Source organism: Nyctibius grandis, chromosome 7 (genome assembly GCF_013368605.1).
Source record: "Nyctibius grandis isolate bNycGra1 chromosome 7, bNycGra1.pri, whole genome shotgun sequence".
Taxonomy (NCBI): Eukaryota; Metazoa; Chordata; class Aves; order Nyctibiiformes; family Nyctibiidae; genus Nyctibius; species Nyctibius grandis.
In genome coordinates, this window is record NC_090664.1 from 54463964 (window position 1) to 54583617 (window position 119654).

Consider the following 119654-nt stretch of genomic DNA (forward strand, 5'->3'; position numbering starts at 1 on the left):
CCTCTCTTCATTTCCCCACCCTGAGAGCAACTTGGGAGCAGCAGCTCCTTAGCTCCTGCTGCCACCTGCATGTTTGTGCAGCAAATCCGTATGCACATAGTCCAAAGAGAAGCCCCAGGGAGTTTCTCACAGCACCTCTGGCCTCTTGCTGTTCAGAGATTCCTGCTCAAGAAATGCATCCTTCCTGCACCCCTGTCTGGTGCGACTGAGAAATGGGGAGTCCTGCTCCCTCCTCCAGCCCTGAGAGCTCTCTCCTGCGGCCAAGGGGAGGGCAGAGCTGGCAGCAGGATGGAGGAGCTGTGCTTTCCCTCCCTCCAGGCTGCCAGAGCCTCAAGGGAGAATTTCCCTTGGAGGAGAAAGACTGAGGAGAAAGGAACAGAAAATAACAGGTCCCTTATTTCTTGAGTCATTGCCATGTCTAGGTTTCTTTCCACATCTGAGAAAATTTTGCAATGTAGACTTTGGGTCCTCTCCTATCCTCTCTCTCCTGCACTGGCATTTCTAAATATGTCCTTTAATGCATTATGCTGCATATGGATCCCACCCTATAGCTCCTACCCATGCAAACAAGGAGAACAAACCCTGTGCATTGAGGCCAAGAGGCCCACAACAACTGCCTGCTCCTCTCCGTGAGTTACATGCCCTTCTCCTATCATTTTAATTTTTATTGGTATTCTACTTTTTCATCCCAACCTTTTCTTCCTTTTGGGAAGGTAGTGAGGAGAAGCTTAGGTCCAGGTACTGCTGTGGGCAGCCAGGATCCAGAGCACTGGAAAGGTGGAGAGGCTCATGGCTGAGATGCCACAGGGAATTCTTCACATTCCTCTTCAGCCCAGCAGGATGATTTGGGGATTAAAATCCATGACAACGGGGAGCCATTAAATGTAATAACCTGCAGCGTGGGGAAAGCTGAGAGACACCAAGCTGGGCTCAGTGGTGAGGTCACTGCTTGTGGGTGGTGCACACAGGAGTCCAGAGGGAATAAATCCATCCCCCCTTGCAGTCTATAATGTATTTGTGGAATTCAGGAAAGCAGGTTTTTCTGTTAGGTTTTGTCTTCAGTGCTAAAAAAGGTGTGTTCCTCCTGCGAAACAATCAGTGCATGTTAACTCGCCTGGTGTAAAATCCTTGAGGAGGCAATTTTATCAAGGAATAAATAGAGTTAAGTCAGCATGGGCAGAGAGTATGCAATCACCTCGTTCAGTTACCTTGCAATAAAAGAAAAGATTTTACAGTCCTGTTGTTATCTCATTATAAAAGTTAATTTTTAAGGCGGATAAGACAATTCTGCAGTGCCTAAAAAAGGCATCGAAATGCTGCTTTACAGATGCCGGGACTGATCTCCTCAGAATAAACTGTATATGTTTAACTTTGACCCTTAGCAACAGTATTGCTGCTGTGAGTAGAGACAACGTGCACAAAGGAGTGCTGTTTAATTTCAATCATACTAAACTCTCCCCTTCAAATCAAGATCAAGAGCCACAAAACTGGTTGTGAGCAAGTTGGTGAATAGAGCTTAGGAGCTGTATTTGGAACAGGAAAGAAGCAGTCAGAAATTCAGTCAGCTTTTAAAAAATAAGCAAAGATACAGCAACGGTTGGCTGCAACCTATCTTAGCTACACATTTTGTTATAAAATGAAGTGCTCTCTTAGGGCTTTCAGATGAACACTGACTTTTTGCGGGTCTGTCACCAGTTTTAGACTTGCCACTCAGCTGTGATGCTGGTTTAACTAGGCAGAGGGCAAACCCCCTTCGCACCCTGTGCCTTCTGGATCTGCCAAAATCCAAACCAGGAAGGAATACAGTAAGTGCAGTGATCCAAAATGGGGATCTGAGACTCGATTCATGCGTTCTTGAAGTGCTATATTATTCTTAGAATATTGCTTGTCAGTAGGATTTCTGCAGCTCCCAGAAGCCTGGTAGCTCCTCATGTCACTTTGGTTTCATTGTTATTCTCGACATATCTTGGTTTCCAGCAATGCAAAGGAAAGGGAATTCCAGTGCATATGGTATGCATACAGAAACATAGCTAGAAGGACTGTTGCCTTCTGAAACAAGGCTCTGATGAGACCCGTGCTGTGCGATCTTGGCTTCTGTGTGTTTGCTGCAGGATATCAGGGGCTCTTCTGTACTTTCTGATGAATACAAGGAGTGCAAGGCTGTCTGCAAGTGCCTTGCTCTGAGCACATGTACAATGTCAAGCCCATCAAGGATTTAGGAATAGGGACGACTTAGCTTAGGGTGGCAGAAAGGTGCCAAAGTGCTCAAAACAGCCAAAATGGTGATGCTTCTGGACGTGTATAGAAGCAGGAAGAGTGAGTGTAACAGGGAAAAGTGAAAAGCTGGGCAAGGTTTTGTGAATCCTCCCGACAGGCACCATTTCTGCTACTACTTGCTGTCATCATGGAGAATGCAGCATGGCAAGGAGGAAGCACAAGAAGATACAGCGGGTTGTCATGAAGGGGTAAATGCAGGCAATTATCTTCTAATCTCAAGGGATGATGGCAGAGAAACTCAGTCTTGCTCTCTTGATGGTGCTCTGTCCTGCCTGAGGCAGTCAGTGCAATCACAGTGGTGGTCACTGCGGTGCAGGGGAGTGATGGGCGTGTCTTGGTGCCATTGTGCCCTGCACTGCTGTGGAGGGGTTCTATCCAGAATATGGTCTTCATGGTTTCTGGGACTAACATAGCTCTCTTACATCTCCCTGCTTTGCCACAGAGAGCATAGGAATACTGGCCAGTACGTCTCTAAGTGAGGGGCTTGTGTTGGGCAGCGTGAGGATGCAATGGGGTGTGTAACATAGAGAAGAGCAAAGGAGTTGTTACTATAACGCTATTTCCCATCACCGCTTTCAAACTGCCCTTCTCTACTTTTCCTCCCTTGTGAAAACCATAATGTCCTCATCACCTCAGCTTTACCAGAGTTTCCAGTTTGGCTGACTCATCCACCACCCTCCTGTACACTCCCTGCAGTTCTCTTCCCCATCAGCTGAAAGGGTGATGGGTTTTGGTGGTGTCCTCCAGAAATCCCTCTGCCTTCAGGCTTTTAAGGCTGTACGAGGAATCTCTTGGGTGCCTTCAGCTGCTGTTCTACCTGCTAGCAGCCAGCCTTGCTGCTAAACAGTTTGCCCCTGTCCGACTCGTCTGTGTTCTCAAAGGAGCAGCCCAGTTCCTGGTAGGGAGGGACAAACAGTCCTAGTCCCAAAGTATTTTTCACCATGTGTCTCCCAGATCTGTTGCCATCAGAGAGAGACTTTTCCCCTCTGTTGGTGGAGCTGCCAGGTTTACAGCTGCTGAGGAGTGAGGGCTTTGAACCTGCCAACAATTCATCAATTGTTTGCATCAAGGTAACCTAAATAACCAAAACCAGAAATAAACAACAGCAAAACAATAACTGAAAACCTCCTCCAAACATTTAAGTAGAGGGAAACTTTATTTTCCCGCACTGGATTCCCTTTCCTTCCCCCTCCCAGTTTGCCAGCATCATCTTTCTGCCCTTAAAAAAGATCTAATTCAAGAGTAGGGGATGGAGTGGAAGAAATCGGTTCCCCTCAGTAAAAGCCTCAGGACAGTGCAGTATTCTCTGCTCTCTCTTGCTGTCTCAAATACAAAGCTTGTGACTTTTCTTTTGCTTTAAGCTCATACCTCTGCCAGCGTTTGTGGTTACAGCTTCTATTTCTACATTGGCAATTTCTGACCTGTTTTTTTTTTTTCTTCCCCTGTGAAAAGAAATATGCCCCTACCTGTGTCTAAAAGCCCTTTAGACCTAGACTCTGATCACTGGCATCTGTTTAAGACCCTCTCCTTGATTTGGGGACCAGGGAGAACGGATTTGCAGCACCCAGTGTCTTCTGGAAGCCTTGCCGGAAAGAAATGGAGCGTGAAAATGTTGTGCCAGCAACAGGAAAAGAGGCACCGTTGTGAAGCTGCGGTGGTAGCACAAGCAGGAGGCTGGGCCAGCGGCGAAGACGCCAGATTTGAGCGGGGAGGAGCCAGGGCCAGCGCGGCGCTGGGGCTCCAGCGCTTGGCCTCAGTCGATGCGCTGGGCAGGCGGTGGCGTGCAGATGCCGGAGAGAAATAAATGAGGAGTCATAGCGAAGAGGCATTTCCAGCCAAGGGGAAGGAGCAGGCCTCTCCGGAGGGAGCTGACGTTAGGGATTACTGGAGCAGAGAGCAAGGGGAGTCTCACGGGTCTGGCTTCCACCCCAGGCCAGCGCTAACATCTGGGCACAGCTGTTTCCCGGAGCCCTTTCTGCTGCTGCACATCGGCTTGTTTTGCAGCAATGGAATCGAATGGCACTTTCCTCGCTTGCAACAGTAAGTCTGCAGAAACATCCTTGCATTTCAGTTCTCTTATCTTGTTCAAAAGCTTTATTTTTCTCCTCTTCTCTCTCCTCCTTTGCCTCCCCATTCTCTCATTTGGAAGTAATGCAGCATTTAATGGGTGTTACAGAGAGAGATGACAGATTGTTCTTTGTTAATAGGGTTAGCTGTGTTGGTAACAAGGGTGTCTTGGCTGGGTAAGTGTCTGCAAGTCCAGAAAAGTTGATCCAAATCTCCTCCCCTTTATGGTGAAACTGAGAGTGGGACGGATGCTCAACTGAGTAAACTCTGTGGGCTCTAGTGAAGACAGCAGAGCCAGGATAAATCACCTCGGCTCAGTGTCTGCCCCTAAGACTCTATAAATGTTAAGTATAAAATAAGTAATGTTTCTAAAAAAAGTAGAGGTCCCCTTTGTCCTTCCAGCAAGTGAGATTTAAGAAGATTCAATTGGTACCAAGACTGGGAGGCTTGTTTGATAGACAGGGTAATGAAATATCCCTTATTCCCTTGTCTGACTTTAATATATTGCTTTATTACCTCTTCGTTGTATTTTGCTTACTCTGATGAGCAGAAAAAACTCAGGGCTGTGACAGCTACAGATTGAAATGGGGTATTGTGATCCCACAGAACTAGGAAAAGTCTACAGTGCTTATTTTTATTTCATGAGATAGGTGCTTTCTTACTATAGGTGAGCTATAAACAAAAATAAACTAATAGATCAATAAGTGATTGACTGTAAACATAATCAGTTTAGCATTACCAGGAGAAATGTGAAAAGATTCCCCCAGGCTCAAGAAATCTTCCCTCTGATTTTCCCAGATGCTAGAAATCTGACAGGAAGGTGAAACAGGGGTTAATGTTATACTTTTTGTAGGTATCTCATTCATTATACAACCACTGGGGAAAGAAAGCTAAGAAATACATCTGGAACTATTAAAATATTTCCTATTCTGGCCTGTGGGTCATTTTTCAGTGAATATTATTTAGTCTTCTGGGGTTAGGAACCACGAAGAATTCAGTGGCTGTTCATCTATTTTCTTGTCTCAAGCAGAAAAATACTTAAGTGTTGAATGAGCCAAGCTTTTAAAAAAATATTTACTGAAATTCCTTGACACATAACAAACACAAGTGCCAAAGTCACTCGGAATGCCAGACTACTTAGACAAGAAAAGTTGCTCACATGTTGGTTTGTTAGCAGGATCAGACTTGGGCTATGTAGTTTGTCAGAAATTTCTCAGATGCTGTGGTTTGCAGGTATGTTTTGGCTATGGCTGTGTGTTGAAACTCAATTTCTTTCTTTCAGTTTCTCTCTTTTTTTTTTTTTCCCCAACATAGATACAACAGCAGCTGTATTTACTATGTCAGAATTAACCACAGGCACATAGTTGAGTCTCAGTTAAATATCTGACAGTTAGCAGGAGACACCTGAGATATCTTACGGTAACAGAAGGAGGTATTACTGTAGATGAGAGTTTCTGAAAAGTTTGTATAGTTTTGTTTGCTCTGCATTTAGATGGAGATCTGAGTACTGGGAAGAAAAGTGAGTGTGCTCCCTTGTCCGCAGAGCCAGAGTAGCTGCTGTGATTTAGTGGTCTGTGCCTTTTGAATGAGTTTAATTCAGCTGGATGGGCTTCTTGTTGCTTATTTTATAGAGAGTCTTCTACATTTAGCATGCAATGAATCTGCTAGACTCTGTGGGCTATTAATAATCTTTCTCTTGCCTCATGAAGTTGTTTTGTTTCTGAACTGGGAGGCTTGTGCTCACACAGATTATAGAGTAGCTAATTTGTACTATGCCTTATTATACACTGACTTTTTCATCCAAGACACTGTGTACATTGTGCAGGGAGTGCCACAACCCCGTTATGGGAATGCCCTCTGCCGCAGCCCAGGGTGAGAATCAGCAGGGAAGGGTAAGTAAAATCCTACAAAACAGGCCATTTCCGTGTTTCTTCTGTCAGCTAGTCCTGAGGATTAACTTTTAGATTTACATTTCCAAATGAATCATCTCCACCTGCCCTTCTTAGCTGGGAGCACTGAGGAGGCTCCTTCCGGGCTTCAGCCTCCGTGGGTAGAGATAATGCCACTTGGGATCAGCTGGGATCTGCTCTGAAGCAGCTGGTGACTTTGATCTCCTTTCCTACAAACAAAATTCTCCTAGCGCACCTCGTTTGAGGCAGATTGTGCCTGATGTGTTACGTGGGAGTTTTTTGAGCCATAGTGTTTCTAGTAGTGCAGGAGAATTTGCAATAGTGACACTTCTCAGTGTATTAAACATGCAACTTGTCTCTTTTTCAGGCAGGACAAGTAAAATTCATTTCGGGTCTTTTTTTGTTTTGACAAAAAACCTGCTCGATTTCCAATCTGAACTATGTCTTTTAAGGAAACTAAAGCCTGCAGTTGGTTTCGAAATTGTTGCCAGTGTGCAAAGCCCCAACATCAGGCCCAAAAGCAGATGAGTCGGGGCAAGAAAATGCTTGGGGAAAAATAGATTTTAATGAGGAAATGAAAGAGGAGGAAGAAGGAAATGCAGTCGCTTGGAAAACTGCTGCAGGTAGCAGAGATAAAAGGATACAGCCAGCTACAGGGAAAAAAGCAAGAGGGAGAGGTGTTTGGGGAAGAGATGGTTTGTGCAAGATCTGGAAACTCAGCTGACTGGATAGGCAGCTCTGGGAGCCAAAGGTGTCGATGATTTGGGAGCAAAGTATAGCTTCCCTTACAGGGAGGTTGGAATATATCAATAGGTATTTATGAAGGGAAGCTGCAGACAAATACTTGGTGATTTGATCATCCAGAGTGGGATCCAGCTGGCTAAATGTAGATGTCTGCAACAAATTTTAGGCTTATAGGGATCTAGACAGGTGAATTGTACCCTGTCTTCTCCTGGCCCCTTGTTCAGTGCACTGTAAATATCTAAATACTGTGAGACTAAGCCCCAGCCTATGTGTCTCCTACATCCTTACCATGGGTGGAGAGTCTCAGTCCTTACTCAGTCAAGTCCACCAGAATGGAAGGCTGCAGACCTTGGTCAAACATGGAGGTTTCTTTTTTTCTTTATGCAGGTAGAGAAGTTTTGCCATGGTTTCTTCTGAACCAAGATACTTCCACACCTTAAATGAGCCAGTTTAGACAATGTGCATGAGGAAATTCTCACACCTTGGGCTGCCGCTCACTTAGGTACCTTTTAAAGCCATGTGTTGAGATACCACACAAGTCTTGTTGGCTGTTTTTGGCTAAAGCTACAGAGTGCTGAAATTCCAGATATATCACTTAGGGGGAAAAAAAGGATTTTTGCCCTAGTTATGCATAATTCAATTGTGCAATTTAATTATTGCACAAATTTTGCCCTGCTACAGAATGGTGAGAGTGACCTGCATTTCATCTGTGGAAGAAATTGCAGCTCCTGAAGAACATGTTGAGAAAAGCTGTTAAGTGGCCCTAAAAAAATGCAGCTGAGACCTACCTACAATTGACTTTGGTTTTATGACAAGAACATCTTCATCAGCATGTGCCCAGAAACATAACTTAGGAGTTAGGTAACTAAGCTGCATGAGTGCTCCTGGCTGTTGGTGCTAGTCCTATCCATCAAGTTGATATCCTTCTTTTCAATTATTTTCTTCCTGCTCTTTTCACACCAGCCACTGGAAAAACTGTAATTTACTGCAAGCCAGTGTTTGTTTCAGTGCCTCTCACTCTGCAGCCAAACCTCTACATGCGCTGTGATGGAGGGACCAGTGGAAGGACCGAACCAAAACTTCAGTCTGGTTTTGAGTTCCTGGGCGCCATGAACTTTAGTGAGATGTTTTACCTGGATTTCATCAAGAGCGCAGAGCAGTAGCTTTTGATGTGTCAGAGCCAGTGCCATGCATGGATCCAAGCTCCCTTTGAGTGACCCAGACTGGCAGAAAGATTTATGAAGATTTTCACAACTAAAGGTCACAACTTGAATTGTCTGTGAAACGTCTGGGCAGGCAGCCTGGCTTCATCTGTACAAACCAGGGCCAGGGCTCTGCACCGTTTAACTGCCAGCACATTCCCCAACATGGTTTTGATCCACAGCAAGCTAGCACGTAGCATAATCTGGGTGATGGCATGGGCCTGCAATCCTTCCCATTAGGCAGTCTGGATACAGCCAGCCTGTTTTGAGGAAAGATGGCTGGGATGCGTGGCGTGATCAGAGCAGAGCTGGAGAAGGGACCGTTGTCCTCTCAGAGACCTTGCAGACAAGGCGAGACAGCCAAAGGATACAGAGAGAAAGTGGGGCTGAGAAATATTGGGCAGGGTGACAGCGCTGATCTCAGTGCACCAGAAACCTGCCCACCACAGAGCTTCTTGCCAGCATGCCAGTGGAGGAAGGTTTTAGGCAGTGGTTTGAAGGACAGCCACAAGATGATACTTGCGGAGAACTCCTCCTATATGAAACTTCAAGGTCACCCTGCCCCAGCTCAGCAGGACCTCTCAAGCACCCTGGAAGGGAAGTAGAGTGGGCAATAAAAGCCAGTGTAAGGAAGAGGAGATTTGCTGATGCTGCCACGGCCTTTGTGGAGAAGCCCATTCTCAGTGTCACCACAAGGTGGAACTTGGTACATACCACATGCACTGGAGATGCTCCCACTGTCAACAAGCAGCAGCATCTTTGGCCAGAGATGCAACGATGCTTATGGTCTCAGTACCCACTCCCTGGTCTCCACACCCCCAGAGGGAGCAAGAAGGAGAGCGCTGCTGGAGAGGAGCCATTGGCATTTTTTGTTGGTGGTGAGAAACTGGCTGTTCTCAAGCTCTGCTGTGCCAACAGCAAGGCCTGGTCCTCGGAGGATGTGAAGTGTGACTGGGGAGAATAAAGCTGAGAGCAGCGAGTGGTGTCCTGGAGGTAGCAAGGAAAGAGTGAGGTTTCTATGGGTGGGATGTGAGAGGGCATGAATGAAGTGAAGAAAGGACTCCAGAGGGAAAGGCAGGGCAGGTGGGACCCTGCAGACGTGGAAGGAGCCTTGCTGTCCTGTCCTTCTGGCAGGGACTCAGCTGGAAGACAGCTTGCCATTGCTGGGACCAGACTGATCCCAGGCGCAGGGCTGCTAGAGAGCTGATATAAAAGCCAGGTTGGATATAACCACGGGGTGATGGCAGATGACAAAAGGGACCTCTGCAGAGGCACTTCACAGGTAACATCAGTGATTTGCAAAAGCACTGGAGAAACCAACTAAATCCTCATCACATGATGGGCTTTTCCAAACTCTAATTGATTCTGAGTTCACCTGGATTGAATGGTCTCATGCTTGCCAAGGATTAGGAATACATAGGGACAGACATTGCTGTTCATTAATGAACAGTGTTACTTTGATTGTGCTATTCCTCTTATTAAAATAATTCTATTGAATTTCACTGTGAGGGAGCCTGGGAGGGAAGGTGAAATTACAGTGTTTCTTCAAAGAATGGCATCATGTAAAATAGACCTAATTTTTTCTTCTTGGTAAAAAATAAAGAGCAAGGCACAACCTTTGGCCTCTTTAGTGGGAAAATCTCCTCTTAAAATGACACGTGTTATGTGCTATGTAACTGCCATAGGCATTACTAGTCATAATAGAGTAGTTTACATCATGTGCATGATGCAATGGGGAAGCGGTGAGGTCATCACCAGCACAGGTATTTTCATTCCAGTCCCAAATTATCACAAATCTGGGCAAATCAGCAGCTGATTTCTGTCATGTCATTCGTGTCAGTGTGATGTAAAGACACTATGATCAGTGTTAGGGCTGCATCACTTTTGGTGTTGCTTAAACGTGGCGGTGATGGGAGAACAGGTCCAGCCCCAAAGAGCTCAAAACCAACCTGCTTCTTCCTCTGTGAAGTGGTAATAGTTCTTCCTTTGTATAAGCATGTGATGGAGATTAATTCATTTTGGAAAACTGTCTGAGGAGCAGCCTGTGCATAGATAAGTTTTCTCACATAGCCCATTTCCTACCAGACTCTACAGCCTTTCTATCTCAAGTGCCTGTTTCCTGGATATTAAAGCGCTTTGCTGACTTTGGGACCACATTCTGACATCCTCATTCATATTGATTTCCATTTGCTCCATGAATAATCAACTGGAATTGATAGGATGATTAGCACAGCCCCGGTCCTGGGCATGGGGACATGAATTCACTCATGTGACCAGTGCCATCTATTTCAGTGGGATTGGTCACATGGGCAAAATTGCTTGCTTGAGTGTTTGCAGGCTTCGGACCCAGTCAGGTGTTACCTGCAGTGAATAAGGGTTGGAGAATTTGTCCCTAAGCCATTTGAAGGAATCACTTCCTCCAGCACCAGAGCGTGACGCAGCGTCACGTAACATCATTAAGCAATGCCTTGTAACCCAGTGTCACACTTAGCCATCAGGCTTCATCTATGAGATGTGACATTGTCTTTAAATGACCTCAAGACCACAATACATCCAGATCTGTTGTTTCCCAAAGCAGGGCATTTCTGGCCTGATGATCTCATCTTCATTGTAAAAACAAGCTGATTTTCCCTGCCTTACATCTCTGAAGCTGTCACAACAGCAAAACTCACACACTGCTGTTCTGGGGAAGTATCTAAACTCAGTGAATGCCAATTCTGTGCTTTGTGTGTGTGCAAATTTCAGGGATAAGCACAGTAAAATGTTCTCTGAAGGCCTGGAAAGCTCCAAGCAGTGCTGTCACTGGCACTGCTTATTAGGAATTAACAAGAAAATTAAGCAGAGGGACTCTGTGTGCTCCCAAATCAATCCCCCCAGGACTCTGGCTGCTGCTGGACAGGAGAGCTGGTGCACAGAAGCAAATTGTTTTGCTAAGGCAAGTAGGGGAGGCCACTCTCTTCCCCACTCCTTTAATTAGATCAATCCTCTCTAGTACAGTGTGAAATACGGGAAGTGCTCAGAGACTGCTAGCTAATAAATATCATCTAGCCATTACATCATGGTGCCCACCTCCTAGCCAGGGCAAAAGCAAAGCTCCCAGCTCCCAGGGGAGTGCCACAGAGATTACGGCTCTGATATCCAGCCCCTATATATTCAGGGAGCTCAGAAAAGGCTGGAGGTGTTTCCTCAAACACCTGCTGACTGCCTGGCTAACGCATTCAGCAATGTCCCATCCAGAAAATGCCTTTATTCTCCTTTGCTCTCTGTGATTTGTAGTTGCTATGTGTAAATAAGGTGTTATTAGTTGTCTTGCTGTTCAAGGCCATGCAATGGCTCTGCCTTGTCCCCGGAGAGTTTCTTACATGTGGCATATGGCAGAGATTAATGACTGTGGTCCTGTCCTTGTGCTGGTCAAATAACCCAGTCCTCTGTGCTTATCTGTGGGTGTTGGTAGGGTTCCCTTCAAAATGTGGAGAAAGAAGGGGAAGATGGCTGGGTTGCCAGACACCAGAAAGAAAGAATATGTTTCTAAAACCTGTGTTGAATGCAATGGGGGGCTGGTGATGGAAAGCCTTCGATTAGGTCTCCAGTAGAAACGGTGACATGTGGTTCGCTGTCAGGTTTCTTGGGCATATGCTGGTTCTGCAGTAAGGGATGTTCACCCCAGTGTGACTCCATCTCCCTGAAGTATCTTCACCCTTGGCTTGCCTGGCAGGGCGGCAGCTAGCAAAGGTAATGACTAAAAAACCTAGTCTGTAACAAGGTGTGTAAACTCACCTAGGATGGAACAGCTTAATAAGTATAGCTGCTGTATTTCACCGCAGAAGGGGTCATGGCTAGGGAAGAGATGGATTTCTGTCCCAGCCGTTGCCAGGACAATTGGCGATGGTCATGAGTTTCAGCAAAGGAAATTTATAATGATCATAATGAACAAATTCCTCACTAAGAACATCTAAGCTCTTAAACAGAGATCTAGATTGGCTGTGGAGTCTCCATCCTTAGAGATATCCAAAACTCACCTGAACAAGGCTGTGAGCAACCTGATCTACCTTTGAAGGTGACCCCACTTTGAGTGAGTGGTTGAACTAGAGAGCTCCGAAGGTCCATTCCAACCCAAATTATTCTCTGATTCTGTGTAAGCAGTGACTTGTTAAACCACTGATGGGGGCTTATTCCTGTACCAGACTGCAGGATAAAATTGAATTACAAGAAAAAACCCAGAGCTATACAGAAACACAGGCTAAGAGACTCACCCAAGTCATACAGGAAATTGGTGGCAGAGAAGACACTCTCCAGAGCCTTAGGAAAATGCTCTTCTCTAAATGGAAAAAGAAGAGCATTAAAACACAGTTTCCAAGAAGCTTTTGGGCTACATCTGCCCTGGCTAAAAGGTGTTTTTAGCTTCCTCTTCACTGCATGTCAGTGGGAACAGCACGGAGGAGCTCTGCACAGAAGAGAAAGGGTGGAGCCGGGCTCTGTGATCCAGGCGTTTGTGGGCAGGCTGAGCTGACAAGCCGTGGGCACTGATTAGGAGCCACAAACAATTTTTGGGACTCCTCCAGCCCCTGGAAACGATGCCTAAAAACCCACTAGCACATGACTGTAGGAAAACTTGTTTCTTCTACCTGGGCAGCTGCCGGCAGCTGCCTCGGTGTAATTTTGCATCCAGTGTGTGCTGGTGAGCAAAGCAGGAGGAGAGACTTCCCATGGTCCCACCCCCAGCTGGACTCTGCCCTCCCCTGCCTTCCTCTGCCTCTGCTCTCCCACTGCCTCCGCTCCCTCCTCGGAGCCCCGTTTGACACCGCGCACGCCGGAGGCTCCTGGATGAGCAGGGATCCCCGCAGGGGTGGCGTGGCCCCCCATCCTTCCCAACGCCTCTCCCTGGACCCCACGCTGGATCATGCAGTGCTTCCGAAGGCAGCCCAAGCGCAGCGTGTCCCAGGAGAACATCCTACGGGAGCAGAGCCGTCGAGTGGCCGCGTTGAACGGCATCAGGCTGGGTAAGGGACGAGTTGGCCAGACTCTCAGCACTTCTACACTCTGGCAGCCGCTTCATTTCTGCCTCTTTTCCCTGCGCCGAGGCAGTGCTCCACCCTAAAGGCAACTCCGTGGTTATTTTTAAACTCCTGAGATTTCTTTTCCTTTCCTTTGCCGGTAACTACCTGCCAGATGTGTAAACCGCTTCGTTCGAGGCGTCAAAGAAAGTGGGACCTCTTTGGCAAAGGGTCGGTTTCCAAATCTGTTGCTGGGCTTTCTGAACTGACGCTGGTTGAGGGTGTTTGGGGAAGGCAGTGCCCTTTTCCTGCCTGATTTTAGGACTTCTCAGTGGTGTATTGCCAGTTGCTATAAGAGCCCAAGGAACCACTCAGAGGTCTGCAATCACCAGATGACAAGAAAGAGGAAACCCAGGGAGTTTCATAACTTCTGTGGCTGGCTGTGAACTCATTGCTGGTTCCTGCTCTCTGGAGATACAGCCCAAGTGGATGCGAGTCCCTTCGTTTCCGTGGCTACGAGGGCAGGTGGAAATGGAAAATCACCATTTACCCACCCGAGTTCTTTGGATTTTATCAGAAAGGCCTTCTGTCCTTTAAACCAGCAAACCTGAGTTACACCTGGTCTTAATCAGGTGGGAGAGGGAGAGCAGGCAGGAGGAGGCTTGTTTTATAGCAGCTGTAATTAACGTGTTTATATCAGAGCAGTAGATATGTGAGTGCGCAATGCAGAAATATGGATTATCTCTGTCTTATATAGACATCTTCCTAACTATCTCCTCAGTGAACTCGGCGCCTGGCTTTTACCGTGACAGCTATTGTTTTATTGTGTTTCCTGCTTGCTGTAAACCTGAGATGGGTAATACAAAGGTTAACATTTTTGATGTTTTAGTATCTAAAGCTTCCTAGTGCAGCATATTAACTTCATGATTATTGCAGTGCTGTGCGTGCTTGAGGTGCTTCTACCTTTGCCAAACATGATTTGCACTCTGAACTTTACTGCACACTAAACATATTCTGTTTAGAAAGTGTGTGAATGACATTTTGTGAGGAGGGGGCCTGACCCTTGAAACACACTCTGCGATTTTGCATGCCAAGTATGTATTTGGTATTTCCCAGAGGATGCTAAGCAAGACACAGTCCTGCCACATGTTTCATGCAGAATTTCATGAAACATGATTCATGAAGAGAAGGCTCTGGGGAGACCTCATAGCAGCCTTCCAGTATCTGAAGAGGGCCTACAGGAAAGCGGGAGAGGGGCTTTTTACAAGGGCAAGGAGTGACAGGACGAGGGGGAAGCGTTTTAAACTGGAAGAGGGGAGATTTAGATTAGATATTAGGAAGAAATTCTTTCCTGTGAGGGTGGTGAGACACTGGCCCAGGCTGCCCAGAGAAGTTGTGGCTGCCCCCTCCCTGGCAGTGTTCAAGGCCAGGTTGGATGGGGCTTTGAGCAACCTGGTCTAGTGGGAGGTGTCCCTGCCCGTGGCAGGGGGATTGGAACTAGATGATCTTTAAGGTCCCTTCCAACCCAAACCATTCTAGGATTCTATGATTCTATGATTTGGACATCTGTTTCAGTGTGGTGATTGTGCTGCTCGTGCCTAGTGTTGTTATATAGTTGGAAACCAATCTACTTGTCCTGCTGCAGAGTGTTTTTTAATTTTTAAATGGTGTATGTGTGTGATGACTCTGGTTTCTTTCATACAAGTTTCCATTGCTGTGAGACGGAGCTCTGGGCCTCAAACCTCCTCAGCTCCATGGGGTTGTCAGGCAGAAATCCTCAGGAGCTGGTTCAGGCATAAAACCTGAAATGAGGTTTCTGCTGGGAAAAGGTGTTTTTTCTGGAAAGCAGATCAAATGACCAACTGAGAGTAATGTCCCACTGGCACTGTCAGGGGTTCATTTGTGGTTCCTGTATCAGCAGATCAGGGCGTCTTCTGCTCCGTCTCTGGCCTAACAAAATGCTGATGCTTTGTAGATAGGAATAGAGAAGCTAAGTGACTCATCCAAGGTCATTTAAAGAGTCTGTGGCAGTGCTTGGACAGGGCGCAGGAGGCAGGGCCCAAAGCACTGGCCCTCTTTCCTGGCCAGTTTAGCTGTCTGAGCTTGAACTGCTGCTAGGCAGACACAGAGCAGGCATGGAACAGGCTGTGCCACCCGGTTATAGGGTGCCCCTCCTTCCTGTGGGCCCACTGTTTGGTGGTTCCGTCAGTACTTGGGGTCACCACCAGCAGAGCTCAGCTCTGGGTGACTGCTATCTGAAGGGCCTCCCACATCAAAGGAACGAGGAGCTGTTAGACACCCATGATTAGCCTTCCTGCCCTTTCCTGACCAAACCCGCCATCTCCTAGAGGCAAGATGGTCTCCATCCCCTCTCTGGCTTCTCTCGCTGCCCTCTGACTCATGCTTCTCTCCATCTTTGATCTTTGCCATGCTTTCACTATGCACCATCCCTCTTCATCTTCCCCTCCTGCTCTTGCGAAGTGCAGTGGCCTCCTTTGCTGAGTCATTTAACCTGGCCTGGTCCTCAGGCACAGTGGCCAAGGATGGGTGGGAGTGCTGCTCCCAACCCGTAGTTGGATTCTCTGAGGAGAAAGGGGAGTTTTGACACATGCTAATGCAGTGACTGGGCTGTGCCGGTGAGGAGGATGAAGGGCTCCGAGCTCCAGCTTGTGTGGATCAAGTATGGAGGAGAGGAATCTGCCCTGACCACTGCCTGTGCCCACCCAGATTTGTCTGTATCACATTGCTGCAGCTCTTTGGGATGTCCAGGTAGCATGACACGTTACACATGCTGCATGGAGTATCTGTGTAACGGAACATGCCACAATTAATGGGGATTTCTCATTACACGCTTAGCATGTAGGCACCCAAAGGAATTGATGGTTTTCTTGCTTTACTCCTTATGTCACCCTAGGATGGCATCTCCTCCTCCTAGTCCTGTAACAATGCCTCTCATGGTTGGGATATGAAGAAAGAGAGGGAAAGAGGCTGGGAGCCAGAATAGAAATGTTTTGCGTGAACAGAGAGAAGGAAGAAGTTTGTTGCCTCTCCAGGAATCTTGAGGGGTACCACAGCAATGTTAGTGAGGCCGAAGTCTGTGGTATCTCCTCTGTGCTTGGAAGACCTTTCCCTTGGAGAGGAAGCTTCAACACAGTAACTCAGGAGACCAAGGACCTGTGGGGCTATTGTGGTGTCTGTCCTTCCTCTGGATGGTCTGGCCTCTTGTCAGCCCCTGGGTATGCTTGAACCTCAGCAAACCCAGGAGGGTGTCCCAGAACCCACAGCTGGGGTCAGTCTTTCACCCTTCCATGCTTTGCAGGAGATGGATTTTTAATTCTCTCCATGAGTTTCTTTCTGAGGTTTCCAGAGGAGGAAGCATTCAAGTTCTCCTCTTGGGAACCTCCAGACCAGACAGGAGCTGAGAGGCCCAGGGGATTCTGTAGCACGGGAAGACACTTAATTAATTAGATAGCAAATTGAATGTAGAGGAAAGAGAGAAGCCACAGCCACCTCTTCAGGATCTTCAGCTCTCACTGTGGTGCTTTCAACTCTGTGTGCCTCAGCCAGGCTCAGCTCCAGGCATGCTCCTGGGATCAGTAAAGTGGCATGAGCGGCTCACAGAGCAGACAGTGGACACCACTGATATTTATCTCTGATGGAGATCTCAGGCTTTCTTTGGCAACCTAAAATGCTCTCCTTAGGCTGAGGTATCCCAGTTACAAACATGGTGCTGCTTTTGCTGCTGCCACCATGACCCACCTTGGTGCTCTGCAGCACCTGGCACTTCAGTTTCCTGTATGAATTGTTTGGGGTTTTGGCCACTTGGATCTCATGATGGATTTTGTTTTTCAAGCAGGCTTGAAGTGATGCTTGGTATTTTATTGTCTTGCCCTGTTCAAAAAGCAGAAATTCAAAGGAGCTATATGTTCTAGAGAAGAACAAACCCAATGTCACAGGGAATGCCACACTGCAATATAGATGTTACTGCATAAACCAGTTAACTTGGATTTCTGCTTCGTGAGTCCCCATATTACATTTACAGAGCATCGGGAAATCTCCCATGATGTGGGTGTCAGGTGGCTGCAAGTGGCCAAGTGGCTATCTGCATTGTCAAGGTAAGGTTAGCAAAAATCCCAGTGTGTTGGGATGTGCTTGGTCAGCATTACAGAGTTAAATGCTGTCTCACCAGCTTTGAACCAGCCTTTCACGCAATGTCAGAGAGGTGCAAGGTGCCTATTACAGAAAGCCCAGGATGTGTTTCTCATGTTTCATGCTCTCACCCTCCCCAGCCCACATGCTCCAGATCTGTAATTAATAGTTGCTTTGAGGGACAGATTCTCCAAGGTATTTAGGTATGTGGAAGTCATACACTGCTGAGACATTCAAAACCACGTAGAATGCCAAATCTATGTTTTCAAAGCCTCAGTAGATGCTTGTTGCCTCTCTAGATGTCTAAGTGCCTTCCTGAATCTAGCCTAAGATGTGAAATATGAAGTTCTTGGAACCAGAAGGTCTGGTTATTATTACTTGGCATTGTGGTGGCCTAGTAGGGTAAGACCTCTCAGCTACTAGCTGGGCAATGAGCAGAGCATGGTTGCTACCTTATTGCTGCCTTATTGATGTGATGCTGCGTGTCACCAAACTTATCTGTGTATGTTCTAAGCTTCATGACACTGATATTAAAAATTCCCATGTCGGTAGGAGGAAACTGCTTGCCAGAGAAGGAAGAGAGATATCTTTGTGTATTCCTGTTTCCACAAAGGAAATTTGTTGCAGAATAGATTTGAAATCACTTGATAGTTTCTGACAGTGCTCCAGTTTTAAGTTGTACAGCTTTCTTTCCTTTGCTTTTACTGCTATGTTGTTGCTTTTGTTGTAGTTTTTGCATCCTAACATTAGACTGTATTTTCTAGGAAGAAGATATTTTATGTTTGTAAACCACCTGAGAATTACAGTAAAAGTCTTTGGACTTAATCTAAGAACAAGGCTCCAGCCTCTCTTTTGAGCACAAACTGTGGCATGACAGATTTCTGGATCTCTCTGCTCTGCTGTCCTCCCCAGACCTGGCTGCACTGCAGTGGTCTGTCTGTCTGTGATTAGTGTCCTGTGGAAGGGAAGACCCTCTGAGCGTCATTTCTTGAGTTGGCTCTTACAACATTACCATTACTGTTTCTCCGCAGGCCTGAAAGATGACAAGGATCTGAAGTTCCTCCTGAAAGGCAGCCAGCTGCTAAAAGTGAAGTCAGGCTCTTGGAGAAAGGAGCGGTTTTATAAACTCCAGGAAGACTGCAAAACCATATGGCAGGAATCAAAGAAGGTGCTGAGGTCTCCAGAGTCACAGATCTGTAAGTGAAGTTTGCTTCATCGTAGGCGTGGGGCACTGTGGGCAGAGGTGCTTGGGGTGAACCAGGACCATTATGCTTGTGTTGTGGAGGTAGGGCTTGGAGCAATGAGACCAGATCCTCCAAACCTCCTGTAACACACAAATTGAGTGATGCTGTCAGCTCTGGAGACAGCTGGGAGGAATCTGCCGTGTCAGGAATGGCCACATTTCCCAAGCTCATGAGCTACTGTTTAAAATCGTTGTGGGGTGGGCCGTGCTGGTCTCAGCAGCCCTGCCTGGCTCGTTTCCTCCTCTTGTTACTCAGGTGCATGAGCCCTAATGCTCAGTGAGACACAGCTTGAGCATCTTTGGTGTGGTATGGTGTGCTTGGGCTGTTGGTCTGGGCTCAGCCAGGACACTTCTTTCCTGCCTGCAGCCCCTGGCAAAGCTGGCATTTAAGCCTCACAAGGGAACCACAGAGATGTGGAGATCCAAGGGCGGGCAGGAGATGTCTCTGGGAAGGAAAGCTTGTTCTCATTCTTATCTTGGAAACTCAGAATCTGCCCCATTGTAAAAAGTCTAGATACAGCAGTCACCATTATATGGACACAGGGAAAACCATTCTGTGCCTGCATCACCCAGCGTGGGGCCATAATTGGGACCAGGAGCCTAATTGTGTAGTCAAAATGGGATCGGGCAGGGTGTGTATCTGTTTATATCTGTTTATATCTGTTCTTTCTTCTCATTTTGTATTTTTCTGACATATTTCTCTGTCACTAATCATCACAGTCTTGTAAAGCCAGGAGGTAAATTAATAATGTGGAATATATTTTATGGCATGTTGAAATGTAGAACATGCTGCCCGTGTTATTTACACGATTTTTTTTGTGTAACAATCACAAATAACTAAATGAGGGGTGGGTCTTCCAAATTACCCTCCTCCCACAAGCAGTGATAAGATTTTCAGTAGGAGAAGTAAGATAGCAGGGCAAAATAGGTTTGGTTTATAACCCTGATGGCCATACTCTTCTCACATGAACTTGGGCACCTCATTTAATCTCTTTGTGCATCCTTCCCCACACATTTCCTTTCTCCTCTTACCTAGCTATAAAAGGCGTTGGATTGGAGGCTGTCCCTTACCGTGTGTTTGCATGCCCAGCATGGCAGGGTCCGGCCATTTAGGTACCAGTGTAATAATCCACGACAACAGCAACAAACCCAGAGCCCTTAGAGAATGTTTGCTCCCTAGGAATGCCTGCTCTGTTGAGCTCTGTCCCATATAAAAGCAAAGTCCTTTCCCAGATTATATCTTGCTATAAAACAAATAAGGATGTGAGTTGAGAAGAATGACTTTCAGAGCTTGCTTTCGTGTGCTCTGAGCCAACACCTTCCAAATTATGGGGGCTGAGAGCACTTCCAGCAACAGTCCTGACCCCACCTGGTCCTCTGAAGTAAACAGGAGGAGGTCCTTGTGCTGTGGCTCCAGGCACCTTGGTGTCTGCTTGGAGAAGGCCTGGTCGAACCCATTGCCTCCATCGCTGGGGCCGTGGCATGGGGAGCTGGCGCAACTGTAATTTTTTTATATACTGAGCTGCAGTAAGAGCCCTGAAGCAAGATCAAATCCTTTGAGCTGGGTGTTGGGCACAGGCTGGGAGTGTGTCTGAGTGGGTGCAGATTTACAGCACTTGAGACACTTTGCTAACTGGGCACAACCAACGTTGCCACACTGCTGGAGACAGAAGCAGTGTCACCACAGGAAGGAGAACTTGCTGTGAGCTGGGAGTGTCCTCAGTGCGAAGTGAAGATGGAGAAATATTGCCTACTGCCTCACCCCCATGTGTATGCTCCATAACGCCTCCATGCATGCACACCTTTCCCCAGAGAAGGACTCTTTTTGTCATTGGGATAGCAGGAAGGGAGACAAGGCAGTTGAGGCAGAGCTTGTCCTTGCTGCTCTGAAAAAGCAAGGTCTGGCAGGGCTCTGGCCGGGCTGGCTTTGCACCCATACAGTCAGCTGGCTGTGGGAGCACGCCTGGTGCCAGGCTGACCTACCCAAGCGTGCTGGGGCAGGCTGTCCCCCACACACTTCTGGGAGGATGTAAAGCTGTGCCAGAAGTTGTGGCGCAAGCTTTTGGGAGGGTAGGAGGGCCACCTTAGGGCTGCTTTCAACAGGTGCTGTTGATGCATCTGAACCTGTAAGTCAACAAGAGAGATGAGTACTGGACTGACGCCTGCCCAGTCCCTAGCCATAACCCCAAAGACATCTGTTTTCCCATGCCTTTCTCCTCTGTTGGTCCTCTGAGACCTTCCATACCTAAGTTTTCAGAGTGATTGCTGGGTTTTAGTTTGTTTCTAGAGCTTTTGACTTCACCAGGCTGCTTTGGGTTTAAGCATAGAGAGGATTACCCCTGGTTAGTGTTTTGTCTTCTGGCAGTCTCTATCACTACGGCTGCCTTCTCATTTGGTCCGATGTGTGTAGGCAGTCAAAAGGCAGAGGAAGAGTGCAGGGTCATGATTTGATACTCAAAATCAGGGACTTCAAGGCGAATCTCTCCGGAGGGTCACCCTTCCTTGTTAACAGACAGTAACTTTGCTCTCCAGTACAAAGCCTTTCTAAAACTGCAGATAAGCTGCTTTTTTTTAGAAAGGAAAAAGAATGAGCAGAATGGGAACTGGGAAGTTTTAGCAGCAGGTCTAATCTTATCTGCAGCATTGCTGAGAGCAAGCAGATGGAGGCACCTCAGAGGAGCAAAGTCTGGGTAGAGTAAGGGTTATGGTTTTGTTTGGACAGTTTCCTGTTATTCCTGTTACTGTTTTTATAATCATGCTGAAAAACTATTTGTAAACCATTGTGTGGTGGTGTCTAGTAGATAAAACTGGGGCCTGCGAAGGTTAGACAGAAGAATCTTGGATGCTTGAAATTAAGAAGTCCCAACGTATCAGGGTTGTCACAGGCACAGATGTTGCCTGAATCAGATACACAGGGTACAACCAGTACCTTCCTTTGTTGTCTTTATTTTAAGCAACCAGAAATTTAGATTGGATGCTGACTTGATAGCTGTATTACCCACAGCGCTTTTGGGGGGTAGGCTGCCATTCCAATATGGCTTCTACACAGGTAGAACCTAATCAATTTTTTTCTTATTACCCATAATCCATTATTTTTCAATATGTTCCATTTAGGCCCAAGGGAACAGTTTTTTTTCCAAAAGCCCTGGAAGCATCTTAAGTGGTCAGTTTTCCAACAAAGATGTTGTGTCCTGTGCATACTCTCTCATCAGATCCCACAGAAACATAGGAGTGCTGGACATGAAGGACTGCACGAAAACAACTTTAAAAATCCATTTTTCACCATACCCTGCTACATGCTGTGTCTGAGCTGCATACTGGGCCCACAAACACAGTGTAGCGATAAGACAAGAGGACATAGCCTCAAGCTTCTCCAAGGGAGGTTCAGGTTTGACATTAGGAAGCATTTCTTCTCAGCAAGGGTCATTAGCCATTGGAACGGGCTGCCCAGGGAGGAGGTGGAGTCCCCATCTCTGGATGTGTTTAAGAAAAGCCTGGACATGGCACTTAGTGCCATGGTCTAGTTGCCATGGTGGTGTCAGGGCAATGGTTGGACTCGATGATCCCAGAGGTCTCTTCCAACCTGATTGATTCCGTGGTTCTGTGATTCTGTGCTGCTCTCTGTTATCTCTCTGTTATAGCCACACTCAGCTTGGATGCTTCTTTGGCCCGTGAGGCTTTTACACATGGGACAGCTTTCTCCCTGGGGCCAAGACAACAGGATTCAAGTGATGGGATTAACAGTTTTGGGGTCAATAAAAGGTTTGTGCAAGGGGGCTGATAAACAGGCAGTTCAATCAGAGCCAGTTCACTCCTGAGCATCACTATGGTGGGAGGGAAGCCGAGGGAGGGGAGCCAAAGAAGGCAGAGAGACTTGTGTTCAAAGAGCAGCAGCCTGTCTGTCTTGTTTAGCTGTGGTTTCATCAGGTTTTCATCAGGTCTCATCTACGTGAAAAAAAAAGAGCAAAAAGGCATGTGCTGCTTTCAGTGAAATCAATTTTTGAAAGTCTTCTCTTAAACCCTAGTGTGAGCTCACCTAAGCCAGACTCAATCCTTTAAAAACTCTCTGAACTTGGGGATTTGTAGGGATGGTTGGAACCTTTCCAGTGAAACATCCTTTTGAGCGTTTGGTGGAGAAACAGATGGAAGGAAAGACAGATTCAGAAGGAAAAGACTGAATGAGTTGTTTAGATATAGGGGTGCTACATGGGAGCTCTGGAGAAGCTGGTGCTTTGCTATCATCTCCTGCACTCCTTCTCTGCTGGAGGCTCAGGGAGATGACGTTTCCCATGGCAGCCCTGAGTGAGCTTAACACACTGCACCAGGGATGACTCACTGGGGGTGCGTCATTGAGTCACAACCAGTGTAGTCAAGAAAGAAGTTTAGGAGTTTGGGCTGAAATATTTCAATTTCTGGCCAAAAGTTTTACTTAAAAACTACTATTGTTGTGTATTTTTCTGTATTTTGGTTAAACAAATCAGTTTTGGGAGCAATTTACAGAGGTGAGCTAAATTCAGTTGCACAACTGAATGTTGCAAGTGATGATTGTATTATTATTTAAAGTAATGAAATTGATATTTTGCTCTCATGCTTAATTATCCTCACTATTAAAAATGCAGAGAATTTGTTCCAGTTCCTCTGACTTCTGGCCCAACTATAGAATATTTTTGCATGGTCTAAACATAGTACAAAAGCTTTGTGTTTATAACCTACTACCAGTGTTCAGCAAAAGTCTTTTTCCTTCATTTTTGAGTCCCTGTGAGATTTAGAAAAGCCCTTAAAATGCCATGCGATGAACATACAATATCATTTTTGTGGAAGAATGAACGATTGTCTTTATTGAATTAATGCCCTGAACTTGCTTGCAGAAGAACAGAAGGGACGTGATATTGCTCTGTGCTTGCTCGAGTCAAGCAGTGAAAACTTTAAATTGTTCCTGATAAGTGCCTAAAGTCAACAGAAACTCTCAGCAACCTGTATACACACAGCAGGCAGCGGACTGCACCAGCAGCTTCCTTCTGGAGCTGGTTAGGCAGTTTCTTTAGGAATCATTGCTTCGTGGTCAGACATGTATTTGTCCCTGGAAAAATATTTGCTGATGTGAATGTGTTATGCAAGGCGGCCGTCAGCTGTGAAAACAAAACCGTCTGTGGGTCTCATTAGTTTTTATCAAAATCACTCAACCCATAAACCCATCATTTCAAAAGCAGAGCTGCCTGGTTTTTCGATTTAATTTTGAATCAGGCCACCGCACGCGTTCCTGGGACAGTTTTCATCCCAGGCAGTGTGCTGACAAATATTGACCTTATTCTCCCTAGCATATGTTAAATGCAAAGACAGAAGTGTTGAGAGCCTTAGATCCGAATTTAGCAGCACTGTAATGGCAGAAGTAGGAACTAGTTGCAGAAATAGTTTGCAGGGCCCTGGTTGTGATGTGTGGAAGGAAGGTAAATAGAGATCACTCTCTTTACATCAACGCCTCAAGCTGTGATGGGTAGACAGAAAGATTGGGTAAAGATCTTGCATTAAAAGGTATTTCTAAACAAGCTGTAAAATTATATGTGCCTCATATCACTGGTTGTCAGCTGGTGACACGCACCAGCACTGAGGGCAGACTGCTGTGCAGCAAATCTCAAGTGAAAACAACGTGCTGAGCAAGTCAGTGGAAGGGGAGAGGAGAAGAGAACGGATGAGAAATCAGCAGCTGGGACCTGCAGTAATTCAAGCACAGGGAGATGAGAGAGCAACGCGGTCAGGGCTAAGAAGGCGCAGCACAGTGGGGCTCATGCTAAACCCACCCTTGAATCACTATGTTAAAGCATCCCTTAGTGATGAGGGTGATGGATGGCCTTTGGTGTTCCCTGTCCCGGGAACTGACAGCGCTCCAGCTCCTGCTGATTACAAAGGTTCTGATCCCAACTGCGTCTGGCCATTAGCATCAGCCACCCATGGTGAAACTGAAATCAACTGAATGGCTTTTTCTGGGGTGACACCAAAGAGAGAAGCAGCACGCAGTGCCAGTTCGCCCCGTGTGCTCCGTGTGTTGTGAAACGCGTGCAGTCTCGCTGCAGCCATCCTGGCTGGCAGGGCAGTCCTGGGGTCAGGTGGCAGCTTTCATCTGTTCTTGACAAGATGCTAAGCCAGCCTGGCTGAGCTGCAGCTGGTGAAGGTCTGATCTCCCTGCAGACGTGCAGTATTGTGTGCAGTACGGTGCGAGCTATTAACAGCTGAGTACATTTCTCATCTGCATTTCCTGACAGTAATCAGAAGCGACTTATTGAGACAATTAGAGTGGGATGGAGTAATTCAACGTGACTGAATGCCACGTTGCAGAGATCACTTGTTAATGACTGGGAGGTAGGATAAGGAAAGAGAAGGATCCGAGGAGTATTTCCCCCCGAGTGAAAAAACTGCCTCCCTCCCTTCACGAGTAACTCTGGGCCAGCTGTTTTGGCAGTGCCTTCAAGTGTCTATACATTGACCCTCCTCTCCCTCTTTGTCTGCAAAGGCACGAGGAAGGAGAAGCACCTTTTGGTCCTTGTCCTTCACATGCTCAGTGGTTTGCGGCAGATGCGGGTTCAGTTCCTTGTTCTCTCTCTTTTCTGTAAGACAAAATATCTCCTCTCAAAGGGCTGCCTGCCAAACAGGAGGAAGGCAAAGGGTGATGGCTGTCTGCCTCCACTCCTCCCTTACCTGTATTCTTTAGGATTACCAAAGTGTTTTACTGTCCATGCTCCCTGCACGGTCTGGACATTTCATCTGAGGAGCAGTGATGGGAGAAGAGAAGGATGGGAGAAGATGGAGAGACCAATGGGCAGGGCTCATCTCTCAGACAAGTACACTAATCATTAGGCATCTTCTCAGGCTTGTCCTTCTGGCTCTTCAACACTTGTATTTTTGGCTACCCCAATGGCTCATAGTGCATACGTGTGACTAGGATGCACTCCTGAAGCCTGAAATCTCTGGGGTTACAGCTTGCAGGGTGATGGGGAGATTGAATTTGTTTCTCTCTCCCTACTGCTTTCTGCAGGAATTGTTCTCATGCAAATGGCCATCCCCTCTCCACATGCACGTAGGGCTGAAATCCTTGCACTGGGGTGTGTTTGAGGGCACCTCATGGAGGAAGGTGGTCAAGCCAGCCTAGGTCCTGCTGGAGGGAGGTGGGGAGCCTTTCGTAGAGGGGCCACTTGAAGGGAGACACTAACTTCTGGGGCATGGGGGAGATTTTGGGTAAGGCAGAGGCACAGGTGAGGCTCTGTACCTGCTCAGCAAGGTTTTGTGGGTCACTGTTTTGGATTTGGATACTTGTAGACTCTCTAAGTCCGGTTACAGGCACATCAGTGTGAATCACAGCTTTTGTTTTCCTTTGAGAGGTATTCCTCATCCTAACATCAAGTTCCTTGAAAACCATGAAGAGAGAAATCCAAATCAAAAGAGACACCCAAAAGATACATGTAGGTTGCTTGAAAACATCATGGCTGTCAAAACTGGGGTCCTGCGTCCTGTGGGCCTGACTCATACCTGCCTGCTAATGCCACAGGTGAAAGAGGAGAATTAGCAAGGAAGGAGCACAAGGGCAGCACCCAGTGATAAAAATTGAAAGAAGGATTGAAAAGACAGTCCTCACATCTCCCTGAGACTAGTTCAGATGGAGTAATTTCACCGCCTTCAGGGAACAAGAGGACATAGCCTCAAGCTTCGCCAGAGGAGGTTCAGGTTGGACATTAGGAAGCATTTCTTCTCAGCAAGGGTCATTAGACATTGGAAGGGGCTGCCCAGGGAGGTGGTGGAGTCACCATCTCTGGAGGTGTTTAAGAAAAGACTGGCCATGGCACTTAGTGCCATGGTCTAGTTGACATGGTGGTGTCAGGGCAATGGTTGGACTCGATGATCCCAGAGGTCTCTTCCAACCTGATTGATTCTGTGATTCTGTGAACGCTGCTATATGTCCATGTGAGCAGGGAGCCATCATCTGTGGCACTGGCCGAGCAGCATCTGCAGCAGCCAGGAAGGCTGACTGAGATGTAACCTGTTTGACTTGATGTCTAGAGGCCAGGAAGGACACAAGCTTTCTTGTGTTGTGCTTCATATTTTGGGCTTTACACAAACCACCTCTTTACCAGACGTAAACACTCAGGAGAAGAAGACGCAAACTTTCCAGATTCCCTTCTGCTCCTGGTTACCTCCCTGCTGTGGCGTGATGGGGAAGGAACAGGGAGGTCACAGGGATACGTGATTGATGGGTGTTTGCTGTAAGTGTTCCTCTGCTGTGAAACGTCTCTGTCCCCCAGTTATTTCTGATTTCTCCTTGCAGATAGCTCAGCTGAGTTAATTTGGGACTGCTAATACAGTACACACACTGTCCGGGAGCAGCTGATAATGTACTCATGCTGGGTTAAGATTTTCCAGAAAAGAGATAACATTTGCAGATGGCTTGGGCTGACTCCTTTGGCTTAAGCTTTTTTATTGATAGATGAAAGCAGTACACACAACTAAGCTATGGAAAGCTTTAAAAAGTGTCCTCCCTTACCCTGCTTTTTTAACAGTTCCTGTTTTGATAGTTTCTTTCCTTGTCTCTTGTGCGGCTACGTCCTTGTACCTTTTCTGCAGGGAGGACCTCTGTGCCCTCTATCATGCTCTTCTCAGCATACCCCACAGAGATCAAGGCAGCCTTTCCAGACACAGGTTTTCAATCTTTTTTTCCTCCTACACAGCTCTCTTTTCCAGTGGATTCACTTTGCCAGATGATAGTTTCCAAAGAATCTATTCTAAATTTCCAATATTTAACATCAGATTTTCTAGTCTTGGAAACTCTAGGTTGTTGCCAACCCAAAGTTCAGGGATTGATTGCACAAGCAGACTAGCTAGCCATTCTGAAGGGACAATAACTCTCATGAGCCAAGCAGTGGTGAGCAGTTGGCAGGTGATGAGGAACAACAGGATGATCCTTCCACTTGCACTGCCATAACCAGAAGACACTGGGAGTGGAAGATAATCACCTACTTATGGACCATCTGCATGGCAGATGTCTGTTTCTGAGGTGCTCAGCCTGGGTATCTTTTCTGGTCAATGGTCCACTGTAGCCATGGATTAAGAGTGTGATTTATCTTACTCTAAAGTTTTTGTCTAAATAGGACAGAACATTTGTGTTCCATAAGCTTCTTTTTTTCCCATTGGCTATAAAAGGAGCCTAACTAAACTTGAGACTTCTTGACTGAACTGTATCTGTCCAAACATGATAGCATTCTTTACATTAAGGGTGTTCTTCTACCTAAGGCACAATCACTATCATTTGCCCAATGTCCTAGTTAACGGGCAAAATCCCAGCAAGGCTCTCCATTAGCAGCCCAGCTGCAAGGGAATTGCAGCCCTTTTTCTTTCAAGGATGGTTTTAGTACTTAAAACCATAAACTTTCACTCTGTGGTAAATTGGCCAGATAACGTAATTCCACAGCAGCCCATCCCAACCCAACCTTCTCCTCTCCTCCCCTCTGACTGATTGACTGTTGGCCTTTATGAAGTGATAATAAAAGACCACACAAAGATAATTGCTCATAATTGTCAGGGAGGAACTTTGCCAGCTCCAAGAAGGTCCTGACAGTGTGTTCTTATATAGAAACCAAACCAGCAAAGTGCTGTGGAAGATGTTTGACCACCCCAACATGTGGTGAGAATGCAAAGCAAATGTCAGGTGTTGGTTTTGGCAAGTCACTGATTTTTGAAGACTGAAGTTTTGGGTGGTGGTTTTTTTTTTATTCTTTTCCAGCAGCTGAGCATCATCATGACTGCTCTGGGAAAAAAGGAACATTTTCAAACTCTGATGAGCACCTGATGAATTTTGGATGATCCCAGGGCAGCCATGCTAAAAACATGCAGGGTGGATGCTGAGTTGTGTTTTTCTGCAGCGTTGACTTTGAATGAACTGGGCATTTTAATGGTGAAATCACACCAATTTAAATGAAGGAGCTGGCAAAATGGAAGTTTAAAGGCAAGTTTCTCCTATTCAGCTGAACAGTGGGGATATTTTACACTCACGTGGTGCTTTTCAACAACGCTACTTCAGGATAAGCACAAACAAAATCAATCTCACACATCAGTGACACAGGAAATAATTTTTACCTGTAATTTACAATTTGAGGTAAGGAGAAGTTAAGCCATTTTTTTACAGATTCCTGTGCTTATATCTTTTTTTTGGCATGCTTGTTACAGAAGATGTCTGAATATCTCTCAAGTGTGTTGCCTTTTCTATGTGTGCCCTGAGGTGGTTTTGGCAGATGTTTTCAAAACATTAACTGTTCTGTCTCTCACCCAAGAAAATGCAATAAGACTTGCTTGGTTATGGACTCCAGTGCTGTTTACAAACATTTTTGCCATTTATTGTGAGTAGGTGCCATCCCTACTTCAGTGTTAAGTAGCAGGAGTCAAATGTGATTAAGTAGTTTCTGCCCTTTTCTCTCAGTCCTTTGTAGATATATTAAGCTGCCCATGACAGACAAAGAGGCTGTGTGTGCTGCTGGGAGCTTGCCTGATTTCAGCACTGTTTGAGGGCACCTGCGTGCTCTCGGGGGCAGTGTAGGGGTGTCTCACTTACTTACACTTGTTTAACAATGTAGTCTCTTGAATGCACCACTCCTTCTGGATTGCCTTGTGTGTGCATTTTGCAAACTTGGTGTCACTACAGGGCTCATTTCCACTAGCTGAGGGGCAGAGATGGAAATGGGGAAGCATGGTCTTGAAAGCAGTTTTGCTTTCTTACAACAAAGAGGATCAAGTCTACCCTTGACAGGGGTGAGGATGGAGTATGGGTGACACCAAACTGCTCTGAAGCTTTGGTCTTTGCCTCCCTAATTTGAGCTAGCGTGTCTGAGAAGAACTTCAAGAAAGATGTTGAGGTGTTGGAGCGAGTCCAGAGGAGGGTGACCAAGCTGGTGAAGGGTCTGGAGGGTATGACCTATGAGGAACGGCTGAGGGAGCTGGGGTTGTTTAGCCTGGAGAAGAGGAGGCTCAGAGGTGACCTTATTGCAGTCTACAACTACCTGAAGGGAGGTTGTAATGAAGTGGGAGTCGGCCTCTTCTCCCAGGCAACTAGCAATAGGACAAGAGGACACAGCCTCAAGCTTTGGCAGGGGAGGTTCAGATTGGATATTAGGAAGAATTTCTTCTCAGCAAGGGTCATTAGACATTGGAATGGGCTGCCCAGGGAGGTGGTGGAGCCACCATCTCTGGATGTGTTTAATACAAGACTGGACATGGCACTTAGTGCCATGGTCTAGTTGACAGGGTGGTGTCAGGGCAACGGTTGGACTGGATGATCCCAGAGGTCTCTTCCAACCTGGCTGATTCTGTGATTCTGTGATTCTGTAATATATGGGATTTTAAATTTTACCTTCTCACTTTTTTGCAAACTAAAGAATGACTATTTTGGTCCCTGCCCTCCTCTTACTGAGGTCACCTCTCATTTTCCTGTGAGGTGATGCTCACAGGGAGGCACAGCTCCACTCTCCCCACTCTCAGATGGGGGTAGAGATCAAATCAGGGATGTTCCAAGCACTGGAACCAAACTTCTGGCAGTGATTTGTATCTCATAAATATGATACCACTGTATGGCATCTAGTGCATATTCTGCTTCTTTGTTAAATAAAGAACATGGGGAAAGAGTTTTGTTTTTTTTAAAAAAAATTTCTTGCCCTTTCTGCTCCTTTTGATTTGAACTGTCTTTAGTACCAAAGTTTGGGGAAGGGGGGAAAGGGAAGGGAATCCTTCAGATGTTGCAGGAAAGGAGAAAGAGTAATTTCTTAACATCCATCACCAAGCAGAGACAAGGCTGACTGAACCCCTGCTGACAGCAGGCTCTGCTTTCTTTCCACAGTCTCCATTGAAGATATTCGGGATGTGAGGTCAGGCCATAAAACAGAAGGTATGGAAAAATACGCCAAGGATGTCCCAGAGTATCGCTGCTTTTCCATCATTTTCAAAGACCAGCGGAAAAACCTGGACCTCATTGCAAGTTCAGAGGACGATGCCAACCACTGGATCGCCGGCCTTGGGAAAATCATAGCCCACAGCAACTCCATGAACCAGAAACAGAAACTCCAACAGTATCCTTTGCTTTATAAAAGTGATTAATCACACACAAAGATGCACTTGTCTTTCTCTGTGGGTGGAGATAGTAGTCTAACCCCCTTTTTTCCTATTGGCCCTGGGCACAATGTTTCCTCTCGCACTGATTTTGCACCCGGGCAAACTCCCTCGTTTCCAGTGCTTTTTTTTTCCCCCTGTTTTATGGTGATAGAAGCAAGACTGGATTCAGGCTTCACATAGAACCTTAAGCAAAGAATTACCTCTTTCAGGGAGCTCCAGATAAAACAATCATTATTTTTTGTATTCTTCAAGGGTTTGTTTCACTTGCATTGCAGTAAACTTCAGGACAGGCACTTCTTGGCAAGGCATGAAAAGCCCGTACTGTTTATCATGTTTCTCAGTAATACAAGGCGAGGGAACTGATTCTTCTCTTCTGACTGCCAAATTTACTCCAGGGTAGCTCCACTGGCTTTAGTGAAATTACTTCTTATTTGTCTCAGCATGGGAGGAAATTTTGCCCTGAAAGAATTTGCAATTGCTCTAGTGACAATGGAGACATCGGAAAGGAAAAGTAGCAGAGCAGGAAAGGAGAGTGAATTAGTTGTGAAACGGACAGTGAGTTAGTTATTGAGTAAAATCCTGGCTCTGCTGAATTCACAGGGGATTTTCCCCAGGGCTGCATTTCACTCAATAAGTTGCTTTGTGACCACAGGTCTCACATCCATATAAAAAGAGAGAATATGGCATCCTGGCCTCTATTAGGAATAGTGTAGCCAGCCGGTCTAGGGAAGTGATCATCCCTCTGTACTCGGCACTGGTGAGGCCGCACCTTGAATACTGTGTTCAGTTCTGGGCCCCGCACTTCAAGAAAGATGTTGAGGTGTTGGAGCGAGTCCAGAGGAGGGTGACCAAGCTGGTGAAGGGTCTGGAGGGTATGACCTATGAGGAATGGCTGAGGGAGCTGGGTTATTTAGCCTGGAGAAGAGGAGGCTCAGAGGTGACCTTATTGCAGTCTACAACTACCTGAAGGGAGGTTGTAGCGGAGTGGGAGTCGGCCTCTTCTCCCAGGCAACTAGTGATAGGACAAGAGGACACAGCCTCAAGCTTCGCCAGGGGAGGTTCAGGTTAGACATTAGGAAGAATTTCTTCTCAGCAAGGGTCATTAGACATTGGAATGGGCTGCCCAGGGAGGTGGTGGAGCCACCATCTCTGGATGTGTTTAAGAAAAGACTGGACATGGCACTTAGTGCCATGATCTAGTTGACATGGTGGTGTCAGGGCAATGGTTGGACTCGATGATCCCAGAGGTCTCTTCCAACCTGATTGATTCTGTGATTCTGTGAATATATTGCTGAAAAACTTCCCCATAAGATTGCTAAGAGGGGAAAAACAACAATGACATTTGCAAGGGAAGAAGGCTGTAAATTTCCAGCATGGAAAAGTGCCTCTCTGTCTTTGGAAAGCAGAATCAAAGCTAAATAGGGTGGGTAGGCAAGCCGTATTTCTGGAAGAGTAATTACCGTGCAGTGCTGGCTTCCAATCTGGGATTGTCTCAGGCCGTTTAACGTAACCTGGAATTACAGAACAGCATGTTTTCTCATTTGAAATTTGATGAGGTTTAATTAAAGCCTGGGATTTTAAATTTAGTCTTTCTTCACTGGGTTTGCTTGGCAGCGTGTGCTTACTCAGATCTTCCTTAAACCTCAGAAGTGTTCTCCACATCTGTGAGCACAGAAGGGGAAGAATCAGTAGATAAGAAGTGTTGGGTCCCCTACCTGTCCCCCATGACTGGAGAACTGCCTTGCAGTGTGTCTTTTCCAGCCTCCAAAACCTTGCAAATCAAGTAAGGAATGTGCAAGATTTTGAAAACAAGTATTGAAAGCAAAAACCTTGCTAGTTTCAGGTGGGGTGTGTTCAGTTTATGATATGATGGAGTTGCCTGTGGTAGCAAGGGACTCAATTTAGTGTCTTATGTGTCCTTTACAGTCCTATATTCCTGCAAAGATAAAAATCCCACATGCTTGATGAGTACTTCTGATGTTCTTATACATACAGTACTGTTTTATTAAGCCTTAGATTCCACCCTGCCACAAGCTGGCATAGGTTATTTAACAAATATTACAGTTACGTGTGCAGGGAAGACTTTAGACCAGAAAATATAGGGGACTTTTCATTTGAGTAGTGTGGCACTGTCTCCTTTGATTCTGGGATTTATGTATGAGCTTTTCTTCTGGTTGGAAATCACTTACCAGAAGTTTTGCAGCATTTCTGTTCTGAGTACATGGGATATATGCCAGATAGTTTCAGCCACCCCTCTCTGGTTTCTAATAGAAAGCTGGTAGCCCTGGAGCTGGCAGGTCCTTTACAAACAAGACGCAGGAAGTATTTGGGCCTGGGTGGACTGGGAAAAAGCTGTTCCCATTCCTGTATACATCCGGAGAGAGAAGTATACAGGAATGGGAACAGCCTTTTCCCAGTCCACCCAGGCCCAAATAGGCACATAAGGTGAAAGGAATACCCACAACCAGGGCTGCAAAATGGCGTTTGTATCAGACTAGAAGAATTTCAGTTGAAGTGCTTAGTGCAGCCAGCTCCTCTAAGCTCTCTCAAACCTGAGGGTGTCCAGATGCATGGGGAGTCTGGGTGTTTTGTGGACTGAACACTGCTGTCTGCTGAAACAACAGGCTGAGGCCCAGTTGTCTGTAGTCTTCTTTTTCTCTTTTTGATGCTTGCCCTTGCAGTGAGAGGGCTGACTGTGTGCCTGTGGTCTTCGTGCGCTCTCTGATTTCACCATCTCTGAATGTGTTTAAGAAAAGACTGGCCATGGCACTTAGTGCCATGGTCTAGTTGACATGGCGGTGTCAGGGCAATGGTTGGACTTGATCCCAGAGGTCTCTTCCAACCTGATTGATTCTGTGATTCTGTGATACATTGCTCAGCCTCCCTGGAAGGTGTATAACAGGAAAGCATCCTCCATTCACAGGCAGGATCCTGCCATACTCTTTTGCAGATGCATTTGCTGCCCACATATTGCCTTCTAGAGTTGACTTTGGATATGTCCATGACCTCTGGGTGCTCATGATCAGTGGAAATGACTGCAGACTTTTAAAAAAAGGTAGTTTTTGCAGTGGTTAGAGCGAAAAGAGTAGTTTCTACACGTAGTCAGTGTTATCCAACCCTGCTGCTCACCTCTGACTGTGACAGACTGGATTTCCTCTTGGCTCACTAGAGTTGCACATTACTCCTGCCTGTTATTTTTAGGGAAGGCTGTGTAGGGGAGCTGAGGTGAGGGGCTCAGGTATGAATGGGTGGCACCACCGTTGGCACCATGTTGACATGCTGAACAGATGCTCTTGGAGCACAGCTGGTGCAGGGAGTTTTTTCCACTCTGGGGTGGATGGTGGTGTCCTCCCAGCAGATCATCCTCTGTATATGCGAGCTTCGTGACCCGAACTTGGTTTTCTGGGAAGAATCAGTTCAAGGAAGACCCTGGTTCAGGGCCTTGGAGTGTCCTTGGGAGCTGGGGAAACGTAGCCTCTCTTTATTTTGGTTTCTGTGTCTAAAGAAGGGGAATATTAGTATTACTAGTCTAAGAAGGATGTGGTGTGAGGTCATTGCTTAGTACCTGCCAAGATTTTTAAAGACAGAAAGTTCAACTTTCCAGGAGACAAACAATACTTCCAAACAGTTTACACATATCTCCATAGTTCAGAAATACTTGAATGCAGTGGTAGCTGTGGTGAACACTCTGTTTCAGGGTTATGTCTACAGCCCCTAAGGCTGTCAGTTAATGCCCTTTTTTGGGGTTATTTTGAAAGACCCAGTTACAATGTTATGGTACTATATGCCACAGCTGGTATTTGCTAATCCTGAGGGTTACTCTGCTTAACACCCAGATTGGGCATTTTTAAAAACATTTCTTTAGAATGAGTTTGAAGCGATGCTTCCTATGCAAGACATGGAAGGTTACGTTCGTGGAGATCAGGTTGTTACTTTGATCATTCTTCTATTGAAAAATAGGAGATTTTTTTCTGGATGACCTTTCCTATTTGACAGTAAAGCAAATTAGAGAGAGTCAGTTCCATGATGTAAAAGGCATGTTTTGTTGTTTAAAACTGCAAGGTATCTGTCTCAACTGTCTAACATTATTTTCCCAAGAGACTGAACAAACATGGGAGACCCAGTTCAAATTAACTAGCATCACATTAAGAAGCTCATTTTTCATAGCAATTACTCCAGATCCATAGATATACTAAAGTTATTACAAGCCAAGTTCTTGTGAACTATTATCGCAGTATTATACAGTAAAAGATCCTGTGCATTTCACAAGGGGAAGCCAAGACCCACAAAGTTTGGTTTGATTCTGCTCACAACAAAGTTCTTAAGACATATACGTAGAAATCCCTAAATAAATACAGAATCCGAAGGTGAGTAAAAAAATTTATATTAATGCTTCTTTTGGAGAATCTCTGTTCAGTGTTCACCTTGATTTACTGAGTATTGATCAAATCTGTAACAATGAGTTTACCAAGCTCCACTTGGGAGCTCTTTTCACCCTTCCACTATTCCCTTTTAGCAGTTTGGAGCAGAATGCACTCTCTGTCACAAAAGAGAAATCAGACTGATTCTGGCTGTGGCCAGAAACTCCTACAGGGTAAAGAGAGCTGATCTATCCTTGGCCAGATGGTGAAAAGCTTCTCCTGGGTCGTGTTCGCTTGTACTACAGCGCATTTTGCTTCTGCCAAAGAACCATTTTGCTCTTTCAGAGCAGAAGGTGAGATGGTGTAAGCTGTTCAGTGGTAGCATGCTGATTTACCGCAGCTGGAGAGGTGGTTCAGAGCCTTTAGAAGAGATTTCCCCCTCCACCATGGGCAGCAGAAAGGTGGTATTTAGGCTAGGCATTGACCTGGAAAGATTTCCTTACATCATCCTGCAGCTGGATTCATACCTGCCTGCGGAAAGCTGATAAAAACAAAGACAACAAGATGAGCTTGAAAGAGCTCAAGGACTTCCTGAAAGAAGTGAACATTGAAGTCGATGACTATCATGCCAAGAAGATTTTCCAGGTAATGACAGCAAGCAGATAAAGTATTTGCTGTTGGCTGGGGTCAAGGTGTCCCACAGCTTTCAGCTTTGGTTGGAGACCTGAGCTAAAGTGAACTCCTAGCATCTTTTCTTGTACCAAGGAAGGACTCTCAGTTTTTGGTGCTCAGCAGATTCCCACTAGCAACTAAGTTAGGCCAGCACAAGGCTTTTAATGAAGGTGTGTTAAGGTCTTTCTTTATCATTGATGCCAAATTTTGCCAGGATTCAGAGAAGATGAGATGCAAACATGGATAATGTGAGAAAAAGGGAAAAGCAAAGTTCAAGTGCACTGTGAGTCCCAGGTGTTTCAGGAGTTCTGTGTGCCACAACCACATGTCAATGCCTAAGTCTGGCTGACATTGGTTTGATTACAATTATGAACCCAGATCCTCACCTTCTCAGAGGAGGAGGGTGCAAAGTGTCAGCTGTAAACAAAAGAAAAATGCAAATTAGGAAAAAAACCTCCAAATTCATGATAGATACATAATATTGAACCCAGACCTGGACCAGCCTCTTTGATTTAATAGCCCAAGGCATATTTAGTCTGGTCAGGGACATACACTTCTAAATTCTCAAGATTTGGCTTGCTGGCTGAGCCTATCAGAACATACGAAAGGAATGAAAATGTCTCAGTTGTTAAGCTTTTGGTTTCTCTCTAAAGAATCCTTCCTGCTGAGGTGAGATAAAACATCTGGATAATTTCCAGGCTTCCATCCTGACCGAAGCAGGATTTGAATTCATGGGTGGGCAGTTTCAGAAATGCTTTTTCTGACGAGTGGTAAACATGTGGGTGGTTTTGGGCACCGGGAGGTTCTTCTGCTCCTGCCTGTAAGCACATAGCAGGGAAGGTTGGCAAGATCTCACTAGGGCCTTCCCCCAAAGGAGGTACAAGTTTCCTAATCCTTGCTTTATGAGGGTTTCTTTCTTTCTCTGGTAACTGCAAGAACTGGGGGACGGTCATCAGCAGATCTTAAAGAATTTCAGCTTGCAAAATCTTCCAGATGTAATGACCGCTCTGGCTGGCATATCCTATGCTTTATTCCCTGCTCAGGAAGACCGTGGAACAATAGCAATAAGGCTAGGATTCCTCTGATTGAGTCAGATGTCTCCAGTGCAGACACCTACATTGGAAGTAGTGACCAATGTTTACACTTCCTTTGCTGTCTGTACAGGTCAAGCCAATAATGGAGACCAGGGTGCGATTTACCTCGTCCTAAAGGATACATCTCACATATCAGATGAATCACTCCCTACATCTTCAAATATCAAACATCTGAAAAGCCACCCTTTTTTTTCAGGGACGCAGTCTCCTCTTCATTCAATGAACCTCTTGCTATTGCAAGGGAGCTCTAGGAGTGGAAACTTGATGAAGTTCAATTCTTTTTTTGCTTAAGGACTCCAAGTAATTACTGAACCTTGATTCAACCCATCTAAATGCAGGCAGCTAGGTGAAGTACCTTCATTAGGCATGTAATTGTTGTAAGTTTCCTGTATAGCCACTGGAAAGAGAGGCACTTGGGAGGTTAATTCAGATATCTTGTGGGCTGAATTGCCTCCAGGAAGAGTCTGTCTTCCTCCTAAAGCAATTACATTTTCAGTTTACATACTACCGCAACTTAGATGGACTGAGAGACATTACGGCATATTAAAAGGGTGATCTTTTCGGTCCTAGTGAGTTTTTCTTCCTTTAGTCACAGGAAGCAACAGTGACCAAGGATTCAAGAGAGAGCTACAGGGCACGTCCTCACATTATTCTTGCTTTTCGTCACATAACTCTGTGTCCACATCTAGGTTTTAGACACACCTGAGTAAGACATATGCAATGCAACCAGGAACTGTGCAAAGCTCCTCTAATTGCTCACTTCATTTCAACCTGAATATTCATTCTGGTGCATCAAAAAAGTTCTGACTTTTTCTGGCAGGCCAAGGTTCATTCAGAACTCATGGTTCATTATCCATACAAGTGAGGTAAAGCACAGTATTTTGGGTTGAGATTCTCTTTCTAATTTGCAGCTCTTGTAGCCCAAACAGAAGGAGCTCACTTTTATACTGTGCATCTGATCTGTCCTGGATTATGACTGATGCCAATGCCATTGTCCTATTTCTATCGCAACCTTCAATGGCCACTAATGAACAAACTTCCCAAGGCACATCACGAATAATGCCACTTTTCTAGAAGTAACATCATGTCATTTTCCCTGTTGCCTCTTAAAAAAAAGAATGTCTGTCATTCATGGCATCCCTGCAGTCTCTGCCAGTTGGTTTCCCTCTTTATATTTGTTTTTTCAATTGCTAAGCATCATGCTCGGCTTAGCTTATGACATCTGCCAAAGCCACAGCACAGGATCATAGATGTAGAAGGCAGCAAGGACAAAACAGTTCCCGGACTGCTCAAACCTAATTTGAAGGTGTCTGTAGTACTGAGCATTTCACAGGTTGTCCCATCCCTGAGATGAGATTCTGTGATTCTATGATGAGCCTATAGCTTCTACCCAACAGATTCTGAAGTCAGGACAAGTTGAACTTTTGGCTATTGGTTCAGTTTGTGAAATGCTGTGCATCATGATAATTTTATTTGGCTTTATATGTGCACCATAAAAAGATAGTGAAGGACTCCAGTGGAGGGTTTGTAGGGGATGAATGTCCCTCATTATCATCTTGCTTGGGGCACTGCCAAAGCCACCGTGGCCATCACTGAGATCATTAGCATGATCAGAGTTAGGTTGAGATTAGTATGATGACTGGTTAAACTGAGACATGCATTTTGGTCACAAAACCCAGGACAATAGCTCTATCTGTCATAAGGGATCAAAGACAGAAAGCAATTTAATTCCTATGTTTTGACATGTTATCATACATCAGCTAAGCTGTAGTAACTGATAGCAACTTGTCCATAGCAAGGGTGAAATGAAAAGCACCACAACCTCCTCTGAGCGGCCTGGGGCACACTTTCTGTTCCAAGTTCAGGCCTGAAGAAGAGAAGTTCTTAGGCCAAAGACTAAGTAAGGCAAGTCATGTCCTGCAGGGGTTTTGGCGTCCATGCCAAAAATGAGATTTTTGAGACGTACCTGCAATGTAAGATGTGAGTGTGCTGTATGAGATGAGGGCACCACTTTTAAGGATCTGTTTGTTTGTTTTAGATATTGGGGGAGAGGGAATCATCATAATAGCAGAACGTTAACTAGAAGTGGGTTGATTGCTGAAATTTGCAGGGAAAAACACTTGGAAGCGGGGGGTGTGTGTGTATATATATATATATATGTAGTTTAAGATGCATTGAGTTGATTGTTTCCCTATATTCCTCCACCTCTTGAGATCAAGAGGTACATTTCTCTTAAGCCTTGATTTGTACTTAGATTGTCAGGAGCTGTCCTTTTAACTTACGGTTTGCACAGTACACAGTGCAGTGGAGCTCAAGGCCATGCCTGGTGCTTTTCGGCACACTGATAATATGAGTAAATAATAATCATTGTAACTGTTATATGACTGTTGGCCTTGTCAATGAGAACCATTGTCATTGACCAAGTGTTTCTCATTCACTGGCCAGTAACCCTTTCCAATTATTTTGTGTTCTGCGTTGTGTAGCCCTGGTGCAGATTACGGCTGGCATATGCCAGAAGGAAAGAAGGTTTTCACTCCTTCTCCTCTCTACGTTTACAGCACTGTGACAAGTCCAAAACAGAGGCTCTGGAGGATGATGAGATAGAGGAATTTTACAAGATACTGACAGAGAGGAAGGAAATAGACAAGATCTTCCAAAAGTACTCAGATGCAGAAGGGTTTATGTCCTGCCAGAACCTTGTGAGGTTCCTCTATGAGACTCAGCAAGAAGAAGATGCTGTTGTTGCTGCCCCTGCCTTAATTCAGAGATATGAGCCCAATGAAAGAGGTAGGTTGGAAACCCTGGATGGTTTGGTTCAACTATGGCTGATGAACTATGAATTACTTTGCTGCTGCTTTCTTCTGCAGCCATGTGTCATTTTTCTCCTTGCAGCTGGTTCTAAAACACCAGTCTTCTAGGGGAACGTTAGCAGCTCTAGTAGAGGAGGGCACAGGAGAGCCTAGGAAATATTTCTCTTCGATTTTGACTTGGGTACACCAAGCAGCTAGAGAGGGACTGATATAGAGTTGGCTAGAGGGTGATGAAATTCCTGAGGGAAGGGCTCTGATGGCTTATTCAAATGTCAAGACCTCATGTGGCTTTGCAAGGTTAAGAACGTAGCAATATTTCTGTTCTCCACAAGCGGGAATGGAGGCAGATGTTTTTGAATGTGGGCATCTGAAAAGTCACTGGATGATGAGATCTCCGAGTAGAGGGCCAAGAAGGTGACAGCTGTTTAGGAGACCAATCACAGAACTGTCTTTCTGCTCAGAAATTAAGTGAATCATCAGTCTGGAGCACCTTGGAGGACATGTTCAAGAAACAAACACAGGATCATAGGCTGTTTTTGCACTATCCTGGTATACCTTCAGGAGAGGGACAATGCTTTGCAGATGTCAGACTTGGGGATTAGACTGAGATCTAGCTCAGTCCCTCAAGATGGGGAGATCTCGATTTCTCCCCAGAGTTGGGTAATTTGCATTTACTCTTTGCAAATCACGTATTCTTTGGATAATCTAGACAGGATTTATCTGGCTATGTTTAGACATCTGACAACTTCTCTGTGTTGGCATGAAGCAAGGTTGAAGTGCTCAAATGGAGATTTTTAACTGTAAATCTCTAGAGACAGGTGAGGTAAGTGCCGTCTTTGACACTGTTAAGGTTTTATCAAGGACAGTATGTGTTGTAAAAAGCCATGCTTGTGAAGGGGTTTTAAAAGCATTTTCAGGCAGATGAAGCTGTCATCATCTTCTGAACAGCATCAATATCTTTACTATTAGTTGAATGCCTAGGGAGCACATTTTGCCTTTGAGATCCTCTGGAGAGCAGTAGGCATCATGGTGAAGATGATGGCACAACCTGATGGTGTCAGATTTTCAGTATGGGGTTTCTGTCTATTTATCTGGCAGCCAAGAGGGGTAACGCCATGACCAAAGATGGTTTCCTGATGTACCTGCTGTCCGATGATGGGAATATATTCAACTCCTCCCACCGTAAAGTTTACCAGGATATGACTCAACCTCTCAGTCACTACTTCGTGTCATCCTCACACAACACCTATCTTATGGAAGACCAGCTCACAGGTCCAAGCAGCACAGAAGCCTATATCAGGTAATGTATGTGTGTGTGTGAGAGGTTGACCTCTTTCTTACAGAAGACATAGGGTGCATCTATACTGCTAGATGCAGGAGAACGAAGAAACAATCTCCCACCTTGAGACCAGGCAATATGAACTGGCCCATGTTCACATCAGGGTGAGCTGTTTCTAAACCAGGTTGGCCATGCCCTTCTTTTCATAACACTTTGACCTGGGTCTCTGCTGGGCCCCATGTGGTGTCCACCTGACTGTAAGATGTATAATTACTACATTTGGGAGTAGTTTAAAATATCTGCAATCATGTTGAGGCTGGATTGCAACCCTCTAGAATGGGGTTTTCAAAGCATAGTGCTGAAGGGGGTATATTGCATTCCCCAGAATATGGCATGAGAGAGTGCAAGAAGCTTACAAGGTGCAAAGATTTCTGGGATAGAGCTGCAGGACTGTATAGGGACTGGAAGGAGCCAAAATGATGCATGCTGTCATGATGTTTATGATCTGCACTGCCTTCTGGGAGTAGCCCCTGGCATGGACTATCCCTAGAAGCATGCTGGGGTTTATTTTGGAGAGACCTAGTTGGAGCAGTCCAAAAAAAGAGGTACAATGTGAGCTAATGAAGCAGCATGGGTGATCAGGAAACTTATGCCCAGTGCCTCTTTATCAGCTCAGGTGCTCCCACAGCATCCCTGGACAGAACATTAGGAGTTGCCTACTTCTGCCTTTAACAATGACCTCTGTCTGATGTCTCATGGTCAGATGTTTGCAGTAGCCTTTACTAACTTGCACAACCACCTTACATTTCTTCTGCTATGACCTGTACTTTTATGAAATGAGACCATGTTTCCTTATAAGTCAGCCAAGCACTGCAATTCTATCTTTGTTTATTACTTATCTGATTCTCAGGGAGCAATGACTGACTAGAGTCACAAGCTCAGACAAGTAGAGAGTGAAATCTGGCACAAGGTGCTTTTCAGTAGCTGTTTGAATTCCTCTTACAGTATCTTAAAATTACAGAATTATGTTTTGATTGTAAAAAAACCCCCATGATTCTTAATGCGATGAGTTAAAAGAGTTGTGTTATCTGAAACGTATAGGGAGTTACTGTAAAAGAAAGAGACGAGATCACCTCCTAGACAGATAAGTCTGTACAGGGGGAACCTACATTTGAAAGTAAATTAAAATGAAAGTATGGATATGTAGAGGTGGGAGTTCTGAGTGGAAATTCAGTCTGTAGACTTAGTTTGGGAAACTGGCCCTCAGCAGTCTCGCCAGCTATGGTGGAGTTCCCACAGCTTCCTCCCTGACAGCTCTGAGGATTCATCTCTCATGTCTTATCAGATCTAGATGATGAAGTCATATAATCCAGGCTTTGTGGCCTGGTTTCTAAGGCTGACTGTCTTACTGTCTTTCTTCCAATGCAGCCACTCTTGATCTTCTCTTCACCATCTTTGGGAAAAGACTTGGGGCACAGTCATGAGTGTCCTTTCTCATCTGACACTCACTATGACTTCTTCTTTGGATAATTCTTACCTTGGACTTTCACTACGTCCTTTCTCAGATCCCACTGTGCTTTCCTTGCTCAACCTTGAGCTCTCTTTGCTGAGTCTGAGCTCTCCTGATCCCATCCTTTCTCCATCTGCTTTCCTGTTTTTCCAAGCTCCTCTTTTCTCCCTTGCTCCCTGAACTTCCCATCAGCCTTCCCAGGCAATACCTGTGCCTGATGCACTCTCATTTTGAGACAGAGCAGAAGGTTTAGAACCCAACCAGGTCCCTTCTTTGTTTCCAGAGCCCTCACCAAAGGCTGCCGATGTGTGGAACTGGACTGCTGGGATGGCCCTAACTCGGAGCCCATCATTTATCATGGCTACACTCTCACCTCCAAGATCCTCTTCAGCGATGTCATTAAGGCCATCAAGAACTATGCTTTCAAAGTAAGGATGAGGGAGCCTCTAAGATTTCTCATACTGCACAACCCAAGACTGATAGTAGGTCTCTGCCCTCCCACCAGAGACCATAAACAGTGAAGACTTCACCTTAGCATTTCCCATGGGTACAAGATGTGTCCTTCTCTCTGGGCATCCATGTTCTGCTTTCTGCAGAGATCCATTCCTGGGAGTTGCTGGATAGGCAGGGCACTATCTGAGGATGAGTTTGAATCTATACCAGTACATCTGCATCCTAGACCCCACTGCAATGAAAATAATCCCCAGTATCTTGAGCATACCTGGTGGAAAAAGCAAACAATCCCATGATTTGTGTGGCTTTCATGTCTCAAGGTCCATTCCTAGTTTAGAGGAACCCATGTGCATGTGTTTTGGAGGGACTGATGCGAAGGACTACTTCTACTCTGCTTTAAAATGAATGAGTAGGTCTGGAGTCTTCTATGGCAGTGCTGGGCCAGCAGCCCTTAGAAAACCTTGGGTCTGTCCAGACTCACTGGGCTTCCTGCTATTTTCCTTCAGTGCACTAGTATCAAGTTTTGTTTGGGGCTATAAAGCAGTGACAACGACAATGCCTTCAGCACACAAAATGACTAGGGTGGGCCACAGGAAACCAGATCAGGTCTATGCACAAATGGAGGAAGGATTCATGTCACCTAAGGATTTGAGCAAACCCAGTGATTTCAAAGCCTCCCTTCCCAGTCCTTCCTCTGAGGTAGGAAGGTTCTCTGATCCACAGTGCAAGTGGAGAATGGAGGCACAGGGAGCTTCATCAAAGTGCCCCAGCAAATCTGTGGGAGGCATCCTGACCCAGCCTGGTGCCCTGTCCACTGGATCATCATCTCTGTAAGGCATCAGCAGAGATATGAGTAGCTACTGCACAGTTAAATTTGCCTATTTGTAACAAATCCTCATTTTAGCAGAATACTAGACCCTACTGTTGACACGTTTATTTCCAGATAAAACAGCACTGGAGTTTATATCAATTGCTATCGACTGGTGAAATTGCAGAGTTCACTGATGATGTATGTTGCTGTCTTGTTCTAGACCTCGCCATACCCTGTCATCATCTCCCTGGAGAACCACTGCAGCGTTGACCAGCAGAAGGTCATGGCTCAGCACATGACGACGATCCTGCAGGACATGCTCTTGGTAGCCCCAGTCGATGGAAACAAATCCCAATTCCCCTCCCCAGAGGTAAGCAAGGCCACTCTAGCACTTTCTGCCTTCTCAGGGTGGGACAAGAGAGAGATCTGTCTTCTTGCTGGGTGCCAAGTAGTGGACAATATGCCTGAGGACTGGTGGGAACTGCACTTGCTGAGGAACAGAGACTGTCTGTGGGCAGTGGTAGAATAAGAAATAAGAGTATCTAGAAGTAGCCTGTGCATAGCAAGCACAAAACTCCCTGTTGCTCCTTGTTTTTTGTCTAAGATCTCAGAGGAGACATCCCTGCAGGACTGAGGACATTCCTGGTCTGTTTATCAAGGCCAGGGAATGTCCTTCATCCCTTGAGGAGGTTGCTTTTCTGGCTTATCCCAGAGGAGCTGAACCCTGAGGGACTGTCTTATGTCTGGTCCCCACACCCCAAAGCTGAATATGACCGTCTTCAGGCTAATCCTCTGAAGCAATATTAGGTTGCTGCATATGCAAGGAAGATTAGCACCACACGGAGTGACTACAAGGTGTCTCTGTGTTTTTAATCCAGCAAGATTGTACACTGCCTGATTTCATGGTAGGTGAGATGTTTTGCTCTGTGCTGAGTGATGTACCATGCACTCCCCTCCACCTTGGGTGCTCTACTGTGGAGATCCAGACTGCTGGTTAGGAAGCCATGAGGGCTGGAAGGACAGCTGTGATTGCCTGCCCCTCAAAACTCAAGGGGAGAACCAGTACAGGTAGCCTAAAACTGTATCAAGCACGAAGTGTCCTCCCACTGAGAATGGAGATGTCCATGGAGGACAAGGGGAGGCAGGAGGCTGCATAGAGATGTCCCTTTGATTCCCATGAATCAGGGCAGCCATGAATCTGGGAGCTGAGCTCGGGCCCTGCAGGGGGAAGATGTATAGCTCTCAACAGTGGACTGCCACTATAAAATCATTAGCTGACAATCAGAAAAAATTGGACATGGAATCTTGATATGAAAAAAAAGTTTCCAAAACAGAAGCCAAAATGAAACATTCATCTGCTTCCACCCTTTGGGTTTGTGTTTTCTTTCTTTTCTCTTAAGCACTTTGCAGAAACAGAATTCTATGTGGACAGCTGCAGTCCCCTTTAAATTGCATTTCTTTGCTAAAGAAATCATTTGCCAAAAATTGGATGAGCATGCCTAGCCAGAGCTGGAAGGAATTTGTGGGTGGGATAAAACTGGCAGTCAGCAGGGGAGAAAGGAGAGGAAAACGATCCACCCAAAATATCTTCTATATTTGTTCTCCCTCTCCCTTTCTCTCTTTTCCCTTTCTGACTTTCCCCTTTTGTTTGGGAGTGTCATGCCTCGCTTGATACAATGCCTAGCACAGAGGGAAGCTGATCTGGGTTCGTCCCTAGGCTCCAGTGCAATAAATCAGGATGAATCATAATTTTTAATGCTGCTGCTGCTTCAGCAGGACCTTTGCACTGGCACAGACAAGGTGCCTTCATTTAAGAAGTGGCTCTCCCAGGGTGAGGATACACCCAACATGGAGACAGGTCTCTTTTGGCCTTAGTAACCAGCTGTTACTGAGTTGGAAAAATCAAAGGCTTCAGTGTCACCTCCTGGCTTGCTATTTATGCCTGGTGCAGGATCGGGAAAGCTGCTGATGGCTTTTCAAAACACTGCCTTGTGACCAGAGGAATGATATGAAGACAGAAAGGAGAAACACCAGGGGAAGAAATGTGTGATGTGAGTGTAAGGGAATGACCCCAGATTCCCAAAGATGCTTTTCCCGTTCCTGTGCTCATCTAACCTCCTGCTCCGATTGTCCAGACCGACACGTGTTCCCAGATGGAACTAGAGAGCCCGTATCTACCTTAGTGAATGGATTTGGGCTGATGTGCTCCATTGGAGGGACTGATCCATTTAGCTTAAAGGGAGAAAAATTGCCAATGTAGCAAAACCTATCTTTTTCCCTCTAGTACTTTTCCTCTGCCTTTCTGCTATGTGAACTAGGACAGTGCAAGGGACAGGCAGGGGACTCTACCATCCCACACCTCTGCTGTGCCACCAACAGTCCCATCAGTCACATCCATTACTGTGTCCAGTCCCCCCATTTGACATCACTTTGGGCCATGCAGCTCAGGAACCACTTCCAGTATAGCAGTGCAATACAGGGCTCAGCACAACTAGTGTCAGTAGCCGGGCAGCTGACATGCTCTGCCCTGTGCTCATGGCAAGGCAGAAAATGCCTCTAGATTTGTCTCAGCTTAGTCCAGACCATGTTCAGTCACAGGTCTCTTAAGTCAGCAATGGACCCTGGGAGCTGTCTGCCCGGGAGGGTTGCTTTTGCACCATACACTCAGCATGAATATGGTGCCTTATGCCTAAATCCACATCTATGTCTTCCTCCAAGGTAGGCTCAGCTTGTGTCAGCCTTGTCTGCAGTGCATCTTCTTGGCTGAAGTTCTTGAGCTGAGTTTCCCTCAAATCTCTCAAAACCTCCTTTGATAATGTGTTTCTTCCCCTTTTCTGGAGACTCTCTTCATCCTGTGGTGCTGCTCATTGTTAAACACTGCAGCACTTCAGTTTACAACTATGCTGAAAGACATACATGATGGAGATGTGATATCAATCAGTGCATCTGGTCTGCACATCTCATTATGAATGTGAACATGTTAATCTTCACAGCTCAGAAATCTGGGGAGATGGGTATCTTCATCCAGAGAGTGGGATGTGAGGTGGCAGTGCACAGACCCTGTATATCCATGTATGTGAGCACTTCACTTTGGGCTCCTTTGAGAACTAGTTAATACAGCCGGGGGAGTTGGAGGTGTGGCCCACCTCCTCGTAAGTGTTTGTCCAAATAGACAAGAAGAAACACACCCTGGGAATATTTAATTCTCTCTGTTGACTCTAAAGAAGGTGTTGAAGGCACAGAAAGTTTGATGAGGTGGATCAATTTACAAATCTTCCACTTCCACTGAGAGGAAAACTGGAAATCAGACCTTGTCATGGGTTTCAGGTTGCTAATAGGGGCAAGAAACTTTCAGGCAGGATAAACGTGTGTATGTAGATGTTTTAAAATCCTCTGCTCTTTACAGCTTTGCTCCTTCTGATAAAATGAACAGTGCTTTCATTTAAGATGGTTGCCGTGTCCCAATTCACAGACTCCCAAAGGAAGCAAAGCCATGTGTCAGAACCATTTCATTTGCAGAGCTGAGCTCATTCAGCACGCAGTAGAAAAGGTGGGAGAGCAGGGGAGCTCCACCTGTGGAGAACTAAGGCAATGTGTTTTACAGGGCACATGAGGAAGGGAAAGAGTTGCACCTCTTCCAGCAGCCACTCCACTGTATTTTCTCAGTAGAGTCCAGTGTTCTTGTAGCCTTTCCCATTTTCTTAAGTTGTATTCAACCTTGGGCTTGTCACAGGCAGTTGGAATAGCTTTATGGTCTACTTAGAGAATGTTTATCGAGTATTTCAGCTAACACTTCTTCCTAAGACAAGGGATCTGCTCAACGGAGCTCAACTGATGAGCTGAGTTTCTTTCACCTCAGGCTAGAAATACTTAATATCACATGAAGGGGAACCAAGAGAGATGGAACAAGTGTGTGTGTGTGCTTGTCTCTGTGTGTATCAGCTTATTTAAAAACTTGTTAAAGAAGATAAGCACTCAGATTTTGGACTTTGCTTCCTAGCACCCATATTAAATGATGTAAGACAACGTTTGGGACGGGCATCTTCTGCAGGGTGGATTCAGTGCAATGCTACTCTAGAACAGCATCTTCTGCAGGAAATGGAGATGAAAATGCTCTGTTTTGGGGTGAATCTCACCCCTCATTGTGGACCAATAAGCTAACGGATCGCTTCTGGAGTTAGGTGGCACATGGACTGCTCTCCCTCATAGGCACGGTGGAAGTCACCTGCACAGGGGGATGCTAAACCTCTGCAATGCAACAGGACTCCAGAAGGACTCTTAGATTTCAAGGCCAAAAGGAGACCACCATAACTGCCCTACAGAGAGTCTTGTATAACACAGGTTGGGCTGACCATTGTCCCTGTGCCCATGGGGAGCATCTGCAGCATATCCAAGGTTTCCCAGAGTAACCACAGTCTAGACAGTATAACAGTAGCACCAAGGACGCACTGCTGGCAGCCCTGGTATGGGATGTGGTGAGGAGATGAGGTGGAGGACACATTGCTGTGCCTTCACTGCTGATGTTATTCAGCTATCTAGGATGGGTCTGTGCCAGAAATTACACCTCTCACTTGCTGGACAGGCTGTCCTGAACTGGACGACCTTCAAATGGGCTAGTAGCACTACTGGTAATTAAGAATCAAGCAACCAGCCCCAAATACCTTATCCCTAGTTCTCTACTGTTGAGCTGTGAGATGAGGTGGTAAGGTTTCTTAGGGGACATTAGAAAGCAGAGGCAGATAATAGCATATTATATAGCAGGATGCTATCTGCAGCCTGCAAAGGCCAAGAGAGACTCCTCTGCTTCCCTCCCCGCTGTCCCCAGTGCAACCCCTCCAGGCTTGTCCGTTCGAAGTATTGACAGGAGCATAGAAACTCATGCAGAGCTGGATTTCACCTTCTACCAGTGGGTGTTGTGGAAGGACAAGGAAGAGCTGGATGTTGAGCACAGGAGGGTGGTTAGAGACATGTGAGCAGCAGACTGAAGTGAGACTCTGAAGATGACCCGACTCACCTCCCTGCCATGGATGTGAAGAAGCAGGTCACAGCTTTTCCTGTAAGATGGCTGAGGGTCTGGGAGCATGGAGGATGGTCTGGGGATGGGGAGGAAGATACTGCTATGCTCTGACTGCTCCTTTGGGCCTTTTATTCCCAGTAACTGTACTTTCCTTCCAGCTGCCCTTATGTAGCTTTTGAGTGACAGGGAAAGTGTCCCAATGTAAACAGATCATTTGTGGTAGCTGAAGAAAAGTGCTCTTGGCTGCTGCCTCGGGTGCCAGCATCAAATTTCAGCTCAAATCAAGCTTCATCCACAGCTTAGCTGGGTGGTGGTGAGGAGTTGGGCGGGTCTCTGTGAAGACGTGGTGCAATTTTCTTGCACCCACAAAGAGGGAACAGTGTTCTTTCAAAATGCCTGTGTTGCTTTATAAAATCCCCTTGGTTTTCCACAGTCCTGTCATTTGAAAACGCTGCTTTTGCTGTTGTGGAAAGGGCAAATACCGGGTGCCACTGAGAGGGGGGAGACATCCTACTCGGAGTGAGGGGTTGTGTTGGCTAATTCTGAGATTGCATTTTTCTGGAACAACTAGCACCCTCCAAAGCCAGGACTGTGGAACACATCCATGTGGCAGCAAATCTCCCAGTGACTTCACTGCAAGCTGCAGGATCTAGGGGTGCTCCTGGGCTGAATTATCTGATTTTGTAGCATAATCCACTCACTTGGAGATTGCACCCAGGTAGTCATTTTCTCACTACTGCTCCCTGCTTCCAACATCCCTGCTGCCTTGTTTGGGTTCAGAGTCAGCCCTCTCGAGGCTTCAGCCTTCCTCCCATGGTCAGATCTTGCACAAGAGATACATCAGTGGTGTGGTGGTCTGCGAGCAACCATGCACTGTTAATGTGTTCCTTCACCTGAGGTTTTATGAGTTGATTCAGCACAAGAAATGTGCTCCTTGGATAAGCTCAGCAGCCAACTGTGTTACATTGGCACATGCTGCTGGTTATCATTGGTGGTGTACCATGGTAGCAGTTGCAGGATAAGTTCTTTCAGAAGAGGAGGTATCTTTGGGAAAGGCTTGGGAACTCTTCCTTAGGCTGTCAGCACCCAAAGATTTCACCTGCAAGATCCCTTACATATTAAAATCCCGTGTCTGCTATGCATGAGGTACCTGTCCAGAAGTTAATGGACCTCTCTCCCCATTAAAGGGTCTAGCGGAGCAGAGGGCTGCACTGCTTCAGTCCCTGCATGGATCTCATACTGTTTCCCAAGTTGTGTGTGTGTTTATAACCATACATTGCAGAGACCTGGGTAGATTAAATAACAGGGCCATGCAGAGGGGCAGAAACAGTGCCACAAACAGCTCCTGTGAGCTCTGACCTCCAGCCTTGGCCTTGTTTGCTGAGCCACATTCAGCTTTGAAAAGAATAGTGTGTTTTTATTGCCTCTAACAGCACAAGAGTTTAAGTTGTCTAGTTGAGGGGACGGACAGCTCTGTATCAGATGGGAATCAGTGGGCTCTCTGGGGTGTTCAGACTCATGGCTTGTGGTCTCAGACACTGGCCAGAGGCAGGGCAAGGCCTCAGTGGAAAAACAGACTTATTTTTTATTTGTATCTATTGATAATAACCAGTGACTGATGCAACTCTAAAAGGTCCTGGCCCTGGTTGCAGCTGAGGAGCTGTTATATCCTTGCTCCTTCAGGCAGGACAGAATCTTTTCTAATCACCAGCTATTTTGTCCACTTTTCCTTGTGCAGCAATTGAAAGGGAAGGTCCTTGTGAAAGGCAAGAAGCTGAGCAGGCAGGAGGACCCCACCGGAACAAATGGGAACAACAACCTGGAGGCTGAGGATGTCTCTGATGAAGACGAAGCAGCTGAAATGGAAGATGAATCTGTAAAGACCGAGATACAGCAGAAGGGGAAGGTAAGTAAAAGAAGTAACTGAGTCCTGAAATGGGGCAGACCTGAAGAGACAGAAAAGCTATAAACTAGATTTTTGCCTATTGCAGAAGGCTATGAAGTCCTGCATCAGGGAATCCCATCTTGTTAGCCTATCCCATGACTCATGCTGGGAAACCACTTTCTAGGTGGGCTTTGTACCATGCCAAAAAAACCCCAACCAACAAACAATTGAAATATGCTTTTAATATGTTCCCAGCTAAGACAGTTTTCAGCGTGTTTTCAGCTACTCAGCTGGGGATATGGAAGGGTGAATTGTTAGCTGGAGCTAAGAACCCTGGTCCTTGCTTAGTTCAATGATGTCTGTCCCAAGCACAGAGATCTTGCAGAGCCAACCAACCATGAAGGTTGGCTTCTTTCCTTAAAATGAGGCTGGAGGACCCTGCGGCTGAGGCAGGTCATGTAGCGCTGATGGAAGCAGGGGAAGTGCACTTGTTCAATCTATCTCTGTCTGATTTCCAGACATCTGTTTGCATGGGACCATCAAGAATTTGTTTGTTACGAGCGGCTGGTGCTTTTCTAGTCACATTTTGAGACATACTTGCACCCTCACTGACCATGTGTTTCTGACCTGGAGGAGGTAGGGAGGGAAGAGCTACGGATCTATGGGGAAGGGGTGGCCGGTTACCAAAGCAATTGGGATGACTATTTCTGGGAAGAAAAGGCTGACCTTTACACCAGTGTTTTTGTTCCTCACGTGAGGACATTCATTTGTCCAGACTGCAGGTCATTGTGAAGGCCATATCTCTTATGGACCAGGTTCATAGGTGATATAAATACATTCAGCCCCACTGATGGCAAAGCTGATTGACATTGCCTCTGGATCTGGTGTGATCTGTGCTTCCCCTTGCTGATTTGCTCACTCTTTGAGGGTCATATTTCTTTCTCTGAACTGTAGTCAATAATGTGTATAATTTTGAAGTCTTTCATTTTCTTCCTTACCTCTGATGGGAGCTGGTGGCTCTCACTTCACCCTTGCACCAATGAATGTGACTGTCGAGTAGGAGACACCTACATTATGAGAACTTAATAATTCAAGAGAAAAAAGCTCAAGCTCTGTGAAGGCCAAAACATCCCTCCCTTCCCCTTATTTTCAGGTTTGCATGTTTGGCACCAGAACAGTACAGAAAACTCATTGCTAAGGCTCAGTTGTGAATTTTATCAGCTGGAGGCAGCCATTGATGTTGAAATACAAATGATCGTGCAGAAGGCAGCAGAAAGGGTATCCCACCAATAAAGAGAGAATCCATCTGGAGGACATCATGCAACAAGGGTGCTGGGAGAGAAAAGCATCTGTTGTGTGAAATCTTCTCTTAGCTCACCAATACAGGCTGATTGGGTTGTTCCTGTGTTTGTGGCCCTAATCACTTGTGAGCTGTGATAGCCAAGCTGAAATACTCATGCATATAATAACATGCAAATAAGTGCAGAAGGAGGGACAGCCCAGATTAAATGAAATATTCTTGGTAGTAACACTTCGGAAGTCAGTGATATCATTGGACAGGCCAGGATGGGCCTGAGAGGGCACTGATGCTTTGAGAGGAGAGATTAGCACTCTCCATGCAGGGCAAGGGACATGGCAAGGGCAGTCTGACCCTTTTGCACCCTCTCTCTGCATAGGGATGCCACTGAGTGTTGATAGTGTGCATTGTTTTCATGTGAAGATGGTGGAGAAGAGAAGCCCCAGGGGTCCTAGACAAAACATTGTTATTACTTTTGAGTATGACGGCAGAAACTCCCCACAAACCTCATGCTTTCCTGCTTACAGAGTGATACCTTGAAGCTGGCCAAGGAGCTGTCAGACACAGTTGTCTACTGCAAGAGTGTTCATTTCAATGGCTTTGAGGACCCCAGCCATCCTCGAGCTTTCTACGAGATGTCATCGTTCACGGAGAGCAAAGCTCTGAAGCTAGCCCAGGAGTCTGGTATGTATGTTCTGCCCTGGCAAAAGATCATCCTCTGTCCCAGTCCCCCATAAAGGGACAGCTAGAGATGGTTAAGCATGAGGAAAAGGCATCCCAAAAGATGCACGTCACTGAGAAACAGTGGGAATAACTTAATGTCCTAGAAGCTGTTACCAAGAAGGGCATTTTATACAGGTAGTTCACATTCAGCCAGACTCGCTGGGCAGAGGAGCAGTGTATACAGCAGCATCAAGAAGAGATAAAAGTAGCCCCCACCACTGAAAGGGCCATTTTCTTCTTTTTTTTTTTCTGTAGGAACCAGTTTTATTCATCACAACATCAGGCACCTGAGTCGGATCTACCCTGCAGGCTGGAGGACAGATTCTTCCAACTACAGCCCCATCGACTTGTGGAATGTTGGCTGCCAGATTGGTGGGTGCAACTGGGAAGTTGGAGAGGGTCAACGTGGCTGGGTCACCTATGACCTGGCTATGGAGGGGCTTTAGCAGAGGTAGATGTGCGATCTCAAGCTGTCTGCAGGCAGAGAGGCTCAGCGGTCACAGGGAGAGATCAGCTTTTCAGCCAATGCTCAATGACTTTTCATAGACCATATTCTGGCCCACCTCAAAACCGTTAGGAGAGCATTTCCTGGACATTAATGTGCACATCCCTGCAATTTCACTGGAAGCAGAGTTATTGCCATTTAAGAAAGGAGGAGGGAGTCAGGAGTTACAGTCACTTACTGAAAAGCGTGCTGAAATCTCTGGCAGAGGTGTAAATCAAACTCAGTCCTCCTGAGCCCTAGAGCAAGGCCATAACCACAAGGGCCAAGCCATGGCCTGAGCTGTTCCCTGTAGTCAAAGCAGCACATCATAGCTACTCCCAGAGCGTTGAGGCCCCTGATGGCATATTGGTGTCTCAGGGATTTGATGAAAACAAGGGTCCCAGAGCCTGTTAAGTGAATTATGTTGTAGCTCTCATCCAGAAAACCTGGTGCAGTGGTTAAGTGGGCAGGCTGGCGATGACATGCTTGGCTCTCTTGGTGATGCTGGATGTTGGAGATGTCCCAGTTGTGCCTATGTGGCCCAGCCAGACAAGAGAAGCTGCAGATGCAGGGCTCCCTGGCCCCCAGCCATGTAGACCTGCATGGTCTGGATGTGCCTGGCAGCATATGAACCCACTGGGTCCTGCAGCCCCCATGGGGGGGCACAGGTAGCACCCATTGGCCTGTCTCCCCAGCATTGAGTCTGGCCTACCAGGGGAGTCCCTGGGAAGCAACATCGAGTCCCTCGGGGTACACTAAGGCCAGACCTGCATGCCTTCTTCTTCTGTACTTCTGCATGAGGAGCTCAGACAGTGAGGAGCTCTAGTCTAACCAACAGGGGGATCAATGCCCCTCACGATGGTAAATAGAAATAGGCATATCTGTGTTAGAAAGGAGGTTTTATAATAAGGCTAAGAAGCCAGAGAAACAATCTGAGAAGGATTTGCTGGCTTCACTGCAGGAGATAAGTCCTTCAGCATAGAAATGAATAGGTTTATCTAAAAGATGCAGTTGCCCAACCAGGTGACAGAAATTCAATGCTGGACAGTTTTTGACCCTGTGGCAGGCAGGAGGACAACTGAGTTGGCTGTAGTGACTCCTCCTGTCTGTAACATCTCTGAATGCAAGAGATCCTCAGGGGCAGCAGACTGTGAGGGTCAGAGTTTATCACTGCTCTTTGAAGCATGGAAAAGACAGTGTTTATGTCCAAGAAGTGCAATTTCATGTGAACAGAATTAGAACAAAAAGCCTTCTATCAATTTATCTGAAAGTGACTGAATTTATTTATTTATATTGCAGTTGCCCTGAATTTCCAGACACAAGGCACCGAAATGGATGTTTACCAGGGTCGGTTCCAGGACAATGGGTTTTCTGGGTATGTCTTAAAGCCGGAATTCCTCCGGGATGAGCAAACCAAATTCAATCCAAAATCCATCACAGAAGGAACATGGGGGACAAAGAAGAAGCTTCTACTTAAAGTAAGAATAGAAATCGGAAAATGTCTCAGTAGCATCCACCTTTGGGGCTGGGGGGGCCATGTAGGTTGTACCTTCTCCTTCTCCTGATCCCACCTGGGCAATGTTATCCTAACCCTACTAATTTCCCGCTGCTGGGGTCTCTGCTTCAGTCCTGCATGGGCTCTCATCCTCCAGGGACTTACTCACATGTTTAGTGTTCAGCAATAGCAGAGGTTAATGACAATATTCACTGTCGTTACAGAAACATACAGGCAGACTTGCAGTTAACAGTCGCCACTGTTGTTTCCAAGAATCATCTGATCATGTGGGACAGTTAGAAAAGTTGCCTGCCCCTTAGCCAGATGGCTGAGCTGGAGCAATGCTCATTAGGTGCTTTGGCTCATGACAACTTCCTCTGAAGGATGTCACAACGCTGGCTCTGAAAGACCAGCATCAGCTTGTCACAACAGGTCCTGCACTCCTGGACATGGAGAGGGATGTTTGACAGGGAGCCCCCCCTCCTAATGATGTCCTGACCTCTTCCTCTGCTTCCTCCACAGATCATCTCTGGTCAGCAGCTGCCCAAGGTGAACAAAAGCAAAAACTCCATTGTTGATCCTAAGGTAACGATAGAGATCCACGGCGTCCAACAGGATAACAACAAGAAGCAGACCAAAGTCATTGAAAACAATGGTAAGGGGGTTTCTTCCATGCTGTGCTCCCATGGGGCTGTAACCCTGTGGTTTCATGGAGCAGAGAGTTCCTTGCCAAGACTACTGCCCTGTGGCCAGGCCTGCCCAGGTGCTCCCAAGCCTGCCACGCTAAGCAGATACTTGAGGTGCTGTTGGCCTGCTTCAGTGCAGGGATGCTGGTTATAGACTGCTGGTGGCATGAACTAGCCCCACAGACTGATGTCCTTATGGAGAATTACTTTGAGGGGTTCTTTCCTCTCTTTTCTCTCTAAGATGTTTGGAGAGAGAAATTCCCTGCAAACAACATCAGCCACATGAGTTGTTTTGAGGCTGGCCACCAAATCTGTGGAGCTAGAGATTTAGAAGTGCTCTTTACCTCCATGCAGTTGGACTTGACCTGGGATGCATGGGTCCCCACCAAGATCTTCCCAGAGAAGGCTTCTTGTGAGGCTGATTTGATCCTGAAAATGTCACAAACTCACAAAAGATTGAGGTTGCAAGGGACTTTGGAGGTGTCTGTTCCAGCCCCTGCCCAAAGCAGGACCAACCTCAAAGTTAACTCAAGTTGCTCAAGGTATTGCCCAGATGAATTTTGAGTATCTCGAAAGATGGAGATTCTGCAGACTCTGGTATCTCTCAAGTGATCCAGTCTTTGACTGGCCTCATGATAAAATAAGATATCCCCATTCTTAATCAGAAATTCCCCTGTTGCAGTTTGTGCCCATTATGCATCGTGGTTTTGCTGTGCACCTGTAAGAATAGCCTGTCTCTATCTTCTGTATAAGGAGGTAGCGGAGGATGCCAATAATAACCCCCTTATCCTTCTCCAGGTTGAATAACTTGACCTCTCTCGGCCTCTTCTCATATGTAACACAGTCTGTGCGAAAGGAGAACATTTCCTGTAGCTCTGACACATTTCTGAGTGTCAGAAGGCAGGGACACTCTTCAGAAGGCAGGGACACTGCATCTCCTCTCAGCCAAAGTGGCACTTAATGCACATCACAGCAATGTTACAGTTGAGGGGTGAAAGCCATAAGCCCCCATCTCCAAAGAGCTGGGCTCAAGCCTTACCCAGCACTGACCTCAGAGATCTCACAGACATTTCACCTCCCTGTGGACCATTTCTCATCAGTCAAACATGGCTTTGATTTCCCTCCATACACTGAGGGTCTGAATATTGTGACCTTCTGAGTTTGCAGAGGACAAGTTCAGCCCTCTCTCCTGCAGGAGTAATGAGGTAGTAGGAGTCTGAGAAATCAGCTCTCACCCTCCTGCTGACAAACACACAGGTACACACACACACACGCTGCTTTTCTGCATGGAGTAAGAGACAAGAGCTAGAAAGCCAACGCGTATTTTCCTCCCTGCTAACAATGTTTCCCTTTTCCTCTTTCCTGTTCGAGTAAATCTGGCCTGGCTTCTAAAGCTTACGGCCATTTCCGTCACCTACAATGATTTTTATCATGTCTCAAGTGAAAGCCGTGTAGGGCCAGTTCTCAGGGCTGCTCAGCACACCCAGCTCCACAGCCAGCCCTTGAATGGCTGGCGGGATGCTGGAGGGATGCTGGAGGGAGTGTTGCCCAACGGAAAGTGAATCGAACCATGAAAACCTCAATGCTGGAAAGGGGCAGCTGCAGACAGGGTGTTGCATTTCATGGGCTGAGGTTTCAGATACATGACCATGCTTCAGCAGCTCACCTACTTTGATGTTGGTGGGACTGAAGCATGGGCTGTGAGCACAGATCAGGTCCCAGCAGTGCAGCTGTGGAGCTCAAGAGGCTGTGGGAACCTGCTGACTCAGCAGCTCTGAGCTTCTCACTATGGCTCTGAGATAGGTTGAAAATCCCCCCCAGATGTCAGTGCAGTGAAAATACTGTCCTAGAGCAAATGACTTCTCCTCAGCTTTCATGATTTCTGCTCCCATGGGATCAGCAACACTGTTTTTTTTCCCCAAGGGTGAAGGGGGTCAGGAGCAGATGTGTGTTATCTGAACAGTACAGTTGATTTAATCCTGTGAAAGTCTAAATAAAGTGCACCAACCCAGCTAGCACTGTCCACAAGTCCATCTCAGCACCTTCGGGGCCAGCTGAAAGATCCCTGCCTCCTGCTGAATCGTCCACAAACCCTCCATGACCAGCAGGCTTCAGCTGACATTTTACTGTCCTTGGGCTTCTGCTCTGCACAGGCTGGGCTGACAGCAGCAGGGTTTCAAACAGGATGTCCTCTCCTCCTGTTTGTTTCTGGGGAGTGGTTTATTGAAACTGCAAAGAGCACCTGCCGTGACCTGGAGAGAAAGCACCGAGCTTGCTCTTTATCTCTCATCTGATGTGACAGTCTTGGTTTTGTTTGCTTTGTGAGTCCGGACCACAAGCAGTAGGGCTAGTCTGGCTGTCTCCCTTATACAGGGAGACATAAAACACTTTGTCCGCAGACTTCATGATGCCTTTTATAATCAGACACTCCTCATTAACCTTTCTTGCAGACAGGGAAACTGAGGCACAGAGTGGTGACAGATGGGTGTACCTTGAGCACTCAGTGAGGCTTAAGGCCCCAGAAGGCTGTCACAACACAACGGCACGGCTCTTCTCTCTGCTCCCCCCTGGTTTCGGGCTGCAAAAATTTGCAGCTGGTCCAATGGAAACCAAAGACATTCATGTATCAGCCAGCGAGAGCCTGTGGAGCAGAGCTGAGTTCACCTCCCTCCTGCTCCTTGCTGCCTTCTGGGAACATGGTGCTGAGGTCTGCAGTGAGCAGCCTAAGCTGAATAATTTATTAATACGAGGTAGCAAATCAGTATCAGAGCTGGGAGCAATGGTCTCGGCACCAGACCTTTGGCCTAGGTCAGATTAGGTTGGCAGTCAGGCAAAGTCTCCATACATGTGCAAGCATCTCTGACTGCCATCCTTATCTACCAGCATCTCTGATCTCCATGCTTGCTTGTGAGCATCTCTTACTTCCTTCATTGTGAGCAGCTCTGACCTCCATTGTCTGTGTTGCCCAGGCTTTAACCCGAAATGGGACGAAGAGTTTACATTTGACATAGAGATCCCTGCGCTTGCCCTGGTCCGGTTTGTGGTGGAGGACTTTGACATGTCAACCAAGAACGACTTCATTGGGCAGTACACCCTCCCCTTCACTAGCCTGAAGCAAGGTAAGGCCCTGCTCCCTGTTCTTCACAACACTGAGCCCGTTGGGAAGCTCCAGTGTCCTAGGTGAGCAGTCCAGATCCATGACACCTCGGGTCAGAACAGGTCCTCTCTCTGGGGTATGGGCAAGATGATAAATGGTTTATTGGGCAGCTGTTAACACTGTCTCTGGGGAAGGGATCCCCTTGTCACCAGTGGCCTTGGGCATGACACGTTACCAATGCTCAAAGCCATGCCTCTCAGACCTACCTGTTCTGGGGGCTGCTGTGAACAAAACACTCTGAGACAGGGAGATGTTTTTGCAGGGTCTTGGCAAATGTTAGCAAATATTTTTCCAACCGGACTAAAGGCCACTTTCCATCTGTGTCTCTGCTTCCAGGTTACCGCCACATCCATCTTCTGACCAAGAATGGAGACCCGTACTCCTCCTCCACCCTCTTTGTGTACATCAATATCCAGGACTGTGATTAGCAGCTCAGCTCTTTCAGGGCACAGTGACCCTCGTTACAGACCTAGAAGGAATTTAGCGTGCGAAGCCTGCCAATGTCAGGGTCCCATCAAATCCTCAGTGCCTTCTCTGGAGCAGCACAAGGTGCTCCGTAGGACCTCTGATGTGAAATAGCCATTGACGTTCTCTCTTCTGCATGCTGGAAACATCCTAATGCTGCTGTGGAGACTAATCCTTTTGTACCTGTTCGACCAATCCAGCTGTGGTTTTAGTTCACTTTATTTAGTGTGATTTTTTAATTCTGCTTTTAGCAAGAGGATAGGGACTCCTTTTTAGCGAAGTACAGCTCTTGGGTTGGGTTCACGCAGACATCTGGACAAAACACCTAACATCTGTGCAAGAAAAATCCACCCCACCACTGAAATCAGTGGCCAGATGCCAGGTGTCTTCTTGCACCTTCAGATGTCAGCCATCTTTCCCCGTATGAACTCTTAAAAGGGGACACAATTCTCCTCTCTTCTGTCACAGATTAAAAAAGAAAGCTGCACTACAATGGCCCATGTTATATAACTCGACTTCCCTTTTGTATTATAATAAAAAATACATGAACACTACTCCGCCTGTGTGCCTGGCTCTCAGCCAGGTTGCTTTGCATTCAAAGCCCATCTCTTGTCCTGTGAAGGAAAAAGAAGCTGTCGAACGGCAGATTTCCCTCTAACCCGAAGTGAAACCCACTCAAAGGGACCTCAGAGAATGTCTTTTGCCGATGACAGTGGAAATAGGCTCAACTGACAGTAGGGTGTTTTTTTTTAATGCAGTAAAACTTTGTTTGTGTTTTTATAGAAAAAAGTCATTTTTTAACACAGAGGAAGTAGCACTAGAAACCGTTGTAAATGTTAGCCTGGTCCCAGTTGCACTGTAGAAGTAACCTAGCACAGAGTGGCTTGAACAGCAACCCAGTATTTATGGCAAAAGGTGATTTTTTTTTTTCAAGTACAGCTACAGAGTGAAGGGAATATTGTTGAAATAAAATAATATATGTTTTGAAGTGCCAACTATATTACTAACAATATGTTAGACTATTAAAAGTAAAAAAAATCTGGAAAAGTCCAACTACTTCTCACTATTTGCCTCTTTGTCTTACTTGAATGCCACACACATGAAGTTGGAGATAGACCTGCTTAATTTCTTAAAACTGTCAGTCTTTCCGGGGTTTTTAATGCCTAATGGTGGAGAGGACGGGCTGCTACCAGAGGTTAATGTCCTTTTAAATAAATTCCAGTCCACTCACTCCCTCACCTATTTTTGAGTCCAAAATAGCCTGGATTTAGTGGTTCTTTGGCCCATTGCAAAACTGGGTTTTGTTTAGTCCTGCCTGGAGTTTGTCATGCTGCAGTAATCATTGCTGGACACATTGATTGCTCCTCTTCACTACGATATTGTGTGATGCTGTAAACCATTGCCAGATTAAATGTGAATTACATCCACAACTCAAATGCTCATATTGAATTAATAACCAGTGGTTGAAAGAGTTTAAGAGTGGCAGAGGCCACCGAGGCAGAACAGGGTGTCCTGAAATGACATGGGCTCTCTTTGAGCTCACCTCTGGGATGGGGCATGTTGTATCAGGAGGAGCATTTGAAGGCCAAGGGTGGAGCATCCTTACCTCCAAGGGCCAGGCTTGGCTTAGATGGACTACACAGAGAGGCCAGGGTTTCCTCTGCCTGTTGTGCACTTAAATAAAGGTAGGCAAGATCCATGGGAAGAGAGATCATCCCTCATCAGGTAGGTAGAGTTGGGGAAAAACTACTGGACCCAGGTGGGAAAGCAGCTGAGATGGAGATGGGATGGACCAGAGCACTATGGACAATGCTGCAAGGTCTCCCTTCTCCCTAAAGGAAAGGATGTGGTCCATGCCATTGCCCCATCTCTGAGCAGCTGAGGAGGTGCTAGAGCCCCACTCTAGGGAAAATCTCTGCTGAAAAGAGCAGCAGAAACAGGACATGGCCCACCAGACACCACAACAAAAGTGTCAAGTGGCATGAAAGAGAGGAGGTGGGTGAGAAGCTTTCCTTTAGAATTCAGAGGCAGAGAGTAAAACCAACTCTCCCCATGAGAAGAGGAGAGCAGCAGTAGTTTCCAACAAGCCCAAATACCAGAAGGATCTATTATCTGTAAAATCCCATGCTGCTTTCCAAGTCTTGGTAGGAGGACTCCAGTCATGTGTTGGTGAGCATCGTGGCAGCAGGAATTAAAGCAATTTGTAGCAAAACAGCTTAATCCCCCTAATCCGACTATACTTCTGCTGGTCTCCATTTGATTGCGTGGTGCTCGTTAGTCCCGCAGTCAGGGCTGATAGGCGGCATTGCTGCATTTTATTGAGGAGCACACGCAATTCGTTAATTTGGGAGCTGGCAGGAGCATGCCGCAGCGGGGCAATGCAAATATTGTTGCTTCCAGCAGAGGTGATAGAGCCTGAAATAGGGATAATGTGCACTGATTGTATCCAGCGTGAACACAACAGGAGCAATCACGCAGGTAATTCAGCTGATTTGTGTCTCTGCTTGACTCTTACCTTATTCTGCACAGGGAGGTTCAATGGGTTTTGGGCTGGACCTTTCAAGCAGAAATGGGACGAAGTGGTGGCAGGAGCATGGAGGTAATGATGGGGTTCTGGCTTATTTGAAGTAAGTACCAATTCTTAAACACAAAGATCTGTCCAGAAGATCTCATCGCCTGGAGTTCTCTGCCTCCAGCCCAGCCAGATGGTGACACTTCACCACTACTGCGTGGTGCCAGGTATTGCGTGAGAGCACTTCACTCCTCGACCATCAGCTGCCTGCAGCTCCTCAGCTCCTTCCCCACATCCCTGCAGCAGGGGTGGGCAGTCAGGCCAGCTACTGAACAGCAAAGTACCCCTGTTCATGGGCAATGAGGGGGCTTCAGGAGCAGGTTACATGGGCACAGGGAGACAAATGGTCCTGGCTATGTGGTGTTTGGGAACAGAGGGGGTCTCAGCTCCTCAGATTGCTCTTTTATTTTTTTCAAAAAAATCCCAAATCCAATTAAGGACCAGGTGTTTGAAGGGTCTGTGGCCCCCAACTGAGCTTTTCTCTGCTGCTGTCCTACCCCACACGCTGATCAAGGACACTTACAGTGATGCTGCTGGCTGTTTATTTGGAATCACCGATCAGGTTGGAAACGGAGTAAAGCTGCAAAACCACATTGCCTGAGTTTTTAAACATATGTGTTTCTTCCTTTCATGTACAGTTGTATCCCTTAATCACTGATCACTGACACTTTCTCCTGCTCTCCCCAATCAGACTGAGCTCGCAGTGCATTACGGACACTCTCAGCCCCGCAGACATCACAGGGATGGAGCCCTGACAAAACCTCCAGTGAGATGCACTCTGCCTCAGGTCATACCCCTAACCCTCCTGGCTTCCTCAAGCTTCTGGTCTGCAGGCACGTGGACTCTTCTGTTCATCTACACCTGGTTGTGCACATGGAGGCCAGGTGAGATTGGAAATACTGTCTGAACAAGAAAAAAATAGTCTTGTCTGGCAGTCAAAATCAACAGTTGTGTCTAGCTCTAAATCTCATCATCCTCTTGAAATAGATCAGCTAATAAATATGTTCCTAATAAGTGGGTTTTTTCCAAGTCAGGTTCTCATTTGTTTTACCTGCTCTGGGCTATGCACGTTAGTCTACAACTGATTCTTGCTGTTCTTTGGTGAGTAGCTTTTTTGCAAGGTGAGAAGGGGCTGAACTGGCTGATCTCACTCCATGGGCTACCCCATCACACATCTGGCTACTCCATTACATTTTTCCTGACCTCAGGGCTCCCCCTCTGTCCTCCTAGGGCTTCTCCTTCTTCTCCCCATCCAGAATTTACATAGCAGGTGCAAGTCACCTTTGTCTTGCCTAATTTAGACTTCTACAAATGAAGGAAGATCATGACCTTGTGCACGTGGCAATTTGCAAAAGGGAGAGGAAAGAAGAGGCTACCACTTGCTTGTGTGACACACACTTGTCTTCATGGCTATCAGCAATCAAGTGTCAAAAGAGGCAAAACCCTCCTGCTAAGTTGTTCCTGCAAAAGGTTTTGCCTCCTTGGGTTCAGGGTTTGCAGGGAAAAAGGAGCTGTCCCCTGAACAGTGGCTGCTGGAATAACTGCGTTGGAGCTTGGCCTGATTGAGATGTTGGGTTGGGTTCATTGAACAAATGTCTGTACTTCTTCCCTGCAGCTCCTAGGAGAGGGAGGGTTGGTCCCAGAGTCACTGGATGCTGGATGGCCCCTGTGGTCTCAGAAGAGTCCATATTGCTTCTTCTCGTTCTGCTGCTTCCATTTGGGCATCTGGTAGAACTCGTCCTTGGATTTCCCAAAGATATCGTGGAAATCAGCATCAGAGAGATAGCACTGCAGCGGGAGAAGAGAGCAAGGAGAGGTCAGCTTTGGCTTTTGCAGAGGCTGGGACACCTCCATCGGCTGCATCCCCTCCTCACTGTGCCCGTGTTGACCCCTGACTCCAGACCAACAGCTCCTGTCCTGCTGTCTGTCCCCATGGTGGAAAGTGGAACGTCCCAGCAACTGTTCCTCATCCCACTTCCCAAAGTACCAGGGGAATAAAAGCCCACCAGCCCAAAGACATGATCTTGTTTTGAGGGGTTAGCATGCTCTGGCTGGAATCTGGTCCATGCTAATCATACTGAGGCCAGGACAATTGATGGTGCATCAGAGAAGTTCTGCTGGCCAAAGTCCTGGGTGGTTTCTTAGGTAGTGATTCACAGGAAAAGCATCTCCCCTTCACTAAGTCCCCCCCTGGACTGGAAAGACAGACAGTTTTGTAGATAGTGGGCTCATCAGTGATACTGAGAAAGATCTTGTGGGAAATGGTGTATTCCCCAGCATTATGGGTAGAAGAAAGCATTCATGCACAGCCCGGCTGAAATACAACCATTAGCACATGGGCATTGCTGTGGGGCAGAGCTGCTGGCCTGGCTGTGGATTAGCTCTCTGGCTGTGGGTGTTGGCCTTTGCCAGGAGATCTGTTGGGGCAAGAAACTGGTCAAACATAGTTTGCAGAGAGTAGAGGGAATTGGCTCCCTGTGTCCCCCCTCACATTAGCTTGCTTGGGCTCAGCTACAGATGTTGCTGAAAATCTTGGACTGATCAGAAATCTGAGATGTGGCATTCCTCGCTGTCCCTGGATGGGATTTGCTGAAATGTAAGCTTCCTGACCAAAAAAAAAAAAAAAAAGTGAGAGAGAGAGAGAGAGAGAACCCTTCTGGAAGGAGTTTCAAATGAAAACAAACACCCACAGCCCCAGTAAAATGCAAATCCTGGCTTCATTCTCAGCTGTGTCACCTTGTCTCACAGGAACTTTAATTTTGATTCTCTGTCCCTCCAAGGATAGAGGTTTTGTGACAGAATTAAACAACTCTAGCAGAAGAAAAAAGTTTGAAAATTAACTATTTAGAATTCATTTTTCTCCCCCACCCCCCCCCCCAAAAAATACATCAAGTAGGGTAAAACTACCACAACCCTCTCACATGAAGCTCCCACTTTTTGATGAGACCCATGTGTCCAGCTAGTATCTCCCTGAGGCAGGACTTAACAGTCTAAAGTACTGGTGCACTTAGCCAATGACTAAGTTCCAGGTTAAGCTACAAAGGCATCAAACCAGCAATGCTGTCACCTCTTTTTTAGTGGGATCCACGCCTTCTGGAAGTTCATCCACTGTCTTGTTCATCAGCACCTCTCGGGAGTAAATTCCTTCGCCGTTGGGCACCAGGGAGGGGCTGCTGTTGCTGATGTAGTTGCTGCTATTGCTGTAGCTGTTGCTGTCACTGTGGTTGAAGTGTGATTTATACTCAGGGGAAGCACTTGTCACGCTTGAAACAGCCAAGCTGGTTGTGCTGAGGGTTCTCCTGTTCAGGCTGATGTTGTTAAGGTCCTGCCAAATGGAGGAAACCATGTCAGGACAAGAAGCTCTGTCAGAGCAAGTTGGGGGTTGTCCCATGATCCTTCTCTCTGTTGGGGTTGGGGGAACTGTTTCTGGCACAGACTATCTGTTGGTCTGTTGCTCCAAAGCAGCAAGGAGAAAGTCCGAAATAAAACATTAGTCCAGCACCTCCATCGACATTACATCTTGATGTTAGGACTGCTTAAAGCACAGGACTGATGAGAGCCCTTAGAAATAACGGAAGGTACTCACAGTAGTCTCATTTTTCTCAAGATAACAGCAGGGGAAGGTACGTGTGGGAGGACACAAGGTGACATTAGATATCTGCCATGTCTAAAACGTCTAAATTACCTGTGTACCCCTCCCCGACTTCCCATCTGTCCTGGTTCAAAGCCCCTGCTGCTTCCTGCCAGCCTTCCTCCTGCCCCTGCCCAGGGCAGAACCGATCCCATGTGGCAATCACATTTGGGACTGTCGGGACCTTGTTTCCTCTGTGCTTTGCAGGATCTCCCATTGGGCTGTGCCCTTCTTCACCAGGAGCCCATTGTCCGGGGTCTCATGGGCCACAGCATTGCAAACTACTCATACAACGCTTAACTGCACACTCATTTAGCTGCACACACTTTTATTTGCATGGGTAGTTTAGAAAGCAGCTGGCCAGTCTTCTGCCCACAGGTGCCTCTGCAAAGGACTGGAAAAGGCCCAGGAGATCTGGGTGTATTTATGGGTTATTAATCACATCTCCCTCTGCCTTCCACAGAGGACCACAGCTCTGATCCTGACAGACTGAGGTCCCCATGCCTGCTCTGAACATAATGTCCTCTCCTTCTTGTGAACAGGCTGGGGGACATAGTGATCATCAAACCCAGATGTTACCCACGCATATGGTCGAGAATCAACTCACCACTTTGAGCTCGGATATAGCCGACACATCTCCTAAGCTGTTCTTCATCTCCTCATAGGACTTGCCATCCTAAAGGTAAAGAGAGTTGTAAGAAGCATGGACCACCTTTCATTAGCCCATGTTCCTGTTCTCTAACAGGGTCAGGAGGCCATATGAATTTTAAAGCCCAGAGGTGCCCATTGAGGTGGCAGCTGGTGCCTCCTGCAATCCCCAGCTCCTGGAATCCTGAGACTGTGCCAGAATCAGAGCTTTCACATGAAAACAAAGAAACACAGGGACTTTAGCCTTTGCAGTTGTACAATAACAGGTAAAACCAGAAAGTTTAGAGACTTCAGAGAGCAGAAGGCAAGTCAAGAGAAATCATATTTACTGCTGGATTTAAATCTTTTAAATTTTAAATGAATCTTGCAATGCATGAAAATTTGGGATAAAATAATATTCCTTTTTTCCCCTTCCTTGATTCATTTAGCTAAAGCAACAGATTTTTCAAAGCCTCAGTCCCCGACTTCTTGTAATGTGGTGCCATGGATTACCAGCTACCTCTTATTTCCTAAAAAAAGGAATATACTAGATATATTGGCAGAGCTGATGATTGTGTTTTCCTAAGCAGCCAGGAGATGTCAGTTCTTAACAGAAACATCCAACAAAGTTCCTCAACAAGAAAAAAAACAACATAAACACACGGACTGCAGAGCAAACAGTTTTAGACCCAAAACTGAGCAGTGAACACACACACCAGATGTTTCTGGGATGTCAACAGTTTGGATTGCTTGTCTGTAGTTGCTGAAGTTGCCTGCAGGGGATATTTTTAGAGGGACATATTTTATGAGCTGTATCCTTTTTTTTTCAGCAGTTCCTCAGAAAAAAAACAAGTTTTGACCTTTGTTCTAAGCATCAACATTATTTTAAGGGTCAGTGCTGTGGGAGTTGCTGTCTTATCCGTCCAAATCCGGCAGTCAAGACAGGCTCTCTACCACCACACTGGTTGCAAAGAAAGATGATGCAAACCCAGCTACAGGAAATAAAATATCTCTATGTGAGTTTTTCTGCACTGTGAAGTCCTCCGGGGATCTTCACCCCATTGCCCTGCTGTCCCACCTGCAGGCTCCAGCATGGGACTTCACTCACAGCCCTTTGGGCAACCAGAAGACGGGATTGCTTGTGAACTGGCTGAACACTGATGGTCCTGGAATAAAACAGGAGCAAGAAGGGATGATCTCACTGGGGAAGTGTCTGGTAAAGGTGGTGAGATTTTCCCAGCTGCACCTCATCTTTCCTTTGTTTTTCCTTAAGCCATGCAGACCAGTGCCATCGGGTGGCAGGAATTTAGGTGAACAGCCTGGCAGCATTGCTCCCACCTCTCTGTTTGCTATGAACCGATACTCTGTCTCTATTAACCACCCAAGCAGCTCCAGGATTGTCCTTTGTTCCCAATACACTCTGTGCTGCAGCACAGAGCCCCCCAGGCTGGCTGGACCAGCTGGTGCATGGTCTGCATGGAGTTAAGTGCATCGCTCCTTCCTCCGTCCGGCCATACTGCGCACAACCAGAGTCAGAGGCTGGAACCTGACAACACATGGTGAGGCCCTATGCATTGACCACATGAGCAAAAATCTGCTCTGCATTATACTCCTGAAATGATTTGAAGCCTGTGTGTTTGAAAGAGGAGAGAAAGGACTTCTCTCTTTCCCAGGCAACTCCTGGGACAGGTTTCCATTTCTGTACAGCAGAGAGCTGGCATTATTAAATCACCTTTTGAGAAGGAGGCTTTTTTTTTGAGGGACCAAGGGTGACCTTGCTCAGGAGCTCCTGGGCTCTGATGGGCAGTCTGCAAACCTGGAGATGAGACCTGTCTGCTCACATATTTCATTTTGCCAGAGTTTGCCCTTAAAGCTGGGTCATAAATTTTTCTCTGTGGCTGTATTTTGAAATATGAACATTTATGATGTAGGATGCTTCTGTTGTCACCTACTTTTGGCTGAAATCACAAACCTGATTTGGAACCTAATCTTTTTTTTAAAGTAAAAATGTGAATATTGTGAATTACACCACATTTGCTTGTATTTACAAAAGCCTCAGTTTCACCAAGCAGGTGGTTTTTGCTGGCTAGGGAGCAGAAGCTGCTCAGGTAGCACCAGGAAGCCATGAAGCTGAGGACATGTCATAGCAATGTTTCGCTCCATGCACCATAGAAGATAAGTTCACTGACAATAACACCCTGTAAGTACTGCTGAGTACATGTGCGCTCCAAAGGGCTTTTCTAGCAACTTACGCTCCATTTGTAGGGGTCCCAAGCGTTGAACCATCCTGTGAAGTTGAGGGGTTCATAGCCCTGCTTCACCAGTATTATCGGAGTTGCCAAGTCTCTCCCTGCCGGATGGGTCTTGAGATATTCCTTAGCCGAGGCAATTGCCTCATTCCTCTCGTATGTGTTGGAAGCTTTGCCAACCCAAAGGAAAATCTGTGAGAAGAGAAGGTGTTGAAGATCAGTGAGTAGTTAGGACCTGTGCAGACACGGCTGTTTGTTCTCCCCTGCCAACTGAAGCAGAGATAAGACTGGAAATGTTGTTTCCCAATAGTCCCCTGGGATGTTGATCCCAGCTTTACTCCCAGACAAGAAGGATTTTGCTTTTGAGACAGGCACAAAGCATAAATATTTCAGAAAATAGCTCTTGCATATTTCAAAGCAGCTAAATCCTGTCCTTGCATGGCCAAAACCTCAAATGGCTTCAGAAAGCAAATACCTCGGAGTCAGTTTCCAAGAGCCTAAAGCAAGTCCTCACCATCAGTGCTGGGAAATGAGGGGGAGGGTGTCTGGGTGCTACTGCCTTGTATGAGCTGGCAAGGACTGGAGCAGGTCCAGCTCATCTCGCCTTAGAGCAAGGCATGGACCAGGTGTTTTGGTTTCGTCCTTTCTGAAACAGGGATAGCAATACCACCTCTCGTGTTTTGTACCTAGGTGAGGATTGGACATACACCTACTTGTCTGACGAAGCATCATGAATGGTTTGGAGATGGGACAGAAGGCACATTGCCCTTGCTTTCATGTCGAATGACAGATTTGAACAAATTAGGCCATAACCTGTTTGAAAATATGTATGGGGAGAAGGAGAGGGGGAGTCAGTGCTGACCTCTTCCCATGTGTCTAGCAGCATGACATCATCTTCGTCCAAGTCTTCCTGGCAGAAACCCACAACCTCTGTCATGATGAATCGACCTGTCTGGTTGGAGCACTCGAAGAGGCGAGGCTGATAGTGTGTGATTTGCTCTTGAAACCTTCCTCATGCACGGCAGGGAAAGAAAAAACAAGAGAGTTGGAAACCTTTCCCTCGTGGTTTACCTTGGGGCCCTGCTGCTACTTGTCGTGACCTTGGTGGAAGAGGTGGGAACATGACAACCCTCATCTGAGGGCCTGAAAGTCAGGCAATGTCAGGTCTCAGGGGATTCTCAGAGCATTTTAGCATTTTTTTTAAAGGTAACTTTTTCTCCACTCAAAAGGGGCAAAAGCAGAACCCTTCTCTCTTTGTGAAGATCAGCCTGCTGTCAGGTGAAAGCTGCATTAGATCACTTAGTTGCAAAGGAACATGTCACCTTCCCAGAGGGCTGCAGAAATCCAGCTTGTTCAAAAGCAGGTTTAGTTTTGTGAATCTTCTGGGGCTGCCCGTAAAGCTAATCATGGCTGGAAATGGAGCATGTGGTTTACATAGCCCTTACGACAATATATGGGATGGATTTACTGTGGGGAAAGGAGGGTGTAGCATACCCTTGTCTGCAGGTTTGGATCTGGAGCTCCTAGTTCACAGAAGGCCCGACACAAAAACTAAGAAAGAGACAACTCAGTGTCTTTTAACAATATTCCGACCTGGTGCTCCCTTTGGTGACGACATGGTATCAAAATGCTTCCTCACTTCCCAGCTAAGTTTTGATCCCTTGATTAATGTTGCCTGGCCAAGCGCAGAGGAACAAGCAGGTCATTATTACCTCTTTTCACTGGCGTAAGGAGCTTTGCCTCCCAGGGCTTCCCAGAACTCTGCTGGCTCTTGTCCTTCCAAAATGGTGTGCTTGTCCCGTCTGGAAACGATGTCAGCTACCATTTTTGCCATCTCCCTCTCATCTCCGCTGCATCCCTGTGTTCAGGATGTAAGATTGAGGTGGAGTTAGGGACAGACTGGCAAAACTTATCTGTGGGGAAAAGCTGGCTTGGTCCTACTCTCCTGTGGATAGTTTTAGACCTGCTTGAATGCTTTTGAGGGTCTCATCTGAGCTGGTCACTCAGAATCTATTTCTAGTCCTTGAAGGGTCATTCAGTGAAGCCAATGGCATCTAGAGCAAAACTCATAATCATAGAATGGTTTGGGCTGGAAGGGACCTTAAAGAACATCTAGTTCTAACCCCCCTGCCATGGGCAGGGACATCTTTCACTAGATCAGGTTGCTCAAAGCCCCATCCAACCTGGCCTTGAACAGTCCCAATGATGGGGCATCTGCAAGTTCTCTGGGCAACCCTTCTGCTTTGGTTTGTTGTACTGTCTCATCCTGAAACACATGACTAAAACAGGATAAATGAATATGCTCTAATCCTGGCTAATTTCTTACAGCTGGAGAACCTGAGGTGCTTTACTCAGCTGAAAGCTGTATGAACATCTAAAATGAGGTGAGGTGAACGCCAAGATGGGTTACTTTTGTAGAGAGAGGGCTGTGTTACTGCCGATCGTCCACAGATGGAGCCTTCTTCTGGGTGAACCTTCCTCCATTGAAATTAATGGGCTACCTGCCCAAGGATACACCTTCACAGCTCAGTGGAGGTAGGAGACTCAAGCCCCACATTAACAATTTCGTCTCCCTGTGGCTGCCTCCCCTGGACGCGCTGCGGTCTCACCTTCCCGCACCACAGGTAGCAGACTTGGCTGGTTGTCAGCAGGAAGACATCGTTGGAGTTGAGTGAGGAGGCCCGGGGCGGCACCTCCGTGGCCTTTGTGTTCATCTCGTCCGTGCCCCTCACCTGGAAGAGGCGGATTGCTGGCTCGGGAGTGCTTTTCTGAGCCCGGCTCGTGCCACCCTGCAAGGAAAGAGGGCGAAGGATGGTATTGGGAGGTGAGGAGGACATGCAAATCCAGGAAGTGACTCATTTGAGGAAGAAGGCTTTTGGGCCCACAGCCCCCTGTGCTGCTGCAACGACAGACCATGGTCCTGCACAAAGAAGGTATGGAAATACAAACACCTTCTGGTTCCGGGTCAGAATAAAACCCACATGGCATGACTTCCACATTTCTCCCTGGTTACTCTGAGTCTTGACCAGCTCCCATCAAGATGCTCAAGTTCAGTGTGAGCAGATCTTAGTGTCTGCAAAGCATCTGCCATGTAAACTGGGCAAGGCAGCTGGACTCTGATTTCCAGCTGCACTCAGCTTAGCTGAACATCTGCCATGGAAGCCATATGGTGGGACCAACAGTGAGAGATGAGGGCAAACCTCCTCTTCCCCAGCCATTTGCAATGTCTCCACCACAGATATCGTCAGCCAAAGCAGCAAGTAAAGTGGGTTAGTAGTTAACGTGATATAATTCAGGCAGGGACAATTCAAATCATGTAACTGTTTGTAGGATATTTCAGATGACTCTCTCTGGAGAGTAGTATCTGTAGTTCACAGGATTGTCTTATTGTAACTCTGCACAATATTTTGTGATAGAACATCACACATTAATGCTGGAACTCAGGGGTGGACAGCTGAGTCTGGGTCAGTCCAGGACTGTGTGTTTACACATATGGCGTTCAGACTACTTGGGAAGTAGTAGAAATGTTCCACCACTTCCATCTGCCAGCCCATGCAGACCTGGCAGGCTCCTTTCCTGAATATCAGCCCATTTTTCTGGACTATTTCCATTGCAACTGCCAAGCCCATCGCGGGTGCTTGCACCTTCCTTTGCCCACATGCACAAAGCAACGTTACCTCGTAAATGATCAGCTTGCCCTTGAAGATGGCCAGGAAGTGTGTGGGCTCCTTGCCCATTGTCACGCGCACCTGCACAGCCTCATCCCCATGCTTCTTGTCCAGCTCGATGGCATTGAGGGCACAGGCAGTGATTTCATCCACAGAGGCGTGGCGACCCTGCGGAAGAGAGACATGCCAAATGCAATGTGATGAGATGAAGGGTATAAAGCTCTGCACACTGTAACATCTTGTCAATCCCAAGCCCTGCATATAATATCGTGAGATCAGAGTTAATATGTCCAGATGTTTAAATTTCACTTGCATTCTGGGTTTGGAGACTTTAGCATCCCATTTTCAAAGCTTCTCTCTGCATTTCAGGGGAGGAAACTATGCTTTAAAAAGGAAAGCAGAAATATTCATATACCCACATGACTCAACACTCTAAGCCCCATAATCTTTCACTCTTTCTGTTTGACATTGCTGGCTCTCAGTCTGATGTCAGCTTGGTCTCGGTGTCCATGCTGCCTACAAAGCACAGCTTGGGATATTTGCAATGGAGAACTGATGAGCAAAGGGTATCTGAGTCCTTCTGGATGCTTGGGTTGGTTTTTTTGTGTGCAATTGTTTCCTTCTGTTTTAGGCTTCTAGCAGACACAGGACAGTCTCTTCTGCTTTGGTTTGACCTACCTGCCACATGTAGATGATATAGTGAGGCCTGCCTGATCTCAGGTAGGTGTACAGGACCAGGTAGCAATCACCCCCATAGAACTGCCCATATGTCTTGGGATTCACTGGCTGCATTTGCAAGTCCTCAATCCTCCACACCTAGTGAAAGAAACGTCTTGGTGAGCAGCAGTGGAGTCAACGTGAAGACAGAGCACAGCCCCTTTGTCAGCAGACCACTGAAGTTCGGGTCTTCATCTGGAAAGATAACCCTTCCCCTCTCACAGGATGCCAGCCTATGCTCCCCCAGATTGATTAAGCACTTGCTGGCAAAGTCAGGTCTCTCCAGTGACTGCCACAATACATGTGCCATTAATGGACTTTCAGCTGTCGATGGCCCTCAAGGCAGAGCAGCCCCCAGGTCCCTCTTAGCCCCACAGCCCCTCTCTCGACCAGCTCCATCTTCCATGGAAGGCCACAAGAACGGGAGAGAGGCCTCTGCTCTGCACAGGTTTGGTTGATATGGACCTAACTGGGAGACACTGTGAGAAGGGGGTTGACTGTATCAGTCTCATGATCCACACACATGGCAGGAGAGGAGTCATCCTGGTGACTGCTTTGCTCCACTGGTCGTGGGTTGGAGAAGAAATGCCCCTGAGCTACGGTAACTGCTGCATCAGTTAGAGTTGGCAAGCACTTTGCTCTGGCTGCAGCCATGCTTCCTTGGGGAGGGTAGGTGGGCACACCTCCACAGCTCCGTACAGCTGCTGTGTGTGAAAAGGCAGAGATGTTTTGGAACACGCTGATTATTGCACCCTCTGTCAGCAAAAGGAGCTGTCTCACCTCTATCTCCCCGGAGGCATCATCTACCATTCTCTGCTCAGCAGCTAGCTCCGGTCTGGCGTGGAGCTGAGTGGTGTCAAACTTCACCTGCTCCACCTTGGCTGCATGCACCAGCAGAATAAAAACAAGAACCTAGTGAATGCACAATAACATACAAACCCTCTGCATCACCTTCACGCACGCACACACTTGTTATACCCATGAGAAAAACCTGGTCTGCAGTTGCAAGAAGCCAGTCTTGCCACCAGTAAGCCAATGTTTATTTTGGAATATACAAGAGCTCACACACTCCAGTGTTGATCTGTTACAGGCTGGCAACTGGCCACGTAGAGCGTTCCAGTGATAATTGGCTGGTAAAAATATTAGTTGCCTCCTGACTGAAAATTCGTAATTGTTTTCCAAATCTATACATATTTCTCTCCTTTTAAAATGTGCTTTCAGAAATAAAATGGTTACATTTCTCCAGCTCATGATAAAGAGAGTATTTATGGACAGCACAGAGAGATGTGGAGAGAAAAGGGAGACAAAAGACTTGCAAGGGAGAGAGATTTGTGGCTCTCAAGCTATTATTGATGGAGACATTCAGCATCTCTGTCACCATCCCATCATTCATCAACAAGTTCTCTCTCTTCGGTATTTATTCTTTGGGTTTGATGCATTGTAATATTCACTTCAGCAGTGTGATAAATTGAGGCACTGTTTACACCTGGTGTAAATACAGAATAATTCTGTTGACGTCAGGAGGGTTTTGGGTGGATGCCAGTGTAAATGAAAGCAGAATGTTGGTCAACACTTCCCTATCAGGTTCAGCATTAGCCCTTTATAAACAAAATTAGGAAGTGCTGCAAGTGTGAAATTTTGCGTACAATTTTTCAGATGAGAGTAATCTTCTGCCAACATTTACGTTTGAAATAAGTGGCAGTTTCGTTCATATAAGAAGCCTCAGCAGTTCTGAATGTTGTTCAGTTCCTGAATCCTCTGCATCTACTGAAGAAGGTGGAAAATACAAGGCATGAGAAGAATATGCGCTAGATTTTCAAGATACTGAAGGCAGGAGGCAGTTAATGTGAATGATGTTCCCTCAGCTGTTGCTTAGCACAGGCAGGAAAGCCAAATCCAGGACAAACATGCTCACCAATTTTGCCAGTAGTGTAGACTTTGCCCAGCCCTTGTGTTGCATCCTTTTCTGTCCACCTCTGGAAAAGCTGTTTAAACATGGCTGACTCTGCTCCATCATTGATCACTTCAATGTTGGTGGATGAAGGATAGCCTTTGGCTTGGATAAAACCCTAGTGGGGTTGAAAAAGGACATTAGTGGGGACACACCAAGCTTTTTACAGACATGAGAAGAGGGATGTGGACCTAAACCATCCCAAAGAGCGAATGTCCTCCACTGAACACGGTGGAACGACCAAGAATAGGATTCACCCCAAGACTTGCATTCAGACTTATAAATGGAGGTGTCTACAAATTCTCACTGTAGTATCCATGTTTATTTCTGTGTTTAGTGGACTGAACCCTACCCCTAGAGGCTAATCACCTGGATCATGTCCTAAACTTCATCTCTACATGGCACCTTAGTCTTCAAGAAAAATTCAGTCAATGGGTCTAATGAAAAGCCTCCTCCTCTATCTCAGACAACTCCATAGATGGCTTCTGGTGATGGATCTAGGAGTGGAGGGGATGGAGCAGTGATGGGGTGTGCCCATGATCCAAGAGCCTAGTTCAGTTCTTTGCTTTTTTCCACACTTGTCCCTCTCTGAAACAGGAAGACTGTCCTCCCTGTAGCATGATAGAGGGCATGCGTGCCAAGGTAGTGAAGGGATGGAGGCAGCTAAGTACCCCAGAGCATGATGTGTTCTGAAGGGATTAAACTCTCACAGATCTCTGGGGTTTTTCTTTTCTTTTTCCTAAAAACAAATGATTTCTTTGCAATAGAGCTACTAGTGAGTTAAAAGACTACTTCAGCAGAAGTGCTTGATACAATATGAGAGGGAAGAAAATGATCTGTGTTCTGCCACAATGCCAAAGTCATTGTTCGGTTTTGGGAACCGCTCTTGTGTTTATCTCGGCAGGCTCCAGGATGACCTGCAGGTACAGTGCTGACAGCCGTGGTTTGGGGAAGGAGCCTGACTGTGGGCTTCTGAGCATTCATTTTCTGCTGTAAATACTGCAGCCACACACTACCCCCTAGGAAAAGCAGAGCAGATGGTCTTCCCATCGCTCCCACCTGCCACACTGAAAGAAAGAGATATCTTTTGTTCTACATGTGTAGCTCAGGGCCAGAATTTGCAGAGCTGATTGCCTACTAAAAAGCATGTGAGCTAAGCTTTTGAAAGGAGCATAGAGGACTGTGAGATAAGTTTTAAGGCAAAGTTTTTCTAAGCTTTTCTTCTCCGAGACAATAAGCGCAATCAGTATTGAAGCAGGGTTTCTCCAGGTAAGACCGTATTGAAGGTGGGGGCCACTGAAGTTCAGTATCTCCTAGTAAGATCTCATTGAAGATGAGGCTGTTTATTGTATTTATATAAGTGAATAGATAAATTAAAAGCTAGGTTCCTTTGTAGTCTTCACTTTAACATGCCAACTTTTAAAAACTACCAAATGCCTTATTTGCTCAGGTTCCCTGTAGGCTAATTTTTTCTGAGAGGAAGTGTTAAGGCATGTTCTGCCAGAAAATAACTGCATGGTAGCTCATCTGGAGGAGCAGCATAGGTGCCAGGGCACTACACTGGTGTGCTCTAGCTTAACATGAGCCTTGGTCTTGCCTCAGGTTGGCCAATCTGAATTAATAGCAGTTAATAACAAATCTCTTTCTACCCAGTGGAAGAGCCATGTATCATCTTCAAAGTCACAGGTAGAACCTGGGCCCAGACCCACTGGTGTTGTGAAAAAGACTTGTTGCCTGTAATGGACTTACGGTTGAGGCCTGTAGCACCTACGTAAAAGGTCTGGCTTTTCCAGAGAGACCAAGTAATTGAGTTCCCCACTGACTTGCCCAAGGTGTTACTCTTGGTTGGGAACACAAGAGATGTCTTTCAGGGTCAGAGCAGTGGTCTGTGCTGCCTGGGACGGTGGCATTAAGAGATGCTGTTTAGTGACCACACATGAGCTTGGTGGCTGTTTTCAGTGTGATCTCTTCACTCTCCCCAGCATCCACAATACTGGGTCATGGATGTTAAAGAGCATATAAGAGCCCCTTTAATATCTGTTTATGGATCTGTTGACTATGAATTTGTCTAATCCCATCTCAACCCTGTTGATACTCTCTGCCTCCACCGTCTCTTGAATCAACAAATTCCAGAAGTCTACCATTTACTGTGTAACAAAGTATTTTCTTTTATACTTTCTTTAACAACTTTCTTCCGAGTTTTAGTGACAGGTCTTGATTCTAGTGCAATTTGGTGACTAAAAATTTTGTGTTTACGTCATCATGCCTCCCTTAGAAGTTTAACTTCTCTCTCTGTTATTACACAGGCCAGCTTCTCAAGACGTACACTTAATTGTAATTAGTGGTCAGGTCTAGATTAGCACTTAGTTAACCTCCCACGACATTATTTGCACTATATTACAACTCACCACAGCTCGAGTGAAGGCTGCTTTTTTCTCTTCCAGGCTGGAGGCTTTTCCTCTCCAGACGTAAATCTTAAAACCACCTTGGTCTAAAATGTAGCAGTCCTGAGGTGAAACAGAAAAAACAGATGTAAAAAGCTCTGCGCAGGCAAAGTCCTCATTTGTAGCACACTCAGGTTGGATCCTTCTGGAAGATTTCCATTAGATGTGGATCTAGCTCATTTCCTTGCCTCGCAGAGCTCTAACCCTGGTGCAACCATTAGCAGAGGCAACAGAGGATGGATTTACTGTGGTTCTTAAGTGGACTGCAACTACCATCAACAACCCTACATTGCAGGGGTCCATGGATAAGCTGACTTAACAAGCACACCTGACCTAGGCAGCTGCCCTTTAACTGTAATGAGTTAAAATATGTATTTTTCTTAGGCATTGCTCAAAACTGGCCATTACCACCTCATAAGAGGTGTTCCCAAACCAACAGAAACAGCAGCTCCAAAAGGCTCCAGGAGAAGCGTATGCTGAAATATCACCCTCAGCCTGCTGTGCTTCAGCACTGCTGATGGTGGTGCTCATTTATGCCGAATCTGCTACTAAAGGAGCAGGAAAAGTCCAAGTTAGACATCTTCTGCATGACTACTTTGTGTTCCCAATCTGGAGCTAAAAGTCTTGCATCATTGTGAACACAGCAGGATCCCAAACCCAAAGAGGATGAGATGGCTGCCAAGCAGAGAGCTGGTGCTCCAAACTGACAACCTACTGTATGACCAAAGGCTTCTCCTTTTTCAAACCAAACTTTGAGAAGAAAAGCAAAAGCTTCATATGCCTGTAAAAGGATATTGAGATTTAATAAGGCTGACACCAGGGTGAACAAGGGAGCTGGAGCCTTGCAGCCCAACACTGTTTTGGAATAGGCTGGTTTGCACTGCAGAGAATTAAGGACGAGCAATCCTCTGCCAAATTTTCACAGAATCACAGAATCAGTCAGGTTGGAAGAGACCTCTGGGATCTTCGAGTCCAACCATTGCCCTGACACCACCATGTCAACTAGACCATGGCATTAAGTGCCATGTCCAGTCTTTTCTTAAACACCTCCAGAGATGGTGACTCCACCACCTCCCTGGGCAGCCCCTTCCAATGTCTAATGACATTTTAGCCAGAAGGATGTTAGGAAAGCCTCTGTTTTCTGAAAGCCTTTGGACAGAGGGTCTGTAAGGAATCTCCTTCCAGGGTGGGTCACTGAGACCAGCGACTTGCTACAGCAGGAAAACATATCTTCATGATTTTGTGAGCAGTGTATTTATTTGCTCTGAGTTCTGCAGGTGGAGGGTTATGCCCAAATATCAGGTATTAAGAAGCCTTATTTCCATCTGGAATTTTTTCATGGCCTGCTGCTCTCCTTGGCTCTGATTGCCAAGCTAATATCATCCTTGGCTGAGAGGGTCAATTTGCCATCTCTCGTTAGAGCAGCTTCAACACACCACCCACCTCTGAGGTTGTAGTAAGGCTAAACTATCCTGTTTTCAGAGGACACCTGATAAACCTGAATGATGGAAGGGCTGATAATTTTCAGGAAACGGGGTATCCCACTGAAACAGGCACTCAGCTGAAAATAAAGCAAGCCACAGCATCCTTTTCTTGCTGTAAGGGCTGATGGCTTTTTCTCACCTCGTGCTGAAGCAGATCCTGCGTCAGGGGCCTGGTGGCTATCTCCTGTACCACCAGGTCATTGTCCTTCTCGTAGACACTGAAAGACAGAGTCACCGAGCAGCGTCAGACTTCACAGCGCTCGCCGTGAGAAAGGATAGGGTTTGGAGCCCACCCCCAGACTTACTGGTAGAGCCGGACGTTTGCTTTCTGCAGCTCATCTGCTTTCTCATCCGGGATGGCGTCTCGGAGCTCCCCGCGCCTCTCACCCAGCACCATGTTCATGATCTGCATGAGGTCCGGGGAGTCTTTCTCGTTGTCAATGATGCCAATTTGAGCGCGGCCACCTCTTTCGCTGTCCCTGATGCTGCGAGCCAGTGCGAGACCCTGCACGAGGATCACCAGGGGGTAAGTCCTGATCCAGACAATGAATTCAGCAAGCCTCAGACCTAGAGCAATAACTGAGCACCAATAGTCCAAGCCAGATTACCCCAGCTCTCAGAAGCTTTTAATGTCCTCTAAACTTAGCTATTAAAAAAGGGGATGTGTCTATAACACCTGCTTCTTAACTAACTGTCAGGAAAATATATTGCTTATTATAGTCACTACTGGTGCTTGCTCCTGCAGGGCACAGGCATGTGGTAGCCACAACAGGCATTGCCTATGTGTGACTGTACATAAGCAGGTCCAATGATCTTCTGAAACGGTCTGGGAGAGAGATGCACGCATGCTGAGGACAACGAGGCTGGATGCTGCAGAGCTGCAGGACCCTACGCACCCGTGGTGACATTTTACATTTAAACGTTTCAAATATTCAAGAAATGGGGATGTTTTCTGTGAAAAAAGCAGCGTGAAATGCCAAGTAACTAATTAGGCTGAAATCTCCATTTTCCATTGAATTCTTTTTTTCCATGACTCTTACCGCAATAGCTTTGAAAGGGGCCCCTCTTTGTTAGACTTAGCAAATGACCTGCTTGATTGCCAGGCCTGAGATGAACCATGGCCTCTTCCTCACATCAGTCTTCCCTCTACCTGCTCCCTCTCCTCTGCATTCTGAGGGTTTCTTTGTCTTTTCTCCACCCTCTGTTGGATTTTCTCCCTTAGCCATCGTGTCCTGGAAAACTGCCTTCCCTGTAAAGCTTCCCCCTGTCCTACTTCTTCAGGTGCCACCATGTGAAGAGCAGAACTGTCTGCTTTTTAATGTGTATAATGACTGGTTACGAGTTTGCTGATGACACATTGATATATCTTTGTATCTTGGTTCCTCTATCAGTAAAATAAGGATAATGACTCCTTTGCAAAGTGCCTTAAGAGCTATGGATAAGACCTATCAACACCTGGGTTATGTATTCCTGCTTGTCTCATACTAACCAAGCTGGAATTCCCTTGATGCTGTAAAAAAAAAGAATTAAAATTCATCTCCCCATGGAGTAGTTGTTAGTGCAGCTAAACCTACTGGTACTGCTGACTTTTTAGTCCCACATCATGCAAACTACAGGGTGCAGAAGGATGGAGATGGATGTCCCCAGAGGGAGCTGGATGCCTTTCTGGAGCTGGAGCTAGTGATGTGCTCACGGCCGTCCATGTAACCCAAGCTGAAGCCAGGTCTGAACTGAAGCAAAGCACTTTCCTGGGCCTCTGATACCAGCAGACGGGCAAGTAGATGATTTACCATGATACTCCCTGTTCATCTGTGTGTTGTTGGTTTTACTGAGATTTTTCCTGTGCAAACATTGAGTGCTGTTTTTTTTTCCCCCTCCAAGCATCAAAAAATACTGCTAGTAAACCAAGGGTCTGTACTCACCCTAGATTTCTCAGCAATGCTGCAGTTGGGTCCATTCCACTGAATCAGCACTTTCCCAAGGTCCAGTAAGAAAACATCACCCTTGTTAAAACTGTCCCAGGAAAGTGCTACCTGTCAGGAAGAAATGAAAGGGCTTGGCAAACCAGTGGGGACACAAGAGCCACAGGAGACAAGTCACGATCATTGCAAACTTGCCCGGGGACATAACAGCTGCTCTGCAATGACATGCTCATTTTTCTAGCACTCGGCTATTCACTGAGCCAAATAACTTCTCTCAGGATAATACCAAACCCCCGAGTGAGGTCTTGAAAATGATCCTGTAGTAGGGGTCCTTGAGCAGAGATGAGCTATTTAGCAGGCAAACCTGGTCGAAAATGGGCATAGGAGGAGAGGCAAGGAGAAATGATCCATAAGGAAAGAGGGCTCTTCTTACCTCTGTGGCTGACACGTGCTTCTTCCCCTTGACATGAAGAAGACGCTTGATGTTGTACATATTGGTCTCCACATGCTTAAATCCTGAAGCCACTCCTCCCTTCTTGTAGCTGTTGTGTAGCAGGGAATAAAGAGTTAGAGCTGGTTAGAAAATACCTGTCCCTCTATCCTCTGAAGACCTCTCAAGTTTTTGGTGACAAGTAAAAAATCTAGAGCTGGTATCATCTCAAAGTCCTGAAAATGGAATGTCAAATGTTGTGTTGCCTCATCTACTGTTCGTGGTCCCTGGTCAAAGCATGACTCCTCAGGGTGTCCATCTGCCTGTTATGGGTGTTGTGTTGTTGCTGTGCATCTTGGGAGAAGGTGTGTAGGTGAACGGACAGATCAAGGATGGCAATGGAAACATAACACAATCAAACTGAAAATTCCATTAACCAAGGCAGTGGCATCTCAGAATCGAAATATTCCATAAACATTCAATTAAAAAATGAAACATATTTTGCATAAAACAAGATTTTTGCTAAAATTTGTTTTTGTTCAAAATAGTTATTCTGTTAAAAGTAGCTTAGATAGAAAATTGTTGCCATAAGCAGAACAAAATGCCGTTGTAAACAGGTACAGGACATTGTCTTTCTCTCAGAGTTAATCTACCAGTTTTGTTCTTCCATTCTTGAACACACACTTTGCAATAGCTGCAGTTAGCACTGTGTTGCCTCACTGCATGAAGCCATCCCCTCCTTTCCATGCAACTTTGCAAGGAAGACACACTCATATTGAGAGGACAAGGTCCCCTGAGGAAGTCCCAGAGCATTTTTACTGTTTTTTGGGCAAGTCTAACCCACTTCCACATATCCTAGACCATTTTAGAAAACAGATCCAATGTTTATACTATAGTAATAATTGACACAGTGTAATTGCTATTTATGGGAAAAAGAGACAATTGCTGAGTCTTATAGTTTTTGCCACGTGTGTAATATATATATATTTTATCATAGCTTGGAAGAGACTGGCAAGTGTGGTCAGGCATGTGAGTGATTCACAGCACTTTAGACTTGTTTGGCTCAGTTTGACATATCTACAGAAGGATGCTCTGGTGATTAGTCCACCTGTCAAGGTGTGGAAAGAGCCTGCTTTAATTTCTCATTCTGCCTCAGACTTCCTCTTTGACCTTAGGCATGTGGTTTAGACAAAGATGAAGTCCAACTCACACTGATTTCAGAGGCAGACAGATTTCCAAATAGACCTTTAAACCTACACGCTTTTGAGGGTCTGAATTTTAGTCCTTCATTGTTCCGTGCTCATATTTAAGATTAGAGTAAAAGCAACTTCTGTCTCACAAAAGTCCTGAGGAGACTCATGAGAGGTTGTAGAGATGCACAATACGAAGATATCAAAAACCAGACAGGGATATAAAGTATTGACCGAGGATGGGTTTTCATCTGAGTTTTCTTCAGATGTTTAAAAGCAAGGCACTTAGGCTGTTTATTGCCAGTGAAGGTCCTCCTGCAGGATGGCTATTGGAGTCACCTTCCAAAGACCTCAAAGCGAGCAGAGACCACAGGACAGGATTCAACAGCATCTTTCAGATGGCAGAAGTTCAGAGTCAAACTTTCCTTCCACTATAGAAATATTACTCCCAGTATGAGCCAAATCAGCACTTCTGTTCAAGGTGGGTATTAGTCTGAAGTGTCCTGAATGAGCATACTAATCTAAAGTGTGTGGAGGAGGAAAGGAAGGAAGACCCTAGCATGAACAAAAGGGAGATTAAGATACAATTTCTGCAAATATCTGGGAAAACGACCAGTAGAACAGAGTGACATAGTTCCAGACTCAATGCTTATAAATAATTTCTTCAAAATGGGAAATTTTTCTTCTGAATTTTGACCCACTTCAGTGCTGATCCATATTTTTCAGGTTTTTGAAATGTTGATGGCTCTGAGATGTAGAGAAGCAGAGGGAACCCCAGGGAGCACGACCCACGACCCACCTTGTTGCAGGGTATTTTACGTTACTCACATAATGCCATTGCGGAAATAGCTTTGGAAGGTCTCAGACTCATGTCCCTGCACTTCCCGGTGCTGCACGGGGTTCCCTCTGAGTGCATTGTCCAGCTGGGTGACATACAGGGCTGCAGCACCTTGCTCATCCTGAGATGAATCCTTGCCAATCCAGTAATGCAAATCCACAGCGGAGCCACGAGAGGTTCTTTTGGTCTGGAAGAGGTGAGAAAGATGAGTCAGGATGAAGACACAGCCCATATGTGTGTTTCAAATAATATCGCTGACCAGGGAGAGCTGGCAAAACCAAGTGACCATGGAGCCCTTTCCCAGTTCTACCTTTCTCCTGGGTAAGGAAAGACAGGACGGAACCGTAGGATGCTCCCTGGGAGCTCAGCCTGGAGCCAGGGATCTTATTCAGGAGAGCATGTATGGGTTTTATGTACATATTGAACTGATGGATGTTTCTGTCTAATATTATTTTCTAACCCTTGTTATCAAGGAAAACTGAACACCTTGCAATTACAAAAATGAATGCATTCAACCTGTCCTGTTCTGTAGAGTTTGATATTAAAACTTAAAGGATACTCTTCTCATCGATCACCTTTTTAAATGTAATGCGCACTGTTATTTATTTGCCTGGAGATACTATCCTTTCTTTCCTGTTCTCTTTCTCACATCACACTACATAGTAACACAAACTGCCTCTGAATTCCTGCTGATTTGCAAAACAGACATAACTCCAAATGAAGCTGAGCCTGTGCGTGCACGCTGTGATTCATCTTATTACAGAAAAACCCAACAGCCTAGAAAGAGGAGGTGAGCGATCTGAGAACAGGTGTACTTATCGTTATGTGAGTTGTGCCAGCTATTTTTCAGCACCTACTGTGTTAAACCCTATCAGGGACACCCGGGAAAGGTAATAAAACATCATTTTATAAACTGGATTTGACAGTAAGTTCTGTTTATTTGCTTTGTGCAGTGATACCACAGCGAGACACAGCAGAAGAACTTGAATAAAGTACAGCTCAGCTCCTCTAGGCACAGATAATTAATTTGTGGCAAAATCGCTAAATTTAATACATTGCTACTGAAGATGATTGGAGTCCCATTGTCCTGCGGACAATCTTTGTTTGGAGAGCCTCTAGTCGAGATGCAGAATGCAAAGATGAGTATTTTTACCCTCCCATCTGCAGGGGGAAAGGAAAGTAGTGGGCTGATTAAGGGCTCTTCTACCTGGGGAAGCTATTGCAACATAAGCTGAGTGTGTGAGCAGACTCAAAATTTGTACTGATATCTATGGTCAGCTCCTTGCAAGGACACTCATATTCTGCTCTAAGCATGTCTTTGGGTGGCTGCTACCAAATCGATTCAGCACTTGAAAGGTAGCATAAAGGCATGTGCACGGTCAATTAGAGCAGGAGACTCATTCTGCTTCCCTGTCCCAGCCTACTTTCCCAACTTGACATATATCACAGAATCACAGAATCACAGAATGTTAGGGATTGGAAGGGACCTCGAAAGATCATCTAGTCCAATCCCCCTGCCAGACCAGGATTACCTAGACCATATCACACAGGAACGCGTCCAGGCAGGTTTTGAATGTCTCCAGAGAAGGAGACTCCACAACCTCTCTGGGCAGCCTGTTCCAGTGTTCGGTCACCCTCACCGTAAAGAAGTTTTTCCTCATATTTATGTGGAACCTCCTGTGTTCCAGCTTGCACCCATTGCCCCTTGTCCTGTCAAGGGATGTCACTGAGAAGAGCCTGGCTCCATCCTCTTGACACTTGCCCTTTACATATTTATAAACATTAATGACGTCACCCCTCAGTCTCCTCTTCTCTAAGCTAAAGAGACCCAGCTCCCTCAGCCTCTCCTCATAAGGGAGATGTTCCACCCCCTTAATCATCTTCGTGGCTCTGCGCTGGACTCTCTCTAGCAGTTCCCTGTCCTTCTTGAACTGAGGGGCCCAGAACTGGACACAATATTCCAGATGCGGCCTCACCAGGGCAGAGTAGAGGGGGAGGAGAACCTCTCTTGACCTGCTAACCACACCCCTTCTAATACACCCCAGGATGCCATTGGCCTTCTTGGCCACAAGGGCACACTGCTGGCTCATGGTCATCCTGCTGTCCACTAGGACCCCCAGGTCCCTTTCCCCTGCGCTGCTCTCCAACAGGTCTGCCCCCAACTTGTACTGGTACATGGGGTTGTTCTTGCCCAGATGCAGGACTCTACACATGCCCTTGTTATATTTCATTAAATTTCTCCCCGCCCAACTCTCCAGCTTGTCCAGGTCTCTCTGAATGGCTGCGCAGCCTTCCGGTGTGTCAGCCACTCCTCCCAGTTTTGTGTCATCAGCGAACTTGCTGACAGCGCACTCTATTCCCTCATCCAAGTCATTAATGAATATATTGAATAGTGCTGGTCCCAGTACCGACCCTTGAGGGACTCCGCTAGACACAGGCCTCCAACTGGACTCTGTCCCATTGACCACCACTCTCTGGCTTCTTTCCTTCAGCCAGTTCACAATCCACCTCACTACCCGATCATCCAGACCACACTTCCTCAGTTTAGCTGCGAGGATGCTGTGGGAGACCGTGTCAAACGCTTTACTGAAATCGAGATAGACCACATCCACAGCTTTACCATCATCTATCCACCGGGTAACATCCTCATAAAAGGCTATCAAGTTGGTTAAGCATGACTTCCCCTTGGTGAAGCCATGCTGAGTGCCCCTAATGATCCCCCTGTCCTTGATGTGCCTAGAGACAGCACCAAGAACAAGTTGTTCCATCACCTTTCCGGGGATGGAGGTGAGGCTGACCGGTCTATAGTTACCCGGGTCCTCCTTCTTGCCCTTTTTGAAGACTGGAGTGACATTCGCTTTCCTCCAGTCCTCAGGCACCTCTCCCGTTGCCCACGACTTAGCAAAGATGAAGGAGAGTGGCCTAGCAATGACTTCCGCCAGCTCCCTCAGCACCCGTGGGTGCATCCCATCAGGGCCCATGGATTTATGGAGGTCCAGATTGCTTAATTGGTCCCTGACCCAGCCCTCATCTAGCAAGACAGATTCCTCCTCTATCCTGACTTCTTCTGAGGCCTCAGGGGTCCGGGGCTCCTCAGGACAGCCTCCAGCAGTATAGACAGAGGCAAAGAAGGCATTCAGTAACTCCGCCTTCTTTTTATCCTCTGTCTCCAGGGCCCCCACCTCATTCATCAGTGGGCCTACATTGCCTCTAGTGTTGGCTTTACCTGCAATGTATTTGAAGAAGCCCTTTCTGTTGTCCTTGACCTCTCTTGCAAGGTTTAATTCCAAGGAGGCCCTAGCTTTCCTAGTTGCCTCCCTACATCCTCTGACAACAGACTTATATTCCTCCCAAGTGGCCAGCCCCACCTTCCATGATCTGTACACTCTCTTCTTCCACTTGAGTTTGCCCAGCAGTTCCCTGTTTAACCATGCAGGTCTCCTGGTACCCTTCCTTGAATTCCTACCTGCTGGGATGCTCTGATCTTGAGCTCGGAAGAAGCAGTCCTTGAATGCTAACCAACTATCTTGGGCCCCCTTACCTTCTAGTACCCTGTCCCATGGGATTTCCCCTAGCAATTGCTTGAAAAGGCCAAAGTTGGCCCTCCTGAAGTTCAGGGTTGTGATTCTGCTAGCTATTCTGTTCCTGCCACGTGAGATCCTGAGCTCCACCATCTCATGGTCACTACAACCAAGGCTGCCCTCAACCTTCACCTCTTCAACCAGACCCTCCTTGTTAGTGAGGATAAGATCCAGCAATACTCCTCTCCTAGTTGGCTCATCCACCATTTGCATCAGAAAGTTATCATCAACGCACTGGAGGAACCTCCTGGACTGAGGATGGCTGGCTGAGTAGGCCTCCCAGCAAATATCAGGGTAGTTGAAATCCCCCACAACAACCAGGCCCTGTAATTGCGAGACTGCTCTCAGCTGCCTGTAGAAGGCCTCATCACCCTCCTCATCCTGATCCGGTGGCCTGTAATAGACACCCACAACAGTATCACCCCTGCCAGCCTGCCCCTTAATTCGCACCCACAAACTCTCAACTCGGTCCTGATCCGCCCCTGGACAGAACTCAATACATTCTAGCTGCTCACTCACATAAAGAGCAACTCCACCACCTCTCCTTAGCGGCCTGTCTTTCCTGAACAGGACATAGCCATCCATGACCACATTCCAGTCATGCGAGGCGTCCCACCAAGTCTCTGTAATTGCCACTAGATCATAGCCCCCGACCGAACACGGATTTCTAACTCCTCCTGTTTATTCCCCATGCTGCGCGCATTGGTGTACAGGCATTTCAGGGAGCGAGCTGAGCACACCGATTTCACCCCAGGGGGATGGGAGGCCTCCTGGTCTGCCTCAACACTAGAGCGTTGCCCCAGTGGTGCAAGCCCAGCTACTACCCCATAAATATAGAGGATGTGCATTTGTTTATTGTGGCCTGGTTTAGGCCAAACCAGGACACTATCCCACAATAAACAACAGCAAAGCCTCCCTATCTGTCACGGTTTAAAGCTTTGCTGTCTCTTGACTGATGGAGATGTTTGCAGGAGGGACACTCAGACCCAGGAAGTGGGAAATGCTTCTGATTTCCACCGTATGAACATTGTTTGGTGCAATGGGGCCTGGACTGCTCTATGTAGATGAAGAGATTTGGGAGGAAGTCTGGGAGCTGAGTGCAACAAATCATTCTTCCACAGATGGAACAGAAGGCACTTTGTACAGCCCATATAGTAGAGTTGGTTCTCAGAAGTTCCTCATGCTTCTGGCTAGCCTGGGTTCAGGTGGTTGCAAGTAGGTTTGGAACAAATTTAGGAGGGACAGATGAAGTGTCCTAATGGGGACATGAGAAGGGCTGCAGAGCCTCTCTGCTGCTATTGTGACACAGAGGAGGTGGCACATCTCCATAATCCACATCATCTGCTGAAAATGAGACCCTCCAGTCAGCCAGCTCTCACACCCTCAAAAGACTCCCATAAGTCACACAAATGTGGGCCTTGATTTAGTTTGCCAGGAATGTACTGGCCATTTTGCCATGTCTGGACATGACTCAGTTGATTAGAAGAGAAATAATTTTAATGAATTACTAAGTTAATGGTTCCTCTGGACTTCTGATTTACTCAACACACAGTGTTGTTCCAACAGCCCCGTTAAATTCAGGAGTGTGATTAGACAGCAAACGCACATGCACAACCACCCTTACCCACAGTGCTGCTCTCACCAGTGAGGGTACCCAGGATCCAAGTCAGAGCTAAACAAAAAGGGTTGAACCAGTTGCCTGCTGAAGAGATCAATGTTTGCTAGCCTTCCTTACTTACGTGCAGAATTACGTAACAGTCTCCTTCAAAAAAAGTCCCATAAGCCTTTTCAGGTACAGGAACCATCTTCATATTCTGTAAGGAAATGAGTGTTTGGGTCATTGCTAGAACTTCAGAGCCAGGAGTAGATGTGTGTGAAACAGGACAGCTGGGGAGCACGAAACACTAAGGTGACAATCAGGGTTTGGAGAAGGAAGAATCAGGGCTGTGCTGGTGAGCTGGGAAAAGCCACTTCTGGGGGAAAGCCCAAAAGTACTAAGGGATGATAAGGGGCAAATGATAATGCTTCTTGGACAGATTGACAAGTATTTTTTAGTCTCCTTGCCCTTCTGCAATCCTATAGGTCTAGAGCAAGAAGACATGGAGGTCAGGCTGAAGTGCTCCAGAGCTTGCATTTGTAGGGCATTTCCCAGGGGAGTAAGCACATCTCATCCTAGGTTTAGTTTTGGGGCATCGTTTTTACTCGGTACCCATAAGTCCAAGGATAACTTTCAGAGCTTTGTTAGGATAATCACTTTGCCAGGGATTCATAGCAATTAGCAGTGCTGAGAAAAGACAGAATTGAGGACCCTGATGTGTCCCTCACCCCTCCAGATCCTAATTGCACACTTCATCTGGTACAAGTGCACAATTAACCAGCCATGCCTGGTGCCTGGATGTGCCACCCACCAGTACAGAAGCAGCTTCTGGGCTTGAAGTGGCTCTGTGGTTCCCTGGAATGAGAGATATACATTCTTCTGGTGGCCTGACTTGTTTCTCAGCATACCAGCCTGACCCTTGTGAACCCACACATCTCTAATTACAAATCCTCTGGGAAGAAGCTTAGTACAGTGCTTTGGAGAGAAGGGGAAAGGCAAAGACCCTGTGATATTTGGAACATAGCTGGAACCTGTAGAGGGCCACCAATTGGAGAAGTGTTGGAACCCCTTTTCGTGGTTCCCCATGGCTCCCCTGAGTGGACTCTGGACCTCATTCTAAGTCCCCTCTCATTGCAGGGGAATGTTCCTGGTGAATTGGGCCAGAAAAAGGTAGAATTGAGCACAGCCTGGCTCCAAACTGAAAGCAAACACCACCACAAGCAGAAGGTGACCTTGCAAGCTGCAGTATCTCTCCCTGCAGTGACCCATTGATCAGAGTGGGAAAGATAAGGACAAAGTGCAAATAGACTCCATGGGATGCTTTTGCTGCAAAAATGGGTGCCTTCCCCATGGCAGCTGCTGGTATAGACTGGGGTTACCTATGCATAGGTGAAACACGTAATCCATTTCTGGTGTGCTAATGCAGCCTTGCATTGGTTCCCGAAGGGGGTGAGAAAGCCTCCAGTGCTGGAGGAACAGCTTCAATCCCACCACATTAGTGTTTCCTTAGTCAATATTATCCTTGTTTTACAGAGCAGGAAACCAAAGCAGTAACATGTTGAAAGCTGCATAGGGAAAGTTGGGTTTCCTGTTTCCCACTGTATCTTATCTGCAACACCCTCTTTTGCTACCCAAATTACTTCAAGAATATCTCTTTCTTGAAACATACACACACACACATGCAGAGGACATACGCCATCGTTGCCTCTTGTCATACCTCTATGCCCCATATCTGCAGTCCCAGCTTTCTCTCGATAGGTGGGAGATTTGTGTCACCGTCTGTCATCCTGCAGTCTGAGCTAGAAGGAAAAGGAAGAAGAAAAAACAACTATATAATTGGATACAACAGTATGTGTGCTAGTCAGCTGGGTTCCTCTTACTGTCAGTGGAGGTTTAATACAGATAATCCATACCCTGAGGTGTCTCTAGCTCTCTGCTGACTGAAGAAAGTACAGCTGTAGTTATCAACTGCAGGTATCCATGCTCATGGGGGGCCAAGCAAAGTGTGGGATCACAGCCCAGCAAAGACTGAATAGGATTCTGTAGTTCTGGTATGGGATTATATTTCCCCCATTTGAATAGGTGGAAAGGATTTGCCAGGGTGTTGGACCTGACATCAGTACTGCTTTGTTCCCACCATGGCACAAGGGATGGCAGAGACAACGGTGGACCTCCAGGAGACCCATGCCTGCCTGGAGCAGCCACTGGAGGTCAGGTCAGGTACCCTGGGGCACTAGGAGTCTAAGGAATGAAGCCCTTCCACTTCAGGAGGAGATTCAGATCTAAATTAAGACACCTGCAAAGTATCTCAAGGTGCGCAACTCCATAAAGGTCAATGGAGACATAGCCAGTGCAGACAGCAGAACAGATGTAGTGATCCAACTGATGACTCAGACGTCTACTTTGTACATAGCTGAGTAGCTCCCCAGGCTCTGCTGCCTGTATGGGGAAGAGGTAGGTTTCAGTTGCCCACACAAACGTGTCTGGGGACTTTTGAGATGTTTTTAGTATCTCCATCTGCCCCTCTGATGGGTAGAGGTCTCCCATCCATCCTTTATAATATCTACCAGCTGTGGAAAGAAAAAGGGACTACCCTTAGCTATACTCCCTCTTCCTACTGCTTGGATAGGTGAGGTTTTGCTCAACAAGCAACGTCTGAACCCATCTTGTTCAGAGGGCAACCTCCTGAAGCAAATCAAACCCAAAAACAATGTATGTGAAAACAGTGGGTAACATCCTAGCAGAGCTGGCTGCCACATGGAGAACAGCAGGTGCCTCCTGAGCAGCTCGGCTCCGATGGAGCGGCCACGGGACAGATTGTGTTTGTGCAGGGGCAAGACCCATATCAGTTGTTCCTGTATGAGTCAATCCTGCTCACAAATTAAAGCCCAGCTTTGAGAGAAAACATGGCTCACTGATTTCTGTTTTGCATTCATCTGCTTCGCCAGTGGGCTCCCCTGGTTTGCATTGGCTCATGACAGACTGAATGATTGTACTACATTAAAAACAACAGCTTGATTGACTGCATTTTCTTCTGTCTCTGGATGAAAAGGCTGCACTGATTGTAGGTCACGGCCTCTCCTGTGCTCCTCTGCTCAGCTGTAGGAAGCCGCCTACGAGAAGGAACGGTGCCATGGATGCCTCAACTCGGCACAACAACTGAGCCACGGTAAGATGAAAAATAAAAGAAGCCCCCACACAAAGCCATGGAAGAAAGTCCTTCTGAGGGAGAAAAGAACAAAGACAGATGATCCCGTGCCAGAACACGTTTATTGTTTGTGTGATGAGACCATGGAGAGACTCTGTACTTGCACCATCAAGTCATAAGAAGCGATGGTCCTTCTCCTGAAGAGTTTGCACACTAAGTAAGAGCACAAAAATTGCTGTTCTAGGCAGGAGTGTTGGTCCATCCAGATCTTCCACAGCCCAGAGCTGCCAGACCCTGGCTCCTTGCATAGGCAGTTGAGAGAAGCAGGTACCTCCATCAGTGGTCTGAGCACAGCTCCAAAACCTCTCTGCTAACTGAGCAGGCACCCACAGCCTGGCAACCCTGGACAGCAGGAGTCAGACATGCTCACTCCTTCTTGAACGCAGATACATCTGAAGGACTGCGGAAGATTGAGTCTATGTGGCCTCATGTACCTACGAGGAGTGCATTCAGCAACCTTCATCTCCCTCTCAGGTCCTCCAGACAGCTTCCAGGCAAGAAGACAAACACCGAGGAGAAAAAAAAGACATTTTTCATCTCAATTCCTGGAAAAGTAATCGAGACCCATGCAGATTAAAAGATATTTCAGTGTCTACAGAGGAGCTAGACACTTTTCTGAATGGGGTCCTGACTCACCTACTGTGAAGTCCACAGCTATCAGCAACTGAAGCCAAAAACATGATCCCAGTTCAGATCTTTAACAAAAAGACCTTTCCTTTCTTTTTAATATGGCATTTGAAAAGTCCCTATCAAAGGAAAAAAACCCAAACAAATGAAGCCTCCTTCTCTCAGCTGTCTTTTAAATTTATTTAGGCTTTTTCCTTCCAGCATCAAAACAGGAAAAAACCTGAAAATAAAGCCAATAGAGATGTTTGTATGTGAGGGAGAATTCGGGGGGGTGAAGATTTTTTACCAAAACTGACACTGCTCCCTGCGGAAGGCAGCAGGCATCTTGCTCGCCTGCTAACAGCACAAGAAAGCGGCAGCTGGCCAGCTGTGAGACACAGCTGGCTCCCTGCTCCTCCCGGCATCCCAACCTCACCCATTGGAAAAGTTAACCCAAAGGATGCTGAGATGCCTCTGAGCGCAGACAGCTGTGTTGGACAAAACCCTCCTAAAGCCAGCAACGCTCTACTGATTCCCACCCAAACCTCTTTGACTCAAAACAGGGATCTTGGATTTCCTCCACTCCTGGGGGTCCTTTCTCCATGTGAAACCTGCCCGTTAACTTCAGTCCCCACTTTTCTGGGAAATGCTGTCCCTCCCTTCCTCCTTAGTCATTAAACTGGCACAGAGTGTGATGCACAGACAAGGTTGGCTGTTTCTTTGGACTTTCCAGCTCCTTTTGGCTGGTGGCCAAGTTAGAAATAAAAGGAATATGACTTATATAATCAGACAGCTATTTTCATTAATGATTTAATGTGGGTTTTTAATCAGATGATCCCATAATTCAACTCCTGCCCAGACACAAACCCCAGTATTTATGGAGTGAAAACTTCCCATCTGTGCTGAAACCAGGAAGGGCAGAAAGTTTCCTAATTTAAAAAGAAAAAAAAAAAGGATGTTAAGAGGCTTGGGTTCACTGTGGGGTTTCAACAGCAGTGTCTGGGTCGGTTCCTACCTCAATCAAACCAGTTTTGCGCAGTGCTAGGTGAAACACAAATTGGCAAGAAGCATGAGTCACCTGCCTCTGGGGCAGGAATTCACTGGAAAAAAAACTCCTCGTTACAGGAAAGGACATTTGCTTCCTCATACACAGACACAGCTTTACCTGGGAAGGGAGAAGAGAGGCACTAAAGCAGCTGTAGCTCACCTCTTTGCCTTCACATTAGTAACATCCAACTACCTAATTTCCACCTCCAGGTCCAGCTACCCTCTTTCCACCATTTCCAGGGACTCCCACAACCACAGAAAGAGGAGATAAGTTCACACCATGAGCATGGACTGAAAGGTAGGACCAGTGAGTGGTGGCCACTGCATAGCAAAGAAAGACACCTGCTGGCTCGGAGCTGCTCTGCTGGGCCATCACCACTCAGTTAAGATACTATAAATTAAACAGCAAAGAGAAAATGATGATGTTGGGTGAGGGCAGAGGACCTAGAACCCAAATGTCGGTGGCTAGCATCTTGGCTGGATGTCACAGTGGGGACAACCTGGACCCTCCAGAGCTAAAAGCAAAGCCTTCCCTAACGCGATCTAAGTAACAAAGATGGTGGGTGAGGGCAGATGGGTCTCTGTTACACCCACTCCCCTTCACGCACTGCCAAAATCTCAGCAACCCTCCTGCTTGCTAGATACGATCACCATCCCCTCTCCAACCAGCACAGTGTGGGGAAAAGCTTTGCCTTCAGGAAGGACTAGATGACTAATTAAGTGTCAAGGTCGCTCCCAAGATTGGTTAATGAATAACAGTTGGGGTGGAAGTGCCAGCAATCACTACTTCATTTTGGTCAACCTGGTAAGCGTTGAGAAAGCAGACCCAGCAGGACATTTCTTCAGGCAGACTCCGGCTGTTTGGGTGGGGAGGGAAAATAAGGACTCAAAAGGGGAGTAGGAGATCATTTCAAACTCCTGAAGTACGTTCTGAATTAAGCCTGATTTGGCTTGTCTGGGTTTTGGCGGCACACTTACTGGGCTGTAGTCACGGTAATAAAAAAAACCCTGTGAAATGACTAATGCTCTGTACAGCTTCAGGAAAATAGGAAGCAGCTGTGGCTCCAGCCTTTCCAGGCTGAAAGGCCTAATTATTGGGAATACTTGGACTGGCATTAGATGAGGTAAACCAGGGCTGTTGAATTGCTTTCATTGTCTCCATTATAGTTGGGCATCTGGGCCCAAGTAGGTGCCATTTTTTTTGTTCGCAGACAGGACAGCAACTCAGTTAACTCTTGTTTTGCCCAGAGGAATGAAATTCAACGTTGAGTTGAATTGAGGCTCGTCAGCTACTGCTTAGGACTGTTGTTTTGGAAGGTGACCATCCCTAGTGAGCGACTGTCCAGAGATACAGCACTCAACCAATATAAGCTGTCTTTTATTTTCCTGTTGCAAGAGGAAAAAAAGTGGCTTTTATCTCACATGGAAATGATGGGTAGGAAGGTCCAGCAATGGGGCTTGTCTTCTCTCTCATGTTGTCATGCACCCCGTCACATAATATGCTTCCCCAATTTTTTGGCAGGAAGGCAAAGCTGGCATAGGTGAGAGCACCTGCAACAAACACGTCCATGTGTGTGTGTTGGTGACAGCTCCTATCCTCTTGCACAATCTTAGCCCATGCTTTAGAGTGCAAGTCTTGTGAGGAGCGGCTGAGGGAACTGGGGGTGTTCAGTCTGGAGAAAAGGAGGCTGAGGGGAGACCTTATCACTCTCTACAACTACCTGAAAGGAGGGTGTAGCGAGGTGGGTGTTAGTCTCTTCTCCCAAGTAACAAATGATAGGACGAGAGGAAACGGCCTCAAGTTGTGCCAGGGGAGGTTTAGATTGGATATCAGGAAACATTTCTTCACTGAAAGGGTTGTCAAGCATTGGAACAGGCTGCCCAGGGAAGTGGTGGAGTCACCATCCCTGGAGGGATTTAAAAGCCGTGTAGATGTCGTGCTCAGGGACATGGTTTAGTGGTGGACTTGGCAGTGCTGGGTTAACGGTTGGACTCGATGATCTTAAAGGTCCTTTCCAACCAAAACGATTCTAAGATTCTATGATAATTGCACGAAGGGTTGCAATCAGAATCTGAATCGCGTTACCCATGTTGGATGTGCTGGGACATGGTGATAAGACAGGGATATGTGTTTTGGGGGGTGGCAAAAGAGGAAGAAGTACGGCTTGGCTCACCCTCCTCCTCTAAGTCCCGTGAGGTCCAGGTTCAGGAGCTCGGTGTGGCCAGCGTGCCAAGGAGAGGGCTCTGCACAGACGCGCTCGGCTGACCGCAGAGAGCACTTCAGCCTTCTTGGAAAGAGCTGTTGCCTGGCAGCTAAAATTATGTAAAATAGACCTTGAATTAAGATGCTATTTCTGATCATGGTGGGCAATTAAATATTGGAACAGCTTATTAGGGAAGTTGGCAGGCTCGCCTTTACTTAATGTCTCTGAAAAGAGATGGCTAAATGGCCGGGGGTGTGCTTTCTGGGCTCAGCTCCTCGGGGTTTGTGACCCTGAGCCCCTGTTCAGGTGCTGCACTTTCAGCAAGCTGTGCCCTCCCATCTGCTTGGCATTAAGGCAATAACATGGATTAATCCTCATGCTTCAGGGCTTCACCCAGCCACCTCCACAGGTCAGAAAATATCCCCTGTCCTTGCTACCAAATCATCCAGGTGGATCATGAAAGAGGTTAAAGGCCTTTTTTAGTCTTTTCTTAAGTAGAGATGGATCAAAATTTGAGCTGGAGCATCGGATGGGATGAACTAAGATTGTGACGGAACTTCTTGCTCACCTTCTCAGGGTCACAGGCTCTGGAGCTAAGGAGGGACTTCACCTGCATTCACATGGGCAAGTTTTCCCTTTTTCCATGAATGGATGCCAGGGATCATCAGACCACATCTCGTCTAAGCAGCTACCTGCCATCACAGGCATCTGGTCGTTTTTGTGCTTTGCTCATGGGGCAAGGACTGGGATGCTGAGGACTGAGATGCTAAGGTCTGTTCAGGATTAAAGTGAGTGAAGACTTAAGGGCCTGGGTGAACAGGAGAAACACTGAGAGGATTTTATGTTCTCGATGGCCTCTCAGACTGGAAGTGCTCTATACCCCAGGAGAGGTTTGAATTCCGTGTTCGCTAAATTCAAAGGATGCACAAACCTGGATCCACCTACCCAAGTAATTTCTCTGGTTCTGCATGAGCAATAACCAGTTTGCCCTGTCTGACAAAAGCTGACCAGTCTCCCCAGGACCCAGTTGCTGCATCTCTTAAACCCTGGAAATTCACCCCTTCTCCAACCACCACCCCAAGCATTACCAAGAAGCAGATCTTCAGCTTAGTGTGTCTTCCTACGACCTGTCCCTTCACTCCCTGTCCATTTCTGGCATGTCTGACTTACTTAGTAGCTTACACATAGTCTTTCCCATAAGCCCACTGATGCTGTGAGCCTTTACCTTTCAGCCCCGTGTGAGCCACATGCAGATGGGCTCTGCACTAATTCTCCAAACCTACCATTGATCCTTACTTAAAAGCAAGGAGCACAAGGAAATACTAGGTTACTGGGAAATAACCCCCTTCCCAGTTACAACAGCCTTCATTCTGTATCTTATCTGTCTCTTTAAATTCCTTGGAGGACATCTGATTTGGAAGGGCAGGCAACTCACGATTTATTTCCTCTGATTTTGACTAGTCCCTGCAGCTGCCTCATTTCCACCTGCCATAAATTCTAGCTCAACACCTCACTCCATCCAGAAAATCTTGCTCATCTCTCCACGCCTCTCTTTATGATCTCCTTTGTCCTCTCAATTTATCTCACTACTGGTAGCTTTCCAGCAGTCTGGTCTTCAAGCAGATGGTCTTGGGAAACTGATTTGTAGGAGCAGATTTTTCCCAAACTGCCGCTATTTCTGAATCCTCCCTCTAAAATTTTAACAACTGACTGCTTTTCCTGGGAACAGTAGTGCTGTATTGTCCCAGCAAACTTCTCAACAATGTAAGAACAATGTACTGACAATTAAAGCAGAAAGCCTTAACAACAGCCACAACTCCCAAGTCATGCAGTCTGAGTTTCCACATTCATCATGCTGGATGCAGAGCCCAGTGCTCAGCAGTGACTGGTGCTGGAAAAGCAAATTGGCTGAACGTGGAGGCTGGCAGTCCTTGCCTTGGTGTCCTATGGAGAAGGTCATAGCACCCACGCTGCTCTTGACTGACTGTTTTCCCAGGAAGCCCTTCTTCCCTGGGATGTCTTTGAAAGCAGCAGGCTCTCCCAGGCAGGTAGCATCTCTGCAGGGTGTGGGCAGCCCTATTAGATTCAAAGCTTTCAGAAGCAGCAGAAGAGTCTGAGCTGCAGTAACTTCCCCCTGAGATCAGTCCCGATCAGTGACCGATAGCGAACTCTTTCAGCGCAAACCCACCTCTCTCTGAAGATCCATGAGAAAAAACAGTGGCACAAGAAGCTGTTAAAAGCCTTCTGCGTGCAAGCGCATTGCAGCAGCGTTGCCCCTGGTATGGTGCCAGGTGCATTATTTTCAAATGATAAAATGCAGCTTGGCGCACACCTACTTCAGAGGTATCCTTTCCACCTCCTCCTCGTTGTGAGGTGATTCAGTCAGTAACGACACAGAGCCATCCCCAGGGAAAGGCGAGCACGTAGTTTGCCAATTCATTACAAACAAATCTCTCCTTTCTTTCAGCTCTTTCTCTCCTGGTGAAAGGGAGAGATTACTGGCTCGGGACCAGCCCTGCGTCCGAAGGCAGGGCTTTGTGCCACGGTGAGGGCAGGAGATGCACCCAGAAGGAAAACAAAGCTGAAGCCATTTTAATTCCTCTTCCTGGTTTCCAGAGAAGTGGTTCAGGTTAGAAGTGTTCTCAGAAAGTAACTTCTAATTACTCACCACCCTCAGGAAAAAAGTTACGATCCTCACCCACATCAGCATTTTAACGGAGCGTTATTTAACCTAATAGCTGCAGGTAAGTAAAATGAGAGCTGAGACGTCAGGGAGGAGAGCACGTGTGTTTGGCCACCTGTGCAAGAGCTTCCTGAGCCCCGGGGAGCACCTGCCCTTCAAAAGCTTACGGGAAGGCTGTGACAGCTGGAACTTGAGGAGAGACCCTCTAATAAATAATTTTCCCACCTGAAACTGAGGAAAGGCCACTGCTTCCAAAGCAGAGTTAGAAGGCCCTGGAGGAGGGGGTTAGAAGCTGGGATTCATCCACCTCACTTGCATGTCTTAGTTTTAGGTGCTTAAGTCTGATGAAGACTCTCCCTGGGTGGTTGCCCTCATCCTGTCCTTGGGTCTAGGGCAGATCTGGTGACTCTCGGTCAGGAGGGACTAACTGTCCCCTTGGCCTATGGGGCAAACCCCTGTGTGGAGAGCCCAGCTGGCCACGCAGCCCTTCACCTCAGAGCGTGGGAGCTCAACCCCATCCACCACGCCCCGAGACGCTGCTTGCTAGGTCTGTCAGTGTGAACTGAGCCAAATACCATAAATAAAACCACAGTTAAACCCAAGCACCAGCGCCCACCTGGCCCTTCCTTCGCAAAAAGAGGAGTTCCAATTCAACTTGAGTTCCAACTCAAGTCTGAGTTCCAATTTTTGCTGCTGCATGTAACAGCTTTACATTTACTGTCAGAACGTGCATGCATATATGTGCATACGTGTTTGTGTGCAAGACAAAGAGCAGGTTTTTCCCTGGTGCACAGTTTAACTAGTGAAGCTGAATAAGTCCTTGCTATCAGGACCTTTGTTTGATGGTGATGGAGCAAGGGTGCTGGTCTGGCTCCACTCAGACCAGCTGGAGAACCGGTTCCCAGAGCATTGGCTCCCCAGTGGAAAGTGGCAAGATTAATATTAACTATCAAAAGGAAGGGACTGTTTCAGTTTTGCTCCAGTTCAGACCTGCAAGCATCACATCAAACTTGGGAGGAGAAAGCCAAGACTTGTGGAAAAAAAAACAGGTTTACATCTCAGACTGCAAATTAAATGACCTGGACCTAAACGTGGCACTCTGTAGGTGACTGTGCACTTCCATCACTGGCCCGACGAGAATCAATGGATTTGTTCAGAGGGAAGGTTTTTTTCCTGAGCTGCAAAGGAAAGGTCACCCTTTGTTTATGTTGGATGACACACCTCTGCTGAAAGACATCTAACTTATGTCAAAACAAGCAGGTACCAACCAACCCAACCCAGGCTTCCACTGGGACAGGGTGCCAAGGTGTGAGTTGCCTTATATGAGCTTTAAAGTCTTTGAAACAGAGACAGACCTTCACAGGATCTTCTCTCAAGGGAATACCAGCAACACTCAGCTTTTTGGTACCAGTTGCCCATACTAGCGTTATCCTCTGAGGCTGTGTGAAACCAGAGGGACGTTCAGCACCACATATGTAGTGCGTTTATCACTGTTTCATCCAACCCTTCAAACCCAAGATGGGCTGCGAGGTCACTCTTGGGCCTCCTGTGACTTCATGGGTACCACTCAGTCTCTACCAGCATCTCCTCACTTTAAGCCATTGCTCCTTGAGGAGATGCCTCACCACCATCCCACCCTCAAGAGACCCCATGGTTATGTCTCCTTCCCGAGATGGCTTTTGGTGGCTGTTCTCTGTTGTGTGAGGAAGGGGGTCCAGGGAGACAACGGGGCAAATGGAGATGGGATGGCTTACTAGGCATGAGGAACAGAGGGACACGGGGCAATAAGAAGGTGTAACTTTGCCCCTGTGGTATTATGTGCTTTGATGGATGGTGTTGGTGCATCATGATGTCGTGAGCTCAGCCTTGTGCTGCCCACCTCTGGGGCTCCTGCCCACCTGAGCACAGCTCTCCACCCCCACGGCACAGCAAGAAGCAAAGCTCCAGCCCATGGGGCCACGCGTCTGGCACTCGCTTGGCACAAAAAGTGAAACCCAGCCCACGCAGGACCACAGTACGCAAAGGCAAGCAGAGTGTGCAGTCCCCTCTTGGCAGAACTGAGGGCCAGCTTTGAGAGAGCAGCACATCAACTGCATAAAGCCAAATGAATAAAACATCCCTGCAAACCCTGAAAACAGCTTTAGAAAGAGTCATTCATCCCGGACTGCCTTTTGCACCCAGAGCTGGCAATGGGAGTTGTGTCTGAGCACAGGGAAGGGATTCAGGCATCTGAAAGACTGGGATGGGTGGGATTTGCTCAAACCCAGGCAGCTATTTCGGAGACAGAAACAAAGTGCAGTAATTCAGGCTCTAGCCTCCCCAAGTGAAGGTGGGTATCTCGACAGCCTTTATCACGCAGAAGGAATACGACTTCTAGCCCTGCCTGTTTCTTATCCTGCTCAGCTGTTTTTCTAAGAGCAGTTTTAAATAAACGGCCAGCCAGAAACCTATTCTTTCATCCCAGGGCATGGCAACAGGACATTTTTAGGTAGGAGGGGTCGGCTGCTCTGAATAGCTCATTCCACAGGAACTGCCCAGGATGGAGCTCAACCATGCAATTTAGCATCCCCTGTGTCTCATGTCTTCGACGTGGATAGAAGGTAATAACGAGTTTCGCTGATACTTTACCCAGCACTGCCTCAGATAAGCATGAATAGGCTCTGATAAAGACGGATAACAAATGGTAGGATTTCTTTTTCAAACCGAGGACCTTGGAAATCAAGGCAACTGAAGCAAATGTACATCATCCAATGCTGGGAATTAACATTACATCTCAGAGGACTTTTTGGACTGAAGGATGGCAAACAATATTCAGGACGATTAGCAACAATATTTACCCCTTCCTGCATTTCTTTTACACCCAGAATGGGTGGAAATATGGTGGAAATCATTCAGGATAAATCATAATTAGGCCTATTTCCAGGCCTATATTATGTGGAAAGGGATAGCATGAGAAGAGAGGTTTTAATGAGTCATAGGAGCTTGAATCCCCTTGTGACTGTAGGATCTGTTTCTCTGAGGGGACAACAGAAGCTGAAGAATATATGTGACTAAACAAAGAGCTGGAGTGGAGATATTTTGGGTGTGGGGTGTCCACATTAGAAGTCCTTCCTTGTGCAGTTGGACATTTCATACGTAGAAAGCCCAACCCGTGGGCTTTGTGTCAGTTCCAGAGTGAACTTCAGAAGCCTGCAAAAGAGCCCATGCCCTGTGGCAAAGGAGGGACCTTGAGGAGGGGTGGTGGTGACACGTGCTTTCCCCAGGGGTGGCTAAAATTCAGCTGGGCCAGGTAGTACAAAGGCAGCACAAGGGCTTTCACTGTGCCCCGAGCTCCCCTTCACTGCACAGGGCAGTTCAGGGCTCTGCTTCCAAGGGGGCTACCATGTATTTAGCTCTGTTAAAATTGAGGGAAGGTTTTTGGTCCAGCAGGACATGCCTGGCACAGAGCAGAGCCCCAGCACCTTCCAAATATGGGGCAGGCGTCTGAGCCGGTCTCCTCCTCAGCTGAGGATGAATGACCGCAGCATGGGTGGAGGACCAGGCTGCAGGACAGATCCAGCCTGAAGTCACAGAGTCCATGGTGCATTTCCTTCATGTCACGTGTCCCACACCTCCCCGTGGGGTCCAAAGCAGAAAAGGTAACAACCTCCATGCTTGAAGTCCAGAAAAACTTGCGCAGCTCCACAGAAAAGGTCATGAGACACTGTGAGCATCTTCCGCATCCCTGGCCATTCAAGAGCAGGGATTTGTTGTCTCAACCTAACCAGGAGCCCCAGGATACAGGGGAAGGCAGGAGAACAGGGTGACACCGTTTGTGGCCATGGCACGAAACCTTTGCTCCCAGATGGGAGACCATGGCAACCATTGCTGCAAAGTCCTGCCTAGGAAACAATGTCATGAGACCTACGTGTCCGTTGGTGGGAAGGGAGCTGGAGGAGGAAAAGGGCAGCCTGTTTCTGCAGGGGGGAGGAGGGGGGGAGGCTCACCTGGCTCTGTTAGGAGGAAGGCAAGGGAAGATGGTCCCTTGCTTGGGGAAGATGGACCTTTCTTGACCTGCACTGCTCCAGCTAGCATCTGTCCTTGCATTTGCTTCCACTCAGCATCTCAGCCCACACGGCAGGGAATGGTAAAACCCCGGCGAAGAGGAAGGCCAACGCGGTCTGATTGTCTAATCTCTGTTTTGCAGGCTCTAATCTGCCCATTTAGCGGCGGCGTGTAAAGAGCACCTGGATGATTCACTGTCAAGTGCTGCTCTTGTGGGGCCAGTTTGCTTCAGCTGTTGTAACGTTTGTTTACATCTGTGCCAGGGTAGCCTTGAATAAGCGCGAACCTCCCACAGATGCTAATTCATATTGGTTCTCCTTTGTGTTAAATATTTATGTTCTTAATAGGCACGCCTAAGAAAAATACTGGCAAGCAAGCCTGCAGCTCAACTCCATTACAACTCAATTTTATCTCAGTGCAATTTGCATCTCAAACGAGCAGGATGAGAAAACACTCTGTACTTACAGAGCAAAACAACCCAGCAGCTCAGCCATTAGCAGACCTATCGATTAGACGACAACAAAACCTGTCGATGAGAACTTCCAACGACTTTGTGTCACTGCCTGGACCCACAGCGAAGGCAGGCGAGCTTTAAGCAAATTCCCACAGCAGCAAAGCTTAAAACAAACCAGGCCAAAACAAAATGCCGTTAATTGCGTGAAATCAAAGCCAGCCTGTGCAGAGCTAAACGAAAAGCATGTGTCCTCAGAGCTGATACATAGCCTGGCTGGGTTCTCGGGGAGCTGAGATCGCTGCTTGTTCCAGCCCCAAACGGTGCGAAGCAGGATGGGCTCATTGCCTTCAGTAAAGACGTCCTGGCTCACACCAGGTGGGCAATTTAAAAAAAAAATATGAAATCTATTACTTTTTGTTTGTTTGTTTCTTACTATCCCGCAGAACAAAAGTCATCAAACAGTTCTGGCCTTCAGGAATAAAGCTCAGAGGGGTGCAGGGGAGCTGCTTACCTTGCTGGGAAGCACGCGGTGTCCTCGCAGGTCTCCCTTAGCCGCCAAACCCAGCGCCTTCTCCCCTCTTTGGTGAGCTGGTTTCAAGGCACTTTTGTTTGCTGTTCTGCTACCTTGTCAGCTCGGGAACAGCAGTGTTCGGTAATTCAATCCTCTACTTAACCGCAGAGACACTCCTACTCAGAGATCACACCCATTCCCAGGCTCACGGAGGGACAAAAAGGGAGCCGGTACGAGAGAGTTTCAACCAGCTCTCTGTTTGCATCAAATATCCACCAGCTCTGCACTCACGGAGCGATAATGATTAAGTGCTGCTTTAATTACAGACCTATTTTGTCCAGATTTAAAAGGGTAGGGGAGGATTTTCCCCCCCCTTTTCTCCGTCTCTGCTGGACAAAGCAAGGTGCGGTGCTGCTCAGTGCCACGTTAACACTTGGGCCCAACAACCCCAACTCCAGCCCCTGACTCTGACTGTCCTGAATTTTGGCACTGGGAGAGGTGCTTAGGGCAGACAGCCCGCTCCTGCGCTCCCTGTGAGGCCGAGCTGGGTCTCCCTGTGCTCGCAGGCTGGAGCCCTGGCTGTGCTGCAGCCCAGGGCGATGGGAAGCAGGGGTGAGGACTGCCGTCAGGACTGCTGCCTGAAACAGGGACGTAACAGGGCATTGGAGCATGAAACTGGGCTGTGATCCCAGAGGAAAAGTAATGATAAACCAGAAAACCCCAGCGAAGCTGGCAGCATTTGCTGTAGCCACCTTCTCACAGAATCACAGAATCAATCAGGTTGGAAGAAACCTCTGGGATCATCGAGTCCAACCATTGCCCTGACACCACCATGTCAACTAGACCATGGCACTAAGTTGCAATATCATAGCTTATTAAGAAAAATTCTCTGAGAAGGGCAGCTGTAAGATGCAGCTACCCCCTCCAAAAGCTGCCCCGATGCCACTAGCTGTGGGTGGCCTGAAGACGAACCACAGAATCATAGAATCATAGAGTGGTTTGGGTTGGAAGGGACCTTAAAGATCATCTAGTTCCAATGCCCCTTCCATCTCTTTTCAGTCCCAGCTGCTCCTGCCTGGCATCTGCATGGTGCTGCTCGCTGCCGGTGGAGGGAACATCCCTCGCTGGAGAGGGATGGAGGCACCACTGCTTGCCCTGTCATCAGCAGACGGCTCTGCCTTTGATGGACCCAGGACTGTGTCCAGCTGTGTTTTGAGTATCTCCAAGGATGGAGACTACAGGACCTCTCTGGACTGGGAACCATCCAAGTCCTTCCCTTCCTACACATCAGGCTTCTCTTGGCATTTCCTCAATTTTTTAGATGAACCCACACAAACTGAAAATAGATATGGATCAGCTCATCAGCTAAACCAGGTGTCAGACTAGGTTTCAACCAACAGTTTCTACTGATCTCGCCCACTGACCACTCTTAGACATAAAGGATCTGTAATGGGAAGAGCGCCCAAAATACCCGTGACATTAGCTGCAGACCGGTGTACCACTAAGCACAGATAGCTGCAAATCAGGGCGCGGGTTGAACCTGCTCATTCAGCCTGGGTGTGCCCATATCTGAGAGGAACACTTCAGAGATCTTTGGTTCATGGTTGAAGATGCAAAACTAACTCTTAGCAAGCAATTTGTCCCTTAATGTCAGCAGGCTACAGCTCATAGAACCAGTAACAGCCTTCACCTTTCATTTTTCATTCTTTTAATTTCATCATGCTGAGTGTCCTCCTCTGTTGCAGGGAACAGAGGAACCACGTTTTGTGTCTTCCGCCAGTCCACAGAAGATGGGGACTTGCAGCTGGGTCTGCTTTTATCTTTGGAGTCAACCCCAAGCCTGCTGCTGGCCCAGCAGTGAGGGCCATACACCAGCAGCTCTGGTGGGAGGCTTTAGAAGATGGGGTGAGGACACCTGGAGATCTCAGAGGATTGGCACCAAACTCCATCGTGCTCTGGTTCCCCTTTTACCACATGAAGTCATCATCCCCAGCACCAAGGGTTTAATTAATAGCTGCTGTGTGTCCGGGTCTTTGTCAGTGCTGATATTTGCTGATGTAAACCAACCTGTTTCCATGGCTGCAGCTACACGAATTTGAGCTGTGATGAAGCACATCATTCCTATACCCACAGCTCTGGTAATGCACATCAGGCTCATGCACAGGTGATGTTTGAGCTGCATGTCCCCACTCCTTTCCTATAGGGAAAAAGTAGTAAATAATCCTGGTGAGCTTTTAAGGAACCTGAATCTGTAGAAATATATGTAAAGCAGTTTAAAACAGTCAGTGCCGAGGGAAAAGAAAATGTTTGTCGTAAAATGGGCTCATTTAGTGCTGAGCTGTAGGCACTTCTGCTTCCTGCTAATTCTGGTCATGCCATGGGGTTATAGAGAAGAAAACATTATTTCCGAGCAGTTTAACTCAGTACTGGTGGAAAACAGAATAGCCTGACTTTCATAACTGAAACGTGATCTGAGATGTTCCTGTCCAGCTATTTTTCCCATGTGCACGACCCGACGCACTCATATTCCGGTCCTAAGCCTTGACTTGGTATTCCCAGAGCTCAAAGACCTTGTGGTTTAATTTTTTTTTGTGCATACAGATGGCAGATGAGGTTGTTTTCAGTGTCCCAGTCCAAGCCTAAGACACTGAAGACATTGTCACAGGTTGATGCTTGGGGTGAAGCAGAAGCTGCTGGGAGGAAGACTGCTGAAGTGCAAAATCAAGGTTTGGCAGTGTAATGGCCCACATCTGCCTCAGCCTTGACTATCCCACATGCCTGTGGACAAGGTTAACATTGTGCATGGGGAAGCAGGCTCTGCCAAGCATGTATTTGCAAAATGACACGTTGCAAAGGTATTTCCACCCTGCTTTCGGGTATGGAGCTCCGGGAGGAAGAGGGAAGGGCCAAACCCTGCAGATGAGATAACACGGCAGGGGCCCCACACTTTGGAAAAGCAAGAGAAGGAGGCAGAAAAACCCCACAAGCTGCTCAAGACACCAGTGCAAAGACCCACGGCTACTTATGTGAGGTTAAATGTCCTGACTTGTAGCAGCCAAAGCATTGCATGAATTTCTGAGAACACTTCAGGAGAGCTTTCCTTGACCCTCAATGAAAGCACGTGACGTTTTACTACACATTCCTCGCGTAGCCTCACTCAGGCACTTCTCTGCCCTACAAAATCATCATTCCCAAATGAAAATATACATAGTACCTCTTATAGGCAGATCCCTACAGATCTGATAGAGGAGGACTGGGCTATAATTTATTGCTCCCCCATCTGCTGTGCTCCTGGGTATGGGGAAAAAGATGAGAAAGTAATACATATGCATATGTATCGACCATAATACATGCAAGGAACTCGCTTCTTGGGGCTTATAACTTGCTGAAGCAAAAGACCCCCCCCCAGAAGTACATCTCAGCCAGTCATGGCATCTCAACTGTGAGCAGGGCAGGGACAACTGACAGCCATGAAGGACTGAGCACCAGCCTCAGGATTCGGCCCAGCTGCCTGCTAGGGGAGCTTTGGTGTGGGCAGGTGGACACAGCTTTGCCCTTTGGCCTGGCGGGCTCAGACTGGTGGAGGTCGGGGCTTCACGTGGGTACAGCTTCATAGGGCAGCACTCAGCAATCACCAGCTGAGCGGGCAGCACAGAGCTGCCTCTGACAGGTAACAGAGTGCCCGTTAATGGTTAACGGCAGCAAATGGAAATGTGTCGGGACAGGGGAGGGTGTCCGGGCACCGGGGTGAGGAGTGCTCCTGCACTGCAGTGCCACGTTGCAAGGCTGTGCCATGCTGATGGAGACACAATTGTCTCGAGCTGTAGGGAGTCGTTGCATCCTCCTCTGGTCAGCTCCTGTCAGTTGGTGGCTCTCAGCACATGGAGAAGCCTTCATCCCGCAAATGAGCCCTTTCAGCACAGCTCTTGGGCAATGCTGTGCACGGAACTGTGTGAGTTGCAGATCCCGCAGAGGCAGGGGTAGGATGGGCCAAATCCTCTTCTCCTGATCCAGAAGAAAGGAGTGGCCTTGGCAAGCCAAGGACACAAGGACACAAGGACGGGCCAAATCCTCTTCTCCAGATTCAGAAGAAAGGAGTGGCCTTGGCAAGCCAAGGACACGAGGGTAAAAGCTGATTTTGGGCAGGAATAGATTTGGCGAGAGCTCTAGAGATGCAGTTCACCTTCCCGGAGACAACAGCTTGCAGCAGGTTAAGACAGGAGCAGTCTCTCTGGCACAGGGGTTACAACACTAAGGCAGAAGAAACCTGTACCTGTTTCTCCAGTTTATTGCTTGGCAATCTTAGTGCAAAAAATTAAGCCATTTTAAGCCAGCTATGCTGGGCTGTGAATTGGGGATGAGAGGCTCATGTTCCCTCAGGCTTATGGGAAACAGCACCCCCTCCCCTGCAAAAGAAAATGAGAAAGGGGTCAGAGATGATGACATCTTGTAGCATCACAGCAAGGTCTGCCAGGGCTTCTGGTCAGTCTTGAACCTCTCTTCTATGTCCTAAAATGTCTATAACCTATCCTTGAAGGTGGGAGGCACAACTCTCAGTCTCTGCTAGCAAGGAGAAATACCTCAGTGAATGTAACTGCACTGACTGTAATGATGGGATATAACAACACTGATGGAAATGGCCATACCACGCCAGACCTCCTCAGTCTTTCTGCATGAGCTCTGGCTTCTGGTGAAGGATTTGCAGAGTGACATGCTGCAGCATGGTTTGTTTTCCAAAATTACTTTTGGGGGAATGCAGAGGAAAATCCTCAGGGAGGGTGTTTCTTCCAGCCTCCTGCTGGTGAACAGCTGCTGCCTTGGAGCAAAAGAGCTACCGTCACCTTTCAGGAGGTTAATCTGCAACTCACTGGGCGCAGGGTGAGCTGGGGAGGTGGCAATCTCCGGGGGCGGCTGGCCGTGCCTGTGTGCACTGCGGGCGTGGGTTCCTCTGCACCTCTCTCCGTTTGCTCTCGTGCCCGCCCGCCAAGAATTAGCAGGTGCACTAAGAAAACAGGATAGCCGAGGTGGGACCGTGACGTGGCACGGGCAAACAGTAGCTCTGGCTGCCTTCCGGCCAGAGGAGGAATGCGGCAGAGGGGCCCCAGTTTGGATCTGAGTGTATTCAGATGGTTGTTTTCTCTGGGGAGACTTCCAGAAGGATCCAAGTCCCCCAGATCCATCAAGGTCACCGACAAACCTGACTCCTAACGCCAAAGCCACGGTTCGGGCACCTGATGTTCTTCGGGTTATTGGCTGACTAGCTGCTAGGACGAACGAGGTTTGTGCTAGAGCAGCTTAGGTTTGCTACCACTTCAGAAAATCAGCCTGCTTTGCCAGAATGCCAAAAAGTTTTAGGGCAGTACTAGGTGGCAATGAAGGCTCAGCAGGACTTGGCCCTTTAGGTAAAGAGGTGGAGAGTCTAATGGGGTGAGCTTTAAGGCAACGTGGTGGACTTCACAGAGCCTAACCATGGGGGAACGACATGAGGGAAAACAAAACTACTGTGTTCCTATTCCTGAGTGTTCTTCTCATTTTTACATAAAGCACAACCTGCTGAGCTGAGGATCCAGCCTATCAGCTGCTGATTACTGTTATTAAATTACAATCTTCTTCCAGAGATCTTAAACCCTGACTCAGCCCTTTGCAAAGCAAATGCAGAAAGCTTACAGACTTAGTCCCAGGGTAAGGCATAGTGGGAGCCTTACACTGAGATGTTTACCTGTCTCATGTCTGTCTTAAAACGGTAGCAGGGATTATCAGTTGCTGTTATAGGGGTGATACCAGGGAGATGGATTAAGGTTTCACAGAATCACAGAATGTTAGGGATTGGAAGGGACCTTGAAAGATCATCTAGTCCAATCCCCCTGCCGGAGCAGGATTACCTAGACCATATCACACAGGAACGCGTCCAGGCGGGTTTTGAATGTCTCCAGAGAAGGAGACTCCACAACCTCTCTGGGCAGCCTGTTCCAGTGTTCGGTCACCCTCAGCGTAAAGAAGTTTTTCCTCATATTTATGCGGAACCTCCTGTGTTCCAGCTTGCACCCATTGCCCCTTGTCCTGTCAAGGGATGCCACTGAGAAGAGCCTGGCTCCATCCTCATGACACTTGCCCTTTACATATTTATAAACATTAATGAGGTCACCCCTCAGTCTCCTCTTCTCCAAGCTAAAGAGACCCAGCTCCCTCAGCCTCTCCTCATAAGGGAGATGTTCCACTCCCTTAATCATCTTCGTGGCTCTGCGCTGGACTCTCTCTAGCAGTTCCCTGTCCTTCTTGAGCTGAGGGGCCCAGAACTGGACACAATATTCCAGATGCGGCCTCACCAGGGCAGAGTAGAGGGGGAGGAGAACCTCTCTCGACCTGCTGACCACACCCCTTCTAATATACCCCAGGATGCCATTGGCCTTCTTGGCCACAAGGGCACACTGCTGGCTCATGGTCATCCTGCTGTCCACTAGGACCCCCAGGTCCCTTTCCCCTACGCTGCTCTCCAACAGGTCTGCCCCCAACTTGTACTGGTACATGGGGTTGTTCTTGCCCAGATGCAGGACTCTACACTTGCCCTTGTTATATTTCATTAAGTTTCTCCCCGCCCAACTCTCCAGCCTGTCCAGGTCCCTCTGAATGGCTGCGCAGCCTTCCGTTGTGTCAGCCACTCCTCCCAGTTTTGTGTCATCAGCGAACTTGCTGACAGTGCACTCTATTCCCTCATCCAGGTCATTAATGAATATATTGAATAGTACTGGTCCCAGTACCGACCCTTGAGGGACTCCGCTAGACACAGGCCTCCAACTGGATTTTGTCCCATTGACCACCACTCTCTGGCTTCTTTCCTTCAGCCAGTTCACAATCCACCTCACTACCCGATCATCCAGACCACACTTCCTCAGTTTAGCTGTGATTCTGTGATTCTGTGATTCTGTGATCTTGAAGTCACATTTTCAGTTTCCCAACCAGTATCACTGCAGAAACTGGGTAGTGAAGACAAGAACGAACCCAGATCACCCAAGCACCAGCCTGGCAACTCGGTAACAAAGACCAACCTCCTCCTGAGCATCCTGTGGCCACCCTGTCATCAGTCCTCAGCCACGGTACGGAGCAGATGTTTCCCCTAGGTAGAGCAGCATGTCTACCTTGAAGAGAAAGACAATGAGGAGAGGAAGATAAAAACCAGAGGATCAGTAAAAAAAAACATCCCTACAAACGGGGCGGTTTTGCAAATTGCTGTACGGATAGTTTCAGAGTTCCATAAAACCTCAGGGGCTCTCGCTCAGTCCTAATGAAAACCTTATGAAACCCAACAAATTCCAGCACGCTTTGGTCAGGGTCATCAAGCAGAGCCTCTGAGATTTCCAGCGTCAGCTGAATTGGGCAGAAAGGGGACATTTCGCAGCGAAGGCTGCGCAGGCAGGGGAGGCTCGGCCATGCCAGCACTGGTTAATGGGTGTGCGAGCCTGGCAAAGGTTATCCCACGGCAGCCCTTGGGTGGTGGAGCAGTAACTCGCTCGGGCCACGGTGGTGACACCCCCCCAGGTCCAGGGTCCTTGGGACTGTTCTTTCATGGGGATCACACTGCGAGCAAAGCAAGATGAGGGATTAATGTCTTGTTTTCACGTGCAAGCTCAAGCGAAGGGAGGTTATTTATGCTTTTTTTTTTGGACAAGATTACATGGGAAGTCCCTGCAAGAACCAGAAAGTCAACTCAGATCCTCAACTGCTCTCCCCCACCCTGCAGGAGATGTGACCCAGGTTTCTCTCCTGTAGGGTACAAGGCTGGTCCTTTAGCACCCAGTGAAACCAACTGGTCCCAATGGTATTAATGAGAGTTAGGATCACTGGAAGCTGAAAGGTGTAGTTGCAGGACACGCTGGCTTTACTGGAGAAGGCTGCTGGAGCTCTCACCCTCACTATTTATTTATTTTTAGCATTCAGGCAGACCAGCAGTTTTCACAACTATGGGAAACCTGATTGCTCACATTGGTGACCATACCTGAGTGCCCACAAAATAGCCCCACCCTCCCTTGCAAACTTAATTTTTAACCTGTCTCATTTCAGTGACCTGGCTGCACGTGTGATTACACAAAGTCACCCTCTGCTAAGGGCTGGGGTGGGGGATGAAATCCTGACCCCCTGCCCTGCTGCCACCACACACCAGCCTCCCCCACAACATTAGAGTCATAGCAGCTGCGAGCCTGTGGTGTCCAGACGTGGAGAGTGTGAGGGACATCCATCCACCACGTCAGGTGGGAACTGTGTCCTGGGAGAGGATCTGGATTTGCCTCAGGGACTTTTGGGTTTGTTCCCCAAGTCTTTCCCTGAAACAGAGCAAAAAGTTCCCCAGGACAGATAGTCTGGTAGCTGAGCTGACTTTACCAGCTCCTGTCGTTCACATCTGCTAAACAGAGCTAATGAATTTCAAATCCTAGGAGGAGAACGGGTGCGAGGACAAACCATGCAAGCTGCTGAGACCCGGTGCCTGCATGCAGAGCCAAGATCATGCCTACAGGACTCAGGGTAGAGCAGGTAGCCAGGGCTGGGGCTGGCCCAGCGGCCAGCTATTGTTTGCAGGAATGCAGCCCTGCCTGTGCCAACCAGGAAGGAGCAAGAAAAATCAATCACCCTAAAGGCTGAGAAATTGTCACCCTGCTAAATGTCACCCCTCCCTGTTTTTCACAGTCCCCAAAGGGTGCAGAGTACCATCTATGCTTGGTGCTTGGTGCATTACCCCACCCATCAAATGCTGACCATGTCACACTGCTGGAAGGAGCTCCAACAGCTCTGCTGCAAGCACAAGAAGGGAACCAACACTCATCACAGCCTTGGTTCAGCTGACGAACGAAGATCAGGCACTTTGCTGGGTGCTGTACACAATTCCCTGTGTGGCCTATGGCCTGCATGTCATCTCCACCTACTTGTAGACCAGCCCAAGGATCACACGTAGGAGGTCACATGTAGGGTAGGCTGCAGTGGGCTGGGTTAACTAGGACCCATAGAGCTCCTCTGAGAATGGAAGGTGAAGGGCTATTTGAGGGAAACAACTTAGGTTTTGTTATCACAGATGTTTCAATGGCTGAAGAATTCATGCAGCCATATTTTAGGTAACACCACAGTCTAGTGAGTTAAGTTGTCTTATCAGAAATTATTTTCAGAAAGTCAAAGCCAGAGCTGAAACCCAAGGCTCTTGTATCCCTTGTACTGGGACATATGTCACTACCATGTTGCATTTAGACCTGAAAAGCCAGCTACAAGCTCTGGTGCCAACAAGCAATGGTGTCCCCCAGCTGCCATCAAGCTCTGCATGAGAGGCTGGTGAGGAGCAGTGGTGCTCCCCGAAACCCTCACATTTTCAGGAAAAATCTCACCCTGAGGCTGATACACCCAATTCCTCCTGAGAGTCTTTTGGTGGTTGATCTGCAAACACCGACACCGCCTGCTGTTACCAGGTCAGAGCAATGACACTGTTGAGGAGCTCACGTGAGCCGAGAGCCTTTTCCCAGGCAGTTCTGGTTACCGTGTTTGAACACCAAACAAGAAACCCGTGTTACTTCCGTGTGGGATGGGACTCTATCTAATACAAGTGAGAGGTTGTGCTTGGGGCATCCTTGTGCTGCTCCCAACAGAATTTGGCCAGTTTAATGTTTCTCCTTCCCATGTTTTCCTGGCTTTTCTGAACAGCAGCCCTTGAAAGAGCCCATGCTGCAAAGGAGAGTATTATCTTAGCCTTTGGCATGAAGAGAAAGCATCAGAAGTCACGGAACTATGCCCAGAACTTGGCTTATTTGGATTAAGCATATTATCCAACGGCACAAATGGACACCAGCTCTATCTATAGGCACCTGCACAACGCAACGAGCAATTCCACTTACCAAAACTGCTTGGGGTCAGACGATAACGAGGTGTCAGGATCATCACCGCACACGTGATTGCATCGACATACACTCACACGTGGGCTTTCTGGCCATGTTTGGATGGGTTTTGCCTCGCCTGTAGCCAGAAGCATCGCTCCCTTTGCAAGCAGGGAGGAGGAGAAGGGTGATACTGAGACTCACCAGCCCCTGGAGAAGGAAAGGGCAACGCACTCTCACCCTGAGCAGGAAGCGAGTCCTGGCCCTCGGGTGCAGATCTGCTGCCCCTGCCTTCTGTTCTAAGATGCTTTCTCTCCGCAGCAAGGATCTGGATGAGACCGGGACTCTACTCCTCTTGGCTCAAAGTCTTACTGGGGAGGACTTTTCCAGACCACATTCCTTCCACACAGAAATCCAGCTCCAGAAGAGCGTTTTGGGAGACAACCGCAAACGATGCCTCCAAGGTTGCATTCCTGCGCTGGTGGATGAATCATTTTCCAGTCCCACAAGGGAAAAGCCCATCTCTAACGCGCTGAATGCCGGGAACCAGTCGAGGGAGGGGATTTGAACAGGATGGACTGGTTTCTAAGTTTCAGGCGGCGCGAGTGAAGCCTAGGGAGAGCAGTGAGCGTGGAGCGATGTGTGTGCTTGCACATCTCTGCTGGTGGTGGCAGCTGCAGTCCTGGCTTCCTCGGTGGGAGGCTGTGTGCAGCACGGGGATTGCTGCTCGGGTAACCTGCCCGGGGAGCAAAGGACCTGCCATTTAGAAGGACCACACTTTACACATAGGAAGTGCATGGTCCAGAGCTGGTTTTTTTTTGCATAAAAGACTGACAAATTAGAGATTTCTCAGGAACGTTTTCCACTTTACCCAGAAGGTGGTGATTATTCAATAAAAACCCACACCCCAGCTCTCAGCCATTCCAGCCAAACTCCAGAACACTTCAAATCTCCAATGACACAGGCTTGAAGCTATTTCCTTACATCCCCTTTCTCCTCTCCTAAACCAGCCTTCCCAGCCAGATTACACTTCCCAAAGACTCCTCTAACACTGCTTCTCCGGGCTGCTTTGCACCTCATGCTCCCTTAAAGCAAAGCAGCAGCACATAAGCATCCTGCCTGGCCACTGCAAGCTTTCACAACACTTGCTTTTGAAGATGAGTCCAGATGCATTCATGCCAGAAAATGCCCGCTGCGGCTGTGTACCTACAGAAATGCATGGTGCCTTGTGGTCCCAGAGATGCTGGGTGGTCAAGGGAAAGGAGCATCATCTGCAGCAATGTGGCAGGGTGCATGCTCTGTGTGTCTAGGTGAGGGGTGTCCCCACTTACACAAGGGAAACATGAAGTGTGAAGGACCCTGAAGAGGCCACACAGCTCATGCCTGGCCATGTTTGGAGTCTGCAGGCTTATACACTGCCAGAGTCCAGTGGCTGGATTTTTTTGTTCAATACCTCCAATAAAGGGAGGTCACAGCTCCTCCAGATATCTGCCTCAGCACTCATATGAGAAGAGAGGAGAGGAGAAGAAAGAAGAAGAGAGAAGAAGAGAGGAGAAGAGAGGAGAAGAGAGGAGAAGAGAGGAGAAGAGAGGAGAAGAGAGGAGAAGAGAGGAGAAGAGAGGAGAGGAGAAGATTTCAGTTGGAAGGAACCGACAACGATGATCTAGTCCAGCTGCATCATATGCCTTTATAGCTAGGATGTAGCTCCATGGTAGTCCTAATACATTGCTGAAATCCTTTTTTTCTGTTGAAAATGAAGACGTCTTCTAGACCTGACACAAATCTGATATCCTGCTGAAAACCAGTCCTTTATCCTGACAATAACCTTCTCTCTCTTCTAGAAGAACCTCTCTGTATGCTGCTTTCCTACGGGCCACGCTTTCCATACTTCCCCTTCTGTGGCTCTGCCAGCCCACTTTATCTGCAATTTCTGCCTTAGAGCGCACTGGCACTCAACACAGCTCTGAGCGAAGTCTCTCTGGCATCCAGTAGAGCAGCAGCAATAATTTCCCAGATTTTACATAACTCTCCTTTTGAATATATTCCTCGAATGAGACTTTTTTTTCCTTGGCAATGGTATGTTTTTTTAAACTTGTGGTTGTTTTTCCTTCAGAAGCACGGCGTAAGTGATCCAGACCTTGTAATCCACCGCATCTCCCTGCTCTCTTTCTGCAGCACAGCTCCCTACAATGCAGTCTATTCATATATTTGATAGGTCTCTATTAATATATTTGATCTGCTTTGATTGCCTGGCTCACATCTCTAATTTTAATCATCACTGGGAAAACTCACCTCTACTCCTCACGGTGTTGATCACTTCTCCATGGCTTCAGACACCCATCACCTACACCGCTTCCCTGGTTTGGTGGGAGACCATCAGTCAGGTGCAACTGTATCCACATCCCCACTGACAACAACGTAATTTTTCATGGAGCTTCCCTAAAATAACGGCAGTGTTCAAAATAGTTTAAAATAGTGCCTCTCTTTTATCTTCCTCTAGCACAATAATTTGATTCATTCAAGGCAGTAACCAAGACCATGAGGGAAAGGGTTCTCCCTGGGCGAATCTGCATTAGGAAATGATCTTTGGAAAGCCCCACCAAGCCCACCGAGCTTAAGTAGATGACTTTGAGACAGGAGGGTTTAGTTCTTTCGATGGGGCTTTGGGCATGACTAAAGCAATTTCTGCTCAAATTTCCTGTAAGCAATGTGCTTTGGATAAGGCTGGGGGAGCTGAGGGATGAACAAAGCCACGTTACGTACCTCTGGACAGACAACTAAGGGAGACAAACATCGCCTGGAGCAGAAAACAGCAGGGAAAACACTGACCTCAAGAGGATACGGCTTTTTGGCCATTGCCACCCAATGACTTGGGCCAGCCTGCGATGAGGGAGACTTCTCCCATGGCAGTTTTTCCCAGCAAAAAGCATCTGATGTTATTTTTCCCAGTCTTGCATGTTTTCCAGCTCAGACAGATAGCGTTTTGTTGAAGTGCTTTGAAGTTGCTGCCTCTGTTGTAGGTCTGAAGGCAGCTCTGGTACCTGAGAGCTTGCGCTTCCCATCCTCCCACCTACTGATAAAGCCACTCTCCCCTCTTACCTTGCCACAGTGCATTTTTATAAAGAGCATCAGGATAAGCTCTGAGCAGACAGAGGAAAACAGGACTGTGCCTTCATGCAAGTTACAGACTTGTATTGGGACCATCAGCATCTCCACTTCTTTTCCTTGAATAGTGGCTTAGGCTCGCTGCGAGATAAAACTGGATGTTCAGAGGCCAAACAGAGCTCACTGGTACTGTAGCAGCCTTCGTTGCCCCATGTCCATGTTTCTTTCTTTACAGTAGTGTAGCTTATTTATAACAGCCCTTAGAGCAGGTCTCGAGGCTGTTAGAAGATAAAAGTGATCAGGCTATAGTTGCTGCTCATTTGAGGAAAAAATGGGAAATAATAATCACAGAACTGTTTTGAACTTTGAAATTAAAAACTTTGACATTTTTTCATTGCTCTACAGCCGGCCACAAAACAGGAGAGGTGAGCAGAAAGGTCGTAGGAACTGGCAAGTTTGCAGTTTGTTTTGATAAAAGATTGGCATTTAAAAAAGCAACTCTGAGCACCTTCACCTGGCTCTAATTGCTGTCCTTAAGGAAGAAGGAGCTCTCCAGAGCGTGGAGTACAGTGGTGGGAGGACAGAGCACTGAAAACCCTGCTCTGCACTACACCTTTCCTGTCAGGGTTTTCCCAGCAGTGCCATGGCAGGTGGGATCTCTTCTCCTAAAGTGAAACCTCTGACACAGAATCACAGAATCACAGACTGGTTGGAGTTGGAAGGGGCCTCTGGAGATCAACCAGTCCAACACCCTGCCAAAGCAGGTTCCCCTAGAGCATGTTGCACAGGGTCGCATCCAGGCAGGTTTTGAATATCTCCAGAGAAGGAGACTCCCCACCCTCCCTGGGCAGCCTGTGCCAGGGCTCCGTCGCCCTCAAAGTAAAGAAGTTTCTTCTGATATTTAGATGGAACTTCCCGTGTTTCAGTTTGTGCCCGTTGCCCCTTGTCCTGTCACTGGGCACCACTGAGAACAGTCCGGCCCCATCCTCTTGACACCCGCCCCTAAGGTATTTGTAAGCATTGATAAGATCCTCCCTCAGTCTTCCCTTCTCCAGGCTAAACAGACCCAGCTCTCTCAGCCTCTTCTCATAAAGGAGATGCTCCAGTCCTCTGATCATCTCCATACCCCTCCGCTGGACTCTCTCCAGTAGTTCCTTGTCTTTCTTGAATTGGGGGGCCCAGAACTGCACACAGTTACTCCAGGTGTGGTCTCACTAGGGCAGTGTAGAGGAGGAGGATAAGCTCCCTTGGCCTGCTGGCCACACTCTTCCTAATGCACCCCAGGACACCATTGGCCTTCCTGGCCACAAGGGCACAGTGTTGGCCCATGGTGAGCTTGTTGTCCACCAGAACTCCCAGGTCCTTCTCTGCAGAGCTGCTTTCCAGCAGGTCAATCCCCAGCCTGTACTGGTGCATGGGGTCATTCCTCCCAAAACATCCCCGAATGAAGTTAGAAGTCTCTGGGAGCAAACACGCATCTCCCCCCTCCACCAGAATGACCCACTAGTGCTCACCACATGCTTGTTAATCCTCTCCTCTTGCAGGAAAGATGCTTCCCTACAGCGAGTTTCATTGACAGCTGGCTAAACATGAGCCAGCAGTGTGCCCAGGTGGCCAAGAAGGCCAATGGCATCCTGGCCTCTATTAGGAATAGTGTAGCCAGCCGGTCTGGGGAAGTGATCGTCCCTCTGTACTCAGCACTGGTGAGTCTGCACCTTGAGTACTGTGTCCAGTTCTGGGCCCTGCACTTCAAGAAAGATGTTGAGGTGTTGGAGCGAGTCCAGAGGAGGGCGACCAAGCTGGTGAAGGCTCTGGAGGGTATGACCTATGAGGAACGGCTGAGGGAGCTGGGGTTGTTTAGCCTGGAGAAGAGGAGGCTCAGAGGTGACCTTAGTGCAGTCTACAACTACCTGAAGGGAGGTTGTAGCTGAGTGGGAGTTGGCCTCTTCTCCCAGGCAACTAGCAATAGGACAAGAGGACATAGCATCAAGCTTTGGCAGGGGAGGTTCAGGTTGGACATTAGGAAGAATTTCTTCTCAGCAAGGGTCATTAGACATTGGAATGGGCTGCCCAGGGAGGTGGTGGAGTCACCATCTCTGGATGTGTTCAAGAAAAGACTGGACATGGCACTTAGTGCCATGGTCTAGTTGCCATGGTGGTGTCAGGGCAATGGTTGGACTTGATGATCCCAGAGGTCTCTTCCAATCTGATGATTGATTCTGTGTGATTGCATCAAGACAATTTTATAAGCTATAGCTGATGCTCAGCCATGACCCGAGTTTACTCCAGATGTTGCACGGCTGTTCCAGATTACCAGCTTCTGCTGAAAATAATTCATCAAGAGCAAGCCTCTACCATGAGGCAAGAGATGGTTGGTTTGTAAAGCCTGGTGGACGGCCCACCTCGAAGTGATGTGCTGCATCTGGAGTCTATACCTGTGGGGAAGTAGAGACAGGAGATGGTTTGTGGTTTTATGTCAGGATGTAAATAGCTTATTTTGATCAGTGAACCCAAGTTGTTCTAGCACTTGGCTGTTATGTGAGCATGGCCTGGGTGACTCAGATCCAAACCAAAGCTGATGCAATGGCAGGATATGGAGACACAAGCAAGATTAGGCTTTTAAGAATACCCTCCCTCTTCACTTCAGTCCTTCAGCTTTACCAAGGCATAGGCCACTGCATTGGATGTGGTTTCTTGTAGCCAGTCTGGCCCCACACCACAGCAAACATCACAGGGGCTGGAGGGGTGGGCTGCAGAGCTGAGAGGGTGATGCTCTCCTATGGAGATGGAGAAGGGTTGCCTGTGTTTGGAGGTGTCCTTCCTCCCCTAACCAGGGCCAGGTGGTTTGGGTTGCAAGCCTGTATGGACCTGTAAATCAGACATGCCTCAGTCCAGTAAAGACTGACCGTATTGCATCACCAACAGCCTGTGCAGCTGCGAGTACCTGGGCGGAGGCCACGTGGGCTTACAAGGTACTGGATGCGACAATGTTGTGAACCAGGGGCTGGGACACAGAGGACCCAGAGCCAATGTCCAAGCTGGGCCACAGGCCACCTATGTGATCTGGGACGGCCTCTCCTCTTCCCTCTCACGCCTCCACTTCCCATCTGTGAAATGGGTACGTTGCCCCTCAACGGAGTGCTCCCCCTTCTAACACCACATTTCTTACAAGGAACTCTTGTAAGAAACTCTGCTGAGGAACATGAAATGGTGACTACTTCTTTCTGCTCTTACGGCAGAGGGACCTAGAAACCACTTTGATTTCTCATCCCACCGACCGCGTCAGCAGCTAACTGGTGTTTCGCTTCCCTCTGGGTTAAGTTTCATCAGATCCTGAACTGCTTCATTTGCTGCAGTGCTTCTATACATTTATCAAACTGCTCGTCTTGCTGGAGGATGAGCTGCCATTCTTTTTAATTACAGAGGTTCATAATTATCCAATTCCTGCTTCACTAATATCACGCAATAGTTCTCGGGGGATATCTGCTCTAAAGCTGAAAAAGATACTAGGGAAGGGAACCTGCTATTATGACTAATTAGTTTCTCTGCTTCAATACTTCTGTCTCCAGGATGGAGTTGATACCCTTTTTGGTGGTGAGATCCCTAAAAATGGGTGGGAGCACACAAAACCGGCGCCTGTGCAATCCAGCCCCTCAGAGAGCACATCAAATTCATTATTTTAAAAGACAATAGCAAGAAAGCATCAGAGCTGACAATCTGGTTATGAAGAAGTTCAGGTTGGACATTAGGAAGAATTTCTTCTCAGAGAGGGTTATTAGATATTGGAATGGGCTGCCCAGGGAGGTGGTGGAGTCACCATCTCTGGATGTGTTTAAAAAAAGACTGGACATGGCACTTAGTGCCATGGTCTAGTTGACATGGTGGTGTCAGGGCAATGGTTGGACTCAATGATCCAAGGTCTCTTCCAGCCTGGTTGATTCTGTGATTCTGTGAAGTTGTTAAAAGAAAAACTTGATTTTCTGTAAAGATGAAATGTAGAAAACCTAAAGCAGCCAGCAAAACTGCTTCCCTTTGCTGCTGGCAGCTGACTCACCGCAGGCAGATGAAAAGCATTTATCCCCCAGGTCCCAAAGCACAGATTTTCAGGAGAGCCAGG

At 47.2% G+C, this 119654-nt stretch overlaps 2 protein-coding genes across 4 annotated transcripts; one reads left to right on the top strand and one right to left on the bottom strand.

Moving 5' to 3' along the window:
* Positions 1 to 4052: 4052 nt before the first annotated feature.
* On the top strand, positions 4053 to 60356 carry PLCD1 (phospholipase C delta 1). 2 transcript variants are annotated; one of them, XM_068405202.1, is made up of 15 exons: positions 4053 to 4317; positions 18375 to 18539; positions 30456 to 30684; positions 35604 to 35733; positions 39413 to 39641; positions 40763 to 40964; positions 42737 to 42881; positions 43938 to 44087; positions 50473 to 50640; positions 52444 to 52600; positions 52895 to 53011; positions 54423 to 54601; positions 55141 to 55273; positions 58274 to 58423; positions 58798 to 60356. In XM_068405202.1, exons 1-15 carry the CDS (start codon positions 4284 to 4286, stop codon positions 58887 to 58889), a joined length of 2280 nt encoding a protein of 759 aa, XP_068261303.1. In that variant the 5' UTR covers positions 4053 to 4283; the 3' UTR covers positions 58890 to 60356. The 2 variants fall into 2 exon arrangements, with proteins under 2 accessions (XP_068261303.1, XP_068261302.1); XM_068405201.1 differs by lacking the exon at positions 4053 to 4317 and adding an exon at positions 12983 to 13200.
* A 2816-nt stretch (positions 60357 to 63172) lies between these two features.
* Positions 63173 to 89613, bottom strand: VILL (villin like). 2 transcript variants are annotated; one of them, XM_068404718.1, is made up of 20 exons: positions 89545 to 89613; positions 87970 to 88044; positions 82640 to 82836; positions 80625 to 80733; positions 80192 to 80302; positions 78575 to 78774; positions 78409 to 78487; positions 76750 to 76848; positions 74306 to 74459; positions 73171 to 73271; positions 72352 to 72489; positions 71683 to 71841; positions 70615 to 70794; positions 69718 to 69863; positions 68868 to 69012; positions 68009 to 68197; positions 65740 to 65805; positions 65431 to 65445; positions 64566 to 64823; positions 63173 to 63286 (listed from the first exon to the last, which is right to left on the bottom strand). In XM_068404718.1, the coding sequence occupies exons 1-20, from the start codon at positions 89611 to 89613 to the stop codon at positions 63173 to 63175; spliced, it is 2604 nt and encodes an 867-aa protein (XP_068260819.1). The 2 variants fall into 2 exon arrangements, with proteins under 2 accessions (XP_068260819.1, XP_068260818.1); XM_068404717.1 differs by lacking the exon at positions 65431 to 65445 and having other exon boundaries at positions 65737 to 65805.
* Between the last annotated feature and the right edge of the window lie 30041 nt (positions 89614 to 119654).

What these genes read in the sequence shown, in the direction of transcription:
- PLCD1 (XM_068405201.1), top strand. Translation starts at nt 13,101, where the DNA reads ATGCAGTGCTTCCGAAGGCAGCCCAAGCGCAGCGTGTCCCAGGAGAAC. An exon ending in TCAAGAACTATGCTTTCAAA is followed by an intron (nt 42,882 to 43,937) that starts GTAAGGATGAGG and finishes GTCTTGTTCTAG; the next exon opens with ACCTCGCCATACCCTGTCAT. An exon ending in AGATACAGCAGAAGGGGAAG is followed by an intron (nt 50,641 to 52,443) that starts GTAAGTAAAAGA and finishes TCCTGCTTACAG; the next exon opens with AGTGATACCTTGAAGCTGGC.
- VILL (XM_068404718.1), bottom strand. Translation starts at nt 89,613, where the DNA reads ATGACAGACGGTGACACAAATCTCCCACCTATCGAGAGAAAGCTGGGA. An exon ending in AGCACGTGTCAGCCACAGAG is followed by an intron (nt 80,303 to 80,624) that starts GTAAGAAGAGCC and finishes TCTTCCTGACAG; the next exon opens with GTAGCACTTTCCTGGGACAG. An exon ending in TGGATCCCACTAAAAAAGAG is followed by an intron (nt 63,287 to 64,565) that starts GTGACAGCATTG and finishes CTCCCGCTGCAG; the next exon opens with TGCTATCTCTCTGATGCTGA.